This window comes from Pristiophorus japonicus, chromosome 12, assembly GCF_044704955.1.
Source record: "Pristiophorus japonicus isolate sPriJap1 chromosome 12, sPriJap1.hap1, whole genome shotgun sequence".
In the NCBI taxonomy this organism is placed as follows: Eukaryota; Metazoa; Chordata; class Chondrichthyes; family Pristiophoridae; genus Pristiophorus; species Pristiophorus japonicus.
Window position 1 is genome coordinate 82,776,951 of NC_091988.1, and position 144,179 is coordinate 82,921,129.

At 45.4% G+C, this 144,179-nt stretch overlaps 1 protein-coding gene across 1 annotated transcript; it reads right to left on the reverse strand.

The window, feature by feature from the left end:
- Positions 1-29,216: 29,216 nt before the first annotated feature.
- lmcd1 (LIM and cysteine-rich domains 1) lies at positions 29,217-97,023 on the reverse strand. The gene is made up of 6 exons (XM_070895725.1): positions 96,835-97,023; positions 72,825-72,910; positions 64,419-64,674; positions 47,462-47,833; positions 35,003-35,218; positions 29,217-32,729 (listed from the first exon to the last, which is right to left on the reverse strand). Exons 1-6 carry the CDS (start codon positions 96,859-96,861, stop codon positions 32,568-32,570), a joined length of 1,119 nt encoding a protein of 372 aa, XP_070751826.1. The 5' UTR covers positions 96,862-97,023; the 3' UTR covers positions 29,217-32,567.
- Positions 97,024-144,179: the final 47,156 nt, after the last annotated feature.

Below are 144,179 nucleotides of genomic sequence, written 5' to 3' on the forward strand. Positions count from 1 at the left end.
TTTCTCGTCGCCAATGTAAAGTCCTTATTCTACAGCATGAAATCACACGAGGCACATTCCAGGGACAAGGCCACCCTGTGACCTTAGCTCTTTATTACAGGTCTCTAGAAGAGACGACCCTGCGTGGGACCTCCCTTTATATACCTGTGTGATCAGGTAAGGAGTATTTCCCACAAGTTCACCCCGTGTGGTCAAGGTGTGCATCTAAGTTGAGTGTATACAGTAATACAGTGGTGTTACATTGTAGTTAGAAACATGACAAATACAAGTTGTTGTTGTACTTGTTTGAAATCAACAAAACAATAAATTTATTGAGTAACTGTTCTGCTGGAACCTATTGTGTTGTAAATCTATATTGCTTCTCACCATTCAGGCATAAAAGTGCAAATTTTTTTTCATACTTAATGGGCTAGATTTTAAACTTTTGTGCAGATCGCCCCAAAATTATTTCCGGTGTGGGTGGTAAAAATGGGTTTTCAGATCGCCGGCTTCTTGTCCATTCTCAAAGCACCTAGTCTCCATTTTTGAAATTGGGCGGTAGTATTAAATCTCGCTGACCTTTTGCACTAAAGTGTCGCCGTCCTTAGCAACGGCATGGCAACGCTTGATTCCCGTGATTCAGGAGGTCAAGGGTCATCATGACATGTGCAGAAGAGGAGACAGAGAGAGAGGGAGCTGAGAGGGACTGAAGGTGTGTGTGGCTGCGGTGTGGCTGCTTTGGGAGGAAGGAGGGAGAGTTTAGAGCTTTACAGTAAATAGAGAAACAAAATGGAGCTGTTACCAGCCACATATTTGCCCGAATTTGGTGCTTATAATGCAGAGAGAGGAGGGGGCATCACAGCACGCTGTGGAGACTGACGCTGGAGAGAGCAGTGAGGTGGGAGAGGAGCACATTGGAGGGCGCAAAAGAGCGAGGAGGTTCTCAGATGAGGCAAATGCCTCCCTCCTGCAGGAGGTCGGGTTACGCTGGGGTGATTTGACACAGGGAGGGCGTGGGAAGCCCACCTCAAAGGCCTACCAGAAGATATGGACCGAGATAGCAGAGGTGGTCTCGTCGGCGACCAACGAGGTGCGTGAGGGCAACCAATGCCGCAAACGATGGAACAACCTTGTGGGATCCGCAAGAGTAAATATTACATTTATTTACATGTACTTATGTATTTATGTAATTTGATTTGTAAGAGTCATGAGTGACTATCATCAGATGTGAGGTCTTTCACTTTTACTGGGAATGTTTTACTCAAAGCCTGCGGTCACGGTGCACGTCTTTAGGTAAAGAATGATAATTATCAAAATAATCATGATTACGTCGGTTATGTGCTGTATCAGTCTCTGTGACAGTACCTAGCAATGATATCACGCAATGATCTCATGCCATGTTGTCCTGTCACCTTTTACAGAAGAAGCTATCGACGATGAGGTCTGTGCAGAGGTGAACGGGTGGGGGGCCACCAGTCCCCAGCGACATCACTGAGATGGAGGAGTGGGTGCTCGCACTCATGGGGAAGCAAACCTTGGCAATCACGGAAGCATCTGCAGACCCTGAAGTGATGTCATGTGAGTAAAGCTTACACCATTGCGTATCGTGAAGTCAATAGATGCCACACACACTCATATCCGAATAATCATATATGATAGATGATTTCTACAATTATCATAGAAATAATACTGGTCTAATGAAAATCATTGCACTGCAAATGTTTTGATGGTCATGAAATGTGATGTCTGTGATGATGTTGATAGCGGTGGTGCTTTTGTCGTGCATATGCTGTGTGTAGCGCTGGACTCACCTTGTGACCATAGCACCCCCTCCTCCTCTAATAACCTCATTTGGCCTCAGGCAAGACCACAGAGGCCAGAAGGTGGGGGCGCGGGGCCCGACTCTCTGGACGATCCTACTTCGAGAAACCTGCATCGCCACGCTCCAGAAGCCATTCCACCCCAAGGCCATCTAGTGGTCCTCCGGTCATTCCCGCCTCCACTCTGGAGGTACCGGCTCCAAGCACCTTGCCACAGGGCACCCCATTTGTCCCCAGGATGGCGACGACCCCGCGGAGGCCTCGTCGACGCGGCAGGTCTGGTCCATGAGCGCAACATGAGAGCGGAGAGATGGTACCATTGTCCAGGAGGACTGAAGATATTGGTGACCAGCTCATCAAAGCATTGGGGGGCATATCCCGACATCTGGCCACCATGACTGAGTACATTCCGCGGATGGTGGAGGACCTGGATGCAATAGCCAGCAACACTGCTGGCACATGCCTCCCAGTGGTCCCCGAGTGCAGCACTCCACCCCTAGATTCCGCACTACCACTGCGAACGACAGATGAGAGCAAGGACCAAGATCCTGCTTCTGCATCAGAGAATGTTGCCCCCTCGGCAACCCCCGCTCCCATACCTGTGCAACCACCATCTCTGCCTTCATCCCCCGCAATGAGGCACTGTCTGAGGAGCTCCTCGGCCAGGCGCCATGGAGCAAGGAGGGGAACGGGTAGAGGTGGGGAGAAGAAGGCGAGGAGTGAAGGAAAGGGAGGTGCATGTCCGCAGGTGATGGCTGTGTTATATCTCCATCTGGGTCAATGCAATTTGTTGTAATGTATGGGGGAGGGGACCACCCTCCTGCTTTGCATTTATATTCTGTGTTGCTGGACATGATGAACATTTGATTGATGTCAATGGTGGCAAAAGTGGAGTGTGGGCGGAGGTGTCTGTTTTTGCCTGTGACACTTATGATTTCAGACCAATGTTGGTATAAAATGTTTTTTATTGAACATAACCTTGTTGCGCATTGTCTCAGATTGCCGCACCGTTACACACTGGTGATTCCTTAACATGAAAGGGTTAAATAAAACTTAACTTCAATCAACGTAAACTTTAACTGGCACCAAGGTGATGCCCACCATTGATGTCTGAGCTGCACACACACAGCAGTGTGTCAGCGTTGTCACTCACAGCAACGTTCTTTCAGGCAAATCGTTCAGCTATCAGTTCCTAACGTAAGAGACTTGCAGCTATGTAGCCACCACTGGCCCTTTCCTGGGGGTCGTGGGCATGGTTGCTTAGCCAGCCTGATTGTCTGCCCCTAGTTCAGCATCAAGCCTCTAGTTGTCCTGTTCCTCTCTCTCCTGAGGTGGCCATCAATCCTTTCTGGAAATTCTTGGCCCCTCCTGATAGCCAGATTGTGCAGCATGGAGCACATGACCACGAATTTACCCACTTGCTCAGGGTTGCATTGTAGCTCCCCTACTGAGTGGTCCAGACATCTGAAGCGTTACTGTTTTGTGGACCACATTGCATGTGTCTCTGTGGCTCCGGTTGTATCGCTTCTCGGCCTCGGTGAGGGTGTCACTCAGGGGGGGTCATCAGCCAGGTGGCTAGGCCATATCGGTTATCACCAAGCATCCAGCATTGTCCTTGTGCTGACTCTTAAAGATGTCAGAGACAGCGCTCTCACGCAGGATGTGAGCCTCATCGAAGCTGCCTGGACATTTGGCATTCACTGCCATGATGATCTGGTTGTGGTCGACAACTAGTTGGACCTTCAGGGAGTGAAATCTTTTTCTGTTACGAAAATGCCCCGGGTCCTGAGAAGGTGGCCGCATGGTGATGTGAGTGCACTGTATAGCTCCCTGCACCCTGGGGAACTTAGCAATGTGGTAGAATGCTCCCACCCTGTCAATCTGAGCCTCCGTGGTCATGGGGAAGCTGATAAAGTTCATCCTTTTCGCGTACAGGGCCTCTGTGACCTGTCTAATGCAGCGATGGATTGCATGGTGAGACAGAGGGGAAATCTCGACCGTGGAGGCCCGAAAGGAACCGGACGTGTAAAAAGACAGTGCCGCGGTGACCTTGACCTCGACCAACACTGATATCCTGATGGCAGGCTGCATATGTGGCCTGATGAGCTCACATATTTCATTGATCACCACCTTGTGGAAGCGCAGTCTCCGAAGGCAGGTGTGGTCGGATTACGTCGAGGTAAGACCTCTGTTCCCTGTACGTGCGGGGTGTGTATGGTCTGGCCCTCCTCCTCATTCTTGCACTTCTTAAATTGGGGTGATAAGGATGTGCATCACACATTGAGCCATCTGACTCTGCAGCATCTGCGTATTAATCGATGCAGGCTGAGAAATGGCTGGCCCCATTGCAATGAAAGTATAATAGCGATTGATCAGAAGCAATAATTTCCTCACTAAAATACACCTACAGTAAACCCCCAATAGTCCAGAGTCTGAAAATATGTCCATTGAGATGGTCACTTCACCTGAGAAGAACTCCAGAGTCAAAGCAAACTCCCCCGAAGTTGAAGCAGCCTTTTGAATGAAGCGACCTGCGATTTTAAAAATGGCAGCCACACCGCTGGACTTAGTCCACTATTTATGGCCGTTTTTTTCAGGCCAGCGATATTGTGGGCGATATGTGTACGAGGTGGTGAAAGTGATGGTGGCCGATCTCCTGGGCGTTAGTTTCGCCAAATGTGCTCTTTACGACAAAAAAATGGGCGGGCGGTATTATTGAATCTCGCCATTAATTCCGTGCAGAAAATAACGCTGGGTGATAGTATGGACGTTGATTTTGCCCATTCTGATGATTTCCCTCCCCCAAAAAGTGGGCAGGCGGTATTATTTTTTCCCCAGCGTTATGCACATGGGGAAAGTAACGCTCAGTGATAAGTTTCCGAAAAATGTCCGACAGTTTCCATTTTGTGCCTAATCTGGGTATTATACGTCATTTCAGCGCTAAAATGGGCGTTAAGTGGGCATTAAGCATGCAAAGAACGAGGAAACTCTTGCCCAATAACTCCTCCCCCCCAAAAAAATCTGCTTTCTGTGTCACATGGCTCTTAGTAATCCATTTTAGCTACATTAAGCAAAAGGTTTAAGCTGATCAGAGCTCATCCTTCAACCATCAGTCAAACCTAAGCTATGTTAGCCATAGGGAACTACTCTTAATTCAGCAAGGTTCACGTTAAGGGTGTTCACATGTGAGGTGAATTTCAGGAGGAGGGGGGCAATCAGGATATAGGAAAAGTGTAAGGATGGCCAGCCAGATGAATCCTGTATCTAGATTGTGTTCAACTCTCAAACTCGCTATTTTCTTTTTTTTTACATAATCCAAGCATATTTCCCTCCGTGCCCTGTGGAAATAGCAGCCTGTTCCATGCATGGACGATCGGAGCCCTGCTCTTTCAATTTTATCCCTTGAATCACACATATTAAAATGGCAGTACAAAATCGACAAAGCGTGAATGAAATCAATGGCAATGTCAGACCATTCAACCATCAGAGGCATCATCGTCAACACCGACCCTATTCTCATCCTACATCCACACTTTCCAGCGGATGCTATTGGATACCGCCCTGTTGTGGGATCGCTGGCAGCTTTGCTCCTTTGTAGCCAGAGGCATTGAGTCCAATGCAAAACTTCAACTGTCACTTTGGCTGAAGTCAGCCAACTCAGCACCTGGGTCTTTTTTGCTCTGTTTTGTTCAGTTACATTGCATTTACTGGCTAATCCAGCCAGAAAGCCAACCTTAATTATCTTCAGAGATTACACTTTAAAATGATTGCTGCTGGTAAAATGCTTTCCAGGGGAGTATAATTGAATATTGTCTCTGCTGAGCACACCTCCTCATAGATTTACATCTGACTGAAATCCTGTTTGATATGTCCTTACTATACAGTATAAATGCACACGAGGCCCATACTTGAGAGAAAGTCACTCTGTGACCAGTTACCTTTATTACCAAGACCTCAAGTGATGAAGGTGAGTGGAGCTTCCCCTTTTATACCTAAAAGACCAGGTTAGGAGTATCTCCCACAAGTTCACCCCCTTGTGGTCAACGTTCTCAAGGTGTACAACTTAGGTCAGCTTATACATGGGTTACAATGATAGTTGAATACATGACACTGTTGGTGATTGAAAGTCATTCCTGTGTTTAAAAACATAACTGGCACATTAGATCTTTCTGGAACCATGCCAACACAAGAATGCAGTTCCTTCACACAGCCTAACTTACTGGGGTTCACCAGTGCTGTGTGTGTTGCACAGGGTATGTGCCCCCCGTACACACACACACACACACACACATACATACGTACACATACACACACACGCATACACACATACGCACACATACTCACTCACACATACATACGCACACACTCACACACTCACGCACACGCTCACACACACGTACATACACACTCACACACACATACATACACACGCACACACACACATACATACGCACACACTCACACACTCACGCACACGCTCACACACACATGCATACACACTCACACACACATACATACATACACACGCACACACACACATACATACACACTCACACACACATACATACACACGCACACACACATACATACACACGCACGCACACACACACGCGCGCGCACGCACACTCACACACACACACATACACTCATACATACGCACACACACACACTCATACATACGCACACACACACTCACACATACGCACACACTCACACACACACAGACGCACACACACTCACACACACACACACACTCACACATACGCACACACTCATACGCACACACTCACACACACACACACATACGCACACACACTCACACACTCTTACATACACACACACTCACACTCACGCACACACACACACATACACACACGCACACACACACACATACATATGCTCACATTCACACACACACACTCACACACACATACGCACACACTCACACACATACATACGCACACACTCACACATACATATGCACACACTCACACACACACACATACATACGCACACACTCACACACACACATACACATATGCACACACTCACACACACACATACATACGCACACACACACACACACACACATACATATGCACACACACACACACACACATACATACGCACACACTCACACATACGCACACACTCACACACACTCATACACGAATATATGCACACATTCACACACTCTCATACACATAAACACTCACAAACACCTTCATACACAAACATACACACACACACTCATACACAAGCATACACAAACACACTTATACACAAACATAGAAACACACTCATACACACACACATGTTTATGCAGTGCACAAGTTGTTAATCTATTATTTTTCCACAATGGCAGCTCTTTATTTTTCTCCATCAATCACTGATGACAACTTCTCCTTTTTATATTTTATGTGCACATTTAATGGTTAAAGTATATGAGCATTAGTTAAAAACATAGTCCATTCTACATAGTTTGCTTTTTAAGGAAAATCACCACTTGGACATTTGTCCCTTTCTCCTCGCTCCAGCCCTGCCCCAATGTACAAAGCCCAAGTTCCTAAACTCTTTAAACTGTACATTTTTCACAAGAAATGCAGTGAATACTTTTTAATGATTTCTAAGAACAGATATGTGTGTATTCTAAAAGTAATTTAATGAATAAAACTGTTTTACAGATTGGGAGGTCTCCCTCCAACATCTATGCTTTCATTGTAAAGGGGCAACATCATCAGTTAAAATCACTGGTAAGACTTACACCAAGCTTGCTGTCTGAGATGTTTGCAGCATCACGGCCCATATAATTGGTGATGTAATTGTCTTGTTGGACCATCAGTTGTGATGCATTCTTTAATAATTTAATTCAACAACAACAACTGGTATTTATATGTACCTGCAAAAGGACATAGACACTAAGTGAGTGGTCAAAAATTTGGCAGATGGAGTATAATGTTGGAAAGTGTGAGGTCATGCACTTTGGCAGAAAAAAATCAAAAAGCAAGTTATTATTTAAATGGAGAAAAATTGCAAAGTGTTGCAGTACAGTGGGACCTGGGGGTACTTGTTTATGAAACACAAAATGTTAGTATGCAGGTACAGCAAGTGTTCAGGAAGGCCAATGGAATATTGGCCTTTATTGCAAAGGGGATGGAGTATAAAAGCAGGAAAGCCTTGCTACAGTTATACAGGGTATTGGTGAGGCCACACCTGGAATACTGCATGCAGTTTTGTTTTCCATATTTACGAAAGGATATACTTGCTTTGGAGGCAGTTCAGAGAAGGTTCACTAGGTTGATTCCGGAGATGAGGGGGTTGACTTATGAGGAAAGTTTGAGGAGGTTGGGCCTCTACTCATTGGAATTCAGAAGAATGAGAGGTGATCTTATTGAAACGTATAAGATTATGAGGGGGCTTGACAAGGTGGATGCAGAGATGATGTTTTCACTGATACGGGAGACTAGAACTAGGGGGCATAATCTTAGAATAAGAGGCCGCCCATTTAAAACTGAGATGAAGAGGAATTTCTTCTCTCAGAGGGTTGTAAATCAGTGGAATTCGCTGCCTCAGAGAGATGTGGAAGCCGGGACATTGAATAAATTTAAGACAGTGATAAACAATTTCTTAACCGATAAGGGATTAAGGGGTTATGGGGAACAGGAGGGAAAATGGACATGAGTCCATGATCGGATCAGCCATGATCATATTAAATGGCGGAGCAGGCTCAAGGGGCCTGCTTCTATTTCTTATGTTCTTATGTTCTTATATAGCACCTATAACATAGTGAAACATCCCAAGGCGCTTCACAGAAGTATTATGAGATTAAAAGTTTGACACCGAGCCACTTAAGGAGAAATAAGGGCAGGTGACCAAAAGCTTGGTCAAAGAGGTAGGTTTTAAAGAACGTCTTGAAGGAGGAAAGAGAGGTAGAGAGGTTTAGGCATGGAATTCCAGAGCTAAGGGCCTGGGCAACAAAAGGCAGAATTAGAGGAGCGCAGACATCGCGGGGGATTGTGGGCTTGAGGAGATTATAGAGATAGGGAGGTGCGAGGCCATGGAGGGATTTGAAAATAAGGATGAGAATTTTGAAATCGAGGAACTGGTTTAACCAATAGTCAATGTAAGTCAACGAGCACAGGAGCGATGGGTAAACGGGACTTGGTGTGAGTTAGGACATGGGCAGCTGAGTTTTATATCACCTCTAGTTTACATAGGATAGAATGTGGGAGGCCAGCCAGGAGTGCATTGGAATAATCAATTCTAGAGGTAACAAAGGCATGGATGAGGGCTTCAGCAGCGGATGAGCTGAGGCAAGGGCAGAGATGGGCGATGTTACGGAGGTGGAAATAGGCAGTCTTAGTTATGCTGCAGATATGTGGTCGAAAGCTCAGTTCAGGGCCAAATATGACACCAAGGTTGCAAACTGTCTAGTTCAGCCTCAGAGAGAGTTTGGGGAGAGGGATGGAATCAGTGGCTAGGGAAAGGAGTTTGTGGCAGGAACCAAAAACAATGGCTTTGGTCTTCCAATTATTCAATTGGAGAAAATTTCTGCTCATCCAGAACTGGATGTCAGACAAGGCAGTCTGACAATTTAGAGACTGTGGAGGGGTCGAGAGAAGTGGTGGTGAGGTAGAGCTGGGTGTCATCAGCGTCCATGTGGAAACTGACACTGTGTTTTTGGATGATGTCGCCAAGGGGCAACATGTAGATGAGAAATAGGAGGGGGCCAAGGATAGATCCTTGGGGACACCAGAGGTAACGTTGCAGAGATGGGAAGAGAAGCCATTGCAGGTGATTTTCTGGCTACGATTAGATAGATAAGAATGGAACCAGGCGAGTGCTGTCCCACCCAGCTGGACGACGGTGGAGAGGCATTGGAGAAGGATAGAGTGGTGAACCGTGTCAAAAGCTGCAGACAAGTCAAGAAGGACGAGGAAGAATAATTTGCCTTTGTCACAGTCACAAATTATGTCATTTGTGATTTTGATGAGAACCATTTCGGTACTGTGGCAGGCGCGGAAACCTGATTGTAGGGATTCAAACATGGAATTGCGGGAAAGATGGGCATGGATTTGAGTGGCGACAACACATTCAAGGACTTTGGAGAGCAAAGAGAGGTTGGAGATTGGGTGGTTGTTTGCAAGGACAGAGGGGCTGAGGGTTGGGTTTTTGAGGAGAGAAAGAAAGTCTTGGATTTATATAGTATCTTTCACGACCACTGGAAGTCTCAAAGCTCTTTACAGTCAATGAAGTATTTTTGGAGTGTAGTCACTGTTGTAATGTGGGAAATGCAGCAGCCAACTTGCACACAGCAAGCTCCCACAAACAGCAATGTGATAATGACCAGATAATCTTATCTTTGTTTTTTTGTTATGTTGATTGAGGAATAGATATTGGCCAGGACACCGGGGATAACTCCCCTGCTCTTCTTCTAAATAGTGCCATGGGAACTTTTACCTCCACGTGAGAGGGCAGATGGGACCTTGGTTTAGCATCTCATCCGAAAGACAGCACCTCTGACAATGCAGCATTTCCTCAGCACTGCACTGGAGTGTCAACATAGATTTATGTGCTCAAGTTCCTGGAGTGGGACTTGAACCCACAATCTTCTGACTCAGAGGCGAGTGAGCCACAGCTGACAGTACCTGAGGAGAGAGAACTGTTGGGTGGTCATCAGTTTGGTGGGAATAGTGTATACTAGGTCCGTGCAGCAGAGCTGGTCTCCAGTCACCTTGGTTAATCCTTGCCACTGGGCCAAGACCTAGCTCTGTCAAGCCTGTGTGGTGGCTGGTGTGCAAGGGCCACCACACATTAAAAAAAATCATGCACAGGCATCTTCCACCCTTCAAGATGTAGTTCGGGACCTGGAATATTAGGTCCTTCATTGAAATACCTGTGACCCCATCCCTTTTTGGCGTGGAAGAAAGGCATCCTCGAAACAAGGGACCGCCTATGATGGGAACAGGGTCAAGGGAGCAGGTCTCATGGACAGGATGAGATTGGAAAGGTCATGAAGGGAGAGTGGAGAGAAACTGGAAAATATGTGAGGTCAGGGTTGGGCAGGGGGGGTTCTTTAGAGGAAGTTTGGCCCGGTGGGCTAGGGGAGGGAAGGGAAGAGACAGAAAGGGCCGAACAGATGGTCTCAATCTTAGAGACAAAGAAGTCCATGAGCTCCTCACACATTGTCGGAGGTGAGGGTCGAGACTGGGGAGAGGGGTTTATAAAAACAGATAGCAGTGGAAAATAGAAGCCAGGATTTATCTTTACATTCTATGGAGCCGAAATTCATCGCCTCACTGCCCGCTGCCGCCGACTACTGCCCACTGCCACTGACATTGCTCTTCTTGATCTGCCCAGTGCCACTTTGGAGGTGGCCTGGAGCGGGCTGGAGCGGGCAGGAGGGGAGAGCCGCCGGGAACCGCCCGCTAACAACAGCGGACGGCCAAGTGGCGCAACTGACCTCCCGCCTGCCAAGCTCCCAGATTCCTGCAGGCGGGAGTCGGTGGGACTTGGTGGAAGAATAGGGCTGGAGGCTGGTCTGTCCCAGACAGTGTGTATGAAGAACCTGAAAAAAAGGTAAGTGAACATTTAAAAAAGACTCCCCAGTGACTTACCTGCATGGGATCCCCTGGAGGTCTTCCAATAGTTTTTTTAATTTTTTACTGCTGACTTTGTTTTCCAGGTCTTTGACCCTCCGTGGGCCCAACTCCATCCTCGGTGGCACTTGGGTGGCAAGCGCCTCTGCCGCCGAAAATGAGACCTCCCGCCCGCTGCCACCCAGATTGGCGGCGTTATTTGTCCATTTGTCACCCACCGACCTCGGTGCTGAATATCCCGCCAAAAGTTTCATCCGGTATCTTGGCAGCAATCGGTGGCACTTTAGGTGGCACTTGGGCGGGCGGAGGCCTTGCTGAAAATCGGCCCCCAGAATTATTCTGGAATAGTGACCAATTTTGGCAGATGAGAGCAGGACTCAATAATGCTTTATTTGATCCAGCCAGATCTGGCGGTGAATAGCTAAACCAGTTGTCCGCCATATGCATTCAACTATGCGTCCCTTGGACTTAAGGGCTGTACCTGAGGTGCTGGCCAGGGTGCGAGAGAGGAATTGTTTTAACAGGAACTAGGGCATCGAAGGTGGTGGTGAGGGTGTGATTGAGCAGATCGGTAGCTGTAGAGATGTCATGGTGAATGGAGGGCCAAAGGCTGGACAGTTGGGAATTGATAAGTGCAGTTGTGAGAGAACAAGATAGGGTGGGAAGTGGGGTGGGGGGGGGGGCGGAGGAAGGGGGATGTGGGTGGAGAACGATACAAGGAAGTGGTCAGAGATGGCCTTTTCTGTGATTGACACAATGGGAGTAGCAAGGCCACAAGAGCTGGGGAAAAGCTCAGGTTACACATTTAAATGCATTAATTAATGGGATCCAATGGTAGGGAGACCAGACCCAAATATAATTGGGATGCCCAAGCCCAATGGGTCAGTGAGCAACTTTACTGCCCAGTGTGAATGTGACCCTTACATGTCAGAACAGCCCCCACGTTTGTGCTGAGTGAGCTGGGGCTAGAGTTGGTTGTAGTATCCTGGGAGAGGGAGGGTGGAAAAATCAGTCAGATTCCCACTCCTAATGGCTATCCAGCAAGGTCCACTGGACAGTGCGCGATGTGTGTGGATGTCAAGTGACAACAGGATTGTGCGTGCCTGTGGTCACTGCCCAACAACACACGGGAAAGATGGCCAGTTGGTGAGATACCAGAGGGTGACAGGCAGCCATAGAACCTTCAGAAGAGGTTGGGGAGACACTGCGGGTATAAAAGAAAATGGTAACTCAGGAAACAGTTTGCTGCAGCAATAATGGAATAATGTCGTTGTGGCCCAGACTGCTCAGTCCTGCAGTGGGAGTCAACAAAATATTAGAGTTCTACAGGGGAAATTACAAGAGAAGTGGTGAAAGCAGGGCCAATGCACCTTCCTGTAGCTCCAGACACTTTTCGGTCAAGAACTGGAATTTAAACCAATTTGAGTAACATGGCAAGATGGTTCATACACGTCAGCTTGGACAGCCTGAAAGGGTGAAAAAGAATGTGCATTCTATTTTTGTTAAATAACCATCAGGAATTCAATTTGAAAAGTTCCTGCTCTGGTTACTAAGCAAGTCCAGATGGAGCAAAATGCTATATCCAGGGGGTTAATTGTGAGAAACAAAGTCTGGATTGCATTGCTAAGCATTATAATGCCATTTACCAGACAGAAGTGCGACTCTGTAAATTATAGCCATTTCTACCATTTAGGAATTGAGAGCCCTAAATTTCATTGTAAAATGAATCAAAATTCAAGGGCAATGGTGTCAACTTGGCATTGTTGTATAAAACTCCAACTGGGCATCATAAGAAATTGAACTTGCCTATTAAAGGTGCCATGTCTGGTTGGTCATATGGCTCAGTCTTTTATATGCCTGGTCAGTTGAGACAGGCAGTGTGTTGAGACAGGCAGTGTGTAAGAACATTAAGAACATAAAAAATAGCAGGAGTAGGCCATTTGGCCCCTTGAGCCTGCTCCGCTATTTAATGATCATAGCTGATCTGATCATGGACTCAGCTCCACTTCCCTGCCCACTCCCCATAACCCTTTACTCCCTTATAGCTCCAAAATCTGTCTATCTCCGCCTTAAATATATTCAATGACCCAACCTTCACAGTTCTCTGGGATAGAAAATTCCACAGATTTACAACCGTCTAAGAGAAGAAATTCCTCCCCATTTCAGTTTTGAATGGGCGGCCCCTTATTCTGAAACTATGCCCCCTAGTTTTAGTTTCCTCTATGAGTGGAAATATCCTCTCTGCATCCACCTTGTTGAGCCCCCTCATTGGGCCCAAGTTTCGAGCCGCGCCTAGAACGGCGCAGTCCCGAGCTGGACGCCCGTTTTTCGCGCCACAAAGTGCGCCTAAAAAAAACCTTCAGATTCTCCACCTCCCTGCAGGTCCTCTGGCCCTCGGCGCAGTGCAGCAGGAGCTGTAGGGGGCGGAGCCAGGTCCCTGCGCTGAAAACAGTGCCGGGACCTCTGCACATGCGCGCTACAGTGGGCACGCATGTTCAGTAGCTCCAGGCGCCCAAAACTGTGTGGGAGGGGCCCGAATGGCCTCACTGGGGCTGCGTGAATAAGGCTCCTCCCACGGCCAGCTCCTGCTTCCTCCCGACCCGACTCGACTCCCGCTTCTCGCCTCCGGACCGGACCCGACACCGACACCGACTCCCGCTCTGCCCCCGGACCGGACCGACATCCGCTTCCCCGCCCCTGGACCGGACCCGACACCTGCTCCCCCCCCTCCCCCGGACCGGACCCGACACCCGCTCTCCCCCCGCCCCCGGACCAGACCCGACACCCGCTCCCCCCCCCTCCCCCGGACTGGACCGGACCCCCGCTCCCGGACTGGACCAGACCCCCGCTCCCCCCCGGACCAGACCCGACACCCGCTTCCCCCCCCCCCTGCTCCCGGACCCGACCCGACACCCGCTCCCCCCCGCCCCCGGACCCGACCCGACACCCGCTCCCCCCCGCCTCTGGACCGGACCCGACACCCGCTCCCCCTCCCCGCCTCTGGACCGGACCCGACACCCGCTTCCCCCCCCCGCCCCCGGACCGGGCCCGACACCCACTCCCCCGCCTGGATCCGACCTGACCTCCCTCCCCCGACCTGACCTCCCTCTCCCTCCCTCCCCCCGACCTGAACCGAACCGACCTCCCTCCCACCACCCCCCCCCGACCCAACGCCACCTACCTGTAAATCTGGTGCTAGGGACGGGCCCTGCCCGAAGTCTCGGGCCCGGCCCGTTCAGCCTCCCCCCCCCGCAATCTCCTTCCCCCCCCCCGCCAATCTCCTTCCCCCCTCCGCCAATCTCCTTCCCCCACATCTCCTTCCCCCCCATCTCCTTTCCCCCAATCTCCTTCCCCCCCAATCTCCTTTCTCCCCCCCTCATCTCCTTTCTCCCCCCCTCATCTCCTTTCTCCCCCCCCCCCCATCAATCTCCTTTCTCCCCCTCCCCATCGATCTCCTTTCTCCCCCTCCCCATCAATCTCCTTTCTCCCCCCCCATCAATCTCCTTTCTCCCCCCATCCCTTCCCCCTTCTCCCTTCTCCCCCATCCCTTCCCCCCCTTCTCCCCATCCCTTCCCCCTCCCCCTCCCCCTTTCTCCCCCATCCCTTCCCCCTCCCTCTCATCCCTCACCCTTCCCTCCCTCTGCTCCCCCCTCCCCTTCCCTCCCTCTCTCTCTCTCTACCCCCCTCCTCCCCCTCCCCTCGCTGTCAGAAACACAGACACTGACAGACAGAGAATGAGAGACACACAGACAGACAGAGAGATAGAGACACTGACAGAGACACACTGAGGGGGGGCATCCCAGCACGCTGTTGGAGGGCTCCTGGTGCTGCAGTCGGTAAGTAGAAAATGTTTTATTTATTGATTTAAAAAAAAAATTATTTCTTATTAATTTTTTTTGGTTGATTTATTGATGTATTTATCATTTATTATTGATGATGGCTCTTTATTTGTAAAACTAAAGTGTTTAATGTTTGTAAACTTCCCTTTAAACACCCCCCCGCCCCCCCATTCCCTATGCCTGATTTGTAACCTACGCCTGATTTTCTAAAGTGTAGACAAGGTTTTTTCGAGCGTAGAAAAATCTTCACTTACTCTATTCTAAGTTAGTTTGGAGTAAGTTTTCACTGACAAAACTTTGAAAACAGGCGTAAGTGGCCGGGCACGCCCCCTTTTGAAAAAAAAATTCTGTTCCAAAGTGAAACTGTTCTAACTGACTAGAACTGGAGCAAACTAAATGATGAGAATTCCGATTTCTAAGATACTCCGTTCTACACCAGTTGCCCCTAAAAATCAGGAGCAAATCATGTGGAAACTTGGGGCCATTATCTTATATGTTTCAATAAGATCACCTCTCATTCTTCTGAACTCCAATGTGTAAAGGCCCAAATTACTCAATCGATCTTCATAAGTCATATCCCTCATTTCTGGAATCAACCTAGTGAACCTTCTCTGAACTGCCTTCAATGCAAGTATATCCTTTCTTAAATAAGGAGACCAAAACTGTACGCAGTACTCTAGGTGTGGCCTCACCAATACCCTGTACAGTTGTAGCAGGACTTCTCTGCTTTTATACTCCATTCCTCTTGCAATAAAGGCCAACATTCCATTTGCCTTCCTGATTACTTGCTGTACCTGCATACTAACTTTTTGTGCTTTATGCACAAGGACCCCCAGATCCCTCTGTACTGCAGCATTTTGTAATCTCTCTTCATTTAAATAATAATTTGCTTTTCTATTTTTCCTTCCAAAGTGGATAACCTCACACTTTCCCACATTACACTCCATCTGCCAAAGTTTTGCCGACTCACTTAGCCTGTCTATATCCCTTTACAGATTTTTTGTGGTCCTCCTCACAACTTGCTTTCCCACCCATCTTTGTATCATCAGCAAACTTGGCTACATTACACTCAGTCCCTTCATCCAAGTCATTAATGTAGATTCTAAACAGTTGAGGCTCCAGCACCGATCACTGCGGCACCCCACTAGTCACTGTTTGCCAACCGTAAAATGACCCATTTATCCCTACTCTCTGTTTTCTGTTACTTAGCCAATCTTCTATCCATGCTAATATATTATCCCCAACCCTGTGAACTTTTATCTTGTGCTGTAACCTTTTATGTGGCACTTTATCGAATGCCTCTAGAAATCCAAATACACCACATCCATTGATACCCCTTTATCCACCCTGCTCATTACATCCTCAAAGAACTCCAGCAAAGTTGTCAAACATGATTTCCCTTTCATAAAACCATGCTGACACTGCTTGATTGAATTATGCTTTTCCAAATGTCCTGCTACTGCTTCCTTAATAATGAACTCCAGTATTTTCGCAACGACAGATGTTAGGCTAACTGGTCTATAGTTTCCTGCTTTCTCTCTGCATCCTTTTAAAAATAGAGGCATTACATTTGCAGTTTTCCAATCCGCTGGGACCACCCCAGAATCCAGGGAATTTTGGTAGATTGCAACCAAGGCATCCCCTATCACTACAGCCACTTCTTTTAAAGACCCTAGGATACAAATCATCAGGTCCAGGGGATTTGTCCACCTTTAGACCCATTATTTTACCGAGTACTACTCCTTTAGTGATAGTGATAGTTTTAAGTTCCTCCCTCCCAATAACCCTTTGATTATCCATTATTGGGATATTTTTAGTGTTTTCTACCGTGAATACCAATACAAAATATTTGTTCAAGGTTTCTACGATTTCTCTGTTCCCCATTATTAATTCCCAGTCTCATCCTCTAAGGGACCAACATTTATCTTAGCCACTTTTTTCCTTTTTATATACCTGTATAAACTCTTACTATCTGTTTTTATATTTCTTGCTAGTTTACTTTCATAATTTATCTTCCCTCTATTATTTTTTTAGTCGTTCTTTGCTGGTTTTTTAAAAATTTCCCAATCATCTGGCCTTCCACTGATGTTGGCCACATTGTATGCCCTTGTTTTCAATTTGATACCATCCCTTATTTCCTCAGTTAGCCACGGATGGTTATCCCTTCTCTTACAGTCTTTACTTCTCATTGGAATATATTTTTGTTGAGAGTTATTAAATATCTCCTTAAATGTCCGCCAACCATCCCACACTTTAATTTATTTTCCCAGTCCAATTTAGCCAACTCTGACTTCATATCTTTGTAGTCTCCTTTATTTAAGCTTAGGATGTTGGTTTGAGATCCAACTTTCTCACCCTCCAACTGAATTTGAAATTCAAACCATGCTATGATCACTCTTTCCCAGAAGTTCCTTTATTGGAAGATCATTTATTAATCCTGTCACATTACACAGTACCAGATCCAAGATAGCCTGCTCCCTGGTTGGTTCCTCAATGTACTGTTCAAGGAAACTATCCCGGATACACTCTATGAACTCTTCCTCAAGGCTACCCTGGCCAAATTGATTTGTCCAATCAATATGAAGATTAAAATCGCCCATGATTATTGCCATTCCTTTTTTACAAGTCTCCATTATTTCTTGATTTATACCCCATCCAACAGTATAGCTACTGTTAGGGAGCCTATAGATTATGCCCACCAATGACTTTGCCCCCTTATTATTCCTTATCTCCACCCAAAAGTATTCTACATCTTGAGCTGCTGAGCCAATATCATTTCTCACTACTGCACTAATCTCATTCTTTATTAACAGAGCTACCCCACCTCCTCTTCCTTTCTGTCTATCCTTCAGAACTATCAAATACCTCATAATATTTAGTTCCCAGTCCAGGTCACCTTGCAACCATGTCTCTGTAATGGCTATGAGATCATACCCATTTGTATCTAGTTGTGCTGTCAACTCATCTGTTTTGTTATGAATGCTGTGTGCATTCAGTTAAAGAGCTTTTAAATTTTTTTTATTAAACCTTTTTTCCCTGTTTTGACGACATTTTCTGCTACACTCTTATGTTTATACATTCTGTTCCTTTCTGTTACACTCTGGTCATCATTTCCCCCAGTGCTACCCCATTCCATTGCCTTCTGCTTGCACTTTGCCTTATTAAATTCCCGTCACCGGAACCCTCCCCCTCACTAATTAGTTTAAAGACCTAAGCCCTACTTATACTTATTCAATTTGCCAGGACACTCATCCCAGCATGGTTCAAGTGGAGCCTGTCCCAAAGGAACAGCACCCTCTTACCCCAGTACTGGTGCCTGTGCCCCATGAACCAAAACCCGTTTCTCCCACACTAGTCTTTGAGCAACGTGTTTAACGAGCAGTGTGTTGGGATGGGGGGGTGTTGGGACAGGCGGTGTATTGAGTGACACACTGATGAAGGCCTATGGACTGCAGTGGAGCTGATCATCAGCCACTGTGTATACCGGGCGGCCGATCTGATACCACCCATTTTGCGCCTTTGCCCGATTCGAATTTCTAGGCATTAACTGCAGTCTGAATAAAGAAGCTGGCCCTAATTTTATCTTTTATATTTTGATTGTCTGTCTGTAATATTTTTGAATCTATTGCACCCCACAGGGTCAGTTTGCTCCTGGCACCTCTACACATGTTCACAAGGCACCTCTTTGCAACTGGCCAAGTTCAGTGCTAGCTCATACTGCCAGCTAACGAGTTAAAATGAAACAGGACTCTCAGATCTTCCTTTGGGTATCTGTGAAGAGTGTCTGACAATTTATTTACATTTTCCCTCTTTTATTATGGACCATTTCCCAGCCAAGGGAGCAGGGAGGCAGACTAACTCCTTGGCCCATGACCCAAAGTTCAATGCCCTCAAGTTTCTTTGTTCATTAGAGGGGGGGAGGCGGTAGGTGGGTGTGGGGGAGTCTCTGCTCAGGAACTTGCCCTGTCCTGAAACCACATCTTACAACTTAGTGACACAGCAGGTTGAAGCACCAACACACTCGGAGATCCTTTCAGCCCTTTGCGCTCCGAGTTTCGCCCCAGAGCTGTTAGGTATGCAATAAAGGTTCAAACTGAGTACTAAGCAAGGTGCAATCTTGCTTCTGCTTTATTCTGGTCCAAAGTGTCTGACTCACAAAATGGCTGGCCTTTTATACCAGTGCGTGCTGCTCAGTGGCCTCCAGCAATTCTACCATCTGGTGGCTACAAACAGCATGTACATACATGACAATACCCCCTTCTCTGAGATCTTATCACAGTCTTTCACAGGTTGAGACGGTCCGGTGCTTTGCGCTTCTGGGTTGACCGCCTCAGTTCGATTCCGGCCTTAGGTGAATGTGCGGAGTCTGTTGTGGCTGGTGGCTGGATGGCTGACTTGTTGGAGGTGGCAGTGGCCATGTCAGGAATTGTAAGTCCATTTTTATTGAACAAGTCCGTGATGGAAATTCTGGGTTCACTGATGACCCTTGAGTCCACTGAAGGTTGCTGGTGGGTTGGTTGTTCGTCGATGGCTTCTTCGGCCGACTGCTCTGGCTCGTCTCTGTGCCTCAGCTTTGTCTGATCCATGTGTTTCCTGCAAGTTTGCCCACTCTTGAGCTTAAAAACAAATACTCTGTTGCCCTCCTTGACTATGACCGTACCAACGATTAATTTGGGACCCTGACCATAATTCAACACATATACAGGATCATTAACAGAAATCTCGAGTGACATAGTTGCGCAATCGTGGTACCCTTGTTGACTCTGTCTTCACCATGATTACTTAAATCCAGGTGTACAAGAGATAACTTGGTCTTAAGACCTCTTTTCATCATGAGTTCAACAGGCGAGACTCCTGTGAGTGTGTGGAGTCTTGTCCTGTAACATGGCAGTATGCAAGACAAGCGGGTCTGCAGTGACTCTTGGGTTACTCTCCTCATGCTTTGCTTGATAATTTGTACTGCACGTTCTGATTTCCTGTTGGACGCAGGCTTGAACGGTGCTGACCTTACATGTTTTATGCCATTGAGTTTTACAAACTCTTGCCTGGTGAAGCACGACCCATTGTTGCTCACCACTATGTCAGGCAGACGTTGTGTCGTGAACATGACATTGAGATTCTCTATGGTTGCCGTGGACGTACTGGATGACATGATTGTGCATTCTATCCACTTCGAATAAGCATCCACCACTATTAAAAACATCTTGCCCAGGAAGGGACCTGCAAAATCTACATGGATTCTGGAACAAGGTTTGGATGGCCATGATCACAGACTCAGCAGCGATTCCACTGGTGCTTTGCTGAGCTGCATGCAGGTGTTGCACTGATGCATGCATGCTTCCAGCTTAGAATCAATTCCTGGCCACCATACGTGGGACCTGGCGATGGCCTTCATCATCATAATGTAGCTCACGCACAAACTTCTCTCTCCCTTTCTTAGGCATTACAACTCGATTGCCCCACAATATGCAATCTGCTTGAATAGGCAGTTCGTCCTTGCGATGAATGTACGGTTTGGCCTCCTCGCACATTTGCTTGGGTATGGCAGACCAACCCCTTTGAGGATACACCCTTTACCACCGATAATATCGGGTCCTGGCTGGTCCAGGTCTTAACTTATTGAGCCGTGACAGGGGTACCTTCACTCTCAAAAGCATCCATGATTAACATTAAATCTGCCGGTTGTGGCGTTTCCACCACTGGTGTGGGCAACGGCAACCGGCTCAAAGCATCAGCACAATTCTCTGTGACAAGTCTATGGCGAATGACATAATCACAGGCAGATAATGTCAGCGCCCACCTTTGGATGCGGGATGAAGCGTTGGTATTGATACCTTTGCTCTCGGAAAACAACAAAAGGAGCGGCTTGTGATCAGCCTCGAACCTTAGATTGAACAGATATTGTTGCATCTTTTTAACACCGTACACATGCTAAAGCTTCTTTTTCTACTATACTGTAGGCTCTTTCTGCTTTAGACAAACTTTTGGATGCATACGCGACAGGTTGAAGTTTCCACGACTCATTGGCTTGTTGTAACACGCAACCAATTCCATATGATGATGCATCACAGACAAAAACTAAACGTTTACATGGGTCATAATGTACCAGCAGCTCATTTGAGCAAAGCAGATTGGTGGCTCTCAAAGGCTCTATCTTGCAACGCGCCCCACACCCAGTTGTTGCATTCTCTCAATAGCATATGCAGTGGTTCGAGTAAGATGCTCAATTTAGGTAGGAAGTTGCCAAAGTAGTCGAGTAGACCCAGGAACGAATGCAGCTCCGTCACGTTCTGTGGCTTGGGTGCATTCTTGATGGTTATGATTTTCATGTCAGCAGGTCTGATGCCATCAGCGGCGATTTTCCTCCTGAGGAATTCGACCTCCGGTGCCATGAAGACACACTTCGGGCATTTAAGTCTGAGTCCCACTCTGTTCAAACGCAGTAGAACCTCTTCCAGGTTGTTCAGATGTTCCTTGGAGTCACGACCGGTGATCAGGATATCATCTTGAAACACGACTGTTCTGAGAACGGACTTCAGTAGACTTTCCATATTCCTTTGGAATATTGCTGCAGCCGAGCGAATTCCAAACGGGCACCTGTGGTAAATAAACAGTCCTTTGTGCGTGTTAATGCACGTAAGTCTCTTCGATGTCTCTACCAACTCCTGTGTCATATAGGCAGATGTCAAGTTCAGTTTTCTGAACGACTTCCCTCCGGCTAGCATCGCAAACAAGTCATCAGCCTTCGGTAACGGGTACTGATCTTGTTTCGAAACCCTGTTGATCGTAGCCTTGTAGTCTCCACAAATTTTGACTGTGCAATCACTTTTCATCATGGAACAATGGGACTGGCCCATTCATTAAATTCGACCGGTGATATGATCCCTTCATGCTGGATTCTGTCCAGTTCAATTTTGACCTTCTCCCTCATCATATATGGCACTGCCCGAACTTTATGATGGATGGGTCTTGCATCGGAGTCCACGTGGATCTGTACCTTGGCTCTCATGAAGTTGCCGATACCCGGTTCGAACAGCGAGGGGAACTTGCTTAATACTTGGGCACATGTATCTTCCTCCGACGACAACACCTTTATGTCGTTCCAGTCGCATCTGATTTTCTCCAACCAGCTCCTGCCGTTGGGCCATTGCCAGGAACAATCCACAGCGGTAACACGTGAACCGCACCATTGTACGACACAGAAAAGGTGATTGGCAGTGCACAAATTAATCAGTTCTTTGATATACGTGCGCAGCTTGGCGTTAACAGGGCTCAGCCTGGGCCCCGCTGTCTTAGTATCCCAGAGCTTAATAAATGTCCTATCGTTCATGATCGATTGACTCGCTCCTGTGTCCAGTTCCTTCGATACCAGTATCCCGTTAAACTTCACGTTAATCAAAATTGGTTTACTCTTGGTTATGAAAGAATACAGTCCATACACTTCCTCCTCTGGTATCTCGGATTACGTATCCAGATCCGCGCTAGTCTGGCTCTTATCCTCCACGTGGTGTGTCGCAGCTCGCTTGCTCATCTGAGGACACTTGCGCTGGAGATGCCCCACTCTCAGACAGCCTTTGTAACGATATTGATTAAATCGGCACTGCTGATGCCGATAATTTCCCCTACAATGCCAACGCGGAGAAGTCGGATACATTCCCACTGGCGGACTTTGGGCAGCCACAGGTTTCGCGAACGCAGCTGGATAGGCCCTGTCATGTGCCGCTCTGCCGAACACCAAATCAATTGCATTTACAGTACTTGCCGAGGTTCTGTTCTTCACCGCTATTTGCTTTAGACTCCTGTCCATCGTCATACATGATTGAGTGATCTGGATGGTCCTTTTTAAATCCAACACCTCCACCGCCAGAAGTTTGCGCAGGATCACCTCGTGGTGGATACCGAAAGCAAAGAAGTCCCGCAGCCTGTCTGCCAACACCATCCTGAACGTGCACGGTTTCGCTAAACGTCTCAGGTCGGCAACGAATTCTGCCACGCTCTGGCCCTCCGATCGAACGTGTGTATAAAACCTGTATCTCGAGATGATGATGCCATCGTTTGGCTTCAGGTGCTCCTGTACCAATGTACACAACTCCTCGTTCGTTTTCTTTGTTGGATCACTAGGCATGAGTCGATTGTTTATCAGACCGTAGATCTTTGAACTGCACAGTGAGGAACACGGCCCAGCACCGATCGGCATCGTCGACCCCCTTCATTTTGTTGGCCATGAAGTACTGGTTCAAACGGCTCACAAAGTCTGCCCAATCTTCTCCCTCCACGAATCGCTCTAAAAATCCAATAGTGTTCATTTTGCAAAGGTTCTTACACAACACATAACATTTGGCGATGAGAATGCATCTGTAAAGCATGCACTCCCATGTTCCGCCACCAGGGAGCACATCCCCTGAAGGCCCAAGGGATCCCAGCATCCCTTGGGAGCACTGTATATAAGCCTAAGGCCTGCTACTCACTCTGGAGTGTCTTAATAAAGACTGAGGTCACTGTTACTTTAACCTCCCTGTGTTCAGTCTCACCTGTGTTAGGAACACAATAACTGGCAACGAGTACACGAATCCAACGCAAAGATGCAGCAAACTGTGGGCATCCTGGAGAAGTTCTCGGAGGGGGAGGACTGGGAAGCCTATGTCGAACGGCTAGATTAGTACTTTGTAACCAACAAGCTGGACGGAGAAGGAAGCGCTGCAAAAAGGAGAGTGGTCCTCCTCACGGTCTGCGGGGCACCGACCTACAGCCTCATGAAGAATCCTCTGGCACCGGTGAAACCCACAGATAAGTCATATGAGGAGCTGTGTACACTAGTTCGGGAGCATCTTAACCTGAGGGAGAGCGTGCTGATGGCGAGGTATCTGTTCTATACGTACCAGCGATCTGAAGGTCAGGAAGTGGCGAGCTACGTCGCCGATCTAAGGCATCTTGCAGGACAATGTGAGTTTGATGGCAACCTGGAGCAAATGCTCAGAGACTTTTTTGTACTGGGCATTATCCACAAGACCATCCGATGAAAACTTTTGACTGTAGAGACAGCGACCCTCAGTAAGGCCATTGCGATAGCACAGGCGTTTATGTCCACCAGTGATAACACCAAACAAATCTCTCAGCACACACGTGCTAGCAATGTTCATAAATTAACTGGAACTGTGTAACTGTGTTTGCGAGCAGAAATGTACAGGGCAGAAACCACGAGTCTGCAACTGCCAGCAGGCCTCAGGTGACCCAGATGACTCAGAGTCCGCAACAAAGGATGAATACAAGGCAATTCACACCTTGTTGGCGTTGTGGAGGCTTCCATTCAGCCTATTCATGCCGCTTCAAAGGATTTGTTTGCAAGAGCTGTGGAACAATAGGGCACCTCCAGACAAGCTGCAAGCTCTGCAAAACCTGATGATCACCACGTGGCAGAGAAAGATCGGTCCATGGTGGATCAAAGCAATTTCGAGCCTGAGAGAGAAGAGGCAGATGCTGAAGTACATGGGGTGCACACATTTGACACGAAATATCCACCTATAATGCTAAACATAAAATTGAATGGCTTACCCGTAGCCATGGAACTGAACACTGGCGCTAGCCAATCCATCATGAGTAAAAAAATGTTTGAGAGACTGTGGTGCAACAAGGCACTCAGACCAGCCCTGAGACCCATCCACACAAAACTGAGAACGTACATCAAAGAGCTTATCACAAGGTCACTTACGAGGGCACGGTGCATGAACTGCCACTCTGGATTGTCCCGGGCGATGGCCCCACACTGCTTGGAAGGAGCTGGCTGGGCAAAATCTGCTGGAACTGGGATGACATCCGAGCGCTATCACATGTCGATGAGGCCTCATGTACCCAGGTTCTTAACAAATTTCCTTCCCTTTTTGAGCCAGGCGTTGGAAATTTTTCCAGGGCGAAGGTGCGGATCCACTTGGTCCCAGAGGCACGACCCATTCACCACAAGGCGTGAGCAGTACCTCACATGATGAGGGAGAGAGTGGAAATCGAGCTGGACAGGCTGCAACACGAGGGCATCATCTCCCCAGTGGAATTCAGCGAGTGGGCCAGCCCGATTGTTCCAGTACTCAAAAGTGATGGCACGGTCAGGATTTGTGGCCATTATAAAGTAACTATTAATTGTTTCTCGTTAAAGGACCAATACCCGCTACCTAAGGAAGACGACCTATTTGCGACGCTGGCAGGAGGCAAGACGCTCACCAAGCTCAACCTGACTTCAGCCTAGATGATGCAGGAGCTGGAGGAGTCTTCGAAGGGCCTCACCTGAATCAACACGCACAAGGGATTGTTCATCTACAACAGATGCCCATTTGGAATTCGGTCGGCTGCAGCGATCTTCCAGAGAAACATGGAGACCTTACTCAAGTCGGTACCATGCACAATGGTTTTTCAGGACGACGTATTGGTCATGGGTCAGGACACCATTGAGCACTACAAAACTTGGAGGAGGTCCTCCAGCGACTGGACTGCGTAGGGCTGCGGCTGAAGAGATGAAATGCGTCTTCATGGCAACAGAAGTGGAGGTTTTGGCGAGAAAGATTGCGGCGGACACCATTCGGCCCACAGATACCAAGACAGAGGCTATGAGGAACGCGCCCAGGCCACAGAATGTCACAGATCTGTGGTCGTTCCTCCGAGTCCTCAACTATTTTGGTAATTTGGTTAAGCACCCTCTTAGAGCCCCTACATGTGTTATTGCATAAAGGTGAGAACTGGGTATGGAGAAAAAAAACAAGTAATTGCTTTTGAGAAAGCCAGAAACATTTTATGCTCCAACAAGCTGCTTGTATTGTCTAACCCGTGTAAAAGACTCGTGCTAGCATGTGATGCGTCGTCGTACGGAGTCGGGTGTGTATTACAACAAGCTAACATTGCTGGGAAGTTGCAAACTGTTGCCTATGCTTCCAGGAGCTTGTCTAAGGCCGAGAGGGGCCTACAGCATGATTGAGAAAGAGGCATTATTGTATGTGTTCGGGGTAAAGAAAATGCATCAGTACCTGTTTGGCCTCAAATTTGAGCTGGAAACCGATCACAAGCCCCTCATTTCCCTGATCGCTGAAAACAAAGGGATAAATACTAATGCCTCAGCCCGCATACAAAGGTGGGCACTCGCGCTATCAGCGTATAACTGTACTATCCGCCACAGGCCAGGCCCCGAGAACTGTGCGGATACTCTCAGTCGGCTACCCTTGCCCACCACGGGGGTGCAAATGGCGCAGCCTGCAAACTTGTTGATGGTGGCGCAGCCCGCAGACTTGTTGATGGTCATGGAAGCATTTGAAAATGATAAATCACCAGTCATGGCCCGCCAGATTTGGACTTGGACCAGCCAAGATCCTCTGCTGTCCCTAGTAAAAAACTGTGTACTGCATGGGAGCTGGGCCAGCATCCCCGTTGAAATGCAAGAGCCAATCAAGCCATTCCAGACTGCCTGTTGTGGGGTAACCGCGTAGTGCTACCCAAAAAGGGCAGGGAGATGTTCATCTCGGATCTCCACAGCACACACCTGGGTATAGTAATGATGAAAGCGATAGCCAGATCCCACGTGTGGTGGCCCGGTATCGACTCTAACTTAGAGTCCTGTGTATGGCAATGCAGCATGTGTGCTCAGTCGAGCAACGCGCCCAGAGAGGCACCTCTAAGTTTGTGGTCCTGGCCCTCCAGACCATGGTCGAAGATCCATGTCGACTATGCAGGCCCATTTCTCGGTAAAATGTTCCTGGTGGTGGTGGATGCTTTATCAAAATGGATTGAACGTGAAATAATGTCGGGAAGCACCACCACGGCCACCATTGAAAGCCTGAAGGCCATGTTTGCCACCCACGGCCTGCCTGACATACTGGTCAGTGACAACGGGCCATGTTTCACCAGTGCCGAATTTAAAGAATTCATGACCCGCAATGGGATCAAACATGTCACCTCGGCCCCGTTTAAACCAGCCTCCAATGGCCAGGCAGAGCGGGCAGCACAAACAAAGAGTCTTAAACGAGTCACAGAAGGCTCACTCCAAACCCGCCTGTCCCGAGTACTGCTCAGCCACCGCATGAGACACCACTCACTCACAGGGGTGCCCCTGGCTGATCTACTCATGAAAAGGACAATTAAAATCAGACTCTCGCTGGTTCACCCCAACCTGCATGATCAGGTAGAGAGCAGGCAGCAGCAACAAAATGGTCGCGCCACTGTGTCACGGGAAATTGATCTGAATGACCCTGTGTATATGCTAAACTATGGACATGGTCCCAAGTGGATCGCGGTCACGGTGATAGCTAAAGAAGGGAGTAGGGTGTTTGTAGTTAAACTAGACAATGGACAAATTTGCAGAAAGCACCTGGACCAAACGAGGCTGCGGTTCACAGACTGCCCTGAACAACCCACAGCAGACACCACCTTTTGAGCCCACAACACACACCCAAAGGATCAACGACACCACACCGGACCAGGAAATCGAACCCATCATGCCCAATAGCCCAGCAAGGCCAGGCTCACCCAGCAGCCCTACAGGACCAACAACACGCCAGCCCAGCGAGGGCACAGCCAACACACCAGAACAGACATTTGTACCGAGGCAGTCCACCAGGGAAAGAAAGGCTCCCGACCGCTTCACCTTGTAAATAGTTTTCACTTTGACTTTGGAGGGGGAGTGATGTGTATCTGTAAAGCATGCACTCCCATATTCCGCCACCAGGGAGCGCATCCTCTGAAGTTCCAAGGGATCCAAGCATCCCTTGGGATGCACTGTATATAAGCCGGCCCCCTAAGGCCTGTTCCTCACTCTGGAGTGTCTTAATAAAGACTGAGGTCACTGTTACTTTAACCTCCCTGTGTGCAGTCTCATGTGTTAGGAACACATTATGTGTGCAATAAAGGTTCAAACTGAGTACTGCTTAACTAAGCAAGGTGCAACCTTGCTTTTGCTTTATTCTTGCCCAAAGTGTCTGACTTACAAAATGGCTGGCCTTTTATACTTGAGTCGCACCATGTGCATGCTGCTCAGTGGCCTCCAACAATGACACCATCTGGTGGCTACAAACAGCATGTACATACACGACAAGAGCGGCATGAAAGGTGGCATTGCGGTCTCCTACACCCGGTCACGAACCTCCGGTCGGGTTTTGCGATGGCGCTGAGCAGCACCGCCGGGAAAAGCTGCACCGGGTGTGCAACACCCCTGGTTGCGACACCGGTGCACAAGTTTTGACTCTTGTCTAATCCGTCCGCCCGCAATGACCGCCTGGGAAATCAGAGCGATCCAGCCATACCGGCCTGGCAAAGGAAGGTTACGTGTTGTTAAAGTGCGACTGTTTTGTGTTTTAATTTTTGTACGATTTGTTCTGCGGTGGTATGGGCAATGTTTTGGTGGGTTTTATTTAGTATTTTTTTCTCCCCCAGGCCTCTCTCGGACACACACGGCCCAGCAGTTTAGTTTGCAAGTTTCCCATCCTTGTGCCACGAAGGATGTGCCTTCGCTCTTCGCTCTTCGCCTCCTAACGCAGGGCCCTGATGTCCAAACTTATATACTAAAACGCAAACTATTCCTGGCCGGTAACTTTCCCGCCCTGCCTCAGTTTTCGCCCCGAAAACAGAAAAGCCTAAAATCCAGTCCATGTACATGTACAACCAATCAGCCGGATTTCCACAGTGATCGGATTTCAAGTTATCCTATCAATTAGCAATTCTTTGCCTTTGGGAGGGAGGTGCAAAGCTTCTCATCTGATTTATGCTGCCAACATTCTATGCATCAATGGTCTAAAAAGCAATGTATTGAATGCATCTGATTTTGCTTGGAAACGGAATAAAGTTATCTGAATAGACGCGAGACAATATATACCTTTGAGTATTACTGTGGAACTTCAACATTTGTACATCCGATAATTTATGCAAAATTGTGATGGAACTGGCACAGTGCAGAGCTAGAAAACATTTCTTAGAACTAAGCACACAGTGATATTTTGCTTTTAGTTTTTATTTAGGTTCTCAAAAGGGTTAAATAACTACAGAGGTCCACATTTAAACAAGTCATTCATTGTTACACCAACACAGACATACATTACTTAAAACACTAACTATATAATTTTCACAAAAAGGAAGAAAAAACCCATAAAAACCTCGATTCATGTTTTCCTTCCATATTTTGATTCTTGATGACGACATACACGCTTTCTGGATAGTCACAGCTCACTTCCTGGAGCCTACACGCCCAGCCCTCTACTTCAAAGTTAATGTGCTATAGGGCAGAGCTACTCGAGGCAAAACACTAAAGCCAAGATCATGCGGGGCAATTTGAACCAAACCCATCCATCAGGAAACCAGTGGGATCAGGTGCATCACTGGTCACACCCTGCCCAATTTCACTCTCCGTTAGAGTCAGAGGAGAGTAATATTGGGTGGGTTGTAAAACCGGCATTCCACTCCAACCAGTGGGTTTCCCGCCCACCGAGTTAGGTTCAAATTATCCCCCCACAAGTCACTTTCCAGCCTCGGAGCAACATTGGGTAATGTTAGTGGACGAGCATTCAATCCGTTCGCACTTTGTCCGTTATTTTAGATTCATTTTCGATAAAGGGTTTGTGCTTTTATTAAGATCAACACCCATCCTAAGTCTACAGGAATGCACACACAGGTCGTGGACATTTGGCATCTGTAGCATGTCAAACGGTTTGCAGTCAACAGAATAATGCAAGGAAATATTTTCTACTGAGGTCATCCCAAAATCTCACTGGGAAACGGTTACATGTTGAAGTCCAGTAAACAACACAGTCAACAAGTCACCTTACACATTCACACTGCTGGCATGGAGCTTAAACCGGCAAGGAGTGCCTATGGGGGGAAATTTATGGTACACAGGCCAATGGGCCCTACAGGATTTTAATGGACCGAGTACCCTTCGTGCTGACTGACCCACAGGCTCCAATTCCCAGCACACGGGCCAATTCCCAGCACCTGCTCCCCGCTGCTGAACTCTGTGCTGGCAGTGTGAATTCGTAACGTTTATCGTATAGACCCAGCTTCTACAAACTGATTTCACTACAACTAACAACTAATGCATTTATTAATTTTAGAAACTTGAAGTTATTTCTACGTCAAGCAACGATACTCTTCACATAATTAATCGCATAAAAGACAGTAAGCACAACTTGCTACTGTCTATGTCTGGGGTGGAGTACGTGGGATCTAGATGTTGCTGCATTAATAAATATATTGTCCAGGTTAAATTCCAGACATTTCTGGTGCCCTACTTCCCCTCCAAGAAAAGGATCGTTAAAGAACATCACAAGCTAAATTACAGTTGCACCGTAGTAATGGTCAGATTGCAGCACAGTCCCATTATCTGCTGCAAGAGAAACGTGGTTGGGAGGATGTTGTATTGGAAGCTGTGCAGTAATATCTTGAACAGGAGCAATTTCAGTACAAAGACACCAAGCTTGGTCCCTGCACCCCCTCCCCAAAAACAGAAGCAACAATGAAATTACCCAAGAGCTATTATAACACCCACCTTTGAAAAATATGGACTTTCTGCAATTCTTTCAAACCAAAGCTAAACTTTGACTGGACCACCTGAGGCAGTAACCTTAAACCAGTGCTGAATAGTGACAGATCTGATGATCGTACATTTACTCTGTTTCTCCCCAGTAGGTAATGACTCCCTTCTGTGGCATGTGCCAAGAGTGCTGGGGCCCATTCCTGGGCCTCCTCCACATGGCTGCTGTACATCTACACAGAGAGCACCAAGAGGTCACTTAACAATGTTGGGCATCATAGCGGAGTGCGATTTTATCTTCACCCTGATGGCCACCCACAGAAATTTTCAACTGGGGTCACTGGATAATGATGTGGGATGTGAATCCTGGTCGACTTTCCTCTCTTGAGGCTAATAGCGGCACTCTCACTGCTGCACTAATACCAAGACTGGTTAGCCCAGCACAAATCAGGCATTCAAACCTGGGAACTGATAGGTCTATGTGGCTGGCCTTTGCACTGCCTTTACCAACTGAGCTAGGAGGGATCATCTTGGAAATTCTCAGAGTGCTGCACTGTCAGAGATGCCATCTTTCTAATGAGACGTTAAACCGAGGTCCCGTCTGCTCTGTCAGGTGGATATACAAAATCCCATGGCACTATTTGGAAAAAAAGAGCAGGGGAGTTATCCCCGGTGTCCTGGTAGTTATCCTTTAATCAACATCACTAAAACAGATTATCTAGTCACTATCACATAGCTATTTGTGGGAGCTTGCTGTGTGAAAGTTGACTGTCACGTTTCCTACATTACAACAATGACTGCACTTCAAATGTACGTCATTGGCTGTAAATTGCTTTGGGATGTCCGGTGATTGTGACAGGTGCAGTATAAATTCAAGTCTTTATTAATAATCTAAAATGATTTACAGTAATACACAGCTTTAACAATTCGATTCCAACAGCAGTTAAACTTCAGCTCAAAGAACCCCACAGGAATGCCAATACCATAGACTCCAAGGATGCTATATTATTCTATATATAATATATATAAAAACATTGAAAGGAATATGGTAGACCCTCTCCACAATGAGCTTGAGGTGCTGTTCAAAGCATGTTATTTTGAGAAGTTTTTCTCCCTCCGCCCCCCAAAAATCTTGGTCTTAGATTGATGGGTCCTAAAGGGTGGTGTTATATTTCATGCCATCATATCCTGGAGTTAGTTAACTTCAAAAGATAGCTACGAGTATAAACTAATGCCAGGCACTTTACACTCACATCCTTCTTGTTCATTGTAGGTGGTGAAGAAAGGACTTTCACCGCCTGCCCGGAGAGCGACTACTGTAACGGAATTTCTGTGCATCAGCACACACCGGTTGTCTAACGCATACAAGTGCTTTCAATGTTTTCTGTCGTCCATCCAGCAATGACCTACCGCTGGACATCGTCATCTCTATACATGTAAACCTACAGCTAAAACTATTTATATAGATCTGTGCTTGAAGAACTCTTTCTTCGAGAGCATTTGGGGGCAAGGGGGGCGGGGTATAGAGGGAAGGTGATTACCGGGACTGAGCACTTGATACAAAAAAGGGGTCTGATCTACGGATTAAAGTAAGTGTTACTCAGAGAGACATTGAAAAATAATAAACTAATAACACGGACTTCACCCGGGCCTTACAGATGAATCTTGTACAGTTTTAAAAGAATGGTCACTCTGCGGAACTACCTCACTCATAGGAATTGGCGCCAGGATCAGTTAGATTTGCATTCTATGCTCTAGCTGACCAAACTTCCTTAGCTTAATTTATGTGTACTGCATATGAAAAACACGGCGCGATCATTGTTCCAGTAAAAGGCTTTCACATGTTCTTGATGGTTTTGTTACAGGTCACACACTGCAGCTTGGTCAGCACCAGCTCATAGGACTTTCCCAGCAGTGGCTGCTCACACTCCAGGCAGCAGAAGTGCTTCTTGTGCCATGTCAATCCCTCGCTTTCTATGTAGTCTTCCGAGAAAATTAACTGCAATGACAATAAATCACGATCAATACAGGATTTTATTTATTTCCTCACAGTAATTCTCATTCCTTTCCCAGTCAGTCCCACTCCAGAGCCTCGAGCACAAAATCTAGGCCAGCACTTCAGTGCAGTCCCTCCAACAATAAAACAGTCTACGCCGAAGTACTGGATTATGTGGTTAAGTAGGACTGGAGTAGGACTTGAACTCATGGTCTTCTGACTCAGCCGTAAGTAACACCAACTACGCAACCAACACCCCTAAAAATAAAGAAAAAAAGAAAAGAAAATCAAACATTGTACCCATAAACTTGCCTATTACGTCCTAAGTCATCCTACTCCACACAGATCACAGATGCATTCCGCTGGGTATCAGAACATCTTTAACCCTGGATACACCCTCGCCTCACAGTTCATGGTCCCCACCTTGGCTGCTGACTCCCCACGTGCCGAGGTCTTCCGATGCTCTAATGCACATCTTCCAAAAGCAAGTTCCATTCTTCAATGTGTTCATTATCTTTTTGTATGTGTTTTTTTGTTCTAAATGTACATTTAAAGATTTCTGGGATATATGGCTATTATAGCCACGACCATAGGTTCACATTAGAAGGGTAATTTTATAATTACTGGTAAAGTGGGCCTTTAGACATAATTCTACTGGAGCAGCAGCAGCTCAGCACCAGCGAGCAGCCTGAGTCTTGATTACTTTTCACAAGCTCCTCACTTGAGAAATAGATCCAGATCTCAGCCTCATCTATGGCCACTATTGTAAAACCTTGACAGAACTAGTGCTCCTGATCTCTGGCATATTATCTTGATGCTGTGATATCCATTTGATAATGACATTTGTGGGGGAAAAATAGCACTGTTTGAACCAATTTTTATTTTTAAGTTTTAAGGGATCACATTTGTAGTAATGAGAAAGTGGGCAGACTCGAGGTTTAGTACTTAAAAAAAAAAAACAAGCAGGCAGCTGCTGACAGCTTTTTAAACTCCACTCCATTTCTTGAAGCCTTAATAATAAGTAGTTAATAATAGCATGCTCTGGAGATCAAAAAGGGTCCTTTAAAGGGAATCCACTAAAGCGCAGAGTGTAAAAGGGCATGTGGCAGATTTGTGGATTGTCACCATGACTTTGCTGGCAGGAGAGGGTTGCAGGACATTTGAGATGCAAGATAATGCAATCAAAAGCATCAAAACATAAATCAGTCCCTTTACAATGTCTGTCGCCTAGTGGAAGCTGGAATCTGGCTCTCCACTGCAGTGAGCTACAAACTTTTCTTACTCTTTTGTGAAAAAGCAAGTGAAGGATCAAAACATTTTACACAAAAGCAAAGACAGAGAAATAAAATGACCATTAGATTTAAGCGGAGAGTATTGGAATTGAGTGTATGCTGGTCTCTTACTACCCCTCTTACAGCCTCCTGTAAATGATTGAATATTCTGCAATAATATTCCCACTCTATTCAATGCTATTTTAGCTGTATTTCTAACTCTCATTAACAGATATTTAATTGAGACATTTGTACATATATAATTTTTTAAATTACAGATGGTAGGGTACAAAGGAGAACTTTGATGCCAGGCTTTCAGTGATGGATGCAAGCCACATCGCTCTCACAACTATTGGGACCAATAAAATGCTGCTTCATATTGGGCCCCGTTATTGGATGTGAACTAGGTTCAGGATTAAGGCTTAGGCAGGGAATTCCAGAGTTTGGGGCCTAGGCAACAGAAGGCACGGCCACCAATGGTTGAGCGATTATAACAAGGAATGCTCAAGGGGGCAGAATTAGAGGAGCGCAGACATCTCGGGGGGTTGTGGGGCTGGGGGAGATTATAGAAATAGGGAGGGGCGAGGCCATGGAGGGATTTGAAAATAAGGATGAGAATTTTGAAATCGAGGCGTTGCTTAACTGGGAGCCACTGTAGGTCAGCAAGCACAGGGGCGATGGGCGAGTGGGACTTGGTGCGAGTTAGGACAGACAGCCGAATTCCTACGGACATAGCACTTTTTTTTCCAAAATGCAGAGGAGAGGAATGAAGATCACAGGAGGTTGCAACTCCTCCATTTGGACACATCCACAATTATATCACTATCGCAATGGCAGAAGGCCACCGGTATAGTTTAATTTGAACCCTGATGAAAACAAATGTTACGTGACCCAGACGTTTCTTGGGGTGGGGGGGGGTGTGGGTATGGGACAGTGATATGAATACATTTTGCTACATGCCATGGGCTGGCAATGTACTAAACATCGTCACTCCCCAAATCCCACCTCATCACAGGCAACGCAGCGAGGCTTCTCACTCTCACAGTAATGGCGGCCGCACAGGAGCCTCCCGCTCTTCCAGAAGTAGATGAGGTCCACCAGGGGCTCGCTGCACCTGGTGCACAGAAAGCATGCTGGGTGCCAAAGCCGATCGTACCCAGCTCGCTCCCCATACACCACAGGGGTCTCGGTGCTGACTGTCTTCTTGCAAAGCTCACAATGCTGAAAAAGAGAGAAAAATCAGATCAAAAATCAGGCCAGCAAAAAATATGTCAAGTAAACATTTCAATCAGTGAAACAGAGTTTAGCAACCAGGTGTGTGGTCCCCCTCACCCCCTGAAGCAATAATCTTTCTCCTTCAGATGTGACCAACCCATCATCCATTTCTAGCATTTTTGTGTGACATGCGCTGTATTGAGCTGAATTTTCAAGCAGCAACTTTCTGCTAAACAGAGGAGCCTGGTCGTTTGGACTCTAGAACGCTCGTTTCTGACCCAGATCACCATGGGCTGAGCCCCAAAGGCTGTGCTACAACTGACCTCTGCACTTCACTTGTAATATACACATTTCACTTTTCATCCAAAGCAGCTCTCGGCCCAAGGAGCCTGGACCTAGTGTGATCACAGAGGACCCTAGCGCTCCAAACCAAGACATCAACAGTCTAGAAGTCACAATATCCTAATGCACAGGATAGTTATTTGTGAATTCAAAATTAACTGCTGAATCATCGATGGATTCAAACCTAAAGATCTGGGAATACTACGGCAAGGCTCGCAAATCTGATTGGTGGGGGATCCGCTCTGAAGTAGATTCCATCAATGATGCTTGTGTGTTATACAGAGCTGCTTCCAGTAGAAGTGACACTGCTGGTCGAGGCTGATGACGTTGGAATCCACCCAGTTTACATTGCAGAGCGAATTCCACAGCACCGACAACTAAACCGTTTGGTTGTCAGCCAGTGGTTCAGTGGGTAGCACCCTCGCCCGAGTCTGAAGGTTGTGGGTTCAAGACCCACTCCAGAGATACGAGCACAAAATTCTCGGCTTACACTCCAGCACAGTATTGAGTGATCCCATGGCACTATTTCGAAGAAGAGCAGAGGAGGTATCCCCGGTGTCCTGGCCAATATTTATCACTCAAACATCACAAAAACAAATTATCTGGTCATACCACATTGCTGTTTGTGGGAGCTTGCGGAGCACAAATTTGCTGCCATGTTTTCTATATTATAACAGTGACTACACTTCTAAAAGTACTTAATTGGCTGTAAAGTGCTTTGGATGTTTGATGGTCATGAAAGGCGCTATATAAAGTACAAATCTTTCATTCTTTTTTCCCCGGTGTAGACTCACCATGTTGGCTGTGGAAGGTCCATACATGTCATCAATGTAAATATGGCAGCACTGCACTGTGCGAGCAAACAGAGCCCAGCCACAGCGCCAATAAATAGCAGCCTTGTGCTTGGCTGGAGCACGAGTTCGTACATTTCAGGGTAAATACATCATAGAAATACACCATTTTCAAGAACAACATATTTGTGTTATGAAGTTATTTGCAACTATAGGAAGGAAACTTAGACTGATTATTCAGAAGAAAATTCTTTACCCAATGTGTGGTGAGAATGTGGAACTTGCTACCGCAGGGAGTGGTTGTTGTGAATAGTATAGATGCATTTAAGGGGAGGCTAGACAAACATATGAGGCAGAAGAGAATAGAGGGTTATGCAGATAGATTTAGATGAGGAAAGACGGGAGGAGGTTTGAGTGGAGCACAAACGCTGGCATGGACTGGTTGAGCCGAATGGCCTGTTTCTGTGCCGTATATCCTGTGTAATCCTATGATTGCAAGTTACATCCCCCAAGGTGAAAATGGCACATGGCTCTACTCAATCCAGACAGATAAAATAAAGTTTGTAAATGCTTTATTTGAAAACCCACACTTCTCTTGTATATTTTACCTCTTGCTCAATAGCAGAACCTTTTAGCCACATTACCAGATAATTATCCAAGAGCTAAAAGTCCAGGTGTTTTTACCATCACTTCCTATGTTGGACTGAAATCGGATTCACTTCTGTGCCTAAAACTTTGCTTTGTGAATTATTTGGACCTTCAGGTGGCTTCCAGCTGCCTATTTGCGGGTTTCCTCGCAGATTGGTGTCTGGATTCAACCAACAGTCAAAATGGCCATTGATCCCTAAAGGAAAGAGAGGAAGGGGGGGGGGAAAGAGAGTGAAAGAGAAAGAGAAAGAAAAAGAGAAAAAGAGAGAGAAAAAAAGAGAGAGAGAAAAAGAGAGAGAAAAAAAAAGGAGAGAGAGAGAGCGAGCGGGGCAAAAAGGGGAGCTGGATGGTGATGAAATGAATAATCTGTTCATCTGTTTTTTTATGGCATTGGTTGAGAGGGGAATATTGGCCAGGGCACCAATGCCCCACTCTGCTAAAATAGTGCCACAAGACTGTTAACATCCACCTGCAGACAGACCGATTTAACGTCCCATTGGATGGAAAGAAAGGATTAAAGAAGACAGTAGAAAAAAAAAACTAGAATCAACTGGGCGCTGGAGTGAGTTACATCTGTACTTTATGTTATGTTGTTTTCTTTGGAATCAGTAGGTCCAGCTCAGAAACACAAATCTTTGGATTCAAGCATTGCGACAGGTGAGATAAGCAAAATCACACATTCTCTTCAATGGCTTGCTTAATAGCCTCCAGTCCCAACGTTATGTAATTAACTGGCTGCAAATATAACTTGGTCGTGAGAAAGTGATTCCTGTCTCTATGTAAATATTACTTCCAAACCATGTACCTCATCTGCATTCCAGATCATTCATCTACATTTCCTTTAATACCACTTAGATGCTATCAGTGACTGATGTGTTCAATGCCTCAGTGTCTAATGTATGCTGGGAGCTGTGTTAATGCTTTAGACTGGTAATAAAGCTGTCAGGAACTGGCAGGAGCCTTTGACTCAAGTCTTGTAAATGCACTTCCCGCCCCCCCTGCACCCCATCTCCCCCTCCTTTGCCTGCAAAGAGGCTTTCGGCATTATCAAACTCATTAATCAAATCAAGACAGCTCATTTTGATTCTCCATCTGCCCTCTCCTGCATCAGTTCTGCTGTTTTAAAAAAAGCATTCATTTCACAAATTGGCAACAGTTGCCATCTATTGAACTAGATCAAAGGGACAGAAATATCAAATGTTAACATATATATTAACGATAATATTTAGCTCGCGATGCAAGTACTGGTGCAACATCAGAACTAGGAGGGTTTTACGGAGACAACCTTCAGATGAAAATGAAAGTGCCAGCATTTCTTTGACCAATAGGTACACAATACTCCGGCCACTAGGCAGGACATCACCACCCAATTTTCCCTGCCTCAACAATGTCCAGGGCCTGACATTTTGTGGGTCCCAAGAACGGTCTTTGAGGCAGCAGTCGTAATTATATCAGCCTTCCAGGACACTCAGTAGAAACCAGCAGTGCTCTACACGATTAAAGCGTAGGATTTTCGTTGCACTTCTGGCGCAGTTATGGTGGCGGAGTAGGAAGAGCTCGGAGGAAATTCCTGCCATGGTACTTCGAGCATCATCAGCCATCATAGTGGCCTTAGACAGCAACTGTGCAGACAGCATCGAGGTAAGGACGTATGCTTGGTCCTCATACAACCCGCACGCGATTCATAAGCAGGAGGGAGGATAAAATATAGAACCAGAGGTTTACAGCACAGAAAGGGATAAGAAATGCAGCCTGTGCCAGCTCTTGCTGGAGCAATCCAAAACTAATCCCACTGCCCGCATCTTCCGACCTTTATCCATGATAACTTAAAATCAGAGACTGTAACTAAGGAGCACAGGAAGACTTGTAGTTTTTAATTCATTAAAATGCTGACCAACAAAGCCTTCAAAAGAATAGTTCACCATGGGCCTTACCTTTAGCAGGGCCACATTTGTATTTCTTTTTAAGGTTACAGCTTGGCAGATCATTTTTATGTCATGTATCAGTAGACTTGTGTATATATGTATGCATACATATATATACATTCGTACATATGTGCATGACACCAGTCTCCACAGGCTGGATTTTTGGTCTTCGGCCACCTTTCTTAGCACCCCGGTAGGCCAGCAATGGCGGTGGAAAGCACTTGCACCCGGGCAGCCAGCTTCCAGCGCCCAGCCGGGAAATCCGATGCCGGTATCAATGGGGCGCGGAGCATTACCGCCCGGAAGCGGGGTGCCGGTGTGCAACGCCCCTGGTTGCGACACACGGTTCGATTTTTGGTTGTCGCCCGACCTTTAGCGTCCGTAGCGTGCCCTGGTAGGAACATCTGTGAAAGCAGGTGTTCCAAGCTGTAGCTGCCACAATGAGGTAAGTCATGCCGATGTCAGGATTTTCCTTGCTCAGCTGGCCTAGAGCCCTAAAAGAGGCGTGCAATGCCTCCCTTAGCGCCCCGCTCCAAACTCCGGGCCCAGCTGATGAATTATGCAGCGACAGACCCAAACTATTTGCTGGCGCAAAATTTATCACTCTGCCCGGGTCACGGCCCCAACTGAGGTGTGACCGGATTTCTCCCGCCTTATGTCACCTTCAGGAAAAACCTAAAAGTTCACAAGTAAGACCCAACCCTCAATAAATTCCTCACCATTTCTAATACAGCTGAACATTTATTGTCAATGAATTTTTATTCAGCAGTTGGACATTAGGAAGGTATAATGGGAGACATGTGAAGTTCCTGCACTGCGGCCAATTGAACTCTGAAAAAAATACTCAGCAGCACAGTTGGATTATAGACTTTGTCCTTGTATAGATGGGTTTTGTCTGGAGAGAATATTTAGAGGTGAATGACAAACTATAGCTGGGTCTGTCACGTTGGTAAAAGCAATTTGAGGTGATGAATTACAAGCATCACACAAGAATCATATGGGCTTAAATGTGATTTTTCCTGAAGCCTTCGGCTGAAGCCAGGTGAGGGGCCAAGGCTTGTGGTGCAGGGCAGCACCGACACTGAATGAGAAAGCTATCAAAATCAGGTGATGGTAAGCTTGGCTTTTAAAAGCCTGGAAATGGGTGGTAGAAGGAAAGACGGCGGTGAGGAGTTGCTGGTTTTGAAGACCAGGAAAATAAAAGGCAAGACTGTGCGCTGATTCTTGGTTTCAATACAATAGGGATGTAGGGAGAGTGTGTCGAATACAGTACTTGGATTCTAGAAGGAAGATGAGAAGATAAGGGACCATAGTAACACCGATAAGAACATAAGAAATAGGAGCAGGAGTAGGCCATTCGACCCATCAAGCCTGCTCCACCATTCAATAATATCATGGCTGATCATCGATAAAAGAGAGTCGAGATCATAGTTGGACAGCTTTTCTGCAAACATCTATATATTTGGAATTCGTTCCGACATACATGGTTGTTTCCACAACAAGTTCACTGCCCTCAGGACACAGTGTCCAGAAAATTTATAGGGCATTAATGCATCTCTCAAATATCTCAAAGCAGCTCACGTATAATGAATCTGAAGTGCGGTGACTTGTTACGTAGGCCAATCATCTTATACAGAGCAGGATCCTATAAACTACAGGATGAATGACCAGTTAATCTGCTTTTGGTGGTGTTGGTTGAGGGAGAAATGTTGCCTAGGACACCAGGAGAACTCCAGGCTTTCCTTCGAATCGCACCATGGCATCTTTAACATCCACTGGAATCTTGGAACGTTGGTTTAATAGCTCAACAAAGAACAGTACCTCTGACAATGCAGCACTCCCTCAGTTATTGGGTGTCAGGCTATTTACTCAAGTGCCAGAGTGGGGCTTGAACCAAGTGAAATAATAGATGTGAATTTATAAAGAGCACGTGCATTCTTTGGGGTAGGGTGTCGAATTATTATGACAAAGATGACAATCTGCTCAACATAAAATCCTTAAACCTTTTCTAAAAAGGCAAACAATTGCACATTGGGCATTGATGCTCAGCTAGCCAGAGACCAGGGATCGTGCATTTGAGCATAGTTGGTGAGCAATTTACACTGTTTATTCTCTCGCTGCCCGTGACAAATATCCTGGTTTCTGCTTGTTGCCATTCTACAAATCAAGTCTCCAATCACGATGAGTGCCTGCTTCTATCGCTTTCTGGTACTATTGTGACATATGTCACAAAAAGTCATTGGCCTCTGCTTTTCAATGTGCAACAGATGTAAATATACGCACACCAGAAGCTGAGATCTGGGATGCATCATGCATCTCGTAATTTGAACCAGTCCATGTAGCCAGCTTTAATCAGGCTAACAGCATCCGTGGCCCACGTTTTCACACATGGTCACAATTTTCAGCATAAGACGACCACTAATCAGATTAGAATCAAAAGGGAACTGCCTGCGGAGCAGGAAAACCTCCAAGTATCAGAGATATTACTTGCAAACAATACATTTAAGTCCCAAATAGTGGGTACAAAATATTAGCTGCAAGTTTCTGCAACTGGTGTGTCTTTCTTAGCAGAACTGGCAGGTCATTTTTGCCTTCTCCTGGGCAGTAAGATGGGGGAATGGATCGCTTGCCCGTGGTTGACCCCACGGCGTTGGAAAGAATTAGCTGCGGAAGGATGCACATGCTGACTTCATTGGCATGTGACGGCAAAGGGCGGTGCATGGCTCTTCCATCAACAAGAAAAATAAGTTGCCAAACACTTTTTGGTGAAGACCGTGACCCTTTAAATTTGAATTCACAAGCCGAAGTTGGTAAATCCGAAAACATTTCATTAGACGCACGGACGGAAGGTTACATATTCTCTACTGGAAGTCGAATTGAAATTCTTACACATTTTAAAGATCAGATTTCATCCACTTCTGGCAATTAATCGTAAAATCAGGTAACACCATGGATATCTGACCTCAATTAAGCTAGACCCTGGTAACCCTACCTTTGTAATTAGTGGTACGGGGCGGGCAGGGATCAAAGTTCACAGTCTGTGTTTTTTTCAGACGGCACTTGAGAATAGTCAGGCTTTGTGTTGCAGCTGGACATGCTCAGATATGAACGTATTCCATTCATCATTACAAGTGCTTTCAAGTAGTTGTTCAAGTTACTACTCGATTCCCTCTAACTACAAAGTCCAACTTCCCATTGAGCAGAGCTGCCCAATAACAGCTTTTGCATACTATCCGTCTTTGTAGCCATGTTTGCCATCCCCAGAGGGAACCCACATTGCAGTGAATGGACTTACAAACCTAAAAAAAGGTGACAGAAAGGTATCTATATAAGTATTGGTGCTTTCAACATTCCCCTATCCCTGAATTTGAACACTGCGACTGAGAGGAATTGTGGGACCAGACTGTGGAAATTTCCCTCTTCAGTGATGAATTGAGGGAGAGCTGGCAGCTCTCCCATTTCATGAGGTCACCAGAGGGAAGATTCAGAGAGAGGCCCCTGATCCCAGACTGCCTCTCGCTAGACAATACCCTGGAAGCCATGTGAGATACAAGTGGCAAACACCCTCTCAACTTTAGAGTTGTGTATCACACACCCCTTTTTATTCCCCATTGTCCAATCCCGTGGGAAAGGCTCCAAAGCCCACAGTGATGAAGTCTCACCAGCAACTTGTCCTTTCTCTGAAATAAGAAACTCATTGTTCCTTGATGTGTACACTCCCTTTGGAGACCCCCTAAGCAGGTTTTCCCACCACATGTCAAACACGACTGCACACCTCCAGGCTGCTGGTATAGATAACTTGGTTGAGGTTTAGAAGCTGGTAGTCCCTCAAGAAGGGAATTTCGGTAGCAAGGTTAGGTAAGTGCTTTGTTGGGTAAGGATATCAAGGGATTGGGAACTGAGGCAGATAAATGGAGTTGAGAAACAGATCAGCCATGATTTAACTGAATGGTAGAACAGGCCCAAGTGGCTGAATGGCCTACTCCTGTTCCTGTGTTCAAGGGGGAGGGGGCAAGAGGGATAATTAAACAGAATGCTACTGAATGCCAAAGCATTTGGCTTTTTTTTTTAAAAAAGGTATTTCATCTCATGTTACATAGGAATTTAAAAAAAAATGAACAATGTAATCCACCTTTCACAAGCCCAAGAATTTAGCTGCACCATTTGAGCTGTCCAAGTCAAGCACCAACTGAGCTAGCTATCCAAGTCAAGCACATAGGACATCCTGTGCAAGCTGCAGCTTGTTCAAAAGCAGCATACAGGTGCAGTTGTTAGCATTAGGATATTGGAAAGAGACTTAAAAAAAAAAAATAAAGTCTTCTAGAAAGGGACCACAGTTTCTTTTTACAACTCGCACGGAAAAACACAATCAAAAAATGTCTTCAAAAAAAAAAAAAGTGAATAAAATCCTACTTCTCTGTACTAAGATTCTTCAGAAGAGAACAAAGGTGGTCAACAGACTAAAGTTATACTTTGGACTTGAGCTAGACGGAGGTGTAAAAACCTCGAAGGTCACCCCAGTGGTAGGAGTCTACCAAATGTGAAAGAGGGCAGATTGAGGAATTCCCAAGATGGATGAAAGCAGTCTTGTTCAGATCTGCAAAAATCACACAGATAATGAGCCACTTTCCTTCCCCTCTTCTCCTGAAGAACGTTTCCAGCTGCTGGCATATAAATCTATGGATGTTCCATCCCAACTTGACTGTACCCATCTGGTCACTCTTCATGGGCTGGTTTGTCATTTTGATTCTGTCTCCGATAGCGCCCCGGAGAGGGGGGGGTAATGGCTCTGGAAATGGTTACCGGCCGGGCGGGCAGCTTCCAGCCAGGACATTAAGTGACGATTTACCGGCCGGGCGCATCGCGCCGGTGTGCAACGTCCCTGGTTTTGACAGCATTGTGAAATTTGGTTGGAGCGGCACCCGTAGCAGGACCGCCTGGGAAAGCAGACGGTCCGAGCTGTTCCGGCGGCAGTGAGGGAAGGAATGACTGCACAACATAAGCATGATTGTTTTTTTGTGTTTTCTTTTTGCGATTTATCTTTATTTGGAGTCGGTAATATATTGGGAAAGATTTCTGTGTTTTGTGTCCCGATTTTTTTTTTTTTTTTAAAAAGGGAGGCCTCTCTTTGGGCGCTCCGGATTTTCAGTTGCTCACCTGGCCTAGTGCCCTAAGAGAGGTGTGCAACTGCCCCACTGCCCTTAGTGTCCTAAAAAGCCTCCAACCGAAAATCCATCCTAGTGTTAATCCAACCACTGAGTGTTGGAAGGCTATGTGACTACATGGGAAATCACAGTCTGGCTCAATTCCAAACAAAAAATTCCTGTAGTGTATGAAACACATAAAAAAGGTAACGTTTCTTCAGATGCTCATTTGATTCAGCAAGCTGGAAGATGGCATAGAGCACAAGGCTGGCCTGTGATTATCCCATGACAAAGCAGCCCTCAGATAAATACATGAAGGGTTGGACTTTCAAGTTGTAGCAATTTCGCCCATTTACGGGCTCAAATTGCGGCAAAATGAAAAATTTAGCGTCGGCATTAGCGCCAAAGCTCGCAACTTTCACTGAATAAAAGTTCATGAGCAGTGTTAACGCTAACTCCGGCGTTGCACGATCAACTTTGTGCACCGGAGCCAAAAGTTCCGGAGCGAAAAGAAAATTGGCCGTTCTGTGCATGCGCAATTTTTTTTTTCTTCCTGTGCTTCTGGTGTGCTAAATTGACAAAGTTTACAATGTTTAAGGTGAACTAAAGAATGTATTAACCATTCCTGTGTAGTGTCTCATTTGCACAACAAGAGGGGGAATAGTCAACATGGTGGGATAGAGTGGCCAGGCAACGGTCAGACGTGTCGTTCACTCTTCAAGCAAAGCGTTCAATTATGAGTTGCTGATAAGGCTTTTGCAGCGGCAAAATTTCCATAATGCCTCCCTGCGGTTGTGGTGGTGGCACGGGTTCCTCGTCTCTCTGCTCATCCTCCTCCTCCTCTGCATCCCCCCCCTTTCTCCGGAGGTGGTTCTGCAATCCCCGTTGGCAATTTCTGTCCCCTCATGATGGCTCAGTTATGTAGCATGCAGCACTCCACAATGAATTCAGAGACTTGCTGAGGGGAATATTGCAGTTAGCCTCCAGTGCGGTCCAGGCATCAGAAGCGCTTCTTGAGCACTCCAATTGTCTGTTCAACAATGTTGCTTGTGGTTGCATGGCTCTCATTATAGCGATGCTCAGCTTCTGTCTGAGGGTTCCGGAGTGGGGTTATGAGCCAAGTGGCGAGGCTGTAACTTTTGTCCCCCAGCATCCAGCTCTGGACTTGTGGTTGACGCTGGAACATGCGTGAGACACTGCTCTCACGCAAGATGAAAGCATCGTGGATGCTCCTTGGATATTGGGCATGGACTGCCATAATGCGCTGAGTATGGTCGCAGATGATCTGTATGTTCATGGAGTAGAATCCCTTTCGGTTCGGTAAACCTCTGGATTTTCTCAAGGTGCTCGCAGGGCGATGTGCTTACAGTTAAGGGCACCTCGAACCTTGGGGAAGCCAGCAAATTGTGCAAAACCTACAGCCCTCTCACTTTGGGTCTCCTTGGTCATTGAGAAGTTTATGAAGTCCATTCTGCGTGCGTACAGTGCAGTAGTCACCTGGCAAAAGCAGCAATATGTAGTGTGCTGTGAGATGGAGCATATGTCCCCCGCTTATGCCTGAAAGGAGCCAGAGACATAGAAGGCAAGTACCACAGTCACCTTCACCTCGACGGGCAGTGCAGTCCTGTTGCCGCTGGTAGGCTGTAGGTCTGCCTGTATGAGCTAGCATATCTCTGACCACCACTTTTCGGAAGCGCAGCCTTTTAACGCACTGTGCCTCGGAGAGCTGCAGGTATGAGCGAGTTTCCCTGTCAACCCGTGGAGGGCAAGGCCTCCTCCCCATACTTCTGCGACCTCTTCCATTACATTGAAAATGATCATTGATACGCCTCCTTCCAGCTCGACGCCGTTTGAATAAATCAACCAGGATTACTGTCTCCCGACATATCATGGCCCCCATCTTTTAAAATGTCCTTTAAAACAAACGAGAAACTCACATAAAATTTCACAATCAAAAGTGTGCAGTAATGCAGCGTTCTTCTCCCAAACCTGTTAATCTCTCACAACTCAGACTTCTCCTCCATTTTCAAGATGGCGCCATTAGCGCGCCCTGGATCCGACTGCTTTTTCTTGGCGGGTTCTCGGGCGGATGCTAAATTGAGCGATATGCTCGAAAGTTCCGCCCGGGACTCTAACGCAGCGATGCATGACGATTTACGCTATCAAAATGGTCAAAACAGCGGCGGGGCGCTAAGTTTTAGTGCTGCCGCAAACCCATTGCCAAAACTTACGCCCCCCCCCAAAAAAAATCATTTTTGCCTCCCACCGAGGCGCTAAATGGGGCACAAATGAGCCGGGAATCCAGCCCAAAGAGCGGGAAAGGTGCTCGAGGGCTACAGTGGCTATGAACTTGTATCAAAGTACCTTCAAGAGAGTAGAATAAAACAATGAAGGAAACATTTGCAAAAAGCTGTGCGATCATATGGCACTGTATAACAAGGTTCCATCCACCTTGGAAATCCCTCAATCCAGACTTAAGGGTTGCTGCACCTCAGTCAAATCCAAGGGCTAATTTCAGTCAATTGACCACCTCTCTTCTCTCCTGAAATACCTTTGTACAGACAGCAGCGCATATTTAAAGACATTCTGGCTTTAAAATATGTTTTTGTAAACAATGGAGAATGCATTAGGTACTTTACCAAATTTAGAGTAGACAAGATGACTGCAAAAGAAGGGACCAAAGTCAAGTCAGTATGGCATTCCAGCCTCAACGTTGCATGTGCAAAATCCATTGTTCTTCAACTTGGTACTTTATTTTTTAAAAAGAGAAAAGCGTGTTGTGCCTATAATAATACACATACTGTTGTTGTAAGGTCGTCAAAGTACTCTTAAGTGTAACTTAGTTCTTCATCAATGATTGAATGCAGATCAGCTAAATCACCCTGTTTGTCAATCACTAGGGCCAGTCTGCAGAGGGGATGAGAGAGAGAGACACAAGCTCAAAAAGATGGCCAGTCGAGTTATCCTTTGATGCTTGCCAATAAATGATTAGTGCATGAAACTCCAATTTTCAACATCGTGATTATTGCAAGTAATGGTGGGGAGGGGGAGAGAGAGAGAGAGACATGAGATAGACAGAACGTGAGAGAGATAGAAAGGAAAAGAAAAACATTTTGAAGCTTGTGGTTGCCTTTCATCAGAGTGCACAAAACTTTAAGAGCCAAGTAGTTGTGCTGAAATGTGCAATCATTCTCAACAAGCCACAAGACTATTTTTCCTGATGTGTGTCTTGGAATAATTGCTTTCACATGTGCCAAAAGAAGCTAATTGTTTTTTACAAAAGCAGAGTGGTTTAAAATAGTCCTAAAATAGGCGTGAAAGCCAAAAGGATCCACAATTATCTTATTTCTTTCAGATTTTGTTGAGTGACCTTAAAACCAAATTACATTAATTACTCACATATTCGTCCTTTTGGTGGGACTCTGGCAGTGTCCCATTAGGTGCAGCGGGGGTGTCCTGAGGTTTCTCCTTTGCCACCTTGCCGTTGGTAAATTGTCCGGTGGCTTCGGTCTTCTGCTGATTAGCATTTTCTTTGGCACTACCCACTTGGCCAGGCAGTGCCACCTCTCCCACTCCCAGCATGTCGTTCTTGTACTTCCTGACAAATTCCTCCATGCCTTTCACCTCGCTCTCCGACAAAGCATGGCACTGAAAGGGGTCCTGGTCGTAGACCGGCAGCTGCCTCATTAGTTGCCTACGGCGATAGTAGGCCCCTTCCGTGCCAGCAATCGGTTGCATTTCCTTCGGAATGAATTCCATATAATGAATAGCCTGACAGGGAGACAGAGAGAGAGAGAGAGAAAAAAATAAGGACTTTTGTGATATATAACAACATGTGGATTTAATTCCTGTTAAGTTAAAGCCAGAATTTAATTATATTGTGTGTGGGGATAAAGCAGTCATTTCCTTCACTTCCAACTACAAAGCTCTTCATGTTTTACAAATATTTTCTTTAATATTGTAAAATTTTACTATAAATGGTAATAAATTATTGCCAATGGTGGTGCCTTTATATTACTCATTCTAAAGCATTAATGGAATTCTACAAATATTGTGTTGTTTGGAACATTCTCTGCTGATTACTGTCCACTTCTATTAAATAAGAAATCAGTTTCTCTTAAAGCTTCGCTATTTATTTATTGAGCCAGATTTACTCTACAGAAAGCCACGCTGATTATATTTGTATGAGTGTTCTATTAAGAAAGTTTTGGATACTATATGTGCAATTAAAAGATTAGAGAGATTTTAAAAAAGATAATTCTTATTAACATCATTTTAACTAGACATTTCTTTGGCACAAAGAACACACCAGACTTATTAAACATGGGCTGCATAAGATTTCGAGTTGTTGGAGTAGAGTAACTGGACAGGAATTTGCTGGTATAATGTTCTTGGCTGTTGTCCAGGCATGTTGAATGAATAAATAAATAACTGGAGCAGAGTTCCCAATCCCACATTGAATCATGGGCTTCCCTGGGAAAGAGGGAAGAGATTAAGTCAGCAGCTCTCTGTTCTCTTTGCAGCCTCTCCTCCTCTGCATCCATTCCTCCACAGGTAACAGCCGACTCTTCCCAAATTGCTCGAGCACATCTCGTGGCTAGGGATAGCCCAGTGCGCGACTGTGTCGGTATGGTAACGCACTCAATGATGGGGTGCAGACTGAGTGCTGCATCCACAGTGATCCTCACTGCAAGTTCCCCATATTAGCTTAGTTGCTCTATGGCTAAGGAATAGACAGGAAAAAAAACCCCACACAAAACTCACTCTTTTCTCAAGCATCCTGCAATGACTGGTTGAAGAAAAGCAATCACAGTTTGGAAAGATTGCAGATTGTGTTGGGGAACCGAGCTCGTTTTTACACTTGTCCGAAATTCCCTGACCTTTTATGCCGATTCCATAAAACCTCTGTTTCCCCCTCACTGCATGCAACAGTGCAGCTCACAGATGTTCTGAAATTACACCCGCGCTAAATGGGTTGTAAATTTATGTTAAAATTTCAGGTGCAACAAAGCCCAAGGTCATATTTCTGATAGTTTATGGTGATTTTATTCAGCAATTTTTGAAAAACAATTCTCCTCACCGAGACTTAAAATATATTATCTGTAGCTTTATGGTATCAGATTGATATGCATTAAAAATGGAAAAACTTCTAGGATTGCATTGTCTTAAAAATTCTGGGGCCAAACTTTGCTGAATACTTTTATGCTAAATACCCTCCATCGTGGCCATGATGGGGTCTTAATCTGCAATGCCAGTTTAGCCTGAGTGTAGCACAAGACGCCATCTTGGTAAAGGAGTTGAAGCACGCCAAGAACGGCTGCCCAGATGCTTGTTACACAGCTAATTGACACTTAAAATGCCTGCTAGGGCACATAAAAGAGGCTGCACAGCATTTTGGCAGCTAGCGCATCAACTAACGCCTTCTCCTAAAGCGACCAGCTGTTTGGGAGTAAACATAGCATTGTTGTGGATTTCAAGTGCTACTTAAAAGGGATACTCACCAATTTCATGTTCATTGCTGCTGGAGCTGTGACGAGGATCTCTGAAGGACATTGGCAGACTTTCTGGGACACTTTGTCAAGACTTCAGCAATAATCGAGCAACATTTATGTCTACTTCACCTTATAGGAGTCACCAGGAGAAAGGTAGTGCTTACTCATGGGCATCTTGCTAGAAGGTCCCTCTTCGTCTGGATGAGGAATGGGAGGAGAACATGAGGCCAGGCAGAGCAGCACCAGCTGCTACAGGAGAGGGGGACAGGAGGGGAAGGTGGCGTTCTTCACTCCTGTGGGGGCTGGACATCCCTCCTCCTCTGAACCTCTTCCAACAGGACCTCCACTGCCACATCGAGAACCTGTGCGTCCTTTCCCTTGGTCCCCAAGGCATCCTGCAACATGCCAGCCAGAGCACGCCACACCTTCAGTGGAAGTGGGTGCGAGGAGTCCACATATACTGCATCACGAAAATTGCATATTTTCAGCACTGGAGTGCTAAACCTGCTGGTATCTGGTTCTTCACCTCCAGGCAAGTTCAAATTAAGGTCATCAGCAATGAGGACCAACATTTTGTGCTAAAACTAGACTTTTAAACTGGCTAGTCTTTAGAATTGCACCCATTTTTGCCCGTTTCATCCTTTGGCCAAAACAAGCCGCCCTCTATGCCTAATATGTGCAAAGGATGGCTTAAAATTTTAATTTTCATGCATAAAGAGGGACTTGAAGAAAGAATACGGTTTAAGAAGTGTGCTTTCCTCAGGCACCAATTGGTTACACTGGTTTGACAATGGATTTTACATTCCAGTCTATTCTAGTGAGATTCTCAGGAAATTTTGGTGTGTCTTGCTGACAGGAAGATTGGTGTAAATTTTGGTGCAACTTGCGGACCGATGATTCTACCATTTCTCCTTCATGGTTCAGAGCTCCTGTGACGGCAATGGCAGTGAATTTCAGGCGGTGTGTGTAATGGGTGGCCGATCCGATAGCCCCCCGTTTTGCGCCAAATTTCTGGGCCAAAGTATTGTGTTGACTTCTTTGAATTTGCTATGGTTGTCAACCAATGTTAGAATGCACTGGATACTATGAAGTGTTAGACACACACATTGTAAAGCAAGGTCAACAAACTGTATCCTTGTGGGAAAGCTTTTGCAGCATTCTACACAGTTCAGCGCCCACACAAATACATCCGTGTCAGTTTTTTTCTGCTGAGGCAATTTGTTATTTATCTGTGCTATACACAAGGAACCACAGGGGCTGAAATGAAAAAGAAAAAAAAAATGCACAATGCTGGAAATGCACACCAGGTCAGCCAACATCTGCTGAAGGGTCCCACTTGAACATTAAACTTTTTCTTTTATTCCAGGGATTGAAAATAAGTTAGCTGGCAGTGCAGAAGGAAGATCAACGCTCTACATCTGCCCTTTCTTCCTGTGCGCACACACATAACCAGGGACATGATAGTCACAGCAGATGGGATGTTGATCTTACTAGAATTCTTGCAGAATATGGACTACAGGGCCAGTAAGAAATGATTTACAGCTCTTCGTCGCCTGAACTAATAACTAAAGCATGTGCAACTAATCTCCATAGGCCAAGAGCAGGAATAAAAAATCTCTTCACACTGTCCCCATATAGTATTTGGTTTAATTTGTTTGGCTGAAGAAGAGTCAAATTTCTTGTGTTTTTTTTTTTAAAAAGCGCCAATTTTCTGCGCCTCTCGTCTTGAAGATATGAATCCATGAATACCAGATGCTTGCAGTGCAGCCATCCTTTATGTGTAAGCTGCAACAGCGAGTATAAGCGGGTTATTCAAATGTGGTGTTCATCACAGCACGGTTGATCCTGTCCTTGCTCAAGCTCCGTGCTCATGCACCTCCACTTATTGCAATCAGGAGTAAAATCTTGATTCGTACCCAATAGGTGGTGAGAAATTGCAGCAGTCTAATGCTACCCCTGCCGAGATCACTTAACTCAGCACAAAACACCATTTAATTTTTACTGTACACTGGAGGATCTCTTGTGGCACGATAAGCTAAATGACGCACTGTATCCTAGCAACAGGAGTAATACACACTACTATTCTCTGCTGCTAAGGTGGAGCAGTTTTTAAAGTTGGCTGTTAAGTCCCTTTGAAGCTACTAAGTTTTATTATTATAGATGCATTTAAGGGGGGGCTAGACAAGCATATGAGGGAGAATGGAATAAAGGGTTACGCTGATAGATTTAGATGAGGAAAGACAGGAGCAGGCTCGAGTGGAGCATAAATGCCGGCATGGACTTGTTGGGCCGAATGGCCTGTTTCTGTGCCATATATTCTATGTAATTTTATGTATAATCTTCGAGGTTTGTTAGAGGCGGATTGTTGTTTGCAGGGAGATTTGCAGACAGACGCACTTGTATATATCCAGCTCCTGAAATGAATGCCTTTCTTTCGCTTTGTATAATTTTGACACCGTGGAGTGCGACAGCCACACACTCGATGCAATATATTTACATATGAAGCAGTTGAATAAGTTTTTCTACTGGAACCAGAGCGAGTAAGTTCAAGATAAGAAAACTAAATGAATGGGCAACTCAAGACAGAATTTAATTAGCAAAACTGATCAATTTATAGAACAAACTGCCAATGTATGCGTGGAGGGGATAAGAGCCCTGAAATGGGTTTTGAAAAAGAAACAGACAAGCTCTTGCCATCAGAGAGGCCTTAGGCCATTACATTTTATAAGTGACTTATCTTACAGGAAAGGACAGGGCTAATTGGATTGGTAGGCTAGATAGTCTTGTCATGTCTCAAATACATCACAATCATATTGGTATAATTTCTTAATGCATAGAATAGAAAACATGTTCTGCATTCACTGCCAAGCAGCTAAGTGGGTTGTCCACTTGAGACACTAAATACAACTTGCAATCATATAGTGCCTTTCAGCAAAATAAACATGTCAATATGCCTCACAGTGGAGAGACAGATGGCAAGCATATGACAATACACGGCCAAAGAGAAAGATTTTAAAGAGGCAGACAAATGTGGGCAGGGAAGTAGCAAGGGGGAAGGGTTTGGAGAGAGCAGGACTGAGATGGCTAAAGGCTCCATTGCCAGTGGTGAACGGGAGAGGGAGGGATGGATCATTCACATGAGGTCAGAGTTGGAAGACTGGGCGGGGGGGAAAAGAGAAGTAAGCTACAGTAACCGAATTTACTGACAAGTCGCATCTTGGAGACAGATATCAAAAAATATCTAAAAGTTTACAATTTGAATCGTGACAAATCCCCATTCGTCACAACAACATTGCGGTCTGCCGTTTGACAATGACGTTCTGGCTCATTGCTGAAATGTGGAACAAAATAGCTGAATCGCATAAGCTTTCGAAATGACCAATAGCTATTTCATCAAAGACAAAAGTAAAATACTGCGGATACTGGAATACGAAATAAAAACAGAAAATGCTGGAGATCTCAGCAGGTTTGTGGGGAGAGAAACAGAGTTAACGTTACAGTTCGATGACCCATCGTCAGAACTAGAAAAAGTTAGAGATGTAACAGCTTTTTAAGCAAATGCAAGGGCGGGAAAAGATGGGGTGGGGTGGGGGGCGGTGGAGAACGAAAGCCTGTGATTGGGTGGAAGGCAGAAGAGATTAAGAGACAAAAGGGATGATGGTGCACGGCAAAAGGAGATGGAAATGGGACAAGTTAAGAAACAAAAGATGAATCTCAATAGGGGGTAAATGGAGATGGCAGAATCACCAACAACTGCCGTAGGAAAGGGAAAAAAAATGGAAGAAAAAGAAAAAAAATAGGGGCAGAGGTTATGGTCTGAAATTGATGAACTTAATGTTGAGTCCAGAAGGCTGTAAAGTGCGTAAATGAAAGAGGAGGTGCTGTTCCTCGAGCTTGCGTTGAGCTTCATTGGAACAGTGTAAGAGGCCAAACAGAGAGGTCAGAGTGCGAGTGGAGTGGAGAATTAAAGTGACAGGCGACTGGAAGCTTGAGGTCATGTTCACAGACTGAATGGAGGTGCTCTGCAAAGTGGTCACCCAATCTGTATTGGGTCGTCCCAATGTAGAAGGGACTGCATTGTGAGCAGTGAATACAGTATACTAAATTGAAAGTGCAAGTAAATCACTCTTTAACCTGGAAGGAGTGTTTGGGGCCCTGGACAGTGGGAAGTGAGGAGGTAAAAGGGGCAGGTGTTGCATCTCTTGCGCTTGCACGGGAAGGTGCTTTTTGAAGGGGAGGGGGTGGCTGCGGAATGGACCAGGGTGTCGAGGATGAAGCAATTTCTTTGGAATGCCAAGGGGAAGGGAAGATGTGATTGGTGGTGGGATCACGTTAGAGGTGGCGGAAATGGGGGAGGATGATCCGTTAAACGTGAAGGCTGGTGGGGTGAAAGGTGAGGACAAGGGAAACCCTGTTGTGGCTCTGGGAGGGAGGGGAAGGGGTGAGAGCAGAGGTGCGTCAAGTACAACGGACATGGTCAAGGGCTACAGAAAGAGCTATTTCATGAACAAACAGCTGTCAATCAAATTGTAGTTCAAAGTGGTAATGGCCAGAGACAACAGCTGCCTGTCTGCTCCTTTAAGTGAGAACAATCACAATCAAACAATTAGCTTGTGTCGGTTAGCCTGCGCTCATTGACGCCAATTTGATAGGAATTACCGAAATGAAATCTCCGTTATTCTGCAAAGCATTCATAACTTGGGTGATCAGAGCTCAAAGGGCTTCAAACCAGATCAGCTGACTTTGCACTCCAAGCTGCAGAACAATAACTTGCCCTAGAGAATCACGAGCTAAAGTTCATTTTAAAACTCCTGCAGCATTGCTTAGTTTAAATTCCAGTTAAAAAGTGATTCCTATGGGTCTGAAACAAGACAGATCGTCAGGTTGGTCACCAAAGGTTCCTGCTGATAATGACAGAAGGCTAAAGTTATTGCGTACTGCGATCATTTAATCCGACGATGCCACAGAAACCCTTCAGAAATCCAAAGTAGCTTCAGATGGCTATTAATCAGGGCAGTTTTAATGCACGCAGTGCTGCAGTGATCCTGGTAATCCCTCAACAAGCAGAGCGACCACCGCAGGGACTTGTGAAAGGCAAACGGTCACAGAGACGCACAGCAGCTGCTCAGCTCGTGCGGTTTTAAAAGGATCCAGGAAAGCCGCAGGCAATCTCCCACCACCCAGAATTCAACTGCAGCTCTCATTACAGAAAATGAAAGGCAAATCAGGACAATCCCAAGTCTACACATGCGTCCATAGTCTGAGCAGTCAGAAGGTGAGGTGAAAAGCTGCCCTGCTGCCTGGGAGGGCAACGACAGCAATGCTCATGGAGATCCATGGGCTCAATTTTCCCGGGTCATTTGCGCCATTGTTTTGGCACACAACATTTTTTCTGGTGTATTTATTTAATTCAAAGATTCCCCCTGGAATCTGCACCGGCGTAACTGCTTTACTTATGATTTTTCTAGGTTAGGTTTTTTTGTTCCCTCATGTCTGCGCCAGTTTTGATAATTTTCGCAGTTTGCCCAAAAATTTTAATCCTAGGTCGGCGTACCTGGCCATTCCCGAAAAACCTTCTGGTGAGTTAGCAGAAAGCAGCGCACATTGAGAAATCGGCACTGAAAGACACCACTGTTTTTCATCGAAGTTTTTGGAAGGAGTCAAGAACACTTTAAATATCCATAATAAAATACAACTTTTTTTACCTTTCAACATAGAGTACATGAAAGTTTCTTGCATTTCTGAAGTTTTCATTTTTTTATTTTTCTCACACGCCACCACCGAACGTCTTCAAGCAGGGCTGGAGAGTTGTAGTATCGGCCGTCAGAATCAGCCCCGTGCCCGGACACATGGGCTCGGCTGGAAATCAAGCCCGGGGGGGCGGGGGGTGAGTGGGGAGGTGGCAATCGGAAAGCTGCTGCACTGAGCCCAGGGAGGGAGGTGCCGATCGGAAGGTTGCTGCACTAGGTACAAGACTGCAATGAGTTTGGGGGGGGGGGGGGAAAAAAAAAAAAAGAGAAATTCTTGGTCCTTGTACCATATTGCATCTTGTATTACTGCACCTCCGATTTTTCCAATGCTCTCACACTGCACTCAACTTTGTTACACAGACAACTGGCTCTTTAAAAATGGACGATTGCCAACCCGTTGCTGTACTGCGCATCCATTGAGATAACATCTCCCTCTCTCCCGAGTCGACTGGACATGCTGCGCAGTGCCAAATTTGAATTATACATTGGGGAGACTTTGGCAAAATATTTCTGCCGCATTTCTGGCCTAGAAAAACGGGCGTAATTCTGGCAATATGCCAGAAAATGGGCTTGGGCAAAATTGAGCCCTAAAACTCTCCAAGATGCGCTCCAGTTAGGTTTGTGCTTTGGAATTGTCCTTTAAGCTCAGCTGCAGCTTGCAGATGTATTCACCTGAAAGCAATAGTCTTAAAAGGCAAGAGCAGGGAGAAGTCCTCGGATATGGTCAAGCAAACTGAACATTTTTGGCTGGTGACATTGGCGCGTTATTTGCATTGGCTTATCAGAAGGTCCCAGGTTTTACCCACCGGGGTGCTGAGTTAGCGGATCTCGTCCAGTAACGTGGTGGAGGCGCTTCGAACGGCCTCAACATCCCTGGACCAGGAAAGAAAATAAAGCCAGGGGTTTCCCCTCCTGATAGCTTTTAATTGAGCTCTGCTGGTAAGTGAATGTGGAGACATTGAGAGGATGTTGAATAGAAACATAGGAACAGGAGTAGGCCATCCAGCCCTTTGAGCCTGTTCCGCTGTTCAATTACAGGGAAAAGGGTGAAGGAGCAGGACTGGCTGAGAGCTCAATGGGCTGCAGTGCCTTCTTCCATGCTGTCACCATTCTATGATATGTCCTGGTTTATCTGTACCTCAATTTCATTTACCCACTGTGGTTCCATATCCCTGAATACCCTTGTCCAACAAAAATATCAATTTTGAAATGTTCAATTGATTTTACCTCAACAGCTTTTGGGGGGGGGGGGGGGGGGGTGGGAAGAGTTTTCCAGATTTCCACCACCCTTTGTGTGAGGAAGTGCTCCCAGACATTACCCTTAAATGGCCTAGCTCTAATTTTAAAGGTTATGCCCCCTTGTTCTGGACTTGCCCCACCGGAGGAAATAGCTTTTCTCTATCCACCCTCTCAAATTCTGTAATGCTCACCATCCAGGTATGCAGAGGGCTGCTTTTATACTGTGCCAAGGCCTCCGCCAGTGATGTTGGCTGCGGACGCATGAGTCTTGTGCAGCCGGCTACATCCCAGAACTAAACTTACTGGGATTCATCTTCTGAGCCGTGGGCCTCAGCAAATCCCATCAAGGTTACCGTCATACTGCAGCCAGCTGCGACAGACCCATGCAATGGGAGCCGACGGCACTAGCATGGGTCTTGGCACAGTACAAGCTGTTTCACCGCAGGTGAAGCACCCACATGACACGGGTGAAATAGAAATAAATATATATATATATTTTTTTTTAAAAACAAGAGTTGTGCTGATTCCCCCAGTCCACTAGTCTGGTGGAGCAGACTTGAAGTGCATTCCGTCTGACAAAACCTGAACCCATTGCCATGTTCAGGAGATTTGAATTCGGCAAGCCTTAACCCTGCAGAGTCCGCCACCTGGTTGGGCCGAAGGCATGGCTGTGGGGGATGAGAGTCAGCCACTGCTGCAGTGGAAATGGCCAACAGCTGTCCAAAAACAGCAGCCAAAAAGGTCTCCGATCCCAATCTTGATGGTGCTGAAAATGGGTCTTGTCCCCGACCTGGCTCCCACAATGAGCACCCAGTCCTGGCTCACATCGTCTGATTGGAGTAGAACTGGGAGCAAGACCAAGGCCTGGTTCTTCTGGACACAACTTCTATTGGGCATCTGCCCAGAGTAGAGGCTGTGGCCCTCCACTTCAGTTAAGTGCCATTTGAATGTTTGTACTGAATCCAGGTACAAGCCCTCCTCGAGGGGGACCCGGAAATCCTTAGGCAACACAAAGGTCTCTGTCGCCTCTGCTTTGCATCTGGTAATTGTATTTTCCCTTGGTGTGAAGCAGAAGAAAAAAAGTTCACAGAATCTATTGAATACAGAAAGGTTGGCTAATCTAAAAATCGCAACGAGCGTTCAGCGCTGAAAGCAAAGGAAAGAAAGTCAGCCAAGAGAGTAGATTATGCACTCTGGTAATACAATTAGCCTGGATTATACAACTGTGGTGCCATTATTTGATTCATTTCACGGTCATGCAACAGTTGCACGCTTTGGAGAACTTTACATCCTTGGACTATAGAAACACGAGAGGCTACAGCCTTAAATGAGCTGCACCAATGAAGCAGACTGTTCACTTCTAATGTCCCAGAGGAAAGCATTTTACTATTAGATAACCTGGTTCCTGCCCCCTCCCCAAGCTACTGAGAAAAGTGACTGACAAGCACTCGTAGCAGGTAATGATTCCCAGTGGATGTATATGGTGCTCAACAGGAAGCTGGCATGACCGGAGAGTCCAAAAGTCAGGAACAATTATCATGTCATGAATTGTCTATGGCATTTGACCCTCAGATTGCCCTATTTAAAGTCATTAACACAGCCAACAGCAAATGTAAAGTTTAATGAGTGCTGGATTTACTCAGTTTCTAGGGACCTCAAGCATTCACTGATGCTCAGTTACTGTAGCTTGTCTGCAGAGAGTCTTTCGTAGAATAGTAGAGTACAGAAGGAGGTCATTTAGCCCATCGAATCTGGCCGGCTCTTTTGAAGAGCAATCCAGTTAGTCCCACTCCCTGGTCCTTGCCACATATCCCTGCAATTTTCTCTCCTTCAGGTATTTATTTTATTCCTTTTTGAAGGGTACTATTGAATATGTGTCCACCACCCTATCAGGCAATGCATTCCAAATTATAACCATTCTGTGCAGAAAAGATTTTCCTCATGTCATTTCTGGATGTTTTGCCAAACACCATAAAACTGAGCCCTCTGGTTATCGAACCATCAGCCTTTGGAAATAGTTCATTTTTATTTACTCTATCTAAAACCTTCATGATTTTTAACACCTCTATCAAATCTCCCCTTAGACTTCTCTGCTCCAAGGAGAACAACCCCAGCTTCGCCAGTCTATCCACATAACTGGAAACCCTCACCCCTGGAACCGTTCTAGTAAATATCTTCTGTACCCTCTCCGAAGCCTTCACGTCCTTCCTAAAGGATTGGACACAATACTTCAGCTGAGGTGTATGATGGTGAACTTTTCCCAACAGACTCGGGTTCAGAAAAAGCCCAGTGTCAGTAGTGTTGGATGCCAGAGGGATGTCTGCTCTTCAGACACTATGGCCCCAATTTTAATGTTGGGATGGGAATGGCCCATGTGATCACTGAAGTGGACACAAACCCGTGGAGTCCAGCAATGCGGAGGTCCTGGTGAATTTAATGGCCAGATCTCATTTGAATTTTTTTTCCTCCACTTCCCACCGGGCAGCCAGCCAGATAGGGAGGCTGACCAGCTGACAAGTAGAAAGGCCTGCGGTAGAAGGCCGCAGCCGGTGATTGTTGGGGAGGGAGGGAGGAAGAGATTGTGGATCGGCATTGGATCGCAGGGCTGGGGGGGTGTCAGCATCGGATCGAGGGCAGGAAGGTGGATCGTGGCAAGGTAGATGGGGGGGGGCGGTGTCAGGGTAACACTCCTGCTCCTCCTGGCCCGCAAGCAGTGCTGAAAAAAGCACTTACCTGCTGAGATGGCCGAAGGCTGCACTGGTGCACTGGAGGCGATGTTGAATCTCCACATCAATGTCTGCTTTGTTGATAAGAGGCTCCCAAGATATGGGAAATGGTCCACGTTGTCTAGGGCCGCGGAAAAGAGTATTTGAAGACGAGGCCCTCAAATCTATCATCAAGCTCATGGTCTACAGGGCTGTAGTAATACCCACCCTCCTGTATGGATCAGAGGCATGGACGATGTATAGAAGACACCTCAAGTCGCTGGAGATATATCACCAACGATGTCGCCACAAGATCCTGCAAATCCCCTGGGGCACCAACATCAGTGTCCTCGTCCAGGCTAACATCCCCAGTATTGAAACACTGACCACACTCGATCAGCTTCGCTGGGCAGGCCACATAGTTTGCATGCCAGATACGAGACTCCCTAAGCAAATGCTTTGTGCGGAGCTCCTTCATGGTAAACGAGTCAAAGGAGGACAGCGGAAGCGTTACAAGGACACCCTCAAAGCCTCCCTGGTAAAGTGCGACATTCACCACTGACACCTGGGAGACCCTGGCTGAAGACCGCCTGAGGTGGAGAAAGTGCATCCGGGAGGGCGTTGAGCACTTCGAGTCTCAACGCAAAGAGCGTGAAGAGGTCAAGCGCAGGCAGCAGATGGAGCGCGTGGCAAACCAGTCCCACCTGTTCTTTCCCTCTACGAATGTCTGTCCCACCTGTAACAGGGTCTGTGGCTCTCATATCGGACTGTTCAGCCATCAACGAACTCACTTTGGGAGTGGAAGCAAGTCTTCCTTGATTCCGAGGGATTGCTTATGATGGTGACTTACCAGCTGGATCTGGCAGTTCTCGCCTGCTGCTGGATTTCTCAAGCCCTGGGAAACCTGGTTTGCAGCTGTTAAATCCAAATGGCTGCTAAAATCGGAGGCTTACATCCTCATTAACATATTAAATTTACTGACCCACCTCTCGAGAGCTGGTTACTTGCTCCCCCACCTCGTCTCGGTTAAACCAGAAGTAGGCACGTCCGCAATGGGTTGGGATCGGGGTTTCCAATCTTAGAAAAATTTACCTGCCCCTTTCCGCCTGTCCTGGGGGGTGTTAAAGGGCTAAAAGTTGAGATATTTAACAACACTGCGGCTGCCTCTTTTGCGCCAGCTGGTGGCGGGTCCCGTGGCATCTGCCGTTTTGCAAGGGCTGGGAGCGCTGCCGGTGAAAGCAATTGCCCTGGAAATGTAAACGGGTAGAGGGTGTCGCAAGTCACTATGCAACTTATCTTCACCTCAGCGAACTTGAACCTTAACACGAAGTTCAGTGCTGGGTCCTAAAATTACCATGAAAACCCAGTGTTCAGCAGACTGATAGAGGCACTGTCACACCTCTTAAAGGGACACACACATATTTCAAATAAGTTTGCATTTAAGCGTTTGGACTTTAAAAAAAAATTGAAATAGTAGCTTGGTGCAATACATGTTCAACGTTTTTTTTTAAAAAGAGTGTGCTGCTGGATGCTTTCAAGGCCTCGGATGGTAAAGGTAGGCCTCCGAGAATGCTGCAAATACTCAGGTGGTCAGACAACATCCGTGAAGAAAGAAAAAAAAGAGTTCATGTCTCTGCTCGAGATGCTGCCAGACCAGATAAGTATTTCCAGCAGTTTATGCTTTTATTTTAGGATCTACAGCATCCGCTCGCAGAGGAAAGAGGAACAAGCAACCCAGGCAGCCCCTTTCTGGCCAGGCTATCAGTGACCACAACCCCAATTCCCCTTTCAACATTAGTCCCAAACTTTACCTACCCTCTGTTACTGACCATCACAGCGTCCTCTTGGCCATAATGCTGAAATAAAAGCTACCACAAAACAAACATTCCATCCAACTTTATGCATCTATTCATCCAATCTGACATTAAGAAATCAACTCATCCTTATGCGTTCCCTTGTGTGTGCCTTTGCCTATCCTACTGATGTCATGCAGTGCTACACAATTAGCTGCAGCATGGCTGGTGGAAGGCTGCTGACTTTCAGTGGGAAACACTGCAAATTGCTGGTTGACCTTGAGGAGCTGGTGGCTGGAAGTGTCAAATCAGGTGATGGTGTTTCTTCTTCACTCTTCCCTCGCTCTTCTTGGTCACCCACTGGCTGGGCAGGCTTCATTTCTTGGTTGTGTGAAATGAGGAAGGCATGAGGATGGAGTCATGGCGAGGGGAGGGCAGGAAAGAAAGAGGTGCATGCGAGAGGAGGATAACGTATGAGGATATCAGCATCTTGTATCCTTTCAGTCCTGCCGCTGGCCAAGGGCTCAGCCATGCCCCTGCCAATAATGGCCAGCAGCATCTCCACCAAGACGATGAGCTGAGGCTAGGAATGGGAGGTGTGCCTTGTGTTCGGTACAGATTGTTGGTAGTCGAGTGATTGGGGGGGGGGCTGGGAACAGTCCTGCATTGAGCAGTGTGTGAGGTGAGTGGTGCAGCTGGTAGGAGACGGCTTTTGAAAATGCATTCACTGATCATGACCACTGGTCTGAGGTCATGAAGCTTTTTTGGGCACTGGAGACAGATTGTGGGGGTGACACTGCTGGCAGTGATGGCTTCGGTGATGTGGTCCCGCATTGTTCTTTCTGGAGGGCCTCCTGGCCCCTGTGGGTAGAGGACCTCTCTTGCAATGTTGAGCCCCTGCACAAAGCTGGAGTGCTGCATGCAAGATTTAGGGAGCCCCTTCACTGGCTTGCTGGGCCATGTGTGTTAGCGCTGAAGCACTTTTCCCTTTTTTTTTTTTAGGTGCGGAAGGGAATTCATCTTTAAGAGCTGAAGACTCCCATTTGGGAATTCTTTTTAAAGATAATTTTTTTTTTCCAAAAGGCAGTTGAGCTACAAGGGCTGAAAACTGCATATTTTGACCTCATTTTAATGTTATCGTTGTTAAAGACATTGCCCTTTTAAGATCTAAAACTGCCTTGCGAAATCACAGCCTTGCTTTAAGACGCCACATTGGGCCCTGATGCCAGGACGGAGGCCACCAGGATGGTGTTACACGGTGAGTTTAGCGCTGGGCCAATAACGGTCTCGCTCGCGCCACCATTTTTGGCAGCCATTATCCCGCGACCGCGGTGGCACTGGCAGCTTTCGTACCACACTTGAATTTTTAGCCCAATATTCCTCCCAATGGCTCCCATTATCAGAGCTTGTTGGGCACAAATGGGAAGTACGGTTTCTTGTAAATGGATACATTTGAGTTTGACAATTAAGCAGAAAACTGTACTTCTGCCAAAGCATTCTGAATGAGTCAATAACTTATTTTGTCCTCCAGTTAAACTTGTATTTTTAAGCAATTATCATCTCCTCCTGCTCTCCTCAGGCATCGACTCCTGCTGGGATACCAGAGTAGAACCTCGGGCTCATTTTCCACTCACTTACCCATGGAAGTGGAGGGCAGCTGCAGCTCCCCTCCCACCAGTCTAATGAAGAGCAGCTAGTTTACACACTATTGATCAAACATGGGGTCTTCCTAGCCTGCATGACTCAACTATTCATTAAACTATCAGGGCAGCTGATCTTCAAGTGTGAGCCTGGACAGAGAGTGTTTGCAGGCTATACAGTCATGGACAAGCAGCACAACCCAAGCCGATCCTTACCAAAGCTAGACCTTTCAGCCACCGCCAATGATAGTAATCAGGGGCTCAATTTTGCCCAACCCCTTTTTTTGGCGCACTTACCTTAAGTGCGCCGACACTGCATGTTGGAAACGGCACCGGAAAAAAGTTGCCCCATCCTGGCCGCTCTACCGAGTCCCCGGAGTCCCAGCGTGGCGTGCATTGTGAAGTGGGGGGCGGAGCAACAGGCCAGTGCCGAAAACAGTGCCGGCACCTGCATGCATGCGCAGTGAAGTCTGTGCGCATGCTCCTGTCCTCTCAGTGTGTCCTGCGGGCTGTGAGCAGGACACGATGCTTGCAGCCCCGATCTCGCCGCACTCTATCCCCGGCCAAGTGACCTCCGCACTGGCCGGCCGGCTCGCTGAGTTCCCAGGCCAAGGTAGGATTTCAGTTTTATTTTTTATTTATTGATGGTTGTGCCTGAAAGTTTTGATTGGCGGGGAGGAGGAGAGCTTTGGGGGTAGGGGGGAAGAGAAAAAGTGTGTTTTGATGGGGGGGGGGGGGGCACTTAAAAAAAAACTTGATTCTGGCATAAAGGTAGTACTTCTATTTTTTATTTTTTATTGATTGATTGCTTATTACTTTTTGTAGCTTGTTTAGTGCTTTGTAAGTCTTGGTGCAGGTCCTCAGCTTCCTTCTATTTTTTATTTGAATGCTTATTTGTGTGCTTTGTTTAGTGCTTTGTAAGTCTTGGCGCCTTAAATGTACTAACCTGCGCCGATTTCTTAACTGCCCGCAAGGTTTTTCAGAGCTGGCCACATACGTCGATTTGGAGTAAGTTTTAGCTGGCCAAAGTGGCATAAATGGCCAAAATTGGTGTAAATGTCTGGGAACGCCCCCTTTTGAAAAAAAAACAGAACTAAAAAAATTGTACCTAACTGACTTACTCTGGAGAAAATCTTTGGGGGGAAATGGCAATTTTTTAAACTTACGCCAGAAAATACAACTTACTCCAAAAAGATTGGTGCAAGTCCTGGCCAAAATTGGGCCCCAAGGCTGGGAACCTGGACTGATTTCTCCAAGGGGTATGCCAAGGGGTGCTTGGCCAGTTATAACATCCTGGTTAAGATCAGCTAAGACTAGGAATGAAACGTGGAATCTTTTGGTCTAGATGTCTCCGCTGCACTTTACTCATCAGATATAACCAAACCTCATTCTGGGAACATTTGCACAAGCAGAGTGAATGAATGCAAGAAAGGTTAAATATCTATATTTTAATACCTACAGTGGTGAACCTAATTCAGTTTATAAAGTTTCTAAAACGTTCTGCTTTTGCGAAAAATATCAGGGATTTTTAAATCTTAGATTATGCAGAGAAGACAAATTATTTCCGCTGATTTTCAGAATATAAATTTAGTCAGCTGCCCAGAATAGCTTTGATTTTATAAAATAATTCTCAATTCTTATATTTTGATTTCCCAATGTGCGTCAAGAAACACCATTACTACAGTCCCCTGGTACTTTTAGTGAGACAAGCGTGCTCTCCTGTGCAGATCAGCTTACCAGTTTTTGGGTCAGCCCTGGTGGGGCCCACTCATATGTGACTGTATCAAAAGTTGGATCTTTCCTCGTCACAATGGGGTTGGTAATAATCATCCTGTTCCTTTTATAAATGCGGACCCCATCTCCTCCCTTCACCCGGGCAGTCAGATTGGAATATTTGGAGTCAGCCAAAAGGCGGCCGATTTTCCGATCGTCCTCCGCATCAGAGTGCAGGCCATGATCCTCTTGGCTGCATTTACATGACTTGCATATCTTCCTGTGTCAAAAGTAAACATGTAACATTAGATAGCTTGCCTCTCTGTAAAGGAATGGCCATTATCTGGCAGATCAATGGAGTTAGTCATGTCACAGAATTAGATCAAAGGGCTTTTGTTTGTTTGAGCCTTAACACATTTGATGGAAAATTTGCACTTAGTACATGTTGTAGCTGCATTTTGGAAGACAGGCTGTACGAACAGTGTTTTATGCTCTGTACAACAAGTCGTACCCAATGGGAAATGGTAGTACAATGTCCAAGTACATTACCGTATAGACATCTGGGAATGGAACTGGAATTCAGGCCAGATTGAAGAGAGCAACAAGATTTCTGCCTCCCTCTTGATGTCAAGAGTCATAAGTTAAACACAAATTGGCCAGTTCTCAATTCACTGTGCAATAGGAGAGAGCCCATAGCACAAAACGTTTTTTCATTTGGTACAAATGGTATTATTAATCTGTTAACGCCTCTTAGGCCTCAGGAAGAACTAGCTCAAGAACTGCAATGCCATACGAGTTCAGTATAGGACACTCTCGAAGTTACAATCGACAACAACAATTGTATTGACACAGGGTTTCAGTTGCATTACATCGCCACCTGACTGAAAAATGCTTGATGCCACCATAGTGTGCAAAAGTAACAAAACATTATTTTGCTTAATGTTGGGTGTGTCTACATACATGACAAAACTAGAGAGCTACAAAACTAAAGCTGACAACTGGAGCGTACTCCCCTGATCAAGTTGACACTCTTCTTCCCCCTCCTCACAAACTGGAACTCTCTTCCACCCCCGGAGTCCTTGCTGGTATGCTCTCCCTACTGCCTGCTCAGTTACTGACAGCAGTCTTCGACCTCCTCCCCTCACTTTACACTGGCACTCTCCTCCCTCCCCACCCCAAATCATTGCTCCTGGCTTCCCCTCTCTCCCTTCCAAAGTGTGGCTTCTCACTGCTCCACCCACTGAAGCAGTCAATCCTGGTTCTCCCCACTTCCCCCTCCCTCCAAGTGGCTCCTGGCTTCCACCCCCACACCACCTTTTCCTCTCCCATTGCCCGAACCCTGCTGCCACATGAAGTGGTTCCGGCTGCTGCCACCTATGGGTAGGAATATTCTTGGAAGAATTCACCTCCAGTGTATGCAGGCTCTGTAATCACTTTAAATAGCAACAGACCTCAGATAGGAGCTGCATTAAGGGAAGAGGGGACACAGCCTGTGCTGATTTTCAATATGGGCCATCCTCATTTGGATGGTATATGGGCATCCATGTGAAGGGGGAACAAAAAAAAAAAAAGAGATATCTTCATTTTAATCCCTGCAGCAAATCAAGACTTCTTATTCTTGTAGATGATCCACCCCTGCTAAAAAAAAACTAACCAAACACATTTTAAATCATGTTTCCTGACTTATAATTAACACTTGAAATCCAGATTTGCATTGATATTTGACCAGCTAAGTGTGTTGGCACTGGACTGCTCCAATGTCAGTTTAAAATGAACTTTGGCAGGAACACAGCAAGAAAGAAACTTGTCTTAACTCAGGCCTAAATCTATAATTTTCATTTAGAGACAGACCACGGGGTAGGTAAAGTTGGAAATTAAAAAGTGTCACACTGGTGCAATATGGGCTGCTTTTACATTATCCTACATGCAGGCCAAATGGCCTGTTTCTGTGTTGTAACTTCTATTTTTTTTTCCCATGTGTTTCTACACTGTTGAGGCAGAGGGAGTTTTACTTTGCATCTAATCTTGCTACTCCAGGCCGATGAACCCTTGCAGTGTAGCCCTGATTTTAACTCCCCCGCACCCGATGAGAAATGAGGCATGTTGAGATCTCCTGCCTACCCAATGACCTCCCATCTTTGACCTCTGGTGCGAGCGGAATTTGCGCCTGGCGTATTTAAATGTGGATCGGGAGTTAAAGTGGGCAGAGCCTCACATTGGCGAGCCAGGGCAAGCTTGACCCTCACCCGCTGACCCCACACTCACTGCGAGTTAAAATTGTAGGCTTATGAAGCAGTGTACTGCTCCATTCCCTACTGGGCATAACTCGACCAGAAAAACAGAAATTATTAAATTAATATCAAGTCTAAATAATTAAAAACTTCAAACTAAATAGATTCCGGCATAGTCTTTCTAACTTGTCCCTCCAACCCCTCCCACCCATATAAACAAGCAAACCTTCAGCCACAGGAACCTTTAAGATCCTCAGAGACAAATATTTTAAGTGTGCAAGCTCTTCCATTTCAGGAAAAAAAATAATCAGAAAAGATGCAGAGTTTACAGACTTTGCAAAAGTCCCAATGTAATTAGACTAACATTTTTGAGATGCGACTCTTGTCTCTCCAAGAATTTAACCTTCAACCCACTGAAATCACTGTTTCCTTGAGGGGAGAACAGGCAGCATTGCAAAGCTTCTACGTAATTGCATCACTTTATCCGTATCGTCAAAAATTCTGAAGTCTGTCTGCGTATAATGTACTGTGTATTTGCGTGTATGTGTGTGTGGATCTCACACCAGTCAGTCACTCATATACAAACAAAACAAAAGATGAGTATTTGTGAACAACATAGGAACAGGAGTAGGCCATTCAGCCCCTCGAGCCTGTTCCGCCATTCCATTAGATCATGGCGAATCTGCATCTCAACTCCATTTACCCGCTTTTGCTCCATGATCCCCTTACCTAATAAACATCAGTCGATCTCAGTCTTGAAAATGTTAATTCATCCAGCATCCACAGCCTTATTGAAGAAGAGAATTCCAGATTTCCACTACCCTGTGTGAAAACCTTCCCGATTTCACTCCTGAATGACCTGGCTCTAATTTTAAGATTGTACCGCCTTATTCTTGATTCCCCCACTAGAAGAAAAAGCTTCTCGGTGTCCATTCTATTGAATCCTTTTATCATTTTTAAACACTTCAATTAGATCACCCCTCAAACGTCTAAACTCAAGGGAATACCAGCTAAGTTAATACAACCTGTCGTCAATGTTTTCTTCCTGAGGTGCGGTGCCCAAAACTGATGGGGTCTAACCAAGTCTCTGTACACTGACGTATAACTTCCTCCCCTTTGTATTCCCGTCCCCGAGAGAAGGGCTATCTATCAACTTTGATTAGTTTTTGTACCTGTGCACTAGCTTCCTGTGATTTGTGTACTTGGACCGTTCACCACGACTCCTCGTTGTAAATAGCTGAAAACCAGATTTACTAACAGGTCTTTCTGCCACAAAGCTGAGCTGATGTCATGTGGAAAAGGTTTTTTTTCCAGGAGAATGTCAAAACTGAAGCATTCAGAAAAAAAAAAAGTCATCCAAAGTAGGATACATTATTTGACATTTGCTTTTCTCGTGTACTGACCAATGTAGTTTCCAGAAAATGGAAGGAAAATACATTGCTTGTTTAAACACAATTCTGGAATAAAGAAGGTTGCATGCCATGGTTAAAAACAATATATTAAGGGGCAAAATTGCCCTGTGCTCCAATTCTTTTGTGGAGGGTAACTGGGGTCTACTGGAGTACTGAAGGAAGCGCTACGTGGGACACAGTTCAACATCCCTCTCCTTCCATTAAAAAGGGGAGGGCCACTGAGCACTCTCAAGGCCTGTGATGGCCTCCACTGGGCCACCAGGGCAGTGTGTGCGACTGGGCCAGCAACCTGGCACCCAAGACGGAGTGCCGGGCTGTACGATAGTGGCCCGGACCACGCTAGGGTTGCCATCGTTGAGCCGACCAGAGAGTCGGCCGACAACAAAAGATGCTGGCCCGGGCCGTTGGCGCCCTCCCCTTTGAGGAGAGCCCCGAGAGCGGATGTCCACCAGCCTCGTGGCCCGCGGGGCAATTTTCCCCGTGGGGCGTTAAGGGGTTGGCGCAGGGCGGCAAGGGTTTGCCGCGCACGCCGATGAGATCATCGTCAGTTGCGTGGCCGCCCATGATGCTGGCCGTGGGGCTGCCCATGATGCTGTTGTGGCAGCACCTCCTCAAACGCCATGCAATTTCCTGGGAGGTGGTAGCCCTGCCCCCACCCTCCCCTTCGCCAGGCGAAAAGTGTCTTGCGCCAGAGGTGCCAACAGGGCTATAAAAAAAAAGGGGCAATTTTGCCCCCTAAGCATCTCTGATGGCTGAGCTAGTTTAACCAATGAGTAATGACTCACATAAATTAGGAAGCTTTCACGAGTCTCTGCTGAGGTAACTGATCGCAAACATGGCAGTAGTCATGGTGCTAAAATTGGCTTCGTTGCTATTGAGTTGGGTTGGACTAGGTTGTGGGAAAAAAAAAAAGGAAGAAAAAGGACAAGGTTTTTGCTTACTAATCAGTGATTCCTACTGGTAATGCATGGGAGTGAAGGTTGGATGGGGACAGATCCAATCTTGCCAGTGACCCAAGAGATCAACTCGCCTGCTGATACTATTAAGGCTCACGCATACAAAATGGGCCTTCTAGGTAAAGGGAACAGATAGCAAATGCTGTTTATATCTCAGCAAAGTGAGGGGGGATTAAATTAACCAGTTGGGGAGGGTTCGGTTGGGGGGGGAGGGGGGCTTAAATAAGCAAACAATATATTAGCATTCCAGAAAAGCAATGTATCCAAGTTCTCTTGCAGGTTGTGATCCACTTCCTCAGTTATTTGAAACTTGTTCTTGATCTTGGTCCTTGTTCAAGTTCAAATGACTAAGACTGGATCTATGGGCCCCAAGTTTCGGCCCGCGCCGAAAACGGCGCACCTCCGAGCTGGACGCCTGTTCTTCGCGCCTAAAAGTGCGTTAGAAAAAAACTTCGATATTCTCCGGCTCCTTGGAGCTCGATCTCAGCTTGGCGCGGCGCGCTCTTTACAGCGGGGGGCGGAGCCAAACACTCGCGCCCATTCTGTAAGTAGTGGGGGGCGGGTCCAATTTAAATGAGCCAACATGGTGCCGGCAACCCTGCGCGTGCGCGTTGGAGCGTGCGCGCAGTGTCAAACAAACATTGGCACTGGCCATTTTTAAAAGAACTCGGCTGCCGTCGAGCCACTGACGCCGCTCCTATCCCATGGCCGAATGGCCTCAGCCCCCTTGAAAAGCTGCATGCGTCTGGTGTTGATCCTTCGGCTGCCGGCCAGCCACTGACGCCGCTCCTATCCCATGGCCGAATGGCCTCAGCCCCCTTGAAAAGCTGCGTGCGTCCGGTGTTGATCCTTCGGCTGCTGGCCAGCCACCAAGAGAATGAAGGCCTGCCTGCAGCACAGCAGCTCAGCTCGAAGGCTGCTTGCTGCCGCTGTTGGGGTTGTCGTCGAGACACTGACGCCACACCCCTGCCGGTCTCCAACATGAAAGGCCTGCCTGAAGCACTTTCACACAGGTAGGAACATGGTTTCTTTGCTTATACATTTTTATTCAGGTTGGATTTATTTGTATAATATTTGTATAAGTGTAACTAAGGATTGATTGTAGAATTTAATGACTTCCCCCCCCACCTCGTTCCCCATGCCTAATTTGTAACCTACGCCTGATTTTCTAAAGTGTAGACAAGGTTTTTTTGAGCGTACAAAAATCTTCACTTACTCCATTCTAAGTTAGTTTGGTGTAAGTTTTCACTGCCGAAACTTTGAAAACAGGCGTAAGTGGTCGGACACGCCCCCTTTTGAAAAAAAATTCTGTTCCAAAGTGAAACTGTTCTAACTGACTAGAACTGGAGCAAACTAAATGCTGAGAATTTGAATTTCTAAGATACTCCGTTCTACACCAGTTGCTCCAAAAAAATCAGGAGCAACTGAGGCCGAAATTTGGGCCCTGTATGTTGGCTGCAGATTATGGTTATGAGGGACAGAGCTAAGAGAGTCTACAGAACTGTCAACACTAGTCAAATGCATTAGGAAGTGCTTTCCTGTGATTAAGCAGTATTGAGGGAAGATTTCCTCTGATTATAATAACATCATGAGCCTGTTGATTAAGGGTCTCATTATCTCTCATGTTTGGGCAGGAGCAGACGTTGATGTACTTTGTCTGATCTGTGCTGTACCTGACTCGATAGTGCTGGATGCTGATCTTGGGCGCCCGAAAATATTCAATCTGCAGCACTTGCATTCTTCATCTTGATCAGCTTGGGCAACCAGTTTACAAAGGCAACAATGTAAATTAATTTCCTGTCAGGTCTTCAATACCTGAAATCATTCTTTGGTCCTTTTCTGGCAACTTGAAACTCAGCTTTTTCAGTAAACAGTAAGTGTGCCAATTATCTAAAAGTGAACATTGTGTTCCCATCAATTGAAAAATAGCTCTGAAAATCTGATAAATAAGGCTTTTCTTACATTCCTTCCTTATTAACCCAGTTGGAGAAAGAAAAGGAACAAGTCTTACTTCTGAACAAGACACTTCTGGCTATGGACGAGCTCAAAAACAAATAAGTGCCGTGACAGTTTAAAAGTAGCATTAGTTTGATTAATCTTTCAATGTGTCTCACAGCTTTCTTTCGACTTCTAATCCTTCATTACTGGTTACAAACTTCACAAAAAGATGCACTTTATCCGAGTCAAATTCAATTAAATCTAAAAAAAAATGTTTTATTACTGACTAAATATTTATTTAGGCAAGGGAAAAATTCCTAATCACCGGGCCTCAACATCAAAAAAAAATTTTTTCACCACTTATGCAGTACAATTAATTAAGTGTGCCTGTGACAGTTTTAAAGGATTCAATATCTATTTAAAAAAAAAGTCAGTCAGTGAGGCACTATGCAGTCAAGGCAACCCTTATTCAAGTGCACCTCAGCAAGTTATATTCCACAAATAGACTCAATCCATACAAACAATGTGGGCACATCAGTCCAGATGTGAGTCTCTTTTAAAGCTAAGATATGTCACACGCTGGGTTTATTCCTCAACGGCTATTAATACCGTCCATTTGCTATTTTGTTGAATCAGATACTTGTCACAGCATTTGAATAACCGGCTGCCTGCTTCGCAATGACACTGAGCAGTTATGGTTATGGCAACCTCCCTATCAATTTGCTTTCTTTCAAAAAAATAAAGTTGATCCAATTTTTGTCTAGCTTGTCAGAAACTTTGGCCCCAATATTATTTACAATGAACGTTTGGTGGGGGGTGGGGGGGGCGGGTGGGTGCGAGTTTACAGGTTGATGTGTTGGCCTGGTGGAAACACTCCTGCTCCTTCTGGCCCACAAACAGTGGAGTCAGCCCTTCTCGCCTCTTTTTACCTGCCTGGTTTCCCGAGGCCAGGGAATGCCAACATGCGTTAAAATAGAAATCACTTTTAAAATGAAGGCGCAAAGCCTCCTTAAAAGATTTCAACGACCGACCCGCCTCATGCGAGCGTTTGGTCACCTGTCCCTCGTTCTGCCTCCGATGATCCGGAGGTGGGCAGATTCACTTCGTCGGATTTTTAACATTTTTAACCTCCCACCCGAATCAAACCCATCAGTTTTGGGGGATTAAAATTACCCACTTCATGACACTTAAAAAAAAAAAAACTGATAATGAAGTTTGAATGTTGTAGGTCTGGAAGTTGAACATGGACTATAATCCTACTCAGTTTCTCAACAAGAAAAATTGGAGTGAATATATAACTTTAGTACGGTGCTATTAAGAAATACTGCAAGAACAGGATCAAAGAAATCTCAAATATTTCTTATTCAAATGAAAATAATTCACTTCATCTGTATTTACGATTGGAGTCGGAGTCTGGCAGTTTATCTGCAGACTGCTGCTCAGCATGAATAGGCTGTAAAAACAGCTTCATGTTGCGAACAGAGTCAACAGACATCAAGCCAGAGTGGAAGAACCATGCCTCGTTAGTGGGTTAAAAAGTTTGCAAATTTACATTTTGTAAAATTAAAATTATTGCCAAATAAGAGGTATCGGCTCTTTGAGAACCAAAGCCAAATAGGAATTTCAGCTCTGGTAGGCTGCTAAATATTTGACAGGTACACACTTAGAAGTAACAGATTACTTCCTGAAAGAATGTTCAAACAGAAGCATACTTTCATGGAATTTTTGGAATTCACTGCCTGAATAGGTGGTGAAAGCAGATTCAATAATAACTTTCAAAAGGCAATTGGATATATACTGGAAAAGGAAAAATTTGCAGGTCTATGGGGAAAGAGCAAGGTAATTGGATAGCCCTTTTGAAAGAGGGCCGAATGGCCTCCTTATATCATTTACCTCCAAGGATGTGGCTCAAATGCTTTGCACATCCCTCTGCATCCCAAACATGGAGCCCCTTTTGCTGTCTGATGAAGAATGGACATCTGTAAAGAGAATACAAAGAAATACAAGAATGAGAAGGAAGAAAAAAAAACAAGTCAGCCCATCAAGCTCATTTAGCCTACAAGCCATGTATAATCTGTTCCATTATGGACTCTGTCCAATCCATCTGACTAGGAAATCTTCTGCAAAATTTCTCCCTGCCCTGTAGAAGGCCAATAAGCAAACTCCAGGGCTCTTGTCTCTGAGTCAGAAGGTTGTGGGTTCAAATCCCAGGGACTTGAGCACTTAAATCTAGGTTGACACTCCAGTACAGTGCCGAGGGAGTGCTGCACTGTTGGAGTTGCCATCTTTCAGATGAGATGTTAAACCGAGGCCCCGTCTGCTCTCTCAAGTGGATGTAAAAGATCCCAAGGCACTATTTCAAAGACGAGCAGGGGAAGTTATTCCCAGTGTCCTGGCCAATATTTATCCCTCAAACCAGCATAACAAAAACAAATTATCTGGTCATTATCACATTGCTGTTTGTGGGAGCTTGCTGAGTGCAAATTGGCTGCCGTGTTTCACACATTACAACAGTGACTACACTCAAAGTACTTAATTGGCTGTAAAGCAGTTTGAGACCTCTGGATGTTCCTGAAAGACACTATAAATGCAGGTCCTTTTTTTCCTTTGTGAGAATCCTAGAATCAGAGACTGATATAGCAGAGGAGGCGGCTATTCAGCCTATCGTGCCTATGCTGGCTCTTTGAAAGAGCTATCCAATTAGTACCACTTCCCCACTCTTTCCCCATGATATTCAATCAATCAGTGACTAACCAGTGGAGCACAGAGCACCACGAGTGATACTAGGATCAGACTATATCATCATCATAGACAGTCCCTCGAAATCGAGGAAGACTTGCTTCCACTCAAAGTGAGTGACTGTATAGTCCAATACGGGAATTACAGTCTGTGTCACAGATGGGACAGTCATTGAAGGAAAGGGTGGGTGGGGAGTCTGGTTTGCTGCATGCTCCGTCCGCTGCCTGCGCTTGTTTTCTGCATGCTCTCGGCGATGAGACTCGAGGTGCTCAGTGCCCTCCCGGATACTCTTCCTCCACTTAGGGCGGTCTTTGGCCAGGGATTCGCAGGTGTCGGTGGGGAATGTTGCACTTTATCAAGGAGGCTTTGAGGGTGTCCTTGAAATGTTTCCTCTGCCCACCTGGAGCTCGCTTACTGTGTAGGAGTTCAGAGTAGAGCACTTGCTTTGGGAGTCTGGTGTTGGACATGCAAACAATGTGGCCTGCCCAAAGGAGCTGGTCGACTGTGGTCAGTTATTCGATGCTGGGGATGTTGGCCTGATTGAGAGCACAGACGTTGGTGCATCTATCCTCCCAGGGTAGACCATATGAACTCTTCAGTGAACTCAACTGCAGTCAATATATATTGTTTGGAAGAGGCAGCAGCTTGAAGATTCTGGAAAGCCTACGATACGAATATGAAAAATGCTAGGGTGAATTGTTTCAAGTAAATATGGACATTCTCCCTTGCGCACTATTTAGAAGAAGAGCAGGTGAGTTTTCCTCATTAGAGACTGTTAGTTAAAGTTGACGCTCATGGAATTAAATGCAAATTATCGACCTGGTTAGAAAATTGGTTTAGCAGCAGGAAACAAAGTAGGATTAATGAGCAACTACTCTAATTGGCAGGATGTGACCAGTGTGTCCCAAAGGGATATGTTTTGCGGCCTTAACTAGCAGCCTGGAGTTTCCTTTCCGACATGCTTTAAACACAGACTTGGATAGGCCTTCCCCCTCTCCTGCTAACAATGTGCTCGTAAGTGTCATTTCTTCATAAATTTTGTCTGGGCAAAATGAAAATCAAGAGTTCTTTCGATTCCTCAGAGATAGAGTTTCTTCACTCCCTCAGAGTCTAACAAAGAAGTAACACCATTTTCCTTTTATAACTGTTATCACCTACAAATGAAAAGGCAAATCTTAACTTGTTCATATGAAATCCCTTTGTCAGGATATGAGCCTGTTTATTTGAATACTCTATTATTGTCCATAAACATTACACTCAAGAGGCAATGTCGACTAAAATTCAACTGTATTACCGGAGTTGTGATGCAGACAGTTTTTACACGGTACCTTTTAGGTAGATGCAGCCTCAATTTCTGGTATTAAATACGGGCAGGAAGATTGGGGAGTTCAACAAGGCAGTAAACAAATTGGTGCCAGTACGGATTACTTTCAGTTTTAAAATGATGTCAAATGCATCACCAAAGCTTCACTTGAGCCACATGTCTGTACCTTGTACCTTGAGTGCAGAATTCCAGCTACCAGCCAGGAATTGGAGCATTTTTACTAATGTATATCTCAAACCTTTTAAAATTCGACAATGACAAACTGGCCCACATTGAGCCAGATCGTTCATCTCCTGTTGATTGATCCAAGTGTACCTGAAGATGATCTGTGCTCACACTGAGCTAATATTTATTCCACTCAAACAAAAGATTCAGAGAAGTAAGAAAACTGGCCCTGAGTTGCAAACACATTGGATACAGATGAGCAGAGAACCGTTTTTGATAACCTTCTCAAGGGCAATTAGGGATGAGCAATAAATGCTGGCCTTGCCAGCGACACCCACATCCCAGGAACAAAGTAAAAAACATACAGCAACTCAAATTTTAGGCTAATTCATGAATACTCAAACTTGGCTCAACTTCTATTACTTTAGGCAAACTGCCATGTATGTGCAGAAGGAAGATCTGTATGCCAAGATGCCCTTTCAAAAGTCTGAAATTTCTATATCCCTCCATATATTCCCTGTGCTGTTGCGGTTGGTGACTCATTACTCAATGTATAATTTTTGAAAATATATATTTTTGTAAGTTTGTGCACTCAAAAAGAGGATCTCAGTGGTAGGGATTGGAACACTCTCTCAATAATAGCACAAACCACCATTAATCATCGCTCCCCTGTTTATCCAGGGAATAACTGATCCTTACAATCCCAGGTCTGATCCCCAATTTGTACTGAGTTAAATGATCTTAATAGGGTGGCAGCAGGGACACCGTTATTGGATTAGGGAAATCAAAATCAGCCCGGACCCCCCACTGATCAAGGTCCAGTGACCCCTGTTAGCAGCGTGTGTGATTATGTATCTGGTGATGACAGGATTGGCTGTAACCAGAATGTCCCCATTGTTGAATAGCTCCTTGATATGCATTGAAAAAGCACACACCCAAATAATGACCACTTGGATAAAACTACCAGATGGTAAATTTCCCCTGTGGAATTGTTCTCCAGCAATGAGTCAACTAACAAAAAGTATAGTGAGGAGGAGTGTGATAGACTTCTGGAGGACATAGACAGGCTGGTGAAATAGGCCAGCATGTGGCAGATGAATTTGACGGAGAAAAGTGCGAAGTGATACATTTTGAACTAGGAGAGGCAATATAAACTAAAGGATACAATCCTAAGGGCGGTGTAAGAACAGAGACACCTGGGGATATATCTGCACAAATAGATGAAGGTGATAGGGCAGGTTGAGAAAGCGGTATAAAAGGCATATGGGATTCTGGGCGTTATAGATGGAGGCAAACAATACAGAAGCAAGGCGGTCGTCCTCGTCCTCGTCAGACACAGACATACACACAGTGAGAGACACACACACAGATAGATAGAGACACTGACAGACACACTAGGGGGGGGGGGGGCGTCCCAGCACGCTGTTGGAGGACTCCCGGTGCTGCAGTCGGTAAGTAGAAAAAGTTTTATTTATTGATTTTTTAAATTTTTTGGTTTTTTGGTTGATTTATTGATGTATTTATCATTTATTATTCTCCCCCCCCCACCCCTTTCCTACGCCTGATTTGTAACCTACGTCTGATTTTCTAAGTGTAGAAAAGGTTTTTCTGAACGTACAAAAATCTACACTTACTCCATTCTAAGTTAGTTTGGAGTATGTTTTCACTGCCTAAACTTTCAAAATGGGCATAAGTGGCCGGACACGCCCCCTTTTGAAAAAAAAAATATGTTCCAAACTGAAACTGTTCTAACCTGACTAGAACTGGAGCAAACTAAATGCCAAGAATTGCAATTTCTAAGATACTCCATTCTAAACCAGTTGCTCCAAAAAAACAGGAGCAACTCAGGCCGAAACTTGGCCCCATTGTGTCCAATTCTGGGCAGCGCACTTTAGGAAGGATGTGAAGGCTTTAGAGAGGGTGCAAAAAAGATTTACAAGAATGGTTCCAGGGATGAGGGACTTCAGTTACATGGTAGACCGGAGAGGCTGGGGTTGTTCTCCTTGGAGCAGAGAGGTTGAGAGGAGATTTGATGAGGAGGTGTTCAAAATCATGAGGGCTCTAGACAGAGTAAATAGAAACTGTTCCCATTGGCAGAGGTGTCAAGAACCAGAGGACACAGATTTAAGGTGATTAGCAAAAGATCCAAAAGCGACATGAGGAAAACTTTTTACACAGCGAGTGGTTAGGATCTGGAATGCACTGCCTGACAGGGTGGTGAAGGCAGATTCAATCGTGGCTTTCAAAAAGGGGATCTCAGTGATGTGCCTAAAATTCTTAGAAGACCATTCTTCACCGACAGTAAGTTTTACTCCCGCACCAGGCATATTTAGAGACTCTTGAGCTTAGCAACTTAGCAGTAACTTGTTGACAGCTTTGCATGATGAACCCCTCTGAACTCGAGTGAGGCTTTTCATTACTGCATCATTGGTACCAGCAGAGAAAGGCGATTTGCATTGCACCATATTGGGACTGGATTCAAACCCAGATCTCAATAGTGATGGGGCAGTCCACTGCGTCACTCAGTCAAATTTATTTTCACAATTAGAACTTTTCACTTTTTCAATCACCCAACGGTGAAGGGATGGGATGTGATCCTTGATGGCCAAATAACAGCCGTTTCACTGCACCACTCGCACGTACACACACACTGTAGCAGTTGTGTGCCATGCACACACATAGGCAAACTTTTGATCATTGCCTCATGCATAGACAGAGAGACCACAATAAAACAAGGGTAGACACTTGGGTCTGAACATTTTCACACATTGCATCAAAATTAGTCCAGTTACATATAGCCCATTCCTCCCAATTAACAGTTAGGATTTCTGAAAACATATTTGACATTGGACTATACTAAATCACTACTTAACGTGATAAGCTACACGCTCGATCACGATTCATCTAATTACAGTACCATTAACCTTGGCTTAAAAAAAATCAATTAACACAAGCCTGGATGTCTCCAACATTCCACAGCATTCTCACACAACATATTGCATAGCAAGCTCTACTAATCAATCACAAACACATATTTAAAACATAACTGTAGTCCCTTGGTCTTGTTTGCAACTAGCTAAAGGAGTAATAACATCTCATGAGGATGTGACTACGCTACAGTTGCCTTTAGTGCCCCCAGAAAATGGAGACTTAGCCGTTCAAGCATCGGGCAATATTATTGGCTTGCTCAGATTCTGGCATCGGCCTCCAAGCAAAATCCAAAAATAAAAATGGAAACCAGGTCTCCCTAAAACAGTCTACTCTTTTTATAGACCTTCATAAATAGCAACAAAGATCTAGCAACACCACACTGTCACATTATCCCTTTCAGCCTCATGCATCGTATTAAAGAAATCTCCGGATCTGTTGACCTTTTCGCCCCCATTTGGAGCACTCTCGTCATTCAAAGCCTGGGATGATAAAGGCAACAACAAACTGGGCCAGCTGCTTCAAAAGGGCAAAATGATTCCCTTCCACGAGTTAGTTGACAAATGTTATCTCCCCCAGGACCACCCAATACCAATTGAGGACTACCTCCAGAACCAAACAATATTTTACAAACTTTCCAACATAACCCAATCACTTCGAACTCTTCCTCCACTCCTCAACTGACCCTCCCAGACCTTGCACAGGTGCTCACCTCTGTGACAAAAAAGCCCACAGAAACTGAAGAAAGGTGTGGAAGAAGTAAAATGTCTGTACTCAGACCCTCAGCAACAGCACAATAGGAGGGAGGAGGGAGGAGGGCAACTCGTATTTATATAGTGCCTTTAACATAGTAAAATGTCCCAAGGCATTTCACAGGAGCATTATCAAATTAAATTTGACAACGAGCCTCATAAGGAGATATTGGGATAGATGACCAAAAGCTTGGTTAAAGAGGTAGGTTTGAAGGAGTGACAAAGCAGGAGAGAGATGTAGAGAGCCAGAGCAGTTTAGGGAGAGAATTGCAGAGCTTAGGGCCTAGGTAGCTAATGGCACGGCCACCAATGGTGAAAAAAGGAAATCAGGGATGTGCAACAGGCCAGAATTGGAGTAGCGCAGGGATCTCAGAAGATTGTAGGGCTGGAGGAGGTTACAGAGAATGGGAGGGACAAGGCCATGGAGGGATTTGAACACAAAGATGAGAATTTTTAAATCTTGACGTTGTTGGACCAGGAGCCAATGTAGGCCAGCAAGCACAAGAGTGATGAGTGGACAGGACGTGTTGCGAGTTAGAATACGGGCAGCAGAGTTTTGAATGAACTCAAGTTTATGGAGGGTGGTAGGATTTGTATATCATACATCCCAGACACTCCACAAATTTCACACATCTTTATCAAATCACCACATGAAAGTACAACGTTCCTCCCTAGCTCCACGTATAACAAAGGCAGGCCTTCATATCAATGCCAATGTTATTCAAATATTATCCAGTGCACCAATGCAAGATGGCATCAGGCCCAAATGTCCTGAAGGCTTCTTTGCTCGTAGTTGAGCTGCCAACATTTCAACCTTTTACGAGAAAATAAAATGTTGGGAGAAGGGGGGCGCGGGGGGTGGGACGAGTGGCGGTGGGAAACAACAGGTCTGCCAGCATCTGCTGAAAGAACAGACAAGTTAACGTTTCAAGTCTGCACCCTCTTCAAAACAGAAAAAGAGGCAGTCAAGCGTATTAATACAAATCAGAAAAAGGAGGGGGGAAATATATAAATGATCATTCTCCTCTCTTTTTTTAATATTCATTTTTCTTTCTCCCCTTTTTCTGATCGAGTTAATATGCCAGTCTGCCTCCTTATTTTCCAGTTTTGAAAGGCCCACACCCGAAACGTTAACTTGTCGGTTCTCACCACAGACGCTGACTGACTTGTGGGTTTGTGGAGTTTTCTGTTTTTGTTTCAGAATTCCAGGTTTTTTTTAAACTTCTATTCAACCTTTTGCTTTGCTTGCCAACAGGTAAATCCTGGAATTAGAAAAATATTTACAAAAGCGATGTAGACATAAAAAAAAAATGTCTTCCCTCTGCAGGTTCTCAGTTGTTTATAGACGAGGGAATTCAGAGGATTAGTGTGTCAGAGCACCTTTAATAAGTCGCCAAAGTTATTGTCTCTGAAATGAGCTGTATACAGAACATCAGCTGTGCAGTGACTGTGGGCTCAAAATTGCCTTGGAGTTGCTCGGTTTTGTTTGGAGCAACTTGATTTTTCTGGCGTATCTTAAAAATCACCATTTTGCGCCAGTGTAAGTGAGTTAGTTAGGATTTTTTGAGTTTAGTTTTTTTCCCCCAAAAGGGGGCGTTACCAGCCACCTACATCCGTTTTGGCCATTTAGGGCACTTTGGCCAGCTAATAGTTACTCCAAACTAACTTAGGCCAGCGTATGTGGCCACTTGTGGCCGCACAGAAAACTCTTGCGGAGAGTTAAGAAATCAGCGCAGGCCAGCAGAACTTAATGACTTGACTAAAGAATGTGAATAGGATCAAACAGTTATATAGGACATCATATGACAAACTTCGCAAAGTTAATTTACTATACAACAGAAGCATTCATGGAAGCTTAAAACTACAAAAATAGTAAAGAGACAAAACATATTTATATAACTTTTTCAAAATATCCAAATAAAAAAAATAGAAGTATCTCCTACTCGTAATTCTTATGTTCTCCCAGCTGCCTAAGCTCACCCACCATCATAGAAATATTTTATACCATATAGCCAGGAAATTTACTGTTTGGTTTATGCTTTTCAATATTTTGAAAATTCAAGCAAAATTATTCCACCAAATCTAATGTTCAAGAATTGATTATGATGTATTTGAAAGTATTTTCTATTAACTTGGTTAGTAAAGTATTTTCATCAACAGGGTTAAGGAAAGTCTTGAGTAAGCTCATTAAAATTACTTGCTATACAGTTATCACCCACTGCCACCCCCCCCCCCCCCCCCCAATCAAAACTCACTCCCCTGCTCCAAATCAAAACTCTTTCTCTCCCCCTCCCCCCACATGCGGGATGCCACTCGGCCTGGGATAGGGGCGGAACGCATCGGATCCCATGCTGCAACACACACACTGAGGCAGGGGGCAGGAGCTAGTGCGCATACGCGCAGACTCCAACGCGCATGTGGAGAGCTGCTGGCACTGTTTCTGGCGCAGAGCCCCAGTTCCGCCCCCCCTAATCAACTGGCCATGCCAAGCCCCGAGAGAGGCAACACAGCAGCTAGAATCGGGGGAGATTTTTTCGCTGCCATTTTCAGCCCACAAAGTCGCCGCATCTCTGGTGAGTACGCCGAAAAAAGGGGTGGGCCAAATTTGAGCCCTGTAAGAGTAACTTAACACTAATGACCACAGGTTCTAACAGTAAGATACTCAGGCCAAAACAAGCCTTCTTAATCTAATTGGAACTGGTCTTGTCTCAAAGTCAAGCCCAAACACCTTGTACTGGCAGCATTCTCTTATGGTGCTAGATCACGTTTTTTATTTCACATGATTGCTGCACAGAAGTAGCAGTTTTGCTCCAGTGGAAACGGGAAATTGTCTGGAAATAAATTAGCACTTTTTCCACACAAAGAAAATGTAAAATATGAGTTAGGTTGTCAGCTCTAGATCGAAGTAAATCAGTTTGTAGGTTTAAAAGGGCCCTACCTTCATAGAGAGAGATGAAAAGATAGAAAGACTTGCATTTATATAGCTCCTTTCACAACCTCAGTTGTCTGTAAAGCGCTTTGGGACAACCTAAGTACGTCTGAAGTGTAGTCACTGTTGTAATGTAGGAAACGTGGCAGCCAATTTGTGCACAGCAAGGTCCAGCAAACATCAGTGTGATAATGGCCAAATAATCATTTTTAATTATGTTGGTTGAGCTATAAATATTGGCCAGGACACCGTAGGAACATAGGAAAAAGAGTAAGCTATTTTGCCCCTCGAGCCTGTTCCATCATTCAATGAGATTATGGCTGATCTGTGACCCAACTCCACATATCCACCTTTGTCCCATATCCCTTAATGCCTTTCGTTAACAAAAATCTATCAATCTCTGATTTAAAATTGACAATTGACCTCGCATAAACTGGTGTTTGCAGAAGAGTTCAAAACTTCTATCACCCTTTGCGTGTAGAAGTGTTTCCTAATTTCACTCCTGAAAACCCTGGCTCTAACTTTTAGGCCATGTCCCCTAGTCATAGACACCCCAATAGTTTCTCTCTATCTACTCTATTAGTTCCCCTTTGAAATCTTCGATCAAATCTCCCATTAACCATCTAAATGCCAAGGAAAACAACCCTAGTTTGTGCAATGTCTCCTCGTAACTTAACCCTTGGAGTCCAGGTACAATTCTGGTAAACCTATGCTTCATTCCATCTAAGGCCAATATATCCTTCCAAAGGTGTGGTGCCCAGTACTGAACACAATGTGGTATAACTAGGGTTTTGTATAGCTGTAGCATAACTTCTACCCCCTTGAATTCTAGTCCTCTAGATATAAAGGCCAGCATTCCATTAGATTTTGATTATTTTCTGTACCTATCCATGATATTTTAACAATCTATGTACCTGGCCTCCGAAGTCTCTTTGGACCTCCACTGTTTCTAGCTTTTCACCATTTAGAAAGTACTCCGATTTATCCTTTTTCGATCCAAAGTGGCCTCACACTTGCCGATATTGAAATCTATTTACCACAATTTTGCAGCCACTTAATCTATTAATATACTTTTGTAATTTTATGCTTCCATCTACGCTACTTACAATGCCCCCTATTTTTGTGTCATCACAAACCTGGATATGTGGCTCTCCAACCCATCAACTACTTGGTTGCTAAATATGATGAATAGTTAAGGCCCCAAAATATATCCCTGTGGGACACACTGGTCACATCCTACCAATTAGAGTAGCTGCTCATTATTTCTACTCTTTGTTTCCTGCTGCTAAACCAATTTCCTAACCAGGTCGATAATTTGCATTTAATTCCATGAGCGTCAACTTTAACTAACAGTCTCTTATGAGGGAAAACTCACCTGCTCTTCTTCTAAATAGTGCCATGGGATTGTTTATATTCACCAGAGAGGAGAGACAGGGCATCAGTATAGCGTCTCATCCAAAAGACGGCACCTCCAACAGTGCAGCACTCCCTCAGCATTGCACTGGAATGTCAGCCTAGATTTTGTGCTCAAGTCTCTGGAGTTGGACTTGAAACCATAACCTTCTGACTCAGGTGATAGCAAAACAAATTGCATTAAGTTGTTCACTAACAGCCAGTGCAATAATTTAATGCATGTTTAAGTATATCACCATAGGAACTACACACAATGCATCAATACAAGCATTATATATTGGCTCCTCACAAAAAACAGTCTCATAAAATGATAGTGGGAAAAAGAGACGGCATAGGGGCATGGGCAGTGCAATGAATTACCATATGGTCATGTCGATTTTCTGGGACGTGGATAAAGTCCAGTCCAGAATGCTTCCATTGCTCTGAGAGCCCAATTGATTTGTGCCAAGTAGAATATTAGAATTTTTAGAGACAAGGAAATAATGGCCTTGAAATTCCATTTTGGCCTTCCCGTGAGCATTTTAGAGAAAAAATAGGCACCTACCTTAAGCTGCTGCCCAAGTTCGACTTTCCGATGCTGTGGCCTGAGCTGACCGCGCATCGCAGCGTGTGCACATCAGGACGTGCGCAGGCCTGGAGCTGGACAGCCAATCAGGTAAAGTATATACTCATTCATAGTAATAGGAGTTCCGTAGGGTCCTAAATTCCTATTCCTATGAATGAGAAGCCCCCCACTCCGCACAACACCCAAAACAGTAATAAAAAATAGAAAATATACACTACATTGATTTAAATTAAAGTTATTAATGTCTTAATATATATATTTAGCTGATTTTTTAAAACATTTTTTAAAATAAACTTACCGTTGTGGGGAGGGTTTTTAATGATTAAAGTTATTCAAACATATTTTTTTTTTTAATATGTTTGTGTTTTGTGAAACACTTGCGTAAGTAAAAGTAGACTATTTTTCAAGATATTTGAGGACATTTGTATGAGTAAATATCGGAAATTTGCACTTACAAATGTCCTCGCTCCCGATCTGCGGAGGATCTGTCAAGCCAGAAACGTGACAGATCGGAAAAGCCGGTTTTCAGCGCATGTGCATCGAAAACCGGCTTTTCCGATGCCTTCCCGGGTCCGTACACACTCCATACGCACCCGTGGAGGCCGGAATTTCAGGGCCATTATTAGTCCCAATAAGTTCTTTCCCATTTAATGGACCGCAAGCCCTCATACCCAGATTTAACTTATCCCTCAGTCCTTATATTCTCCAGAAACACATTCAATAATCTCCTGAACCCATTTATACTTTCCACTTTAATGGGCTCTCATGGCAACTTATTCCACAGGTCGTTGCTTTAATGCAAATGCTTTTTGTCCGATTTTACTTCTTACTGCTACTTTTCTAGGTTTGTCATCTGACATTTCAAACCATCGAGTGAACAACTTGCCTGGAACAACTTTTCCAATCCTCTTTCTGACCTGGAAAATGTCAATTAGGCCACACCAAAATCTCTCCTGTTCCAGCCCAATTTCCTCAACTTTTCCACATAACTTAAATTCCTAATACCAGGGATTTGTTGTCTGCCTCTATACCATCTCCAGGGCAATAACATTTATCTTACAATTACGTGATTAAAACAACATAATGTACTCCAAATGGGGTTTGACCAATAGTTCACATGCGACCACTACGAAAATGATCTTTTTCAATAAAAATTGTATCTCAGCACTGAGCTATGGTTTCATAGATTTATCCACTAAAACGGAATCGCTTTCCTAATCAGTATACTATTTTTGACACATGCTGTCCTTTGGCACCTTACTTCCTTACTTATTATTTTACACTTAGCCACCTTGAATTAATTCTGTATGATGTACCACTAATCTGTTTTTACCTTTGTCCCAGTTAGTCTTTTTTTTAAATTAAAAATGGCAACGGTCCAAAGATCAAGAACTAGGTACCAGGAATGGGATGCAGTGCAAAGAGCGATACTGCTTGAAATAAATTGGCAATGTCACTCAAAGGCCAAAAGGGTAGCTGGAGTGGGTATCCGATCCAGTAGATGTTGTTTGTCGACTAGATTAATGCAGGTTGTTCGATAGAGTATCTGATCCATGCTCCAACTGACTTTTATCCTTATACTAAGTGCGTAAAACAAAAGCACTCACCCCATGCTGCTGAAGAGTGTCCATTCAGAATCTCCCCCCCCCCACCGGATGGTGACATTGGAGCTGCGCATGGATTCACTCTGGAACATCCGCGATGCTGAGGATGTCGTGAATAGCACGTTTAGGGAGTTGGTCACACCGCAGGTAAAGGTTACTCAGGCAGATAGGGAATGGGTGACCATCAGGCAGAGCAGTGGAAGGAAGGTAGTGCAGGGGTCCCCTGCAGTCATCCCCCTCCAAAACAGATATACCGCCTTGGGTGCTGTTGGGTGGGGGGGGTGGGGTGATGACTCATCAGGGGAGGGCAGCAGCAGCCAAGTTCATGGCACCATGAGTGGCTCTGCTGCTCAGGAGGGCAGGAAAAAGAGTGGGAGAGCTATAGTGGTAGGGGATTCTATTGTAAGGGGAATAGATAGACGTTTCTGCGGCCGCAATCGAGACTCCAGGATGGTATGTTGCCTCCCTGGTGCAAGGGTCAAAGATGTCTTGGAGCGGCTGCAGGACATTTTGGAGGGGGAAGGTTGTCGTGGTGCATATCGGTAAAAAATGGGATGAGGTCCAACAAGCTGAATTTAGGGAGTTAGGAGTTAAATTAAAAAGTAGGACCTCAAAAAGGTAGTAATCTCAGGATTGCTACCAATGGTGCTAATCAGAGTAGGAATTGCAGGATAGCCAAGATGAATAAGTTGCTTGAAGAGTGGTGCAGGAGGGAGGGATTCAAATTACGGGGCCATTGGAACCGGTTCTGGGGGAGGTGGGACCAGTACAAACTGGACAGTCTGCACCAGTGCAGGGCCAGAACCAATGTCGTAGGGAGCATGTTTGCTAGTGCTGTTGGGGAGGGGTTAAACTAATATGGCAGGGAGATGGGAACCTATGCAGAGAGACAGAGGGAAGTAGAATGAGGGCAGAAGCAAAAGATAGAAAGAAGAAAAGTAAAAGTGGAGGGCAGAGAAACCCAAGGCAAAAATCAAAAAGGGCCACATTACAGCATAATTCTAAAAGGGCAAAGTTTGTTAAAAAGACAAGACTGAAGGCTCTGTGCCTCAATGCGAGGAGTATTCGTACTAAGGTGGATGAATTAACTGCGCAGGCAGCAATTAATGAATATGATATGATTGGCATTATGGAGACATGGCTCCAGGGTGACCAAGGCTGGGAACTCAACATCCAGGGGTATTCAATATTCAGGAAGGATAGACAGAAAGGAAAAGGAGGTGGGGTAGTGTTGCTGGTTAAAGAGGAAATTAACGCAATAGTAAGGAAGGACATTAGCTTGGATGATGTGGAATCTGTATGAGTAGAGCTGCGGAATACCAAAGGGCAGAAATCGCAAGTGGGAGTTGTGTACAGACCACCAAACAGTAGTAGTGAGGTTGGGGACAGCATCAAACAAGAAATTAGGGATGCATGCAATAAAGGTACTGCAGTTATCATGGGTGACTTTAATCTACATATAGATTGGGCTAACCAAACTGGTAGCAATATGATGGAGGAGGATTTCCTGGAGTGTATTAGGGATGGTTTTCTAGACCAATATGTCAAGGAACCAACTAGAGGGCTGGCCATCCTAGACTGGGTGATGTGTGATGAGAAAGGACTAATTAGCAATCTTGTTGTGCGAGACCCCTTGGGGAAGAGTGACCATAATATTGTAGAATTCTTTATTAAGATGGAGAGTGACACAGTTAATTCAGAGACTAGGGTCCTGAACTTAAGGAAAGGTAACTTTGATGGTATGAGATGTGAATTGGCTAGAATAGACTGGCGAATGATACTTAAAGGATTGACGGTGGATAGGCAATGGCAAACATTTAAAAATCACATGCATGAACTTCAACAACTGTACATCCCTGTCTGGAGTAAAAGTAAAATGGGGAAGGTGGCTCAACCGTGGCTAACAAGGGAAATTAAGGATAGTGTTAAACCCAAGGAAGAGGCATATAAATTGGCCAGAAAAAGCAGAAAACCTGAGGTCTGGGAGAAATTTAGAATTCAGCAGAGGAGGACAAAGGGTTTAATTAGGAGGGGGAAAAGAGAGTATGAAAGGAAGTTTGCTGGGAACATAAAAACTAACTGCAAAAGCTTCTATAATATGTGAAGAGAAAAAGATTAGTGAAGACAAACGTAGGTCCCTTGCAGTCAGATTCAGGTGAATTTATAATGGGGAACAAAGAAATGGCAGACCAGTTGAACAAATACTTTGGTTCTGTCTTCACGAAGGAAGACACAAATTACCTTCCGGAAATACTAGGGGACCCCCGAGGGTCTAGTGAGAAGGAGGAACTGAAGGAAATCCTTATTAGTCAGGAAATTGTGTTAGGGAAGTTGATGGGATTGAAGGCCGATAAATCCCCAGGGCCTGATAGTCTGCATCCCAAAGTACTTAAGGAAGTGGCCCTAGAAATAGTGGATGCATTGGTGATCATTTTCCAATATTCTATCGACTCTGATCAGTTTCTATGGACTGGAGGGTAGCTAATGTAACCCCACTTTTTAAAAAAGGAGGGAGAGTGAAAACGTGGAATTTGAGACCGGTTAGCCTGACATCAGTAGTGGGGAAAATGTTGGAATCAATTATCAAAGATGAAATAGCAACGCATTTGGAAAGGATCGGTCCAAGTCAGCATGGATTTATGAATGGGAAATCATGCTTGAAAAATCTTCTAGAATTTTTTGAGGATGTAACTAGTAGAATGGATAAGGGAGAACCAATGGATGTGGTGTATTTGGACTGTCAAAAGGCTTTTGACAAGGTCCCACACAAGAGATTGGTGTGCAAAATTAAAGCACATGGTATTAGGATAATGGATTGACATGGATAGAGAACTGGTTGGCAGACAGGAAGCAGAGAGCCGGGATAAACGGGTCCTTTTCAGAATGGCAGGCAGTGACTAGTCGGGTGCCGCAGGGTTCAGTGCTAGGACTCCAGCTATTTACAATATACATCAATAATTTAGATGAAGGATTTGAGTGTAATATCTCCAAGTTTGCAGATGACACTAAGCTGGGTGGCGGTGTGAGCTGTGAGGAGGATGCTAAGAGGCTGCAGGGTGACTTGGACAGGTTAGCTGAGCGGGCAAATGCATGGCAGATGCAGTATAATGTGGATAAATGTGAGGTTATCCACTTTGGTGGCAAAAACACGAAGGCAGAATATTATCTGAATGGCAAAAGATTAGGAAAGGGGAGGTGCAACGACACTTGGGTGTCATGATACATCAGTCATTGAAAGTTGGCATGCAGGTACAGCAGGCGGTGAAGAAGGCAAATGGTATGTTGGCCTTTATAGCTAGGGGATTTGAGTAGAGGAGCAGGGAGGTCTTACTGCAGTTGTACAGGGCCTTGGTGAGGCCTCACCTGGAATATTGTGTTCAGTTTTGGTCTCCTAATCTGAGGAAGGACGTTCTTGCTATTGAGGGAGTGCAGCGAAGGTTCACCAGACTAATTCCCGGGATGGCTGGAGTGACATATGAGGAGAGAATGGATCGACTGGGCCTGTATTCACTGGAGTTTAGAAGGATGAGAGGGGATCTCATAGAAACATATAAAATTCTGATGGGACTGGACAGGTTAGATGCAGGAAGAATGTTCCCGATGTTGGGGAAGTCCAGAACCATGGGACACAGGCCAAGGATAAAGGGTAAGCATTTAGGACTGAGATGAGGAGAAACTTCTTCACTCAGAGTTGTGAACCTGTGGAATTCTCTACCGCAGAGAGTTGTTGATGCCAGTTCATTGGATATATTCAAGAGGGAGTTAGATATGGCCCTTATGGAGAGAAAGCAGGAAAGGGGTGCTGAGGTGAATGATCAGCCATGATCTTATTGAATGCTGTGCAGGCTCGAAGTCCAAATGGCCTACTCCTGCACCTATTTTCTATGTTTCTATCTCTTCCACTCTCTCATACCAATGATCTCTTCCACTTATCATCTAACTGTATGCACCCTGTTGCTGATGATTCAACTCCAGACTCATCCATTAGATTATCTGTCCTAAGTGCGTATAATTCCCATTCCTTTTGTTGTGTCATTGCAACGTAACCCCTCCACGGTGGGCTAATTAAAATCTTTCTTCTTTCAATTCTTCGAAGGCAGAGTTTCTTCACACCCTTGCAAGTCCAACCAGCATGTACTGCTGAAAATGTTGAGACCTTTACCTTAGACCTCCTTCATCCATTGCATTCTAGCCCTGGCAACATCTTTGGCTATCAAATGGAATACCAAAATCCCCTTCACTGGTAACGCGCTCACCAAGTTACTCGGTTTCCACTTTTCCCTTCTACAACGATTACTTCTCTATCAAGTCAAAGTCCACCCAACATTTGAATACTGCTCCTATGTCATAAGATCCTCTCACATCCCAGACAGGATGCAAGAAAAAGCTTACCATCTCATAAGTAACCCCTGTGTCACCTCCAGTCTGTCTGTCTCTATTTCATCAATATTACTCTAGACATGTTCCTCTTAACTTTCCTATCTTGGTGATTCCAATCTTCAAATGTACTGTCCTACATGCTGTTCCTTCTCCTTGCATCTTCAGCATATTAAAATCAGGACTCCTTGCAACACCCTTAACTTAACTCATTTCTTCAGTCCCTCAAAGCTGTGGAATTCCTTACCTCACTTCCCTTCCTTCTACAATCTTTTAAACTGGAGATTGCCTTCGTCTGAATCACATCTTCTTGGTAAACCTCATTTTCTCTCCTACTGTTTTTTCCAAACTCGGTCGTGAACTATGGATTTTGACTCTTCACCTACGCTTCTCAATAAAAATATAAGTGCCAACCTCCCTCACTTTGCTGAGTACAAGTTTATCCCCAGACCTCAATAATATAGACTTTGAGAAGTAAACATTGCTTGACGCCTGAACGACTCTCAGGACTGTTGTCAGTGGGCAAATGTCATCAAGATGGATGACTGCTGGTAAATTTCTGAACATTAAAATAAAAGCTATGGTTACACATAGACAGCGGAGTGTTATGAATTTAGCAACACTCACCCAGTGACCAGCATCACTCATCCATCACTACAAGGTGACAAAAGGGTGCTTTGATAATAATAGCTATGTGATGATCTACTGCTTCCAGCGCACTGGCCTGCCCCCTCTCTCCTGTTGAAGTATAACTCCCAAAATGCATGAACAGCTAAATCTTGCCGAGTGACTGTCGCAGACAGTGGAGCAAAACTCCAGTTCACCCCCGCCATCCCCATTCCTTTTCCTCCACCTCCAGTCTCAAGTTCAATGGTAGCAGTTTAATAAAAAAAGGCACATCCTGTGATCAGCTGTCCCAACAAGCAGAGAAAGGATGACATTCAGCACACCTGTGGCAGGCTGCTCATGTCCAAACAGACATTGTTCAGATGGTGATTATTCTCTCGGTGTAAATTTTATTTCCTGTGCACATGATAATTAAAACGACATGGTCAATACTGCCACGTAAATGCCATAAAACGCACAAATTTACTGCTTCAGCAAACAAACAGTGGTTTTATTCATGGGCTATTAATGTTGAGAAACAGTAATTTGACGATTTGCGCAGAAACAGATGAATACCGTTCTAGCTAACTTCTGATTCAGTAAGTGCTTTGTGATGAGGCGAGTGTTATGAATTCAGCAACACTCACCCAGTGACCAGCATCACTCATCCATCACTACAAGGTGACAAAAGGGTGCTTGGATAATAATAGCTAGAACTATGCAACTGAATCCCAGTCACTAAACAACTATCTCCCCTGGGTCCTAAAACCCTAAATCTCAAACTAATACTGCCAAATTAATGGAGGATCACCACAGACAGGTGCAGAGAGAAGGTACGATATGGATCAGGTTTAGCTGTGTTCTTGGTCCACAGTCACACAGTGAGCCATGACTCCCGAAATGCATGCAGAATGAAAGCTATGCTACTCCATCATTCACCTCCGACATGCATTCCTGGCACAAATACTTTCACTAATATGTGCATTCACAGCCAGGAATCTGCTCGCAAGCAGAAGGTGTGCGAGAGATAGTTCATAGAGATCTCTTCACCTCACGCATTCACAACTGGTGGCTCTTCCATTCCCCACCCCCACCACCTCTCACACTTGTGTTCAGAGATCCAATTGCCTTCTTTAACCTCTAGGCTCCAGCCTCTGTCACTCCATCATAACCCGCTACTCTTTATTTTATTGATATGAATATGGCTAGTGCTTCTCTGAACTTCTCTTGCTCTCCTGACCTCTAAATGTGTCACCTTACATGTTCTTCGCCTTCCCCACGGTCTTGAAACCAAGACTTATTGCATGGCTTTTTACTGTATCTTATTTTTGCCCAAGACCTCTATCCTTCTTCTTAGAATCATAGAAATTTACAGCACGTAAGGAGACCATTTTGGCCCATCGTGTCTGAGCTGGCCGACAAAGAGCTATCCAGCCTAATCCCACTCTCCAGGTCCGTAGCCTGCAGGTTATGGCACTTCAAGTGCTTATCGAAGCATTTTTCTAAAAATGTGGTGAGGGTTTCTGCCTCTACCACCCTTTCAGGCAGTGAGTTCCAGACTCCCACCACACTAGGTGAAAAAGTTTCCCCTCAAAACCTCTTGCCAATTACTTTAAATCTATGTCCCCTGGTTGTTGACCCCTCTGCTAAGGGAAATAGATCCTTCCTATCCACTCTATCTAGGCCCCTCATCATTTTATACTGTTCTTACAATCATTAGGTTTTTAAAAACTCAAACTGATCATTACATACCCATCACTACATCCCTTTTACTCTGCTCAACCTTGGTGGTGCCCTGCGATATCAGCATGACCACTTATCTTGATTTCTCAATTTAAAAAAAGTACATTTCTGCCTTAAGTACAAATAGAGATTTATAACTAAAATCAAAACAGAAAATGCTGGAAACACTCAGCAGGTCAGGCAGCATCTGTGGAGAGAGAAACAGAGTTAACGTTTCAGGTTGATGGCTTTTCCTTTTGCCTCGCACCACCGTCCCTTGTCATTTAATCTCTCCTGCCTTCCACCATATCGCAGACCTTCCTTTTTGTTCATTCCTTCGCTCACCCCTTTCCCTGTCTCTGCACTTGCTTAAAACTAGTTATATCTCTAACTTTTTTCCAGTTCTAATGAAAGATCATTGACCTGAAACATTAACTCTGTTTCTCTCTCCACCAATGCTGCCTGACCTGAGGAGTATTTCTAGCATTTTCTGTTTTTATTTCAGATTGCCAGCATCCGCAGTTTTGCTTTTGTTTTAGAGATTCATAACTAACTGATAGCTGAAGTTCCAAGATGCTGAAGGGAACAGGATAAGCCAACACCCCTTTCTCATTCTGAATCTTCTCATACCAGACTGAAGTGTCCTGAAACATGACATGATTGAAGCCCAATGCTGCAGTTATACCGCATCGCTGGTTTAAATAAGCTCTATATTACCAGTGATATCCCCCTAATTTCACCCTCAAGTGAGAGAGGTCACTTCACACTGTGCACAATCCACAGAATAACTGCAGACAATGTGGAAGCAGTAGCATTTGGACTCAGCCCTATATGCATATGTTGGGAAACTTTAATTAAGTAATCTAGGTGGACAGTAAATCTCCAGTTGTCTGCCCGTCAGAAAATTGTAATTGCATTCATGTGGAATCATACATTCATTTATTATCTAATGTGCAAACTGCTACCAAATTGGGTTGTCGCCTTTAGCCAAGTTCAAAACCAGATAGGAGGAAGGATATAGTGGAGGTGCGGTGGGTCGTCGGAGGGGAATGGGGGCACGGGCATGTGAGTCAGTGGGAAGATCACAGTTTGAATTTGGATATCTGTTTTGCTGCTGTTGAAAGTTCACTGAAAAACCCAAATAATTAATTTCTCCACACCATAGGATACAGAATTCACGGTGAAAAAAAATGAATTGCAAAAAATTGATTTTTGTTATTTGATTTATATATTTTAGCTTTTAGAAAATTGGTACCAACCATTCTAACAGCATCTGCTGAGAAGTTGTCCTGTCAAATGTCTGCTGCCTTGCACTCTCCTTGCTCCACTATTTGTTTACTGTGCTGTTGTCAACAAGCCTTGATGTGAGTAGCAACTTAACTACAACTGCACATACAGATAGAGCGAGAGAGATGAGAGAGCAAGAGCAGAGTACGCGGAGGTGAGAGCACGCGAGGAGAGAGAGCGAGAGAAAAACCGAGAGCGAGCCAGACAGAGAGACAGATCTAGACGTGTCAGCTCACCTTTGACAGCATTGATTTTGCTGTACAAAAGAACGGTGAGACTAATGGTGCTCAGTGTTATTTATGTGGAAATGGTGCAGCAGCTTCAGAGAGGAGCAGATGCAGGTTTAAATGCCAATATCCAAAAGTTGCCATTGGAGATGTGCCACTCCACTGTTAGCTTTGCGACAATGGCATTTCGCTGTCAGCCTCAGCATTGAACAGCATCAAATGGCATGAAGTTGCTGTATTTGCGTGGTAGATACAAACTAAACTTACTACAGAAAGTTAAATCTTGTCATTTCAAGTCTAACTACCCTTTTAATGATGTGATAAATGTTAATTACTCCCAGTCAACCTCTCTGGCACTAAAAATTAACTATTACAAGTGTGGAGTCTCGTTCCTTTAGGTATTAATTGCTGGTTGAGATTTAAAACAATAAAATTTAACATTTCTTACATTTCTTTTTACTTTTCCTTACAGTCTCTTTATCCAATCTTTCTTTCCCTCTCCTTATTTCTCTTTCCATACCTGATTTTGCATTAACTTCACCCACTCTAATTTATACTTCCTTCTCAGTCCTTGCATTGTTTATTCCTCAATCCTTCAATCTTATTGGTTGAGGAGATACACAGTTGCTTTCCCTGTTCACCCAGGTCCCAGATGCCCTGTTTTCCTTTCTGCGACGTTATCAGCTCGCACTTTCAGCAAATTGGCACATAAAATGTTTTAAAACCTAAATGTGAAGGGCAAGTCTGATTAATGGCAGATGTTGTTACATGCCATGTCACAGCAAAATTTGGGCCTATGACTTACTGAAAACAAATCCCACATGACTGCTGCGGGCATTGGGATAGAGCAATGATTACAGTACTTCCATTTATCTGGTGCCTGCTGGCTGCACAGTTACTTTCCCACACACCAAGATACTTGAGCACAAGTGCCTAACGCCCCAAGCTAAAAAGTGGTAAATGGACAGTGAGCATTCCCACACACACACAGCTAACTACTCAGATTGGTGCCAGGAGCCTTTATGTTTCTGTAACATGACTACACAAGACAGATCACAATGCACAGGTCTGTCTGCAAACCCGGCTCTTGAAATCAAAATAAGTTTAATTCAAACAAAATTCTCACACCTGTGATGAATCCATTTGTTTTATTAATTGTGAAAAATGAACAACAAAAGCTTTCTGGAACCACCTACTCTGTCAGTTGCACCTTACCATTTAGCAAAATATATTTGTGTGACTTTTCAATACTAGAAATGACCCTGATCTCTGAAGGAAAGAAATACTTGCATCTCACATTTTCACATACAATAAATTACTTTGAAGTGTTATTTAGGTGGACACAGTGGCCATTTTGCACACAAGGTCCAACAAACAGCAAATGAGATTAATAAGCAATTAATCCATTCTTTTTGGTAGTGTTGGTTGAAAGGGGAATGTTGTCCAGGATAAGAAAGACTTGCATTTATATAGCACCTTTCACAACCACCTGATGTCTGAAAGTGCTTTACAGTCAATGGAGTACTTTTGGAGTGTAGTCACTGTTGTAATGTAGGAAACGTAGCAGCCAATTTGCGTTCAACTATTTTAGTTGTGCACTTTAATTAAATGCCCCCTCGTTAAAGGGGGTGGGGCACACTCCACACTTTCAAACAAGTGACCCTTTTTTTTGAGGGCACTAAAAACACAAATTATAAGTGCCCTCTGGCTAAAACCAATTTGCGTACAAGCAAACTCCCACAAACAGCAATGTGATAATGACCAGATAATCTGTTTTTGTTATGTTGATTGAGGGATAAATATTGGCCACAGGACACCAAGGATAACTACCGTGCTCTTCTTTGAAATAGTGTCATGGGATATTTTACGTCCACTTGAGCGCCTCGGTTTAACGTCTCATCCGAAAGATGGCACCTCGGACAATGCAGCCCTCCCTCAGCACTGCCCAGGAGTGTCAGCCTAGATTTTTTTTTGTGCTCAAGTTCCTGGAGAACTGACTGCTCTTCTATAACTAGTGCAATGGGATATTCAACATCCACCAGAACAGACAAAGGACTGCTCCTGGGACACTGCCGTGCTCCCTCAGTACTGCAGAAATACCAACCGAGATTACACGTTCAGTTTCAGATTCTGGCGTGGGGCTTGAACCGCGAACCTTTCGGGTGAAAGTAGAGATTGTCAACAGAGACAAAGCGGCCATTCAAATCACCTCTAAAACAAAATAAATTAAAGTTAAAAGAAATATTTTTCGAAGGGTGCCCTTGGATGACACCGACTAGAACTTTGGGAAGTGTCCTACAGCGAAACTGGTTGGATAGCCTCGAGGTCACTGACTGGCTGCAATTAACACTCGTCAGTTTCACAGGCTCGGTCTACCAATAAACTAGAGACGGCGCAGCCACTGGGGCACTTAGGGGCTCTTCCCAACTGTATAAAAGTACCCCGGGCCAGCGCTTGGTTTCCAGAGGACACGTCGCAGAGACAGAATAAAGTAAAAGAGCTTTTCGGTGCGGGCACACGAGAACCGGCCGCCAACTTCTAGCTAACTCAGAGATTCAGGAATTAACTGGTCCAAAGCAAATATTGTTTTGTTCACTGCTTGAGAAGGGTATTTTGGGCGGCAACTCCTCTTCCTGACAACCTGTGGACAGCCAGGATAACACCCTTAATGTGAGATAGCAGACTGTAGCCCTGTGCTCGCTGAATAAAACGCCTTTATCTTCAATATAATAGCAATACTCTGTGTTAAATTTAACTCCTCTCTCATGCGGGACTACACCTCCAATAGGGACGGGGCTCCCAATTCTTCCAATTTCTATGAAGTTCACGCCGAGGCTGGTAATGGGCTCCCCCGTGAAACAACAGGCAAGGATACCGAGCCATTGCTGAGATGCTGATATGGAAAGGGAGTTTGGAGTTGTACCTAGTGACGGGGGCACCTTTTACAATCACCAAACCGGCCCCGGTAATTAACATTAAAAGAGAAATAAAGAAGAAAAAGTGAAATAAATACCGAGTGAAGAGATCAGAAAAGTTGCAATTTTCCCACCCAGTAAATTCGTTGTACAACTTCTCATCCGTGGACGAGTGAAACGCGACACGGTCACTTATGGGAGCCTGGGGCGAAATGGTGTCCCTAAATAAGTGCGTGACACGGAAATCCCCTTTTAATTAAACACACTTTATTTCAGATCACCTCGGAGAGCGACCTGAACAACCCCAGTCACGGCTGTCAAGCACTGTGTAACACAAAAGTCCCACTTACCTTCTGCATCCCCGTGCTGAGATCCATGTGGAAATTCACACACTGCACCTTGTAAACGGTGGGTCAGTTACCGAAATCTTGTCTGTTCCCCCACCCTACTTTTTGATCTTAAATTTACTTGGGGATGTCCCGTTCGCACAGCTAGCAGTCCTAATATCTTGTATTTTATGTGTGTGCGCGTATTGCCACTTGTCGGTTGCAGTTGTACAGCTTGAGCCCAGAGGTAGTTTTATTTGAGAGGGAGGGCAGGGCTTCTGAACTTGGAGGAGCGAATCAGGACGTGCAGGATAGCTGTTTGCCCCGCCCAGCCGCCCCGGTGGACGGGAGGTTTGGCTATTTCCACACAGTCCTCCCAGACCTGACGTCAGGCCGGGCTCTTAGTTCATCTGATTGATCCATAGCAGAAAAATGCTTGATTCACCGCTTTTAATCCCACCACCGTCAGGGCAGAGGGGCTGCTTCCTGCCTCTTATCATCTTTTCTTCCCTTTCAAGGAATCAATTTACAGTAGTGCAGACGAGACGTCAACAGTAAACCACAAGCCAAAGAATGGGTGTTTTTTTTTATCAATGAGGAGGACTGAACTTGCATATTTCTGAGTTGGAATTAAATGCCTGTCCCTTTAGTAAAATGCTACAATAAGGCATTCATTTCTGTACAACTCACTTCAGACAGCAGTGAAGGAAGGGTAAAGGTGCAGGTTGTCTTGTTACAAAGATGTTATATCACCCTTAACGTTTTGTGGTAGCAATAGAAACATAGAAAATAGGTGCAGGAGTAGGCCATTCGGCCCTTTGAGCCTGCACCACCATTCAATAAGATCATGGCTGAACATCACCTCAGTATCCCTTTCCTGCTTTTTCTCCATACCCCTTGATCCCTTTGGCCGTGGGGCCATATCTAACTCCCTCTTGAATATATCCAACGAACTGGCATCAACAACTCTCTGCGGTGGAGAATCCCACAGGTTAACAACTCTCTGAGTGAAGAAGTTTCTCCTCATCTCGGTCCTAAATGGCTTACCCCTTATCCTTAGATTGTGTCCCATTGTTCTGGACTTCCCCAACATCGGGAACATTCTTCCTGCATCTAACCTATCTAGCCCCGTCAGTATTTTATATGTTTCTATGAGATCCCCTCTCATTCTTCTAAACTCCGGTGAATACAGGCCCAGTCGATCCAGTCTCTCCTCATATGTCAGCCCTGCCATCCGGGAATCAGTCTGGTGAACCTTCGCTGCACTCCCTCAATAGCAAGAACGTCCTTCCTCAGATTAGGAGATCAAAACTGAACACAATATTCCAGGTGAGGCCTCACCAAGGCCTTGTACAACTACAGTAAGACATTACTGTTCCTATACTCAAATCCTCTTGCTATGAAGGCCAACATGCCATTTGCCTTCTTCACCGCCTGCTGTACCTGCATACCAACTTTCAATGACTGATGTACCATGACACCCAGGTGTCGTTGCACCTCCCCTTTTCCTAATCTGCCGCCATTCAGATAATATTCTGCCTTCTTGTTTTTGCCACCAAAGTGGATAACCTCACATTTATCCACATTATACTGCACCTGCCATGCATTTGCCCACTCACCTAACCTGTCCAAGTCACCCTGCTGCCTCTTAGCATTCTCCTCGCAGCTCACACTGCCACCCAGCTTAGTGTCATCTGCAAACCTGGAGATATTACACTCAATTCCTTCATCTAAATTATTGATGTATATTGTAAATAGCTGGGGTCCCAGCACTGAACCCTGCGGCACCCCACTAGTAACTGCCTGCCATTCTGAAAAGGACCCATTTATCCCGACTCTTTGCTTCCTGTCTGCCAACCAGTTCTCCATCCATGTCAGTACATTACCCCCAATCCCATGCGCTTTGATTTTGTACACCAATCTCTTGAGTGGGACCTTGTCAAAAGCCTTTTGAAAGTCCAAATACACCACATCCACTGGTTCTCCCCTGTCCACTCTACTAGTTACATCCTCAAAAAATTCTAGAAGATTTGTCAAGCATGATTTCCCTTTCATAAATCCATGCTGACTTAGACCGATCCTGTCACTGCTTTCCAAATGCGCTATTATTTCATTTTTAATAATTGATTCCAACATTTTCCCCACCACTGATGTCAGGCTAACCGGTCTATAATTCCCCGTTTTCTCTCTCCCTCCTTTCTTAAAATGGGCTCTGACAGTGCTTTTCAATGTAATTCCCGAGTTACCGACTTCATCGCTCTCCTTTTGCCACTATCTGAGGCTCAACCAGACCGTTCGCAACCTTGGCCCTGACTATTTGACCCTGAGCTGCGCTTCCAACCACGTATCCTCTCCATCACGACGACCGCCTACTTTCACCCCTGTAACATCGCTTGTCTCCGACCCTGCCTCAGCTCATCTGCTGCTGTTACTTTTAGACTGGACTATTTCAATGCTCTCTTGGCTGGCCTCCCAACTTACACCTTCCACAAACTTGAACTCATCAAAAATCTGGAGAATGAATGCCTCTTACTTGTATTACTAACATTAAGTTTAATATGGACAAATGCATGATGGTGCATTTGCCATTGATCAGCCCAGGTTGAAAACTGTTTGTAAGATCTTTGCTATCTCCTTTGAGTCTACAACTATTTTAGTTTATTTTAGTTGCAATCAGTAATCTAATCAAGTGTCCTCTTATTAAAGCCTTTGAGTCTACAACTCTTTTGGAGTAAACAAAATTAAATCAAGTGTCCCCCGATCTGCGGGACACTCCTAACACTTTTCATGTGCCCTTTTTTTGTTTTTTTTTGTGATTTTTATGTTTCTTTTAGTTTTTGGGGGCAGTAAAGCCACAGATATATATACAAGTGCCCCCTATAAAAGGGGAGGGGGACACTAAAACCAGCAATTAAAACAAATTAAACTTTAAAACATATAAAATCAAATTAAAATTTGGTTGGCAGGGATAACGATGCACTCCAGTCCCTCCGGCGCCCACCTCTCGCGGAAGGCCGCGAGCGTACCGGTGGACACCGCGTGCTCCATCTCTCGGAACACCCTGGCCCGGATGTAGGCGCGAAAGAGAGGCAGGCAGTCAGGCTGACCGGCCCCCTCGACCGCCTGCTGCCTGGACCAGCTGATGGCCCCCTTGGCCGTGCCCAGGAGCAGTCCTACGAGGAGGCCCTCGGACCTACTCGCTCCCCTCCGCACAGGGTGCCCAAAGATCAGGAGTGTGGGACTGAAGTGCAATCAGAAATTGAGGAGCAGCCCCTTTAAATAATTGAACAGAGGCTGCAACCTCGTACATTCAATAAAAACGTGGAACACGGACTCTTCCAGACCGCAGAAATTGCAGGCGGCCTGGGAGCTCGTGAACCGGCTTAAAAATTTATTGCACAGGACTGCTCCATGCACCACCCTCCAGGCCAAGTCCCTGATAAATAGTGTGACGACCTTTGAGTCTACAACTCTTTTGGGGGGAACAAAATAAACATTAGATCAAGTGCCCCCTGATTTGGGGGACACTCCAGACACTTAACTGCCCCTTTTTCTAATAAATGTTTTTTATTTGTTTTTGTTGTGGGTTTTTTTGTGATTTTTTTGGGGGCATTAAAACCATATATTTTACAAGTGCCCCCTATAAAAGGGGAGGGGGACATTAAAAATCCGGCAATTAAAGCAAATTAAACTTTAAAACATATAAAATCAAATTAAAATTTGGTTGCCGGGGGTAACGATGCACTCCAGTCCCTCCGGCGCCCACCTCTCGTGGAAGGCCGCGAGCGTACCGGTGGACACCGCGTGCTCCATCTCCAGGGACACCCTGGCCCAGATGTACGCGTGGAAGAGAGGCAGGCAGTCAGGCTGACCGACCCCCTTGACCGCCCGCTGCCTGGACCAGCTGATGGCACCCTTGGCCGTGCCCAGGAGCAGTCCTACGAAGAGGCCCTCGGACCTACCTGCTCCCTTCTGCACAGGGTGCCCAAAGATCAGGAGTGTGGGACTGAAGTGCAACCAGAAATTGAGGAGAAGCCCCTTTAAATAATGGAACAGGGGTTGCAACCTCGTACATTCAATAAAAATGTGGAACACGGACTCTTCCAGACTGTAGAAATTGCAGGCGGCCTGGGAGCCCGTGAACCGACTTAAAGATTTATTGCACAGGACTGCTCCGTGCACCACCCTCCAGGCCAAGTCCCCGATTAATAGTGGGAGGACCTTTGAGTCTACAACTCTTTTTGAGTAAACAAAATCAACATTAAATCTGGGGGACACTGCAAACATTTCACAAGGCCCTTTTTTTTGTTGTTTTTTTTTGTATTTTTGTAGGTTTTTTTTGTGGGTTTTTTTTGGGCTCTAAAACCATAATTTACAAGTGCCCCCTATCTTTTGGGGGACACTAAAACCGGCATTTAAAACAAATTAAACTTTAAAACATAAAATCAAGTTAAAATTTGGTTGCCGGGGGTGATGATGCACTCCAGTCCCTCCGGCGCCCACCTCTCGCGGAAGGCCGCGAGCGTACCGGTGGACACCGCGTGCTCCATCTCTAGGGACACCCTGGCTTGGATGTAGGCACGGAAGAGAGGCAGGCAGTCAGGCTGAACGACCCCCTTGACCGCCCGCTGCCTGGACCGGCTGATGGCACCCTTGGCCGTGCCCAGGAGCAGTCCTACGAGGAGGCCCTCGGACCTACCTGCTCCCTTCTGCACAGGGTGCCCAAAGATCAGGAGTGTGGAACTGAAGTGCAACCAGAAATTGAGGAGAAGCCCCTTTAAATAATGGAACAGGGGCTGCAACCTCGTACATTCAATAAAAATGTGGAACACGGACTCTTCCAGACTGTAGAAATTGCAGGCGGCCTGGGAGCCCGTGAACCGTCTTAAAGATTTATTGCACAGGACTGCTCCGTGCACCCTCTCCAGGCCAAGTCCCCGATAAAGGAGGACCTTTGAGTCTACAGTTCCCCCTGCTTGGTGTCACCTGCAATCTTAACTACTTTATGTGAAGACTGCAATTTCAGATCAGTTATGTAGGCTGGGCTCATGGCCTTCTGCGAGAGGTGGGCGCCGGAGGGACGGGAGTGCATCATTACCCCGGCAACCAAATTCTAATTTGATTAGAATTAAAGGTTTTCGTTACAGTTTTAAATTGTTAATTTGAAGGAGGGTGACAAGACCATTTAGATTTACATACTTTATGCAGAGGCTGGTGAATGTATTGAATATACTGCCAAGGGAGACAGTGGGGGCTAATTGCATCAGCAAATTCAAGAATGATTTGAATAAGTATTTGGAGAAAAAATGGATAGAGAGGTATGATGGATATCATGACTTATAATATTTTTTAGACACTAGGACTGGCCAGATAAATCACAATGGCCTATTCTTGCATAACACAGTATCATACTGGTTCGTAATAGTTTCAACTTATTTGATTGATAGCACTCTTGATGTTGGACAGCCTGTTAGTCATCATCATCATAGGCAGTCCCTCAGAATCGAGGAAGACTTGCTTCCCCTCCTGAAATAAGTTCTTTGGTGGCTGAACAGTCCAATACGAGAGCCACAGACTCTGTCACAGGTGGGACAGATAGTCGTTGAGGGAAGGGAAGGGATGGGCGGGACTGGTTTGCCGCACACTCTTTCCGCTGCCTCCGCTTGATTTCTGCATGCTCTCGGCGTTGAGACTCGAGATGCTCAACGCCCTCTCGGATGCACTTCCTCCACTTAGGGCGGTCTTGGGCCAGGGACTCCTGATGTCAGGTGTCAGTGGAATGTTGCACTTTATCAGGGAGGCTTTGAGAGTGTCCTTGTAGCATTTCTGCTGCCCACCTTTGGCTCATTTGCCGTGAAGGAGCTCCAAGTAGAGCACTTGCTTTGGGAGTCTCGTATATGGCATGTGAACTATGTGGTCTGCCCAGCGGAGCTGATCGAGTGTGGTCAGTGCTTCAATGCTGGGGATGTTAGCCTGGATGAGAACGCTGATGTTGGTGCACCTGTCCTCCCAGGTGATTTGTAGGATCTTGCGGAGACATCGTTGGTGATATTTCTCCAGCAGCTTGAGGTGTCTGCTGTACATGGTCCATGTCTCTGAGCCATACAGGAGGGTGGGTATTACTACAGCCCTGTAGACCATGAGCTTGGTGGCAGTTTTGAGGGCCCGGTCTTCAAACACTCTTTTCCTCAGGCGACCGAAGGCTCCACTGGCACACTGGAAGCGGTGTTGGATCTCGAGTGGTGTCGATGCCTACTCTTGTTGATAGGAGGCTCCCGAGATATGGGAAGTGGTCCACGGTGTCCACGGCCGCGCTGTGGATCTTGATGACTAGGGGGCAATGCTGTGCGGTGAAGACAGGCTGGTGGAGGACCTTTGTCTTACGGATGTTTAGTGTAAGGTCCATGCTTTCGTTCACCTCAGTAAATACATCGAATATGTCCTGGAGTTCAGCCTCTGTATGTGCGCAGACGCAGGCGTCATCCGCGTACTGTAGCTCGACGACAAAGGTTGGGGTGGTCTTTGAGGTGGTCTTGGATCGGGCCTGGAGATGGCGCAAGTTGAACAGGTTCATACTGGTTCTGTAGTTTAGTTCCACTCCAGTGGGGAGCTTGTTGACTGTGAGCTGGAGCATGGTGGCGAGAAAGATTGAGAAGAGGGTTGGGCGAAGACGCAGCTCTGTTTGACCCTGGTCCGGACGTGGATTGGGTCTGTGATGGATCCGTTGGTAAGGATCACGGCCTGCATGTCGTCGTGGAACAGGCGGAGGATGGTGACAAACTTTTGGGGGCATCTGAAACGGAGGAGGACGCTCCATAGGCCTTGCAGTTCACAGTGTCAAAGGCCTTTGTAAGGTTGAAGAAGGCCATGTATAAGGGCTGGCGCTGTTCCCTGCATTTTTCCTGCATCTGTCGCGCTGCAAAAATCATGTCCGTTGTGCCCTGTAGAGGACGAAATCCACACTGTGACTCCGGGAGGAGCTCTTCGGCCACGGGAAGAAGACGGTTGAGGAGGACTCTGGCGATGACTTTCGCAGTGGCTGATAGCAGGGAGATTCCTCTGTAGTTGCCGCAGTAGGACTTGTCCCCTTTTTTAAAGATGGTCATGATTACTGCATCTCTGAGATCCCCCAGCATCCTCGCCTCTCTCCAGATGAGAGAGATGAGGTCGTGCATTCGCGCCAACTGCGCCTCGCCGTCATACTTTAGCGCCTCAGCAGGAATTCTATCCGCACCCGTAGCCTTGTTGTTGTTAAGCTGTCTTCTGACTTTTTCTATCTCGTGCAGTGTTGGGGTCTCACTGAGGTGGCGGGATGCTGCGGGATGGAATCAAGAACACTCGAGTCAAAGGCAGAGTCTCGATTGAGGAGATCTTTGAAGTGCTCCTTCTAGCGGGCCCTGACTGCCTCGGTGTCCTTGATGAGTGTTTCCCTGATCTTGGTCAGCAGTGGGGTGGGGTCTTGGGAGTTTGGCCCGTAGGTGGCCTTGACTGCGATGAAGAATCCTCGCAAATCATGGTTGTCGGCCAGCTTCTGTATCTCCTGTGCTTTCTCCATCCACCACCTGTTCTTTAGGTCCTGGGTTTTTTGTTGGACCTCAGCCTTGAGCCATCTGTAATGCGGCTTTGCTGCTCCTGCGTTGGGTTGTTGTTTAAGTCTCAGAAATGCCCTGTGCTTGCAATCCATTAGCTCTTGAATCTCCTGGTCATTCTCATCAAACCAGTCCTGGTGTTTCCTGGTTGAGTAACCGAGCTTCTCTTTGCAGGCACTGGTTATGGAGGCCTGGAGGGCAGACCAAAGGCTGTGGGCATTCTGCTGTGTTTGTGTATCGTAGCATTGTGCCATGAAGTTGTAGGACTCTGGGTCTTGCTAAGGATAGCTCCAGCACAGAGTATTGACATCAAGATACAGGTGAGTTGGAACTTTTGGTAAAATTGAAGCCATCTTGTTTGCCTCCAACAAGACAATTTCTCCCACCTTGCCATCCTCATCTGCCATCCGGACATGCCATGGCGCACCATCTTGCCATCCGGAGGAGGCGGGGGTCCCCAGTAGAGTGCTGTACGCGGGAGTCCTCCCTCTATTTATTGGGGACTTGGCCTGGAGGGTGTTGCATGAAGCAGTCCCGTGCAATAAGTTTTTAAGCCGGTTCACGGGCTCCCAGGACGCCTGTAATTTCTGCGGTCTGGAGGAGTCCGTGTTCCATGTTTATGTTGAATGTGCGAGGTTGCAGCCCCTCTTCCAATATCTGAAGGGGCTGCTCCTCAATTTCTGGTTGCACTTCAGTCCCCCACTCCTGATCTTTGGGCACCCTGTGTGGAGGGGAGCGGGCAGGTCGGAAGACCTCCTCGTAGAACTGCTTCTGGGCCTGGCCAAGGGGGCCACCACCCGGTCCAGGCAGTGGCCGGTGGAGGGGGTCGTTCAGCCCGGCTGCCTGCCTCTTTTCCATGGTTACATCCGAGCCAGGGTGTCCCTGGAGATGGAACATGCGGTGTCCACCGGTACGCTCGCGGCCTTCCGCGAGAGGTGGGCGCCGGAGGAACTGGAGTGCATCATCACCCCCGGCAACCAAATTTTAATTTGAACCACAATATCTAAAGTTTAATTTGTTTAAGTTTGTCGGTTTTAGTGCCCCCCTACCCCTCCCCTTTTAGCCAGGGAGCACTTGTATAACTTGTGTTGCCCTCAGAAAAAAACAAGGGGGCACTTGATTGGAAGTTTTTGGAGTGTGACCCCCCCCCTCCCCTTTAACCAGGGGGCACTTGTTTACAGATACAACAAAAATAGTTGTATGGGGCAGAAATGTATCAAAAGCTGGAATAAAGAAATACTTACATTTATATAGCACCTTTCATGACCTTAGGACGTCCCAAATTGCCCTAGGCAATGAAGTATATTTGAAATGTAGTCACTGTTGTAATGCAGAAAATGTGGCATTAGCTTCTCATAATGCAGTGTACATTGTATCAGCCTGTAAATCATGCAGCACCATCCATAAGTGCTTAGCCATGAAGTTCATAGGGTGGAAAGTAAGACTCCAAAACATAGACCTGCTATATTGCTCATGTTTAGGTTGAATGAACCGGCATGTGTGGTGCAAGGGAATCTGCTCCATCTGATAATAGAAACTGAGGATAGCAGGAGTTGGACTGATGTTTTTCAAGACTCTTTCATATTGGGTGACACTTGTCACATGATAAATAGGATTAGAAACGAAAGTCAGACTTTATAGTCCAGAATTTCCTTTCAGCTTTTTAGCTTGTCTCGGGAGGGGAAAGGTAATGGAGGGAGGGAAGACTGGATATCATTTCCCTCTAAGCCTTTTGATCAACATGGGTTGCGGAGATATGTACCATGGAGCCTTGGGGAATGAGAGAATATAGCTGGGGAACACTTAATCAATCCATGTTCCCACTAACTTGCATATGTCTCCAGTTGCTGATAGTAACAGATCTTGGTTTTTTGATTGTAAGGATTTTGACCTAATATGGGCACCTTCAAACTGCGCGGCCTACAATTTTCAAGCTGGACAGACCAGAAGTATAAGCACAAATTGAACTGAATTGCCTGGCTCCAGAAGTTGGGTTGCAGGGTTCGGAGGATGTGTTTTGATTATCCCTGATGTAAATCCATCAGGTGGTGGGCTAACATGGAAATTGCATGAACAGTTTCCTCACTGTTGTTTATGGCCAGTACAGTCCTTTGTAGAAGTTGAGAAGGATAATGCTAATGAAAGGTGATGGGGAAGAAAATACACTACAAAATTGTCTCCTTTCAGTCAAATTTTGGCACATCAGGCCTTCCTTTATTTGTTGAGGTGGGAGAAGTTGTGTTCATTATGATGTATTCTAGAAAGATGATGTACAATTTGTAATTGATACCTCTGGACTCAAACTGATGGGATGACGGTCTATTCTATCTTCTGGCTGTTGGTGCCCTGTGCCAGATGAGTTTGGGCAGTTTCAATGCAGTTCCTATTGGGCCTTCAGGAAAAAGCTCTCCCTTTTATTGGCAGGTTGATTCAGACACCATAGGTTGGCTGTTGTGGGGATATACAGAGGAAAGTATCACATAGGTGCAGTATGGGATACTGTTCTGAGGCTGGAAAGGTGCTTGGTAGAAGAACCAAAGGCGACATGAGGAAAAACTTTTTTATGCAGCGAGTGGTTATGATCTGGAATGAACTGCCTGAAAGAATGATGGAGGCAGATTGAATCATGGCTTTCAAAAGGGAATTGGATATGAACCTGAAGGAAAATAATTTGCAGAGCTATGGGATGGGGCGGGGGACTAGCTGAAGTGCTGTTGCAGAGAGCTGGCATGGGCTCGATGGGCCTCCTTCTGTGCTGTAACCATGCTATGATTCTATGAAATCATTCACATTCCTGGGATAGAGTAACAACAATAATATCTTGCATTTATATAGCACCTTTAACGTAGAAAGGGAATTGAGCTCCAGTCGGAATGTGTTGTATCTGACTTGGTGCTGATATTGACTACTCAAAATTGAATGTATCCTAGCATTAATTATTCACCTTGAAAAGTGTAAATTAATGCAAAAAATGTTTAAAAATAATAATACAGCAAATTAAGACATTGCAGTGAGATTGAGTAGATTTACCTCTTGGACAAGCAGAGACAGACAGCAGCATACCACTCAACCTGCAAAGTGTTGACGGAGTGAAATTTGGGATTATCTGCAGAACAATTAGTTTGACGGCCTTGTGCACCACTGTTGCTTCTCTCAGAGGTGCTGTTTACTGTCGAGATTTAAACAAGGGAGTTGAGAGACATTGGCAAGGGACGTCCTTCCAGATGAATAAACCCACGTAACTGCTTTGCAATGGATTGCACAATGTCCACATGTTAACACGTTGTCACAGTGATGGACAGCAATTTGGCCAAAGTGTATGTTTGTGTCTTGCGGAGTTAGAGAGTCAAGACTTTGTGTTTTTTTTCTCCTTTCTAATGATTTAGACAGATCTGTATTGGAATCCTCTTCTGGGAGCATTTCTTTTGCAGAGCTGTCAGCAGGGCAACTCCCTAACAAAGTGAGTTATTGAAGGATGGGTGTTCACATTGGATCCAATCCACGGATTTGGATCCTATCGCCTTCCCAGAAAAAAAAATGATTTAATACAATTTTTTTGTTATTAACTGCTGGTGCCCAGAACTGTGAGGGAATACTGTCCACTGTCGATAGACACTGTCTTCTATTTTGGATGGATTTAGATTCAGAAATCCCATTTGGAAATTAACCCCCAACTCCTGCATTAATGATCAAAGTAATTTTTTCTATGATTTCAATAAAAGCTGTGCTAAAAAGCTTCAGAGTACCTCTGCTTTACCAACTCCTGAGCTTTGCATCTGTGTGGTTGTGGGTGGGATTGCAGCTGTGTGATCGGTAGCATTTCCTGATCCTGTTTCCCTGATGTTGCTAGGAAATGCCTCGACCATTGTGTCTGACATGACTCACCCTCACAGAACTGTGGGTCGAACGGGAATTGAGGGTAGATCAAGTATGTTCTCATTTAATTTCGAATGGTTTCCAGTTGGAATAAAGTTCAGAGAAGTTAGTTTTTAAATGAAAATAAAGACAAATGCTGTTCCTATTAGACCAATCTCTGATCAGATTGCCATCTAGATCAATGTCCCAGACTTTAGGAGGGAGCCCTGAACATTCCAAGTCCCCTGAACTAGACCTCAGGCTTCTTTGCGAATGTGCTATTTGTGCCTCATTCAGATTCATTCAGGTTTGAACTGGTCTAACTTTTTCTTTTTAAATGTTTGTCCAACCACCTTTGGATGCTTCTCAGCTGGGAGCCAGATGCCAACTGTGGCTGAAGGGGTGACAACCTGCCTTTATTTTATTCTTTTTATTCTGTTTCAAAGGCAAATAAATTAATAAATGGGAAGGTCACTTGCAGTATAGTGAAGAGTGGTTGAGAATAGGCCTGGTCTCTCAGTTAGGTGCTATTACCTTGGTTTTTGATGGCTGTTGTAGAAGGACCCCAATAGTTTCATGAGTGGTGTAAGAAGGCATCAAGTGCCTAAATTTTGGATCTTTGAAGCTGAAGTTGGATGTCCCAGTCCATCATGCCATGTGCATGGTTTGTTTTCTTCATTCCCTCCCATTCATTATACACAAATAAGCCATTCTACACTATTGAAAACCGGGGAAAGGCTCTCAGTCAACAGTGACTGATTCATAAAATCCACGTTAGTTTAAGTATTAAATAACACGAGTTCAGGATTTCTTCCCCACTTTTCTGCTGGTTCCTTATGCAGGCCCCACCCTTTTGCGGCCTCAATCAACTGGCCATTCTTCAATGAATGTTAGCAGGGTAAATGAGAGCACTGCTCTTGAGCCCAATACTGTCCCTACCCAATGTCTGCAAAAACTCAGCTTTTTAGCAGGAATGAATCTGGAGTAAGTAACCTTACTGACTTTACCTTTCCTAATCCAGTGGCACAGAGGTTAATTGTAGAGCCCTGCCTGCTGTCCTGGCTGAGACCAGCTATCTCTGCATTGGAATTAAACCAGGGATTGTTGTATGCAACGCTTAATGCCCCACTCGATGGTGCTTTTAAAGAAAGAACTTGCATCTATATATCTGCAGGGTAACCAAAGCATTTCATAGTCAATTAGTTACTTTTGAAGTGGAGTCATTTTTGTTAGGCAAATAGTGCAACCAATTTACACACAGCAAGGTTTCACAAACAACCAATGGGATGCATAAACAGTTGATTGGTTTTGATGCCATTGACTGAAGAATAAATGTTAGCCAGGACAATGGGTGAACTCCCGTTAGTGCGGTGGGATCTTTTATATCCACAAACAAGTAGAGGGCCCTGATTTGATGTCTCATCTGAAAGATGCACATCTGACAATGTAATACTTCCTCAGTGCTATACCGAAGTGCTAGCTTTGATTTATGGACTCATGGGCTTAAATCCATAACTTTTTGACTAACGGTGGCTGAACTTCAAAAGCAGCCCTACCATGGTAAAACTGAAGACATGATAAGCTGCTACAAAAATGCATGTTTTTCATTTTATTGTTCTTTCCTTTCTCCCCCATATTCTTGTCTACTTGTTACAGTTGTTAGAATTATCTATGATTCAGTTGGTTGGCGGATCAAGCCCTATTTCGAGACTTGAGCATGTGCTGGCTGCCTATTTCCTCCTAACTTCATATAACATTCCAAGACTCTTGGTCCTTAGTATCTGCCTTCTCATATGTGTTGCCGTGGGTGGAGGAGGGAGGTAGGCTGCCATCTTCTTTTAAACAGGTTGGCATTGTGAAGTTCATTGGCGAGGTTCAGCAAAGAAGCAATGGGACTAAGGCTAGGATGGAGATGGGAAGCGGCTCATCTCAGTCTCTGAAACATCTCTTCACAACTTTCAAATAATTATTTTTACATAGAAATACTGAGGGAAAAGACTCGATATCTTTGCACCATCTCCTGGCATTAACGGAAGGCGCTAACGGGGCACGAGCATTATTGCTGGGCGAGGCAAATCCAATGCTTCACACTAAATCCACGCCCCGCCCCCCACCCCCGGCCCCCGCAGAGCCACTGCTAACAGTATCACCGGGAGCCTCATCGCCAGGTGGTTTGTGACGTCAGTGAGTGTCAACGTTTACTGACCACCCGATGTACAAAATTGATTGTCGCCTTCTCGCCTTGAGGGAACAGCGACGGGGAGAGCTGGCGTGAAGCACCAGGAAGCCGGCTCCATGGGTGTTATTTAAAAGGGATCATCAGTAATGAGTCGCAGCTGTACTTCAGTGGAGTTTCAATGATTTATTATCAGTTTCATACAGTGCAACAGTCTCATTCTGTGATTTCAAGGTTATTTAGTATCAGGAATTATGTGGCAACTAAAAAAAATAGCAACATTTATTTAAAAAAAAAAATCAAACTGCTACACTTGGTTACATTAATGGGGTCTGTACTGGCAGTCGACCTCACCCTCCAGAATCTACGGTGGAGGGAGCAGAGGCAACGAGAAAGACTGGAACATATGCCCAGAGGGAGGAGGACAGCCATCAGGGCTCTCAACAGGAGGCCTTACCCTCCGAGGGTATTGTGAGAGCAAGGAGCAGTGTAGTGGAAGGCTCCGCTTCACCAAGGAGGTGGTCGCAGAACTCTGCCATCTCCTGCAACCAAACCTCCAGCCTCAGATCAGGGCAACCACGGCTCTCTCAGTGGCAGTCAAGATCACCGTCGCCCTCAATTTCTTTGCCAGCGGATCTTTCCAGTCTGTACCAGGAGACATAGCTAACATCTCGCAGTTTGCCATCCATTGCAGCATCCAGGGGGTCACAGAGATTCTCTGCAGTAGGAGAAGGGAGTACATTTCCTTTCCCATCACCAGGGAGAAGCAGGATGAGCGTGCATGTGGTTTTGCCAGGATAGCAGAATTCCCCATGGTGCAGGGCGCCATTGACTGCACCATGTCACTTTGCGGGCACCGCATCACAATCCTGAGGTATTCCGTAACTGCAAAGGCTTCCACTCACTGAATGTGCAGTTGGTGTGTGACTACACACAGCGAATCCTCAATATCACAGCCCGCTATCCTGGCAGCAGCCACAATGCGTTCATCCTGCGCTAGACTCTTCCAGCCACCACATCAAGCTCGTGGCAGGCTGGTCGGAGACAAGGGCTTATCCGCTCTCCATCTGGCTCATGACTCCCCTCTGCAACCCCAACACTCCTGCCCAACACTCATATAATGAGGGCCATGCTGCCACCAGGAACATCATTGAGCAGACTATCGGAGTGTTCAAGCAATGGTTCTGGTGCTGTGACTGCTCGGGAGGAGACCTCCAGTACTTGGCTGAGCGACTGTCCCATTTCGTGGTGGTTGATTGCATGCTCCACAACTTGGCCATCATGAGGCCCCAGCCCTTGCCATCAGGGATTGCAGGACCACCTCACAAAGAGGGAGAGGAGGATGAAGAGAAGGAACAGGAGCGAGGGAGGAGGCAGCCACTCAATCGGCCTTCTCGAAGGGCGGTCCACGATCGCCTCATCAGACTGTGGTTCGAATGAATTAAACCCCAGATCCCTGTTGCTCACCGCATCCCCATCATTCCATCCTTGTTGCAGGCTATATCATAGCACAAAACTGAAATGAGAGACACCACAATAGAATCCAAACTGAATTAATAAATTTATCAAAAATCAGTGAACATATATTTACAAAAAAAAATTAACTATTCACCCTTGTGCAATTCCTTAGTGTCTCTCGTTACTGTGCCTCTTCCTACTCTCATCATCATCATAGGCAGTCCCTCGAAATCGAGGAAGACTTGCTTCCACTCCAAAAGTGAGTTCTTAGGTGACTGAACAGTCCAATACGGGAATTACAGTCTCTGTCATAGGTGGGACAGACAGTGGTTGAAGGAAAGGGTGGGTAGGGAGACTGGTTTGCCACATGCTCCTTCCGCTGCCTGTGCTTGTTTTCTGCATGCTCTGAGTGACGAGACTTGAGGTGCTCAGCGCCCTCCCAGATTCTCTTCCTCCACTTGGGGCGGTCTTTGGCCAGGGATTCCCAGGTGCCAGTGGAGATGCTGCACTTTATCAAGGAGGCTTTGAGGGTGTCCTTGAAATGTTTCCTCTGCCCACCTGGGGCTCGCTTGCCGTGTAGGAGTTCCGAGTAGAGCGCTTGCTTTGTGAGTCTTGTGTGAGGCTCAACGGACAATGTGGCCTGCCCAATGGAGCTGGTCAAGTGTGGTCAGTGCTTTGATGCTTGGGATGTTGGCCTGATCGAGAATGCTAATGTTGGTGCGTCTGTCCGCCCAGGTGATTTGCAGGATCTTGTGCTAATCTAGTATTCCTATGAAGTGTTGGCCCAATGGCTGCAGCAGTGCTGGTGGAAGGCTGCTGAGTGTACATGTGGGAGACTTCAAATGGCCTTGCAGGACGTCCTCGACCGGCTCTGGGCCTGGAAGGCCTGGCTGTAGACTACTACACCTCAGCACAGGTGGCGGCAGTCTAGGCTGGCTGGATGACAGGCAGCAACAAGGGCAATGGCGCAGTAGCACTGATGGGAGCAGGAATGCTGTCATCCTGGGAGAGGACAGCAGGTGGCTGTGAAGAAATCGCAAAGTTTCTGTTTAAAGAATGGACTCAGTTGAGAATATTTTGTGGATTTTATTTTTCTGAGGGTATTTTCCCTAAGCTGGTTTTGTTAAAACTCCAGAGACCACATGGCAGTTAGCTGTGACAAAGAACTGTCAGTCATCCAGAACGGGTTCGCCCACCAGTCCCAGCTAAAGGAAGGGGCCATGAATATTGACAAAAGTGCTGTTGGCTAGGAAGGGAGGCCACTGACAAAGCCACTCTAATATGCAAAAGCACTTCTCACCTCCAACTCAGAAGGAAAGCAGAACAATGAACCCACTAGCCTGGCCAGCCGAAGAGGAGCCAGGTCTTTCCCAACACAAAGACTCAGAGAGATGCCCAGATTAAGGGCCATCAGCCCAATCATCATCATAGGCAGTCCCTCGGAATCGAGGAGGACTTGCTTCCACTCTCAAAGTGAGTTCTTTGATGGCTGAACAGTCCGATACAAGAGCCACAGACCCTGTTACAGGTGGGACAGATATTCGTCGAGGGTAGGGGTCGGTGGGGCTGGTTTGCCGCGTGCTCCTTCCGCTGCCTGCGCTTGGCCTCTCCATGCTCTTTGCACAGAGACTCGAAGAGCTCAACGCCCTCCTGGATAGACTTTCTCTACCTCGGGCGGTCTGCGGCCAGGGTCTCCCAGGTGTCAATAGTGATGTCGCACTTTACCAGTGAGGTTTTGAGGGTGTCCCTATAACGTTTCCGCTGTCCTCCTTTGGCTCGTTTACCATGAAGCCAAAGGAGGGCAGCGGAAACATTATAGGGACACCCTCATCAGCCCAATACAGAGGTTGGATGGCCCATCACTGACTAAGTACCCATGCTTAGAAACAAAATGATTTTAAAGATTGTCAGGAAAGATAGGGGTGGCAAGACTCCCATAAAGGCAGGCTCTTTCCATTTTATTTTTAGCTGGTAGCTTGGAGCTTGCAGCTTGTATCTAGAGAAAGCTCTCTCTCCCTCTCGCTCTCGCTCCACCAAGATCGATGTACCAGAGGAAGAAGCAGCAGTTCCGCAGACGAAGCCACCGAGACTGAAAACCGGCAGGCAGAGGCAGTAACTTCCCACAGCTGAGCCGAGCAAGGAAACCAACTGTGGGTGTAGTGGTGAGCATGATCGCTAGTGTCCCAAGCCGGTAACTAGAGAGCCAGGCAAGCTGTGTGGGGTGTAAAGGGCTCAGGGGTTTCTCAGAAGTGAAGCTTTTCAGGGCTATTCTGGGGATGAAGCTTCGACTGGGTAATTTATTGGTCGGGGTGGAGTTAGAACCCACCAGGGAATTACTGCATGTTACCAGGTCTCATTTCTGTACTGTATATATGCTGTTTGTAGCCTGGAGACAGTGATTTCGTTTAGTAGTGCATGTTTTAGCCAGTGTATGTTAGACCAAATAAAGAAAAGTATGATTTTTCACCGAAGCATTCCTGTCAATGACTCATTTCATTTACATTCTGAATAATAATTCCCGGGTCTAGAACTTTAGTAAGGCGGGGGGGGGGGGGGGGGGGGGCGGGGGGGAGGGTGGCGGGGGGCGGGGGGGGCGATTCGAACCATCCGTCTAGCAATTAGGATCAAAACCGCTTACACCTGCTCCACAGATCCACTGCCACTCCTCCGGGGAAGGACCTCAGCATCCCTGGCAATCTGTTGGAGCATAGATTGCTGGCCTACTGAGACACGTTAAAGCCCTGGTCGACGGTGATAGACCCAGCCACGATCGCAGCAGTCAGAGCTTGAGTGGGGTCAAGCTGCGACTGCATGAGAGCAGTCTGAGATTAGATGCCACCAAGCATAGTCTGCATTACAGCACTAAGACATTCAGTCACTTCCATCTGTGCTGCAATGGAAGCTGCCAGATCGCCCATCACACATGGCATCAGGTCTGGGTCGCTCTGGGAGTCCACCATAATTCGCAGACTGGAAATGATAGGCTCCATGGTGTGGACAGAGCCTTGTGCAATGATGGAGGTGGAGTCTTCGACGCTACTTATCATTGCTGAAAGGCTCATGGGCTCCCTTATTGTAATTCCAGAGTGCAGGTACCTCGTGGGTGGCCTGCTTATATATTGTACTCCCAAGGGCTGCTGGGATCCTTTGGGACTCCAACAGATAGGCCCTCTGGTGGACAGGTGTGATGCAGGTTACAAGGTTACAAGGGGTTAAATACATAACAATGAGAAACAGCGTGAGAGGAATGCAGAGATGAAGGGAGATGGGGGGAAAGGGAGAAGAGACTTAGAGAGAGAGAATGAGTGAGACAGAAGACCATGAGAGACAATGGAAGACAAACAGAGAAACTGTAAAAATCTAGTGGCGAATTTAAGCTCTAGACAGCTCATCATTTTGACGATGCATTGTGGCAGCGATGCAGTGCTCAGCACTGATGTAGACGGTGGTTACCGTGCAAATTTCAAGAAAGATGGTAGTAGAAATTTCGCGTCAAATTGGTGTTTGTCTTCCGTCATACGCGTGCATGTAAATAACTAATGAGGCTGATGCCTGTGTAGAACACATACTTGTGTTTGTAGCATTGGTAATCATTAGCAGTAGGCACAGCTTTCATATGATCCTTCCTCTTCACCCTCCTCTGCTGCCAGCCGCTGGCTATTGAAAAGCAGCGGTGGGGTTTGTGGATGGCAGCAGGGTGGCCTGGCTGGTCCATGGCAGTGCCATAGCCTGTACTCCAACATTCTGATAACACCAACACCCCTGTTATAATCGGCTATCTTTTGGAAAAAATGATGAGATTTTACTTTAGTTTGTCCAAGTACTGAGTGCTGGTCATTTTGGTTTTCAATCTGTGAGCAGCTTGTGAGCTTTAGCAGAAGGACCATCGAGACTGCCCCCTGATGTTATGATAAGAATGGTTCGGAAGAGCTGAAGGTGCTATTTCCTGGGACTGCTATTGTACGAGCTGTGAATGGGGGTGGGGGTTGGGTAATAACACCCTTTGAAAACTGCTTGTAAGTGTAATATAAATCAATTTTAAACTGCATTTCCTTTTTCCTAACCCTCCCCTCCCCCAATCCACCACCCCGCATCTTTAACGGAGCACATTTTCCTGGAAAATTTTTCTGCCAACATTATTTCTTGTTCTTAGCCGAATACTCAACATGTGACACAATTTGGGAGTGACACGATGCCAATTTCATGTGACTTCACTATGATTAAAATTGATAAACAACTGTTGCCGATCTTCTCCCTGCAATAAAAACTGTGCTGCTTAGAGCAATGGATATGAAGAAATCATGTTTTACAGTTCTAACGAATTACAGATACACTGCTTGGTGTTAACGATGCTTGTTCCCTGTTTGTATCAGTCCTGTGAGGCTGATTGACCGTCAATCATGGCTAAGGGTGTGAGGGTGATTGTCATTGGCTGTCCTAGATGAATGACATTACAGCACATCATCATCTATGATTCACTGCCTGGCTGACCAAACAGCGAGTGTCTGTATTTACAGAAATTAAATTCAATAAAATAAGACTTGGATTTATATAGCGGACGGCTCAAAGCGCTTTACAGCCAATGAAGTACTTTTGAAGTGTAGTCACTATTGTAATGTAGGAAACGCGGCAGCCAATTTGTGCACAAGCAAGCTCCCACAAACAGCAATGTGATAATGATCAGATAATCTGTTTTTATTAAGATGTTGATTGAGAGATAGATATTGGCCAGGACATAGGGGATAACTTCCCTACTCTTCTTCAAAATAGAGACACAGGATCTTTTATGTCCACCCAAGAGAGCAGACAGAACCTCAGTTTAATGTCTCATCTGAAAAATGGCACCTCTGACAGTGCAGCACTTAACTAGAGAGTGTCAGCCTAGATTTTTGTGCTCAAGTCCCTGGAGTGGGACTTGAACCCACAATCCTCCTAACTCAGAGGCTCAGAGGCAAGAGTGCTGCCCACTGAGCCACAGCTGACATAGACATTGAAGCAAAGCCATTAAATTGAACTGATTAGAATTGTTTTCTTTTAAACCGAGAATTTTTTAAACATTTCAAAATATACTTTATTCATATAAAAATTTGCACAATACATTGGAAGACAGTTCAGTACATTTGGATGTGGTCAGCAATTCCATACAATACATTTGGATGCTAACGGCAGTTCCGTTCAATAGATTTGCTTGCTTTACATTTCGAGATACAATTCTGTACAATCCAGGATGCATTGTAATACAGTCATCATATTACTTTACTAGTGGCACTATACGGTACACGGAATGGGTGAGGGTACAGTTACATTTCTTTGCAATATACATTACTAAACAGAACTTGCATTATACATGGCACTACATAGGTTTTTTTCAGATCATAGTGCTCTATGTATACAAAAAGTTTACAAGTACAGCCCGAGGGGAGTTTTATACTGATTCCAGCCCCTGGGTTTACCGTGGCTGATGGCTTTAAACTGTGGCTCTTCCCCACCGTGCCTTTGCGGCGATTGCACCAATTTTTAGTGCGTCCCTCAGCACATACTCCTGGATCTTGGATTGCGCCAGTCTGCAACACGCAGACATGGACATCTCCTTGCTCTGGAAGACCAGCAAGTTTCGGCAAGACCAAAGTGCGTCTTTCACCGAGTTGATGGCCCTCCAACAGCAGATGATGTCTGTCTCGGTGTGTGTCCCTAGGAACAGCCCGTAGAGCACAGAGTCCTGTGTTACGGAGCTGCTTGGGATGAACCTCGACAGCAACCATTGCATCTCCAGCCAGACCTGCCTTGCAAAGGGGCAATCCCAAAGGAGATGGATGACTGTCTCCCCCGCACCACAGCCAACTCAGGGGTTAAACCGAGAATGAACATAGCGTTGAAAGCGGATCTGCTGAATTCCTGCACTCAGCTTTGTGAGGGAAGCACAGAACCAAGATCAGGCGATCAACTTTCGAGTGAGGGTGAGACTAGAAAGGCCATCCTTGGCTTGCCATTGTCTACTTCCTAGCAGCTGGTTACCAGCAACATCATTGAAGCTGTAGACCTTCCAACACATACGTTTTGAGCAACACACTCATTAATCAACAGCAACCAGCCTTTATTTTTAAAGGAGTACACAATTCACTAGTATATTTTGCATCAAATTGATTAAATTAAGTGTTTGTGACAATCCAAACCTCCTAGGGGCCTGAAACCCCAGCAAATGTGGCCACACCGCACATCTTTTTTTTCTAACGTTAGAAGATCTGGAGCTGCGGGACCAGATTGCTGTGCATCTGGGTAGCAGTTTAATTGGCTAAGTGGGGAGGGGAGAAAATAGAAATAATACTGTCTGAAAACTGGTCTTTTTCAAAATGTAATTCACACATGATTTTATACTTGTGTTGGTAGTGGTATGTCATGAGTACAACTTCTTCTTTCCGAAGAAGTCGGCAGAATGCTTCGGCTCATAATTTGACAGTAACGGGCTGTATTTTATTAGCGTGATTGCTTTTGTAAATAAAAATTTGGTTGCTATAGCTGTAACCAAATACACAGTAGGAAACTCCAGGTAAGCAGAGGCCTGTGCTAAAATGGTGGTTTTTGCACTATTTGGGAGTGGTCAGGTGAATGAAATCAAATTTCATTTTTGTTTGAAAACAGATGGTTTAGGGTGGGTCTGGACACGGAATCAGTAGAATCTCAAATTATTTTCAGTGTGATATGTAGAGTCTTTAACCCTGGTCAGTCCAGAAAATTATCTAATCATAAGAGGGTATAGAGCCCAGTAGGTTGGAAGTAAGATCCAGTATAAGGTCTATTTAATGTTATGTAAAACCCGAATATATTAATACATGACGAATTACCAAAAATGGAACAAGATGTTGGGTTAAATTTTATCGCAAGGGCAAAACCTTGACTTTGTAAAAAGAGAAAAGTTGGACAGCTCTGTGACTGGTTGGCTGCATTTGTGGAGCTTGGTGCCTGCGTGTGGTGCTGAAACCAATGGATGTAACCAGAAACGAGGTCTACTTTGTTCAATGAATCACCACTAAAGTATGTTCCTCTGTTGCACAAAACCTGGGACCTGGTACAGACTGTTTCATTAAATCCTTTGCAGTTATATTCAGCACCCCATTGGGATATACAAATGTATTGTCTAATAAGGTCATCAGACAGTGTTATTTTTGTCATGCAACATAACAGCTACAATAGGTCACTGGTTCAGGCACCACAACTGCTGCATATTAGTTTACAAAGAACGAATAAATACTATTGCAGCTCGTCAACACTGGCAGTTCCCGCAATAAGTCATTATCAAGGTGTATTAAGAATTTCTGGCTTGGATGCCAGAAATTCTTGAATCACAAAAACAGTAGGTTTGTAAAAGCCAAAAAAGGACAGACAGTGGAATAGGAGCCTGCCCCAGATTTTGCAATAAATATTTTAGAGAAAGGTTCGGTGTATTAGGCGTTTCAAACTCTGCACCTTACTGAAGAATAGCATATGGCACAGAGGAAATTAATGGAATAAAACCTTTTTCTAAGCAGTCAGTCAAATTAATAGAAAGACTAAACATTATTTAGGATATTATTACAAAGAGAAAAAGCCTGAAACATTCACAGAAATGGAGCCAGTAACAACAGCATTATATAATACTGTATATCAGGAAAGATGACACATCTGCAGATCATGCTGGTTGAGATAGTTGCTATCCTATGTCATTTACACAGTGTGGAAAGGTAGGATGAGTTATCATGAAATGCTTAGATCGTCATTCTGATGGGCATTTGGCACAACCAACACTTACCTGTTCAAAGCCCAGAGCTTCTGGTGGTAGTGGTCCAAATTATCTGTGGGTTATCACGCAAGGAGAAGTGGGGATCTTCTGGCACTGTGAGAGGGAAGTGGTGTAGATTCCCTAAATACGTGTGGTTACTGGGTGAGACAAGTTGAGGCATGCCAGCCATCCAATGAGGTGAAGAAAGAAAGAACTTGCGTTTATACAATGCCTTTCTCAACCTCCGGCCGTCCCAAAGGGCTTTACAACCAACGAAACACTTTTGAAGTATAGTCACTGCTGTAGAAAAGTGATTCATTAAATATAATACTCTTACAGTAAATGTCAGTGGGGAATAAACACCTTGAGTTGAGCATGGATCTTGCAAGTTCTGATGGATATCCTGCTACAACTGTACAGGGTATTGGTGAGGCCACACCTAGAGTACTGCGTGCAGTTTTGGTCTCCGTATTTAAGAAAGGATATACTTGCATTGGAGAAGGTTCGTTAGGTTGATTCCGGAGATGAGGGGGTTGACTTATGAAGATAGGTTGAGAAGGTTGGGCCTATACACATTGGAGTTCAGAAGAATGAGAGGTGATCTTATCGAAACATATAAGATAATAAGGGGGCCCGACAAGGTGGATCACATTGGGGAAACTAAAACTAGGGGACATAGTCTAAGAATAAAGGGCTGCCCATTTAAAACTGAGATGAGGAGGAATTTCTTCTCTCAGAAGGCTGTAAATCTATGGAATTCTCTGCCCCAGAGAGCTATGGAGGCTGGGTCATTGAATATATTCAAGGCGGAGAGACAGATTTTTGTGTGATAAGGAAATAAAAGGTTATGGAGAGTGGGCAGGGAAGTGGAGCTGAGTCCATGATCAGATCAGCCATGATCTTATTAAGTAGTGGAGCAGGCTCAAGGGGCCAGGTGGCCTACTCCTGCCCCTATTTCTTATGTTCTTATGCACCAGGAAAGAGAAAAAAAGAACAGTCCAAGACACCAGATACAGACCCATCAGAAGAACTGTGACAAAGGGTTCATACCTGCAATGCCAACCTCATGCTATATCGCTTCTTCTCCCTCCCTCTCCAATGAAAGTACCATTGAACTACATAAAAAGACAAATCTATTGTACCTCAGGGATGCATTTGACAGTAGGCCTTTCGTAAACACTGATTGCAATTTGAATGGAGTTCATCCGAAACAGAGTGGGAAGTTGAGAATTTGGTGAGAGTGGGAATTCGTTTTGTGCAAGCTTGAGGCACAAATGTATTTAAAACTAGGAACCTACACCCAATACTTTACTAAATTAATAATTAAACTCGTTAAATTCTTTTGTTTTTTCTTAAAAAGTAAAAATAAACCAAGTGAATTAATTACATAAAACTTTAATAAATTAAATATATAAAACAGGGTTAGATTGTGATGGCAATGCAGGGGATGTGCTGCATCTGCAGTATGTGGGAGTTTGTGGAGAGCAGCGTGATCCCAGGCAACAACATCTGCAGTAAGTGCCTGCAACTCAAGAAAATTCGTCTCAGGGATGTTGAGCTGGAGTCCGAGATGCAGACATTGCGATGCATCAGGAAGGGGGAGAGTTACCTGGACATTTTGACCCAGGAAGCAGTCACACCCTTAGGTTAGGTTGTGGTTTAGATTTGGTTAGTCGTTAGGAACAGGAGGATGTAACTATGACACAGACAGGTAAGGGGACCGTAGATGCAGTGGTGGAGGAGCCTCAATCTTTACCATTTTCCAACAGGAATGAGGCACTTGTTACCGATGCAGATGAGAACGAAGGCTGCAGGGAGGAGGGGCAAATTGACCATGGCACCATGGTAGAGAGGACATTCAAGTGGGGGGAACAAAAAGGAACATGGCAGTGGTAATGATAGTATAGTCAGGTGGATAGATAGTGTTCTTTGCAGCCACGACTGGGAGTTCCCTGCCTGGTGCCAGTGTTAAGAACATCTCCTCGTGGCTGGAGAAGAACTTGGAGAAGGAGGGCGAGGATCCAGTTGTTGTGGTTCACATAGGAACCAACAACATAGGTAGAACTAGGCATGAGGTTCTGCTGAGGGAGTTTGAGGAGCTAGGGTACAAATTAAAAAGCAGAACCTCAAAAGGTATTAGTCCCTGGATTACTACCTGAGTTAAGTGCAAATTGGCATAGGGGGAAACAGGTTAGAAGTTTAAATGTGTGGCTGGAAGAGTGGTGTGGGAGGCGGGGGCTTTCAATTCATGCAGCACTGGCATCAGTACTGGGGAAAGAGGGAGCTGTTCTGATGGAATGGACTCCATTTAAACCAGGCTGGGACCAGTGTCCTGGCAAATCAAAGAACTAGGGCGGTAGATAGGGTTTTAAACTAATAAGGGGAAGGGAGGGTTCAGATAAGGGTAAATTTATAAGTCTGAAGAGAAAATTCAAAGCTGTAGAGCAGAGTGGTGATTTGGGTAAAACCCAGCAGATTGTGTCAGGAAGGGACAGAGAGTTTAACAATGGGAATAGGAAATAGCGATAAGGCCACATCAAGGATAAATAGTAAAAAGTTAAAATTAAAGGTGCTTTATGAATGCACAGCGCATTCATAACAAGATAGATTAATTAATGGCACAAATAGGGATAAATGGGTTTGCCCTAGTAGCCATTACTGAGATGTGGTTGCAGGGTGACCAAGGTTGGGAAGTAAATATTCCAAAGTACTTGACTTTTAGAAAATATGGGCAAATGGAAAAGAGGTGGGGCAGCCCTGATAATAAAGGATGAACATAAAGACAGTAGTGAGAAAGGATCTTAGCTCCAAAAATCAAGATGTAGAATCAGTATGGGTGGAACTAAGAAATAACAAATGGTAGAAAACAATGTTTAAAAAAACATTAATTCATGGAATGTGGATGCTGTTGTTAAGACCAGCATTTATTGCCTATCTCTAATTGCCCTTGAGAAGCTGCTGGTGATCATCATCATCATCATTAAAGAACCGCTTTCTTGAACCACTGCCGTGAGGTGAAGGTACAGCCACAGTGCTGTTCGGGAGGGAGTGGCAGGATTTTGACCGAGCAACAATGAAGGAACAGCGATATATTTCCAAGTGAGAATGGTGTGCGCCTTGGAGGGGAACTTGAATGTGGTAGTGTTCCCATGCATCTGCTGCCCTTGTCCTTCGAGATAGTAGAGGTCATGGGTTTAGTAGTTGCTGTCGAAGAAGCCTTGATGAGTAGTGGGAGTAGTTTATAGGCCCCCAAACAGTAATCGTAATGTTGGACAGAGTATAAATCAGGAAATTAGAGGAGCATGTAACAAGTGTAATGCAATGATCATGGGGGACTTTAATTTACATATAGATTGGGGAAACCAAATTGGCAGCAGTGGATTAGAGAACGAGTTCATGGAATGCATTCAAAACTGTTTCTAAAACAATATGTCAAAGAACCAACTAGGGAACAGGTTATTTTAGATCTACTATTATGTATTGACAGGTTTAATTAGTAATCTTAGAGTAAAGGATCCTTAGGGAAGAGTGATCATAATATGATAGAATTTCATATTAAGTTTGAGAGTGATATGGTTAAGTTCGAAACTAGGGTCTTAACTTTAAACAAAGCCAATTCTGGAGGTATGAGGGTAGAGTTGTCTGAGGTAAATTTGAAAATTAGATTAAAGATATGATGGTAGATAAGCAATGACAAACATTTAAATAAATAATACAAAATTCTCAACAAATACACATTCCTTTGATGACTACAAACTGCACTGGAAAAGTGGTACAGCCATGGCTAACTAGAAAAGTTAAGGATAGTATTAGATTAAAAGAGGCTTATAATGTTGCTAAAAAGAGTAGTAAGCCCAAGGATTGGGAGGGCTTTAAAAATCAGCAAAGCATGACCAAGAAATTGATAAAGAGGGAGAAAATAGATTGAGAGTAAACTAGCAAGAAATATGAAAACATATTGTAAGAGCTTTTACAAGTATGTACAAAGGAAGAAATTAGCAAAAGTAAATGTGGGTCCCTTAGAGGCAGAGACCAGAGGAATTATAATGGGGAATAAGGAAATGGCAGAGATGTTAAACACATATTTTGTGTCTGTCTTCACAGTAGAAGACACAAAGATCATACCGGAAATTGTGTGAAACCAAGGGTCTAATGAGTGTGAGCAACTTAAAGTAATTAATATTAGTAAAGTAAAAGTACTGGAGAAATTATTGGGACTAAAAGCCAGCAAATTCCCTGGACCTGATGGCCTCCATCCTAGAGTTTTAAAAGAGGTGGCTGCAGAGATAACCGCTTTTGATCTTCCAGAATTCCCTAAATTCTAGAATGGTCATCGCGAATTGGAAGCTAGCAAATGTAACCCCGCTGTTCAAGGAGGGAGAGAGAAAACAGAGAACTATAGGCCAGTTAGCCTGACATCAGTAGTAGGGAAAATCCTAGCATCAATTATTAAAGGATGTGGTAACAGGCACTTGAAAAATCACTATGATTACTGCGGATGTAGTATATTTGGATTTTCAGAAAGCATTTGATAAGGTGCCACAGAAGAGTTTATTACATAACATTAGGGCTCAGGGTATTGGGGATAATATATTAGCATGGGTTGAGGATTGGTTAACGGACAAAAAATAGAGAGTAGGAATAAACGAGCCATTTTCAGGATGGCAGGGTGTAACCAGTGGAGTTACACAAGTTACTAGTTACTTACGCAAGAATCATTCTTGGGCCTCAGCTATTTACAATCTATATTAATGACTTAGATGTGGGGACCGAGTGTAATATATCCAAGTTTTCTGATGATACAAAGCTAGGAGGGAAAGTAAACTGTGAGGAGAATGCAAAGAGGCTGTAAAGGGGTATAGACCAGTTAAGTGAGTGGGTAACAAGGTGGCAGATGGAGTATAATGTGGGGAAGTGTGAAACTATCCACTTTGATAGGAAGAATGAAAAAGCAGAATAATTTTTTTTAAAGGTGAGAGTGTAGTATTCAGAGAGATTTGGGAGTCCTTATACATGAATCACAGAAAGATTACATGCAGGTAGAGCAAGCAATTAGGAAGGCAAATGGTATGTTATACTCTAACCTCTTTGCAATAAAGGCTAAAAGTAAGGAAGTCTTGCTGCAAATATATAGGGCTTTGGTGAGACCATATATCGTTTTGGTCTCCTTACCCAAAGGAGGATATACTTGCCTGAGAGGGGATGCAACGAAGGTTCACTAGATGAATGGACTGTCTTATGAGAAGAGATTGAGTAGAATGGGCCTATAATCTCTGGAGTTTAGAAGAATAAGAGGTGATCTCATTGAAACTTATAAAATTCTTAAGAGAGTTTGACAGGGTAGATGTTGAGAGGCTGTTTCCCCTGGCTGCAGAGTCTAGAATAAGGGGTCATAGTCTCTGGATAAGGGTTTGGCCATTTAGAACTGAGATGAGGAGAAATTTCTTCACTCAGAGGGTTGTGAATCTTTGGAATTACCTAAGCCAGAGGGCTGTGGATGATTAGTTGATTATATTCAAGACAAAGATCGATAGATTTTTGGGCACTAAGGGAATCAAGGGATATGGGGATAGGACGGGAAAGTGGAGTTAATGTAGAAGTTGATGATCTTATTGAATGGTGGAGCAGGCTCGAGCGGCCATATGGCCTTTCTTATTTCTTATGTTCTTATATTTTGCAACAACTCTCATCTTCAATTAGCAGAAAAGCAAATCATTGCCAGTTTGAGTAGCTGTTAGAGACTGTAATTTGAAAATGCTCCTTCTTAAAGAGCTCTGTGAATTCATTTATCTCATTTTCCCATCACATGCACCATCTAACTATAAAATCAAATCTAAAATTAGAAGCTTAAGGCACCATTCATATATGAGCTATCAGGATCATTGAAATTAATCTTGCAAATCCACAAACATTTAACTAATGTGTTTTATGTGTTTGTGAAGGTTACTAAAGGCGACACCATATTACCACGTAATATATTTTATTAAACAATAAAGCCCACAGTATTCTTTTAGGCTATTTAAATCTCTGAACTATATTGCCAAGATGTACTTTGTTAGTAAACACAATGGCCTTAAAATGAAGTTATGCTCTGCACTCCAATTCCTTTGTCTGCTGCTTTAATGAAGGTGCATGTACATTTAAAATAAATGGGTTAACGCCTTGGCTAAAATTAATTTCATACAAGGGTTTCAAACTAATACTGCACGGCATCATTTCAAGTCTCATATCTTTTCACAATTGCAGCAATATAATAGCTTGTCTGTGAGAGCCAGATGTTAAGTGTGTATTTGCAAAGGACCTGTTCTATACAAAACTTTGTATCAGTTCTCCAGATTGACAGAGCCATAAACAAATTGACAGATTATATGCAAGTATTTAAAGGGACACTTTCTTCATTGAAGAATATCTGGAAAGTTGTGTTTGTTTGTAAACACGGAGCCAGATTACATAAACAGCATTGAAATGTTTCAAGACCAAGATTTACACAGTTTTACAATAAACCGCCAAGATCTTTCTTGCTTTTTAGCAAACTATCCTGACTGGCATTCCATGAGGACTTTTTTCTCCTTTTAAAAAAATTTCTGACTACAGGAATCTGTCCCTCTTAACGTCTTCCCCAATCAGCCCACTCCCCCACTCCAGGAGTGGATTCTCAGCAGTCAGCGCATGTTGGGCTCTTATGAAAGCTGTCGTCCCAACGATAACAGCTGTTAATGTTCTTTGGAAGCCTCAAATTAGATATTGTCCCAGGTCATTGTGTATACACCTCTTCAGTGCCTGTCTCATTAAGATATAAACTGTTCTTTGTCTCAGTGGCTGCAGCATACATTTTTAAGCAGCATTTTAAACATGTGTGAACTCGCTTTAAGTTAAAGTGCACCACTCGAATGTAACTCATTTCCTGTGGGGGGGAAATGGTCAAAAAGTCCTGAAACCCGATAGTGATGTTGTTACTATTTGACACACTAAAGTTCCAGTTTACATCTGTTGGCTCCATGAAATCGGTTATGGGCAGAGATAAAGAAGAAATTTGGATAATCACCGTAGTGTCAAATTAAGTACATTTAAAATGGATACGAGAAGGTATTTCTTTGCTCAGATCAAAGTAAATGTTTGGAATAATCAGCCAGGCAAGTTAGTAGGAACGGAGCATTTAAAATTCAGTTGGACTTTCGGCTGGGAGAGTTAAGAGTACCAAAGGGATGAGTTTCAATAGGGCGAATAGCTTGATGTCAACATTAGCAACTCGTTTTTGGATAAGCCTGGCCTTTTTTTTCATTGAATGCCGAGGTTTAGTGACATCTAGTGGCAGACTGTATGCTCTGCACCATCATTTCTCTTCTCACTATTCTAAAACACAAAATTATAACTATATAAAGATCTATTGAAATTAAATCATTTCAATCAGGAGATAAGATTAATGATTTTCAAAGGATGGCACTGTAATAGAGATTTTTTTTTACAGATGAAGGGCTTGGCTGCAGGGGATGCTGTGCCAATGATGTTAAATATTAACCTTTTATGACTTTTATACATTACTGCATTTATTGAAATCTTATCTCCGGGATGACCTTGATAGCCGGGAAATTGATGTCTTTGGCAGGATTATTGCACATAAACATTAATGTGGTATGACTAGAATTAAAATGTGGCAATTTTCTCTGTACTTGCACATCACAAAGATGTCTGCAAGGTACAGCTGCCAGTCAGTGGATGATGAAACCATTATTTTAGTCATTTATGTTGCTACACACAGTGCTCAATCTGGTCAGTTTGTATGCATTTTAATGTCTATCGGTGGATTGTTCAAGGTGAGTCAGAGGATACACGGTTTATAAGAACACAAGAATTGTAGCATGGAACACACAAAGTATTATAATATTCTTAATCTCCCATGGCATCCCTCATGGACAAAAGCATTGCATCTCTCTTGATTTTCACTCAATTATTTTGTATTCTTCTCTCTGTCTTGTGCGCTCTCTCTCTCTCTTGCTGTGACTGTCATACACTTTTCTAATTGTTGTCTTTGTATCGGATTCTTTTTTCCTCACTGTTTCTATCTCACTCTTTCTGTAACATGGACATTTCTCCTTCTGTTTCCTCTATTCTGCATGCTACATTACAACAGTGATTATACTTCAAAAGTACTTCATTGGCTGTAAAGTGCTTTGGGATCCCAGAAATTGTGAAAGGCACTATATAAACTTTCTTTCTTTGTTTTGCTGTGCGAGTCTTGCATGTTTCTTTACTGATGTACTCCTCGAAATCGGTTTGCCCTTAAAAACGGGTGTGCGGATCGCAATGCGATAGTAACCTGCGCCCAGTCGGAAGACTTCATTTTCATGATTGTGGCGTTCAGCCCAGCACTGAACACGCAGCGGAGTAGCTGAATGAGCTGCTGAATGAGCTGCAGACTGACTGAATGCTCACCAGGTGGCCCAAGTTTGTGCAAGGCGAGCACCAATTAAAACTAGCCTGAACTAATTAAAGGTAGTCTGCACCTCATAAAAGGAAGGTGCATTCCGCCTGCAGATCATTCTTCAGCTGGCTGAGGAAGACGATGCAAAAACTGAAATCATGATGACACAACATTGGAGAGAGCATGCACCAAGGTTTCCGATGCTGCACTGCTGGCCTTGGTGCAGGAGTTCAACTCGAGGAGAAAGGTCCTGCTTCCACAGGGGGCAGGAGGCCCGCCAGGCAACAGACAAAAGCGCAATGGGAGCAGATGGCCACTGTAGTGAATGGCAGCAGTGTAGCCCCAAGGATCTGGGCACAGTTTAATGACCTCAAATGAGTGGTCAAGGTTAGTGAATTCATCTTCAAATGTCATATCCCATCATTACCTTCTCTACCGAACATATCTCATACCTCACATTCATAGCTTTACCTCACCCTCACACTCTTACCACTCCTGCAAGCCTCACACCCACATCTCACAGCTTGCTTACACTGGCAGCTATTCAACCATGACAGGCACATCACCCAAATACATTGCAGCACACTCACTGACACACTTCTCTTTCTCTTGTCAAAAGGTGCTGCATGACCGTCACCAGCAGAAACTAACCTGCAGGGCACAGGCTCGCCTGCATCACCTCAACCCATGGAGGGGATGGTGCTGGCCATTCGTGGGTGGGGCATGGCTGAGCTCCTGACCAGCTGCGGGACTGAGAGTACAAGATGCCGGTATCCTCATATGTTATCCTCCTTCTCACATCCCATTTCCCCCTCATCCCACAATCTCTTCTGATTTACAATCTGCACACTGTGTAAGCATGCACCTCTTCCTTTCCCCCCACTCCCCTCGCCATAGCTCCATACTTGTGCCTTTCTCATTTCAGATACCCAGGAAATCAAACCTGCCCAGCCAGTGGTTGTAGAAGAAGTGGGAGAGGAGAACGATGAAGAAGAAAAAGCACCGTCACTCGATCGGACACTTATAGCCATCAGCTCGGATACTGGCACTGCGCGGAGTTTAGAGGGTCGCTTAGAGGCAGGATCTGCACGTGGTTAGTCACCGGCTATAAGTGGCAAGGGCAGGGCAGGGGAAATTGTAGCGCAGGTGGCAGCTCCTGGAGGGCAAGATTGCACTCAAGTTCTGCGACAGAGGACTCAGATGAGGAGTTCGATGGGGCGGCCTGCAGAAAAATACTGATGGGTATGCATAACACACTGCTTGATGCATTGGCAGTCCTGCCAGAAAGCCTGAATGCCCTGTCAAGGAGCATGGAGATGTCCAGCTCCAGCCTTGCACAGGCCTTTGTGCAGAGCTTGGAGCCATAGAAACATAGAAAATAGGAGCAGTAGTGGGCCATTCGGCTCTTCGAGTCTGCACCACCATTCAATATGATCATGGCTGATCCTTATCTCAACACCATAATCCCGCTTTTTCCCCTTGATGCCTTTTGTTTCTAGAAATCTATCTATCTCCCTCTTAAATATATTCAGTGACTTGGCCTCCACAGCTTTTTGTGGAAGAGAATTCCATAGGTTCTCCACCCTCTGAGTGAAAAAATTTCTTCTCATCCCGCTCCTAAATTTCCTCCTAAGTATCCTGAGACTGTGACCCCTTGTTCTAGACTTCCCAGTCAGAGGAAAGATCCTCCCTGCATCCATTCTATCCAACCCAGTCAGAATGTTATATGTTTCAATGAGATCCCCTCTCATTCTTCTAAACTCTAGCGAATACAGGCCTAGTCAACCCAATCTCTCCTCATACGACAGTCCTGCCATCCCAGGAATCAGTCTGGTGAACCTTTGCTGCACTCCCTCTATGGCAAGTATATCCTTTCTTAGGTAAGGAGACCAAAACTGCAGGTGCGGTCTCAACAAGGCCCTGTACTCAAATCCTCTTGCAATGAAGGCCAACATACCATTTGCCTTCCTAACTGCTTGCTGCACTTGCATGTTTGCTTTCAATGACTGGTGTACAAGGACAGCCAAGTGCCTCTGTACATCGACACTTCCCAAGCCATCACCATTTAAATAATACTTTGTCCTTATGTTTTTCCTACAAAGTGGATAACTTCACATGTATCCACGTTATACTGCATCTGCCATGTGGTTGCCCACTCACTCAACCTATCTAAATCACCTTGCAGCGTCTTTACATCCTCCTCACAACTCACAATCCCAACTAGTTTTGTGTCGTCAGCAAACTTGGAAATAGAACAGTTGGTTCTCTCATCCAAATTATTTATATATATTGTGAGTAGCTGGGGCCCAGCACCCCACGCCTGTGGTACCCCACTAGTCACTGCCCACCACCCCGAAAAAGACCCGTTTATTCCTACTCTCTGTTTCCTGTCAGTTAACCAATTTTCAATCCATGCCAATACATTACCCCCAATCCTATATGCTTTAATTTTGCACAATAACCTCTTATGTGGGACTTTATCAAAGGCCTTCTGAAAATCAAAATACACTACATCCACTGGTTCTCCCCTATTTATTCTATCAGTTACATCCTCAAAAAACTCCAGTAGGTTTGTCAAACATGATTTTCCTTTCATAAATCCATGTTGACTTTGTTTAATCCAGTTGATAAGTGTGCCGTTATCACATCCTTTATAATAGACTCTAGCATTTTCCCTAACCGGTATGTAGTTCCCTGTTTTCTCTCTCCCTCCTTTTTTAAATAGTGGGGTTACATTTGCCACCCTCCAATCTGCAGGAACTGTTCCATAATCTATAGAATTTTGGAAGATGACAACCAATGCATCTACTATTTCCATGGCTACCTCTTTTAGTGCTCTGGGATGCAGATCATCAGGCCCTGGGGACTTATCGGCCTTCAGTCCCATTAGTTTCTCCAGCACTATTTTCTTACTAATAATCATTTCCTTTAATTCCTCTTGCTCACTAGACCCTTGGTCCCCTAGCATTTCTGGGATGTTATTTGTGTCCTCTTCCGTGAAGTCAGAACCGAAGTATTTATTTAATTGTTCTGCCATTCCCTTGTTCCCCATTACAAATTCTCCCATTTCTGTCTGTAAAGGACCTACATTTGGCTTCATAATCTTTTTCTTTTTACATACTTGTAAAAACTTTTGCAGTCTTTTTTTATGTTGAAAGTTTACTCTCATACTCTATTTTTCCCCTCTTAATCAATCTCTTGGTCCTTTTTTGCTGAATTCTAAACTGCTCCCAATCCTCAGGCTTGCTACTTTTTCTGGCAACTTTGTATAACTCCTCTTTGCATCTAATACTATCCTTAATTTCTTTTGTTAGCCATGGTTGGGCCACTTTTCCTTTTGTGTTTTTACGCCAGAAAGGAATGTATAACTGTTGCAATTCATGCATCCGTTCCTTAAATATTAGCCATTGTCTTTCAACCGTCATACCTTTTAATGAATCTTCCCAATCTATCATAGCCAATTCATTCCTCATACCATCGTAGTTTCCTTTGTTTAGATTTAGGACCTTAGTTTCGGATTGGACTACATCACTTTCCATCTTAATAAAGAATTCAATCATGCTATGGTCACTCTTCCCTAAAGGACCCCACACAACAAGACTTTTAATTAACTCCTTCTCGTTACACAATACCCAATCTAGGATAGCCTGTTCCCTTGTGGGCTCCTCAACATACTGGTCAAAAAAACCATCTCGTACAAACTCCAGGATTTCATCTGCCACAGTATTATTACTAATTTGGTTTGGCCAGTCTATATGTAGATTAAAATCACCTACGATTACTGTAGTACCCTTGCTACATGCATCTCTAATTTCGTGTTTGATGCCGTCCCCTACACTACCACTACTGTTTGGAGGCCTATAGACAACTCCCACCAATATTTTTGCCCCTTGGTGCTCCTTAGCTCCACCCAGACTGCTTCTAGTATAGAAGTGGTGGGTAGATCCATTAGAGCACTTGTGGACCTAACCATCATGCAGCATTTGATGGCCGAAGTCTCAGCTTCCATTGCAGCACAAGCACAAGCCACCCAATGTCTGAGTGCTGCAGTGGAAGCTCAGACTGAAGTTACACCAGCTCAGACTGCTCTTGTGCAGGCTCAGCTTGCTGCCATGAAAGCTCAGACTGCAGCTATCATGGCTGGGTTTACTAGTGTGGAAAGGGGTTTTCAGGGTGTCACAGCATTTCAGCAGTCTTTCCTCCAACAGAGGGCTAGGAATGCTGAGGCGCCACCCCGGGAGAGTGGCAGTGGCTCTGTTGAGCACACACCTGCTGTCCTCTCTCAGGACGGCAGCATTCCTACTCCCACCACTGCCATTCCGCCAGTGCCCTTGCTGTTGCCCATCAGCCAGCCAACTCAGACTACTGCTGCTCATGCCGAGGTGGTGCAGTCCGCAGCCGGGCCTTCTAGGCCCAGAGGTGATTGAGGTTGTCTTTCAAGGCCATCTGCAGTCTCCCCTATTGAAAGTCAGCAGCCTTCCACCAGCCATGCTGCAGCCATTGGGGTAGCACTGTGTAGGAGCACGAAGACAATCAAAGACACACTGAAGGGAATGCACAAGGTTGATTAGTTGACTTGATTGATGGATAAAGATGGATTGGAATGTTTCTTTTGTGGTGGATTTTATTTCAGAATTGTGGCCAAGACAACGCTGTGATGGTTAGCAACAGAGCGAAGGTAAGATGTGGGACTATTGTTGATTGTGGAATTAGGGTTGCATTTACTCATCTGAGGAATCGATCATGGACAGCCTAGGCAGAAACGGGCTGTCAGGGTTGCCTCCTTCCTTATGCTTCCTCTTCTTCTGCTTTCTCAGCTGGTCACCGTATGTCTGGTGGCAAGGGCTGTGTCCTCATGATGGCGAGGTTGTGGAGCATGTAGCAGACCACGATGAATCTTGAGACGCACTCTGGTAAGTACTTTAGGGCTCCTCCAGAGCGGGCCAGGCAGCAGAAGTGTGGTTGAAGGATGGCAATGGCCTGCTCATGTAACAGCATGGCTCTCATTGAACGCATGCTGCCCACATGTGGTTGGGTTGCAGAGTGGAGTCATGAGCCAGGTGATCAACAGATAGCCCTTGTTGCCCAGTAGCCATGCTCTTGGTTTATCATGGTGGCTCAAAGACTGAGGGAACAGTGGACTGGCACAGAGTAAAATCCCGACTGCTGGCTGGATACCGGTCATTCACCATCATGATGTGCTGAGCACGGTCACACACCAACTGCACATTCAGCAAGTGGTAACCTTTGCAGTTGCGGTACATCTCAGCATTTAGATACGATGGGGTCGAAATTCAGGGTCCGGATAAGGCCTGTTGCCGTCATTTTCCGGTGGCTATGCGGCGGAATCGAATGGCCGCCGCGTTGCAGTCCATTGGCCGCCACGATCCAAATTCACCTCGGGGATTTTTTGGGCGCTCCCACTTCCATCCCAAACGCGTCATCAAAGCTCCCAAACGCGTCATCAAAGCACGCACTGCCGCTCTCCCGCAACTCCATCCCACTCCGTCGTGCAGTGCCCCTGGCAGCTTTTTCTCTCGGTGCACCTTCCTTTCACTGTGTGTGAGCCACAGCAGCGCAGCAGCCCGTCAAGGGGAGGGCACACTGCTGCGACCGCCATGTTTTTTTTTTGCCGGCCGACTTCCTGATCGGCCGGACAATTATGGTCCCGGGTTCGGCCGTATCGCCAACAGACTGCTTGGTACCTCCCCTTGGGTGCCAGACCGCTGACCCGGCCGAAACCCTCCCCGGTGGCCCAATGGCTGAACCTAAAAAAAAGATTTTAAATCGCTGCGATTCTCCCCTTTAAATGAGGGGAGAGACGTGGTGACGCACACGTGCACTGACGTCAGCACCGCTCTGCCGCTGAGTGACAGCGTCGGAGAATCCGTCCCCCCCTAACTTCCGCCTCTCACCAGCACGTACTGCTGCAGTTCCGCCCCCATTATGACCAACTTCCAGTCCGCTCCAAAAAAATTGCCAACGAGGTGAAAATAGATCAAGAGATCAGCTCGTCGGACCCGACGATAAAAACATCTCGAAAAAGATAGATGCGCCAGATTTCTGGCAGGCCTGAATTTCGGCCCTGGTGCCTGTAAAGCCACGTGCGTGCAGTCGATGGCTCCCTGCACCATGGGGACGCCCGCTATCCTGGCAAATCTAGGTGCACGCTCCACTACTTCTCTCTAGTCAGACAGAAGACAATGAAGTCCCTTCTCCTGACATAAAGAGCTTCTGTCACCACTCTTATGCAGCAGTAGGTGGCGAATTGGTAGATGGGACAGATATCGCGTGCTCCAGCATGAAAGGATCCTGACACAAAACAATTCAGGGCCACGATCACCTTCACAGCCACTGGTAGTGCTGTCCTTGTCCTAGTGTGAGGCTGCAGGTCTGGCTGCAAGAGGTGGCAGAGATCTGTGAGCACCTCCTTCCCAAAGCATACGCAGCTCACTCACTGCTCCTGGCTCAGGCTGAGGTAAGAGAAATGCTCTCGGAAGAACCTAGGTGGTAAGGCCACTTGTTGAGAGCCCTTCTCCCCCCTCCTCCTCCTCCTCCCTCTGTGAGCTTGTCCTTTCCTTCGCTGCCTCTGCTTCATCTCCCAGTCATGCTGCAGGTCAAGGGGGATGGCAACTAGAGCACCCATGACTGGGAAGAAGTGGTCTGACCAAAACCCTTGCAGTCAGAACCCCAGAAGTGGCCTTTTCCACTGGCAGCACCACTCCCTGTCACCGCACCAAATTGAAACAACTCTAGAAAGCACCAAACACTTGCACAAACTTACAGAGCCAGTATAAATTAATCAGCAACTGACCTGAGAGTGCTTGATGGTCCCTTTAAATAGGGCTGCTGAACGCATGTTCAGCTGTGTGAGGCTAACACGGCATTGCTTCCAGCGTTGAGGATGAAGATGGCAGTGCCGGCGTCAAATCATGCTGATTGACGTCATGATCTGCCTACTCTACATACTTTTGCCATATGCTCCCAGCACCGATGCTGCCACCCCCACCAACATGGCGTCCGACACATCTCACACCAGAATTGTGCGTGCGTGGCACAGACACTATTTTTAATGCAAAATGGCACCCCCATAGTGCCCAAACAATGGCTCATCATATATCTGGGCCAATATGTTTCGAAAATCATGAGCAGTATGTGCTCAAATACCTATTATCCAATGCAGGTGGACGAAAATTCTCCGATTTCTATGTCTTTTACTTTTTTACAGTCTAGTGCCTTCACTGCCTTGCGAGGCAACATGTGCAGGGTATATGATGAGCAGCAGACATGGGCGGGCAGAGCCTATTGGAGAGGTGTTGCAACACATGTGTTGCATTTATATGGCGCCTTTTACATAAGAACATAAGAAATAGGAGCACGAGTAGGCCATGCGACCCTTCTAGCCATTCAATACAATTATGGCTGATCTTTTACCTCAACTCCACCTTCCCTCACTGTGCCCATATCCCTTGATTCCCTTAGTATTCAAAAATCTATCGATCTCAGTCTTGAATATACTCAACGACTGAGCATCCAAAGCCCTCTGGGGTAAAGAATTCCAAAGAGTCACAACCCTTTAAGTGAAGACATTCCTCCTCATCTCAGTCCTAAATGGCCTAACCCTTATTCTAAGACTGTGACCGCAATTCCAGACTCCCCAGCCAGGGGCAACATCCTCCCATCATTTGCCCTATCAAGCTCCTGAAGAATTTTATAAGCTTTTCCTGAGATTAAGTCATGCTGTAGCCAAGCTCGGAATTGGAATACAAGCAGAGGACCCACAGAAACGTCACAGCTGAAGGGACTGTGAAGATGGTTTAGCTGGGGAATATCTAGAGGGCAAGCATAACAACAATTTGGAAATAGCATCTTTTTGGAGGAGAGGGGATTGAACTGGCATGTGTGGTACCGCAAAAAAATATTGGGAGGGATGCCCTCACTGTACAAATCAAGCTACAGACAAAGAACAAATTTCAGGCATCAGAACTTTGAACGATGGTAGACTTCTGGGGGACATAACTTATTAGATAGATTTCCAACAGGATTTGGGCAATTTGGCAGCAACTTTAAATATTAATTTGCAAAATAAAGGCTAGGCTGACACTACAGTGTAGTACCAATGGAGAGCTGCTTTGCCAGAGGTGCATTCCTTCGACTGAAAAGGTGATTGAAGTGTCAGGGAAAACAGTGGACAACAAAGTTATAATGCAAAAGCAAAATACTGCAGATGTTGGAATCTGGACTAAAAACAGAAAATGCTGGAAATCTCAGCGGGTCGGGCAGCATCTGTGGAGAGGAAGCAGAGTTAATGTTTTGGGTCGATGACCCTTCGTCAGAACTGGAGAGTGTTCAGAAAGAACAGATTCTTAACAAGCACTGAAAGGGCGAGGGGAAGAAAGAACAAAAGGGAAGGTCTGTGATAGATTGGAAGACAGGAGAGATTAGAGAGACAAAAGGGATGATGGGCCAAATTGAAATGGTAATACCAAGAGTTAGAAAAACATTAGTCAAGATAGGGTGTGAATGGCAGGATAATGGCCAGCTGCCATTGGATACAAGGAGAAAAAAAGAAACAGGCTCTGAGGGTTGTGTGTGTGTGTGAGTGTGTGTGTGTGTGTGGGGGGGGCGGGTGGGGGGGTGAGGTGGGAGGGGTAGTGACGGGAGCCAAAGATTGGCAGCGGTAATGCTCTGCAATTGTTGAACTCAATGTTGAATCCAGAAGGCTGTAAAATGCCTAAACAAAAGATGAGGTGCTGTTCCTTGAGCTTGTGTTGAGCTTCATTGGAACAGTGTAGGAGACCAAGGACAGAGAGGGCAGAGTGGGAATGGAGTGGAGAATTAAAGTGACAGGCGACCGGAAGCTCAGGGTCACACTTGCAGACTGAAGTGCTCCACAAAGCAATCACTCAACCTGCGTTTAGTCTCCCTAGTGTAGAGGAGACCACATCGTAAGCAGCGAATATAGTATACTAAATTGAAAGAAGTATAATTAAATCGCTGTTTCACCTGGAACGGGTATTTGGGGCCTTGGATCGTGGGAAGGGAGGAGGTAAAAGGGCAGGTGTTACATCACCTGCGCTTGCATGGAGAGATGACGTGGGGAGGTGAAGGTTGCTGTGGGTGACTGCGGAATGGACCAGTGTGTTGTGGAGGGAGTGGTCCCTTCAGAATGCTGGGAGGGGAGGGGAAGATGTGATTGGTGGTGGGATCACGCTAGAGGTGGCGGAAATGATGGAGGATGATCTGTTGAATGTGGAGGCTGGTGGGATGAAAGATGAGCACAAGGGGAACCTTATCATGGTTCTGAGAGGGAGGGGAAGAGGTGAGAGCAGAGGTGCGGGGAATAGAACGGACACGGTCGAGGGCCATGTTAACCACGGTGGAGGGGAATCCTCTGTTGAGGAAAAAGGAAGACGTGTCAGAGGCACTAGTGTGAAAGCTGGCATCGTCAGGGCAGATGTGACGGAGGAACTGGGAGAATGGAATGGAGTCTTTACAATATGTGGAGTGGGAGGAAGTGTAGGCCAGGTAGCTGTGGGAGTCAGTGGGCTTATAGTGGATACGGAGGAACTGGGAGAATGGAATGGAGTCCTTACAATATGCGGGGTGGGAGGAAGTGTAGTCCAGGTAGCTGTGGGAGTCAGTGGGCTTACAGTGGATAGTGGTCGAAAGCCTATCCCCAGAGATGGAGACGGAGAAGTCGAGGAAGGGAAGGGAAGAGTCAGAGATGGACCATGTGAAGGTGAGGGAAGGGTGGAAATTGGATGCAAAGTGAATGAAATGTTCAAGTTCAGGGCGAGAGCAGGAAATGGCACCAATACAGTCATCAATGTACTGGAAAAAGAGCTGAGTTAGCGAACCCGAGTAGGACTAGAACAAAGAATGTTCCACATATCCCACGAAAAGGCAGGCATAGCTAGGACCTATGCGGGTTCCCATAGCAACACCTTTAATTTGGAAGAAGTGAGTTAAGGGAGAAGTTGTTCAATGTGAGAACAAGTTCAGCCAGACGGAGGAGGGTGGTGGTGGATGGGGATTGGACGGCCATGGTGAAAAGAGACGGTTGGGGCCAGGAAACTGGAAACTGTTAAAGTGACGGAGGGCGTCGGAGGAGTCACGGATGTAGGTGGGAAGAGAGTGGACAAGGGGCGAAAAAATAGAGTTGAGATGGGAAGAAAAAAGTTTTGTGGGGCAAGAACAGGCTGAAACGATGGATCTACTGGGGCAGTCCTGGTTGTGGATCTTGGGAAGGAGGTAGAAATGGGCTGTGCGGGTTTGGGGAACTGTGAGGTTGGTGGTTGTGGAGGGAAGATCTCCAGAGCAGATGAGGTCAGTGACGTTCTGGGAAATGATGGTTTGATGTTCAGTAGTGGGGTCATGGTCCAGGGGAGGTAGGAGGAGGTGTCAGAGACTTGGCGATCAGTCTCTGCAAGGTAGAGGTTGGTTCACCAAACAACAACAGTGCCACCTTGTCAGCAGGTTTACTGACAAGGTTGTGGTTGGATTTGAGTGAGCGGAGTGCTGCAAGTTCAGAGGGAGGTAGATTGGAGTGAATGAGAGGAGCAGAGAAATTGAGACGGCCAATGTCCCGTCGGCAGTTTGCAATGAAGAGGTCTAGACAGGGTAAGAGGCCAGAGGGAGGGGTCCAGATAGAGTAAGAATTCTGAAAACGGGAGAAAGGGTCAGCTGTGAAGGGGGAAGACTGCTGGCTGAAGAAGTGGGCACGGAGGCGAAGGCGGTGGCAAAAGAGCTCAGCATCGTGTCCAGCTCGAAATTCACTGAGGTGGGGGGCGTAAGGGCATGAAGCTCAGGCCTTTGCTGAAGACTGACCATTCCGGGTCAGAGAAAGGAAAGTCAGAGGGGATAGTGAAAACACGGCAGGGGGTGAGATTGGAAGAAGGGATGTGATCAGAGGGAAGTGTGGGGGAAGAAGGTTCCGGAGGGGCGTTGGTGTCCAAGAGTTGTTGAAGTTTACGATCCTTGACACCTGAAAGGAAGGAAAAAAGTTTTTGGTTTCCGCGCTGGATGAGGCAAAGGATGAAACGGAACTGCGGACCAGGACAGCTAAGAGGTGGAGTGAGTCGGTGCTGCTGAAGAGAGAGGTTGAGAGCGTGCATGTGGTGGCACAGAGCGTTGAGTGTGGATCCCAGGATGCGGCGAGAGAACAAAGTTATAATGATGGCACAACAAGGGCAAGAGCATGCACCTTGGTTTTCCACTGCCTCTGCTCCATTTCCCTCTCCTGTTGCCAGCCAAGGGAGATGACAACCACAGCATCCATGACTGGGAGCAAATGGTCTAACTAGATCCCTTGAATTCAGAAGCAAGGCCTTCTTCACTTGCAGCACCACTCCCTGTCAACTCACCAACTTGAAACAACTTTGGAAAGCTGTAAACACTTCCACAAACTTACACAGAGCCAGCAGAAATCAAAAAACAAGTTCGCTGAAAATTGGTGAAGATCCCTTTAAATAGGGTGGCTGGAGGCTCCTTCTTGCTGCTTAACGCATGTTCAGCTGTGTGAGGTTAAAACAGGGTGTTAGCCTCAGCGATGGCGACAGTGTTGCATGATGATTGACGTCACAATCTGCCTACTTACCATACTTCCGGCACGCACACCTAACCGCGCCCTACTGCCCTCACCAATATGGCGGCCCGCACCAGAAGTGTGTGCACGCTACTCAGACGCCAATTTGGACCCAATTTGGCACCCATAGTGCCCAAACAACGGGTGTTATACAACCAAATTGTTTAACCCATAGCCTTTCTTCTGGCTGGAAGGCTCAAAAACAGACTCTGGTCAAACAGGCTGTCCACAGAATGCAATGCAAAGACACTTTGAGGTTGAACAAAAGAAAAATTCTGCAGCCGCTGGAAATCTGAAACAAAAACAGAAAGTACAAGTCACTCGACATTTCGGGTACGGGACTCAGTCACCAAAATGTCAACGGACTTGTGTTCTCTTGACAGATGCTGCCTGACCTGTTGAGTATCTCAGGCTGTATTTTCTTTATCAATGTTACATTTACAGACAATCTTTGAATAATGGCATCTGGTCCTTGCAGTGCAAAGTGTAATCTGTGGCCTTGCAACCCAATTAGCACCACAGGCTTCCTAGTATTTTCCCAGCCTTGTGAGGCCTACTGCAATCAGCCTGTCCGGTCACATGACTTTCCCTTTGAGACATGCCCTGTGGGCCACGTGGGATTTTAACCCTTTCCACTATATTGAGCCATAAAAAAATTCAAATCAAAAATGCAATGCAGATTTTAAAAGTACATTTTTGACACAGTAAGCACATTCCTATTGGATGATGCATGTATTAAAATTGTGCGCATCTGCCATTTTCATGCAAGTTTTTTTTTAAAACTACCATAAAAAGGGTATTAAACTTTTAAATTAAAAAAAAAGGAAAATATTGCTGAAGTGTCTACAATTCCCAATCACTTAATTTTGAAAATTCGCAATGTTCTATGTCTACACGAATCTGGAAATTCTGTTTTTTTTCAAATCTTGTAACAAAATTATCCTTGTACAAAACAGCCCTGAGGCTCCAAATTACATTAACAGTAGATTCTACAAATGCTGGAGCTACAAGATGTACCATCCATCTTTCTGCTTTATGAAGTTCTGTAACATCCACGAAGAATGCATTGCTTTACTGTGATTTATTCTTCAAGCTTCAAAATGAACACAATCTTTTAACAGAGAAAAACAGCACCTACTCACATCAAATGGCCAATTACTGATTGCAATACTGATTAAACAGTGAAGAAAAGCTGAGTAAATTCAATACCAGAAAAACGACAGAGAAAATGCTGCTAGACTTTAAAACAATGAAGGGGATTAATACAATACATGTACAGAGGCAGAGGACCTTGATGATAAGCTGAAGATGCTACGATATAAACCCAAGGAACAGCTCTTCATGTTTAGTATCATTCTCTGATCCCTCGCCAATGTATCAATGTAATCGACCTGAAACGTTAACGCTGCTTCTCTCCACAGTTGCTGCCTGACCCGCTGAGATTTCAGCATTTTCTGTTTGTATATTAATGTCCTTTTGAGGGTAAGGTACCCAAGATTGCATGCAATAGGGTAAACTAATGACCAGAAGATCAGGAACACCATAAATTGCTTTCATTGCCCTCCATGTCCCATTGTCTCAGCAAGCGATAGTGCAGCAGGAGAGCCAGTGAAAATTTACCCTAAAATGATATGCTTTTCTTCAGATTTTTCAGAACCCACCCACTTTGGGAATATTGGTAGTATAGATCAGCAAAGCTTTTATTGTAAGGTAGGAACAAAATGACTTAGGGATAGATTTTCTATTATTTTTGCATGCATAACGCCCACTTAACATCCATTTTACCGCTGAAATGAGGTGTAACGCCCAGATATCGCCCATTTAGCCACAAAATGGAAACTGATGCCCATTTTTCAGACACTTATTGCCAAGCGTTACTTTTGCCATGTACATAATGCCACTTTTTATGGACGGAATCATCAGAATGGGTGAAACCAACACCCATACTATCGCCCAGCGTTACTTTCCGCACGTTATTTACGCCGAGATTCAATAATACTGATCGCCCACTTTTTTGTCCTAAAGATCAAATTCGTTGAAACTAATGGCCAGTATATCACCCAGCATCACTTTCACCGTCTCGCACACATCTCACCCACAATATCGCTCGCCCAAACACCGCTCTGAAAAAGTGGAACTGTTCTGAACTAATCACAGCGGTGTGGGTGCCATTTTTCAAATCGCAGGTCGCTTCATTGAAAAGGCTACTTCAACTTCGGGGCAGTTTGGATTGACTCTGGAGTTCTTCTCAGGTGAAGTGACCATCTCAATAGACATCTTTTCAGACTCTGGATGATTGGATTTGACTATAGAGGTGTTTTTTGGTGTGGAAATTATTGCTTCTGATCAATCACTATTATACTTTCATTGGAATGGGGCCAGCCATCTCTCAGCCTGCATCGATTAATACGCAGATGCTGCAGAGTGCAAATGGCACAATGTCTAATGCACATAATTATGTGCCCAATCTAAGATGTGCCAGAATGAGGAGGAGGTGCAGACCATACACACCACGCACTTACAGGGCGAAGAGGTCTTACCTCGATGTGCCCAAGCACACCTGCTTATAGAGACTGTGCTTCCACAAGGTGGTGATCACTGAAATATGTGAGCTCATCAGGCCAGATATGCAGCCTGCCATCAGGACATCAGTGTCAGTCGAGGTCAAGGTCACCACGTCAGTGTCTTTCTACGCGTCCAGTTCTTTTCGGGCCTCCGCGGTCGAGATTTGCCCTCTATCTCATCATGCCACACATCGCTGCATTTGACAGGTTATGGAGGCCCTGTATGTGCGTAGGATGGACTTTATCAACTTCCCCATGACTACAGAGGCTCAGACTGACAGGGCTGGAGCATTCTACTACATTGCTAAGTTCCCCAAGGTGCAGGGAGCAATACAGTGCACTCACATCACCATATGGGCACCTTCTCAGGACCCAGAGCTTTTTTGTAACAGAAAAGGATTTCACTCCCTGAAGGTCCAACTAGTTCTCAACCACAACCAGATCATTATGGCAGTGAATGCCAAATATCCGGGCAGCTTCGATGAGGCTCACATCCTGCGTGAGAGCACTGTCTCTGACATGTTTAAGAGTCAGCCACAAGGACAATGCTGGATGCTTGGTGACAACCGATATGGTCTAGCCAGCTGGCTGATGACTCCCCCTGCGTGACACCCACATCGAGGCCGAGAAGAAATACAACCAGAGCCACAGAGCTATACGCAATGTGGTCCAAAAAACAATTTGTGTGCTTAAGCAGCGCTTCAGATGCCTGGAGCACTCAGGAGGGGAGCTACAATACAATCCTGAGCAAGTAGCTAAATTCGTGGTCATGTGCTCCATGCTGCACAACCTGGCTATCAGGAGGGGACAAGAATTGCCAGAAGGGACTGATGGCCCACCTCAGGAGAGAGAGGAAGAGTAGCACGAGGGGCTGGACGCTGAGCTCGGGTCAGACAATCAGGCTGACTATGCAACCATGCCACTCCCCCTCCAGACCACAGGAAAGAACCTGTGGTGGCTACATAGCTGCAAGACTCTTACGTCAGGAGCTTATAACTGAGCGATTTGTCTGAAAGAACGTTGCTGTGATTGACAAAGCTGACACACTGCTGTGTGTGCAGCTCAGACATCAATGGTGGGTATCACCTTGGTGTCAGTTAAAGTTTAAGTTGATTCAAGTTAAGTATTATTTAACCCTTTCATGTTAAGGAATCACAGTGTGTAACGGTACAGCTATCTGAGATAATGCACAACAAGGTTGTGTTCTATTAAAAAACATTTTATACCAACATTGGTCTGAAATCATAAGTATCACGGGCAAAAACACCCAACCCCCACCCCATTTTTTCGACCATTTACATCAATGAAATGGTCAACATGTCCAGCAACACAGAATACAAATGCAAAGCAGGAGGGTGGCCCCCTCCCCCCACACAACAAATTGCATACATCCAGATGGAGATATAACACAGCCATCACCTGCGGACATGCACCTCCCTTTCCTTCCCCCTTCCCTTCTTCTCCCCACCTCTACCCCTTCCCCTCCTCGCTCCATGCCATCTGGCCGAAGAGCTCCTCAGGCAATGCCTCATTGGGGAGAAGGCAAAGGTGGTGGTTGCACGGGTACGGGAGCGGGGGTTGCTGAGGTGGAAACATTCTCGGATCCAGAAGCAGGATCTTGGTCCTGCCTCTCATGTGTCATTGGCACTGGTGGTGCGGAACCTAGGGACAGAGTGCCGCGCTCCAGGACCACTGGGAGGCCTGCGCCAGCAGTGCTCCTGGCTATCGCTTCCAGGACCTCCACCATCCGCAGAACGTACTCCGTCATGGTAGCCAGCCATCGGGATATGCTCCCCAATACATCGAGGATCTGGTCACCAATGTCTACAGTCCTCCTGGACAACTGTACCATCTCTCCGCTCTCATGTGGCACTCGTGGACCAGACCTGCCGCGTCCATGAAACCTCCGCGAGGTCGGCGCCGTCCTGGGGACAAATGGGGTACCCTGTGGCAAGGTGCTTG

Excerpts from the sequence above, each read along its gene's own strand:
- lmcd1 (XM_070895725.1), bottom strand. The coding sequence starts at position 96,861 with ATGGATCTCAGCACGGGGATGCAGAAG. Across the intron at positions 72,911-96,834 it reads TCAGCACGGGGATGCAGAAG|ATGTCCATTCTTCATCAGAC; the intron begins GTAAGTGGGACT and ends TTCTCTTTACAG. Across the intron at positions 35,219-47,461 it reads CCCACCAAAAGGACGAATAT|CATTGTGAGCTTTGCAAGAA; the intron begins GTGAGTAATTAA and ends TCTCTTTTTCAG.